The sequence below is a fragment of the Lissotriton vulgaris genome, chromosome 7 (assembly GCF_964263255.1).
Source record: "Lissotriton vulgaris chromosome 7, aLisVul1.2, whole genome shotgun sequence".
NCBI classification, from domain to species: Eukaryota; Metazoa; Chordata; class Amphibia; order Caudata; family Salamandridae; genus Lissotriton; species Lissotriton vulgaris.
In genome coordinates, this window is record NC_141695.1 from 47,713,869 (window position 1) to 47,858,047 (window position 144,179).

General features: G+C 46.2%; 1 pseudogene across 2 annotated transcripts; it reads left to right on the forward strand.

Annotated features, from left to right (window-relative positions):
* The first annotated feature begins 24,837 nt into the window (after nt 1-24,837).
* LOC147700688 (epidermal differentiation-specific protein pseudogene) lies at nt 24,838-103,051 on the forward strand (annotated as a pseudogene). 2 transcript variants are annotated; one of them, XR_015297397.1, is made up of 4 exons: nt 24,838-24,950; nt 27,244-27,344; nt 91,634-91,731; nt 99,817-103,051. The product of XR_015297397.1 is annotated as an epidermal differentiation-specific protein pseudogene, transcript variant X1 (transcript). The 2 variants fall into 2 exon arrangements; XR_015297398.1 differs by lacking the exons at nt 24,838-24,950; nt 27,244-27,344; nt 91,634-91,731 and adding an exon at nt 89,810-89,876.
* The last annotated feature ends 41,128 nt before the right edge of the window (nt 103,052-144,179 follow it).

Sequence of the window (144,179 nt, forward strand, 5' to 3'; positions counted from 1 at the left end):
CATTATATTGGCATCCAATGAGTTTTTAGTCAGTTTGTTATTCCGCCCTGTATGGGCTTACTCCACTTGCTCTATAAAGCCCTGTATGGGCTAGTGTGTGCCTTTGTCCTTAAGTAAAATTTAAAACGTGCAAAATAATAAACTAATAAACTAGCTATCTTCCCAGTTTAGCAATGATATATATACATTTCATCAACTTTCTACATTAGCCTAGAAAATAATTGTACTCAGCAGAAATCTCTCTTCCTTGGTTCTCAGCCTCTTATATCTTTTGTTGTTATCCCATAATTTATCTCGATTATATTTACAGTTACAGCTAACACAACCTAATACACATACAGAATATATCTTAGTAAAGGATGAAGAACCCTTCATCCCAAATGGACTGCCAGTTCCTCATGACTATTCAAACCTTCCGGTGTCTTTGTACAAAGGTCTATTATATATCTAGATTCTAATCTGCGTAACCTCATTAATCTGTCACCTCCTCTTACGCTCATGGGAACCTGATCCAAAGCAAAATATGATAAAACCTCATTGTAGCTATCATGATATTTCTGAAAGTGTCTTGCCACTGGGTAATTCGCATTCCCTTTATTTATGGCCCGTAAATGTTCCAATATGCGGATTTTGGTTTGGGGAATGGTGCTGCCAATGTACCTTAGTCCGCAACGGCAGACTAAACATCATACTGTGTATGGTGTTGTACATGTCAGGAACTTTTTAATCTTCATCATATTTTCCCCCACTCTGTATGTCAGAGTCTTTTTGCTATTCCTGCACGCTTTGCACCTACCACACGGGAAAAAACCCGGGGGATGTTCTCCAAAAGGTTTTGTCACTGGTCGTAATGTGTGACTCTTAGTAAATGTATCCTTTAAAGCCCTTGCCCGTCTAAATGTTAACATCGGGCGTGGGGGTAAATCGGTTCCAATTACTGGATCCGTTCTCAGCAGATTCCAATTTTTTCTTAAAATCATCTGGAGTCTTTCCGCCCCCCTAGAGTATGTTGTTATCATTCTGAATGTATTGCCATTCCCTGTCTTGCCTATATCTTTTTCTTTTAGCAAATCTTTTCTGGATACATTCAGTACTTTGTGCAAAGCCATATCTAGAGTTTTGTTCACATAGCCTCTAGCTTTAAATCTTACTATACTGGCTTGCGCATTACTCTCAAAGTCTTCCTCACTGGTGCAGTTTCGTTTAATCCTAAGTAATTCCCCATAGGGGATGCCTTGGATTAGCCTCGGGGGGTGACTACTTGTTGAATGTAAAATAGAGTTCCCTGCCATAGGACTACGATATAATCTTGTATTCATTTTACCATTTCTCACCACCACTTCCAAATCCAAAAAATTCACATTAGTACAACTCACTTCTGCAGTGAATCTTAGGTTATACTCATTTTCATTTAGTTTCTCTACATATTTGATTGCTGATTCCTTTGATCCCCTCCAAACCAGGAAGAGATCATCAATATACCTGTACCAGGCTACGATATTCTGTGTCCATTCTCCATTATTATTGGCCCATGCCACCCGCTCCTCCCACCATCCTACGAAAAGATTTGCAAAACTTGGGGAGTAACATGTGCCCATGGCCACCCCAGTTAATTGCTGGTAGTACTGGTCCTCATATAGAAAAATGTTATTTTTTAAGCTAAAAGACAATAGCTCTAGCAGCATCTCATTATGTTCTGCAAATTTTGCCGATCTCGTTTCCAAGAAACTTTTTATAGCTGTTAAGCCTTCCATGGCCTATGTTAGTATAAAGGCTAGCTATGTCCATTACTAGCATACAATCCCCTTCTTTCCACACCACATTTTCTATGTGTGCTAAAAAGTCCTTGGTATCTTTTATGTAGCTGCATAATGTTTTTACAAAGTCAGTTAGGAAATAGTCAATGTATACAGACAAATTTTCTAATAGACTTCCCTGTGCACTCACGATTGGACGTCCCGGCGGTTCCTTGTTGTTCCTATGTACTTTTGGCAAGTGATAAAAGCTTGGCGTTGCTGGATTCACACACCTCAGGTACAGATATTCTTCTGTTTCCAGTAGCCCTTTATCATACCACTTGCGAAGCAACTGCTGGCAATCCGTGATACTTATCAAATATGCCTCCTTGTTAATTTTCTTATAGCAGTTTGTATCTGCTAGTTGTCTCATTGCTTCATCATTATATGCTTGGTAAGTTTGTAGAACAACGTTCCCCCCCCTTGTTGGACGGTTTCACAATCATATTTACATCCTGTTGAATATTTTTAATTGCCTCCCAATCTTTCATCGACAAATTGTTCTTCTTGCTGTTAATCCTATACCCATCCTTGTTCCTCCATTTCACCAATTCTTTCGTTACCGTGTCCATGAACATGTCAATGTTATCGTTTGGCATTTGTGGAACGAAGGTTGACGTAGGTCTAATAGGACTGTCTCCTCCTGCTTGTTCTATGTCGGTGTGTCCAGAGATGTTCGTTCTCTCCTGGCTTGCACATTCTATTTCCAGCATGTTTAGATCTTTTAGAGCTGGTAAATCCTTTACTTGTACCATATCCATCACATTTGGAGTTCGTGTGTTCCTGGTTGTTTTCTTGGGACGCAATTTATAAAACTTGTGCAACTTTAACTTTCGTGAAAATTTGTATAAGTCTATTTTAGTCTGTGCGTATTCTAGTTTCTTGTCTGGGCAGAAGGAAAGTCCCAACTTAAGTACATATTCCTCTTCCTTAGTCAATATTCTCGGAGTCAAATTAATTATCGTTAGATTGTCCTCAGAGCATGTCACGTTCTTCAACGCCGTTTGTTGTATCTCTTGCTCCTGCTCCTGGTTAGTAGTGGCGAAAAGTTGCTTTTTGCGCCACTCACCCCCCTCTGCGTTGGTCATTTCTTTGTTGATCCGGGGGTTTGTTTCTTCCCCCTTTTTGTCTCGTTTGCCTAAGAATCTCAAACTCCTCGAACATATCTCGAACATATCTGTATATGTATATATATATACAGATAAATATGTACTTCGCATATAAACATTTCCTGATAAAATTTATAATAAAACCACAGAATAATAGGTTAATATGCATCGTGGGTTGATCTCACATCTTAATATGGAGATCAAATTGTGTAAAACCTAGCACAGCAAGTTAAAATCACAGATAAGGCAGAATCAACTCAACCCTTGACTAGATACTACGGTTACAGATTACAGACATGTGTAAAGATCCTCCGTGACATTAAGGCCACCTGGAAAATTGGTATCGAGTTGTAATATGTACCGAGTCTCCAATTTTCTCAATTTTTGGTCTCTGTCGCCTCCAAGTCTGCTGGGTGGTATGGTGTCAATCACAAAGTAGCTCACATTTTTGTTATCAGATTGATGGAATTCTCTAAAATGCAGAGCTACTGGATATGTGTTGTCTTGGTTCGTGATTGCACAAAGATGTTGATGGACACGTTTGTGAACCTGTAATTTTGTGCTGCCTATGTACTTAAGGCCACGTGGGCACATGAGCACATAGCCAGCATATTCTGTTTTACAAGTTAAACGTTTTTGAATTGTCTATTCCCTATCACAAAACGGCGTGGAGTATGCACTGGTATTTTTCCCATGGATACATGCTTTGCATGTCTTGCATTTATAAAATCCCTTGTGTGTCTGTAACCAAGTTGTGTTGTCAATAATCTTAGGGTTGGTCATGACTAGACTGTCTCTCATAGAAGGTGCTTTACTGTATGTGATGGACACCCTCTGCGGTAGCAGGGGTCCAATCACTGGGTCATTGAGTACAAGAGGCCATCTAGTTTGCAAGATTAATTGGTGATGGGGCTGCTTGCACAATGTTTGGAGATTGTCTGTATTTGTTTGTCTAACAGGAGTTCCTCCCTGGACATGCTCATAGATTTGGAGATGGCCTGCAGGATAATGTTGGGAGCATAGCCTCTCTCAAGAAATCTAGACTTGCTCTCATTCTGGGCTCTTTTTAGATCAATCTCATTACTGCATATCCGTCTAAGGTGAAGCATCTCGCCATACGGTATGCTGTTGATCAGATGTTTTGGATGAGAGCTATGTGCATATAAGGTGGAATTACCTGCTGTCTCCTTTCTGTATAGTCGTGTCTCTATATGATTGTTGTATATATGGACTTGGGTGTCTAGGAAGTTGACAGTTGACTCACTGATAGTAGCAGTAAATTCTAGGTTTTAGGAATTGCAGTTAATGTGTGTAACGAAATTCTGTGCCTGCTCCTTTGTATCTTGCCACACTATCAGGAGGTCGTCAATATAACAGAGCCATTTGACTACATGGCTCTTGGCCGGTTTGTTGGTGTAGGAAGGTGGATATCTGACTATGGTTACCCCCAACTTTTTGCCTAGTGTTTAGCTGGTTTTCGACCTAGTTGGCCTGGGGCCCTGCTATTCAGGACCCCAGACTAATTGCTCTCTCTGTAAAATAGACTCCATGTACCTTAAGTACATACCTAATTGGATGCAGGGTCAACTTATGAGCCCCTGCTGCCGGAGTCCTTCCAGCGAGGGAGGCCTGGACAAAGGGTTTCCTGCCTTGGGAGGGGCTAGCACCACCCCAGACAGGATTTTGTGTATTAGGTAGGACAGGCCTGAAAGGAATGAGACACCGAATTCAATACTCCTGACAAATCACATCTGTCTTGCATAATCAATAGTATCCACTCTGGCTCCCCTAATGATGTGTGCCCTCTAGAAAAAAGTAAGGATATTATGGACCATACTCTCATGGATCAAATAAGTCAGATGATAACCCTTTCTTTTAAAGAATGCTATGTTCCGGAAGCTTGGAAAAATGCTCAAGTTATTCCTCTAAAAAAAAAACCCAATATCCCGGTTACCCAATTTCAAAATCTTAGGCCAATTTCTCTCTTGCCACAATGTGCCAAGATAATCGAAAAAGTAGTAAATAAACAACTAATGGCTTTTTTAGAATCTGAAAACGTACTCCATCCAACTCAATCCGGCTTTAGAACCAACTATTCCACGGAATCTGCTGTTTTGTACTCCACGGAATATATCCGCATGATGGTGGACGAGGGAGAGACAGCAGCGTTGGTCATGCTAGACTTAAGCGCAGCTTTTGATACTGTGCTACATGCCACGCTGCTGTCCCGACTCTCAGACATCGGAGTAAAAGACCATGCTCTGGCATGGATTAAATCTTTCGTTACGAAGAGATCTTTTCAGATACACTGCCCACCCTTTAAATCATCTTCTCGTGACGTGAGCCATGGGGTTCCACAGGGCTCTAGTTTGAGCCCCACCCTGTTCAATATCTATATGGAGCCCCTGGCGCAGGTCGTTGAGAACTTCGGGGTGGGCATTGTCAGCTACGCCGATGACACCCAGCTCATGTTTAAGCTCACTCCTGACACCGAGAAATACGCCTCCAATTTCTCGGACTGCATGGCTGCTGTAGCCAGGTGGATGGATAACAACTGCCTCCGGCTGAATGGAGAGAAAACAGAGGTGTTGGTGATAGGAAATAAAACCTCTCTATGGTCGCAAGCATGGTGGCCCACAACATTGGGCGACTGTCCCTACCCTGTTGAAAAAGTGAAAAACCTCGGAATTATGATCGACTCCGATTTGTCAGGAAAATCCCAAGTCAACAAAATAATAGGCAAATGCATCGGTACGCTAAAAATTTTAAGAAAAATCATTGATCTCATTCCTACAGAAGCGAGAAAGACCATCGTACATGCGCTTATCACACCTCATTTGGATTATGGAAATGTTCTCCTACTAGGACTGAACCAAAAACTCCTTCACCAACTTCAATGCCTACAAAATGCGGCCGCGCGCATGGTACTGGGCCTACCCAAAAGAACATCCGCCAAGGCAGCCTTGTCCAAATTGCACTGGCTCCCTGTTAGGGAAAGAATCAAATTTAAGAGTCTTTGCTATGCCCATAAGATTGCCCACAACAAAGGTCCAACCTATCTAAGAGATCTGTTGACTATCCACCGCCCAACCAGAGACCTTAGGTCCTCAGGAATGTCACAATTCAAAATCCAACGTGTCCACAAAGCGAAAATAGGCGGCCGCTCTTTTCGCTATCTTGGAGCAAAACACTGGAATGCTCTTCCTATTCAACTAAGAATGGAGCCCTCAGAGACTCTTTTTAGAGCTAGACTGAAAACCCATCTCTTTCCTTAATGGCTGTCTTCTCTGCCCGTCCCCGATCTTTTCTCGGTGAGTTTTGTAGGCAATTAGCGTGGGGATACACAGTTGTGCAGCCAGGCGCTTTACAAATCTCTTATTATTAATATTATTATTATGCCTGGGGCACACAAGGTGCCCTGTGCATACACCGGTTCAAACCAGTTGCTGAGGCACTCCAGCCCCAGCTCTGGTGCGAAACCGGACAAAGGATAGGGGGTGTAACCACCCCCCTTCCTGGTCCCACCCATGGGAGGGACCTAGTCACTAGTGCAGCCCCCTTTAGCAGGATAAAGGTAGGAGTTGGTCCCATCCCAAGTTAGATTAATCCTGACATCTTTACAAGAAGAAACTCTGGACTTCGACGTTCTGCTCCACAGAAGACTGAAGAATCTCCCTTGTGGGCAAGGAGTGTCCACCCTGCAACTGCAGGCACCATCACGCGTCCTAGCAGTTCACTTTGTCGTCTTCCCGAGTGGATCCAGACTTCAGAGCCCGACAAGACCCGGACTTCCAGACCTCTCTGACCTCTACCTACATCTGCAGCACAGCTGAGATCCGTGGGTGCGACGAGACACGTGGGACCGGCCATCTTGAAGAAACTGCACTTTGCTTCCAGCACGACTTCAGAGGCATCCTCCAGAAAGTGCTTTGGGGATTGAGAATCCCCATCCCCGAGCAGCCCCTGCACCGAAGACCAGCCCTCCAGCATCCACGAGATCTGCGTGGGGCCCTTTTGCTTGGTTGCTGCTTGACGTGTTGTCTGGTCACTTGCCGGCTGGCTAGTGACCTCCTAGACGACGATCCTTGAAATCTACACTGCTGGTCTGGTTGCTCCAGACTGGCCCTTGCTCCCTCCCAAAAGAGGAGCACCCCGGACCCTCCTGGTCCGCACCAGACGCCTTTTCCACTCACCGCGTGGCTTGCCTTTGCCAAGGCCTGTTGACTTCGAATCCGGAACAGACACCGCCGACAGGGAGAGCCTGTGTGGGACAGCTCATGCCTCCATCCTGGTCATCTAAGATACCTCCTGGTCCACGTGGCTGCAGAGTCAAGCGTCCACTCTTCATCTGATCGCGATGACGACATCTGGTTCCTTTCTGGTTACACACCGGTCACTGGCTAGTGACTTTGAACATTGTTCCCTCTGCTTTCAGGTCTTCATCTTCCTCGATCCACCCGTGGATTGCTCCGGACATCTTCCTCCTGGTCGCCTGCAGCATCTTTCTCAAAGGCTCCATAGACTTCGACGCAGAAACCCGACACACTTTGACACCTATGCACCCGCAGCCCGTGGGTGAGGTAACAGGAGCATTTCGGTGCTCAAGGGTAGATTGACTCTCCTAGTGTCCAGGTATCCTGTCGTTTTAGTCGTAACTGTCTTTTACTTACCTTTTCGTAATTTGTCCTGCCCATTGTGTAGAAAAAGGTAGGGCTAGGACCTTTCTCAAGATTTGCCCGGCGCTAACCGCCCTTGTACCATTCAAATTTACCAAGCAATGAGGCAGGCGCCGGAGACCAGAAGGCAGGAAACAGAAGTTTTATTCCGACAAAGCAGAACACATCAGATCAGACAACAAGGTATCGTCTCGAGGTGCTCTGCCAGCCTCTCGGAGGCCTGGCCTCTTATACACTGGTTTATGGCATGTGATCTTTCTTTATTACAATCAGAACATTGTGAAATAAGGAAAAAGACATCCCCGTAATCCTCGTGTCAATCCCACCCCCATATATCTTTACAATAGAGGTCCTCAACCCGCTGATAAGAGGAGGGGGTCATCACGCAGCTGAGTGTTTCGCCAAGTCTTAGGATGTGTGCGCCTGATCATATCCCAGGGGGTGGGGAGGCCCTGATCAACAGCGTGTCCTTTGAAGAGGGGCGACTCCATACAATGAGGGGCAGTAAATGGTATCTCCTGGTTTAGGCGATGGCCTCGGACCTGTGTGGACAGTCGGACACGGGGTAAGGGGTCATCAATGGAGTGGTATTCATGCCGCGTGGACAATTGAGCGCGGAGGGAAGGTTTATCAACAGAGGGGCATTCATGGGAGGAGAGGAGGTGCTGGTCAGGCGCTGGTGTGACTCCCAAGGACAGGGTCATGCAGAAGGGTTATGCTCATAAGGGGGAGGGAGGGGGAGCCAGGGTGTGCAGAGGATGCTTGCTGGGTCAGAGGGCGCGCTGGCGGTCGATCGTGGACAGAGAGACCATGTTACCTAAAATGGCTGTTATGCATGTTGTACGTGAGTAACAAGCTGGCGCAGACGATGTTTAGCCCGCAAACTAAAATTCCACAGTCCTCCCTTTTAACATGTCTCGCCAACTTGTCAGTTTGGATTTATCCCCATAAGGCCACGTATTTCGACTTCGTAGAGGGGACTCATGTGCTCAGTTCGGAAGTCCAAAGTCTTTGGGCACATACAGTTAGAAATGAAGCTGCACAAGGAGGGTAGACACTGAATACCCAAGCAACACCCACATAATATCACAACAGGTATCAGCACGAAGGAAAACAACCTCCAACCCCAGTTCCTCAAAGTGTCCCAAAGCCAGCTCCCAAGCGACCATCCTTCCTGCTCTTGGTGAACCTCCGAGGAAAGTCTGTGGAGGTGTTCAATGGCTTTGTAGACTGAAGGCGAGTTATCTGGCACGTATGTGCAGCAGCTGGATCCGATGATGCGGCATGCTCCTCCTCGGTCGGCTAGGACCACGTCTAAGACAAGGCGGTTTTGAAGGGTCACAAGGCGGACCGCCTGAAGCTCCGCCGTGTTGTTGGCGAGGATGCCAGCCGTGATGTTGATTGTTGTTTCTACTGCCTGGGTCAGGTGTCGGATAGCGCGACTGTTTGCCATTGGGCCCCACAGAGGAACAAGTCCCTTTGCTGCATCTAGGAACTGTGCTCCGGTGGAGTCGGCTTGTCCAATGTCATCTGCACGCCTCTGCCGGTGATGGTTGGTAGGGGCTACATATGTGGGTGGAAGAACGAAGGCAATGTAACAGGCGCCCTTCCAACCTCTCGGAAGCCAGGTGTAAGCTTTGGTGCCACACACAAAGTACATATTCGGAGAAGCAACAAAGGAAGGGGGGTCAGCTGAGTCCAATGTTCTGGTGATTCGGCAGGTGCTATGACCCACCAGCTGCGTTCCATGGCCTTCGAGGCACACAAGACCTGTAACATTGATAACAGACAGGGCCACAGTCAGAGTAGCGGTAGTTTGTTTTTGCAGATGAGAGAAGGTGGTCCTGGCTGGATTGTGGAGCACCTGTACTTCGACTCGTTCTTTGGCAGGAATGTCTTTAAGGAAGGTGGCGCCCGTGAGCGCAGGACACAGGGCAGCAGAGGTCTTTTCGGTTTTGTTCAGCCAGAACCCAGAGTAGAAGTGCGACACTGTCCGGCTGGAGGTGGCGTTGTCCTTGTGGCTCTCTTGCATGAGGATCAGCCAGGCGAGGCAAGAGCCGTGAACTGAGAAAGGAGAAGGGATGAAGGGGATGGAGTGTCCAGTGGCATGCGGGAGCAACCCGCAGATCCAACAGTTCGTAGCATTTGCAGCGAGGTTGTGTTGGTGCAACAGTTGCACGAAGGAATTGTTCCAAAATTCCCTGCGCCTTTCTCGGAGCTGGGGTGACAGAGAGATTAGGTGATGCTCTTTCAGGGGTGTCGGTCGTGCAGTAGGTAGCAGTGCCTCATGGGCCGGTGTGTTTTCCTCCAGAATCCAGAAGGAGGTCATGAGGAGGAGGCAGAAGAGGAAGACAATGAAGAGTGTGATTGTCTTTGATTTGTGCAAGTTGTCAGTCTTTGGATTTCTATACTGGGTATTTCCTGTTGCTTCCATCATCTTCTTATCTGGCGCTTCCATCATCTTCTTATCTGGCGCTTCCATCACCTTCAAGGGGCTCGGTAGCGGGCAGAACCACAGACTTCGTTTAACTTCTCTCCCGGCAACCCTTGATTGTGCTTAGGTCACCGTTCTGAGATTCAACTTGGTCCGTGGCCTACTTAGCCGAAACTCCCTCCTTTCGACGCAGGAAATACCCTTCTCTGGACGGCACAGTGGGATCAGAGAATTTTGCAAGTTCGAGTGCCTCAGTATCGGGATAACAGTCCAATATTGGTCGATCTTTGCTCAGGAGCTCTTCCTGGGTGCTGACACTTTCTGTCGTGGCCAGGTTCGCAGAGACCTTCCGGCAATGATGCGCGTGCAGCCAGTGCTTCTTCCCCTCCACTCGAAGCGCCGTTCGGGTGGTAATCAGCACCTGCCAGGGGCCCGTCCACCGAGGTTCCAGACTCTTGGTCCGCTGGAAATTTCGTATTAGGACGAAATCTCCCGGTTGGATGTCGTGGCCGGGGCCCCTGGAAGCATCGGGGATGGCCTGCTGCACCTGTTGATGAATGACAGACAATGTTTTAGTTAACTTGCACAAATAATCAGATAGTAGGACGTCTGGGACATCATGAATGGAGGTCGGTTTGGGAGCAGTCCAGAGATTCATCGGTCGCCCAAACACGACCTCGTAGGGGGTCAAATGGTGCTTGGTGGGAGTGGAACGCATGGATAACAAGGCCAGTGGGAGGGCATCCGGCCAGTTAAGTCCAGTGGTGGCCACTATTTTTGACAATTTCAGCTTCAGTGTGGCATTATGGCGTTCCACCAGACCGGCGGATTGGGGGTGGAAGACCGCATGAAACCTTTGCTTCACCCCCAACCCCTTTAGGATTAGTTGGATAACCTCAGCTATGAAGTGGGGGCCATTGTCGCTCCATAAAATTCGACAAAGGCCATAGCGAGGGAAGAATTCCATCAGTAGTACTTTGGCAGTAGTCATGGCAGTGTTGTCACGGGTTGGATAGGCCTCTACCCATTTGCTGAAGGCACATACGATGACTAGTACATACTTCAGGCTTTGGCATCTCTCTAGTTGGATGTAGTCCATCTGAAGGACCTCAAAGGGGTGATTGGGGGTCCCAAACCCTCCCCGGGGTACCACAGTTCCTTTCCCGGGGTTGCGTTGCAGACAGATAAGGCACTGCTGAACTAGGCGTCTGGCTGAGTCAGGGATTTTGTCGTTGTGCCAGACTTTGGAAATGAGTTCGATCATGGGTGCAGATCCTATGTGTGCGGGGGAGTGTGCCATCGTCAGTATGGGGATCAGATATGAGTCGGGCAGCAACCACTTGTTTGCATCCTTCGTTCGCCAGCAGCCCTCTTCATCCTTCAAACCCACCCTTGCCCACTTAGTCAGCTCGTGAGGGGTGCTGGCCGACTGTATGTCTCTGATCATTACCCTTGTGTCACTCCATTTTTCTGCTTGTGACCTGGTCACATACATGCGTGTCACCGTCCTATTCTCAGCTGTGGTTCGTGCAGTGATGTCGGCCAATGCATTCCCTTGTCCGACTAAGTCTGTCACCCTTTTGTGTGCCTGACATTTGATCACCGCTAATCGTTTGGGGAGGAGAACTGCTTCAATCAGAGCGGAGACTAGATCTCCGTGGAGGATCGGGGTGCCGTGGGACGTCAGGAATCCCCTCTCCCTCCACAGGAGTCCAAAATGGTGGACCACTCCGAAGGCATACTGGCTGTCTGTGTATATGTTCGCGGTGGTCCCCGTGGCTATGATGCAGGCTCGAGTGAGGGCTATCAGCTCTGCTGCCTGGGCGGATCGTTGTGTGATGCGGGCTGCCTCAACTACTGTTCGGGCTGTCGTTACTGCATAGGCAGCTGAAGTGGTGCCATCTGGGAGTTTGATGCATGAGCCGTCTACCCATAGCTCTCCATCGGGGTCAGTAAAAGCAGTGTCTCAGAGGTCAACCCTACTCCTAGTCTGTTCGTCCGTGAGGGTCACACAGTCGTGGATGGGAGGAACGTCGGGGTCATTTTCAGGCAGGGGCAACAATGTGGCAGGATTCAAAGTCGTGCATCTCTTTAGTGTGATGTGGGGTGCAAGTAGCGTCAGTTCGTACCCCGTCAGTCGTGCGCTAGTCAGGTGTTGAGTCTTGGTTTGGTTCAGGAGGGTGTCAACAGCATGGGGTACTAGCACGATGAGGGAGTTGGAAAGTACGATTCCCTCGCTCTGATGGATAGAGACAGCAGCGGCAGCTACCGCTCGAAGGCAGGCAGGTAAGGCTCTGGCTACAGGATCAAGAGTGGCGGAGAAGTAGGCACAAGGGCGCTGCTTAGGACCAATTGATTGAGTTAGGACAGACAATGCACACCCCTCCCTTTCGTGGGTGAAGAGGAAGAAGGGTTTGGAGTAATCCGGGGTTCCTAGGACAGGCGCTGAACAGAGGGCATCTCGTAATTCCTTAAAGGATGCTTGACACTCAGGGGTCCAAGGGAGCGGGAAGGAGGCATCTTTGGTTAATAGGGCAAGTAGAGGTTTTACAATGAGACTTAAGTTAGGTAACCACTGTCTACAGAAAGAGGTTAGGCCAACCAAAGAGCGGACTTGCTTTTGTGTTTTTGGGATGGGGGTGTCTAGGATGGTTTGGATTCGGTCGGGTGTAAGTTTCCTCCCTTCTTTGGACAGGAGATGGCCTAGGTAAGTCACTTGTGGCTGGCAGAATTGTAACTTCTTTTTGGAGACTTTATGGCCATTTTCTGCAAGAAAGTGTAGGAGTTGGACGGTGGCTGTCGTTGCAAGCGGGATGGTGTCGGCCGCCAAAAGGATATCATCAACATATTGGATCAACACCACTCCATCTGGTAGCTGAAAGGCATCCAGCTGCCTTTTGAGGGCCTGGCTGTAAATGCTGGGACTTTCAGTGTACCCCTGGGGAGCTCTACAAAATCGGTACGAGCGGGATTTTAAAGTGAAGCCGAAGAGATAACGGCTGTCTGGATGGATGGGGATAGAGAAAAACGCGTTCTTAAGGTCGATAACAGTGAAGGTGGTGGCAGTGGACGGGATGAGGGTCAGAATGGTGGTGATATCGGAGACTACAGGATATTGGGGTACAACCACTTTGTTAATCTCTCGCAAGTCGATGATGAAGCGGTACGCTTTCTCATCTCCTTCACCTTGCTTCTTAACAATAGGTAGGATTGGACTGTTGCAGACGTTGCTAACCACCTCTTCAACCACTCCTGCATCTACCAGAGACTGAATGATCGCTACCAGTGCCTTCTCACCCTCTGGCGATATCCGATATTGCGGGAGTTTCGGGAGCATAGCGTCCTGTCGTACAGTTATGTGAATAGGATCAATCATCATTCGCCCCACATCAGAGTCATTTTTGGCCCATAGGTACGGAGGCAGGGTGTCAAGCAGGGACAGATCAGCGTCAGTTATGGAGCACATGTGTCGTGGGGGACGGGATCTGGGCATGTCTGGGTTGTCGTACAGGATGACTCGTATTCCATCTGGGGAACACTTAATGGTAGCTCGAAAATGTTTCAGTAAGTCAATGCCCATAATGGCGTCAGGGGAGTTGGAGGAGAGCAGAAATGTCGCGTCAGTGGTGTTGTTTTCTAGGTCAAAGGTAATAGGTACGGACAGGGGGTTAGTGGAGGGCGTTCCATCGAAACCTATCGACGTTATGTGTGAGCCAGACAAGGGTGCCCTTGGAATCAGTCGTTTTGATAACACACTACGTGTCGCCCCAGTGTCTACCAAGAATGGAGACTCTGTACCCAGGACCTTAGCGGTGACATAAGGACCTTGCTGGTCAACACAGAGCTCGACTGGATCCCTCCCTTGCCCCTGGCAGTCCTATGCAAAGTCGGGGGCATTTTCACCTTCGGACAGCTGATATTGGTTCTGTCGGGGACGGTCAAATGTGTTCAGTCTCCCTGATCTGTCATTGTTGGTGTCGTTGGTGTGCCCTCGTCCTTGTACTCTATTTCTCGGACCACCTGCCACATCCCCGGAGTCCCTATTTCTATTCACTTCTAGCAAAACCGGACACTGGGATTTCCAATGGCCGAACCCTTTGCAGAAGGCGCATTGGTCATTGCTAATGTCTCTACGTCCAGTGTGGGGTGTTGGGGTGCGATCTTTAGGAGGTAGATCTCTGGGGGTGGTTGATTGGTAGTTCCCCCTTTGGTGTTCTCGTCCTACCGTTATACTTTGTATCTGGGCTATCATTACCCTTTCTTTTAAATCTTTCTTCTTTTTCTCGGACGCCCTATCATTCTCATTCTTTTGGTGCTCGTAATACTGAGCCATCTGAAGGATAGCTGCGGGTTTGGAGGCCCCCCAACTACTCTCGCTCGTCTGCAGCTTTTGAGAGACTTCTTGTGTTAGGCCTTTTACGTAATTTTGTACAAACAGGTGCTGTCCGGTTGCGGTGGTCATGTCTTGGCCACTGTAGTCGGAGAACACTGTCTCGAATCGGGAGAAGTATTCTGACACATCTTCCTGCGGTTTCTGTCGACAGGCCGTGACTATCGACCAATCTACCTTTCTTTCTGGGATCAGTGTCTTTAATTTCTGGACTAGTTTGTCTGGGAGTTCCAGTATGTCTTTTACTGGTTTCCTTCCAGGCTCTCGTTGTCTATCTAGTTTACCGAGTTGGTCCCAGGTATGTCCAAACAGATCCGTGTGGTCAGCCTTCCGGATTTGCTTCCACACGTCAGCTGGCAGGCATAACCCGAAAAACAAGTCAATGTCCGCTAAAGTCATTATTGTCGAACCCAAGGCTGTGCCTAATTCGGTATAAAATGCTGTCGGGTTCTTTCTTAAATCGGGCAGGGTTTGTTTGAAGGTTAGGATATCTTGTCGGTCCCATGGTTGGTAAACCCAATTATACACAACTCTCCCTTTTGCATCTGCATGATTAATATCATCGCTTGTTCCCAGGCCACGTGGCGGGATCCAGTAAGGGGCCGCTTCTCTGATAGGCATCATAGTATTGGCTACTTCTACCGAGGTCGTTTCAGGGACTGTAACCTTGGCTTCTGGTTTTTGTTCCGTGAGATGGCGGAGGACCTCAAGTATCTGCATGAAGAGTTCCGCCGCCTCACATTCAGTCCCATCTCCAACATCAATCTTCCTATACAGCGTGGTTAGTTTAGCGGGACCCTTACTTTGATACCTATCTTCATATGCGTTCAGGGTGTGGTAGCTGAATCGCAAGATGAAATGCCGTCTGTGGCTGTCGGCATGTGAATTATATACGCTCATTGTGTAATCTTCGCTCTCCCTTCGTTCTACTAATGTCTTTGCTATTTTGTCGATCCCATCCCGCTCATTTTTGCTCAACCTATTTGGTCTGGCTGGTGGTTGTTTGCTAGCCTCGGGGTCGTCTGACGATGTTGTTAATGTGGCTGGTGCAGAGGCCGTGAGGGCTGGTGCACTAGCGCTAAGGTCACTTTCGCTCGCACTCGGGGCTTGCAAGCTTTGTTGGCAGGGGGCATATGGAGGGGGCATGTAGATGATTGGGGGACCTAGCAGTAACTCATCGTTCGCCCGTTGTTTGGAGGGCAATTCAGGGTAGAGCGCAGAGGGGGTCCTAACAGGACATTGGCCTGTCGACCCTGATTCTTGGTTTTGTGTAGCTTCCTTTCTTTCTTTTATTTCCTCTTCTAGTTGCTTTGCGGCCAGGTGGGCTGCTTTTCGTAATTCTTTCCCTATTTTTGCTTCTTCTCTTTTCTTTCGTTGTTCCGTTTCTTTGCGCCACATGCCGATACTGTCGAGCATAGTGGGCGTAGTTTTATTTTTCTGGAGCGCTATTTCTAATGCTTTTATTTTATGATCATCAAAGGAACCTATCAGTGGCCACTGACTTTCAGGGTTCTTCTTTGTATATTTATGCCATAACTTAGTATAAGCTATAGCGACTAGTCCATGCTTAGTGAACATGTCCTTATTAGGGGTGCCTTCCAGTGGAGCCGGATGGTTCATCTCTAATAAGCGGTCCGGGCTAAACAGGCTACCAACCAGTGGGGAGAAGATAGGCATGACGGATTACAACGGGGACAAAAGTCTGCACTACCTATCTTATCACGGCGGGCAAAGACTAGACAGAATATTTCTATTCTCCGTTGTTTGCCGGCGGTGAATACCTCAAACGAACCAATACCGAACAATCGGTCAATCAAACAATCAGTGGGGAGAATAAGTGGGCACGAAAAGTTATCGTTACCCACTCTTTCTCTACCTGCAAAGAGAGACCTTGTTCTTCCCTGTTTGCAGACAAAGAATCTCCAGACAATAATCCACGAACGACAGTTCGGGAAACAGTGGGGGAGGAAGATAGGCACGACGGATTACAACGGGGACAAAAGTCTGCGTTACCTATCCTTCACTGTTTGCAAAGAGAGAGCCTGTTGTTTTCTCCGTTTGCAGACAGCGAATCTCCAGAGGTTTCAACAAAGCGTAATACTAGTATTATCCAAAAAAAACAATCTTTTCTCAATTCGTCGTGTTTACACGACCTTACCCGGACCGCATGGACGGTTTCCTGTCCTCTGGATCCAGCGCCCGATCGTCCTCTCTCCTTCGTGATGCCCATGGCACTCCTGATGGTTCCCAGTCAGGACCGTAGATCACTCGAGAGAGGTCTGTTCAGAACTAGTGAAGGTCGGATGATCGGTTGTCAGACGAGGGTCTATCGGACACGAGCTCTTCCCGATCGTTGCAGTCGTTCACTCTGTCGTCGGGACCTCTCCCACTGGATCCACGTGTCGCTGATGGGCCCCACGCTTTGGGACGCCAATTGTAGAAAAAGGTAGGGCTAGGACCTTTCTCAAGATTTGCCCGGCGCTAACCGCCCTTGTACCATTCAAATTTACCAAGCAATGAGGCAGGCGCCGGAGACCAGAAGGCAGGAAACAGAAGTTTTATTCCGACGGAGCAGAACACATCAGATCAGACAACAAGGTATCGTCTCGAGGTGCTCTGCCAGCCTCTCGGAGGCCTGGCCTCTTATACACTGGTTTATGGCATGTGATCTTTCTTTATTACAATCAGAACATTGTGAAATAAGGAAAAAGACATCCCCGTAATCCTCGTGTCAATCCCACCCCCATATATCTTTACAATAGAGGTCCTCAACCCGCTGATAAGAGGAGGGGGTCATCACGCAGCTGAGTGTTTCGCCAAGTCTTAGGATGTGTGCGCCTGATCATATCCCAGGGGGTGGGGAGGCCCTGATCAACAGCGTGTCCTTTGAAGAGGGGCGACTCCATACAATGAGGGGCAGTAAATGGTATCTCCTGGTTTAGGCGATGGCCTCGGACCTGTGTGGACAGTCGGACACGGGGTAAGGGGTCATCAATGGAGTGGTATTCATGCCGCGTGGACAATTGAGCGCGGAGGGAAGGTTTATCAACAGAGGGGCATTCATGGGAGGAGAGGAGGTGCTGGTCAGGCGCTGGTGTGACTCCCAAGGACAGGGTCATGCAGAAGGGTTATGCTCATAAGGGGGAGGGAGGGGGAGCCAGGGTGCGCGGAGGATGCTTGCTGGGTCAGAGGGCGCGCTGGCGGACGATCGTGGACAGAGAGACCATGTTACCTAAAATGGCTGTTATGCATGTTGTACGTGGGTAACAAGCTGGCGCAGACGATGTTTAGCCCGCAAACTAAAATTCCACAATTGACTTTTTTCCGCATCCCGTGTGTGAGTTCACACTCTGCACATGCGTCCCGTGGGCCTCCCTTTACTTACCTAAGGTTAGGAGAGGGTAGTCCCAGCGAACCTACAGCCTCTGGGCATCTTCATTTTCTAAATCGTTCTGTTTAACCCATTTACTTAGTATATGGTTTGCCGTGCCCCTAGGGCACCATTGTAATTTTGTGCAACTTATCGTATTTTTCCTAAAAGATTGTCATGTGCTTAGCCCTCTGATCTCATAAAGAGTTCAGAGGTGTTTGTTATTAATAAATATATTGTTTATTTTCATAACAACCTGTGTGGTGTCCTTTCATCTGGTATTCAAGGGGTTATATGTGGTAAAACAGCTGGCTTCACATGCCAAAAGAGTTTTAGCCTAAGACTGCTCTGTCCATGCTACCATTAGGATAGCTGGTCTATAAGGTTGACTTACAACCAATCACCATAAGGGTTGTTTGGACTGATACAAGGTGATCACTAGAACTAGTGAGCATCATATATCAGGCCAACTTCTCACAGTTGGTATTCAGTATTGAGAACCAGCTCCTCCCACCAGCCCATGTGCAAACATGCATGGCTGGGGAAGAAGCTAGCTCCCATCGGTACACCACTGGTTTGTTAGTATAACAAATTGTTCAACATAAATATATTGTTGTTCAAACACAATTCAATCAAAGGGACAAGCATCTCACTATGTTCCTGAGCATGTATGGGACGTTGTGCAAAGTAATGTTGTACGGCATTGATACCATCTTGGTGTTGGATACTGGTATATAGAGCAGAGACATATAGTGCTATTAACAGATAGTCTTCCTGCCACATCACATTTTTGATTTTTTGATAAAATCACCCGTGTCACGAACATATGTCAATAATACAACATAAGTGATCCTTGAGGACTTATTTAAAGTTTTTTAGAATTTCTAACTTGCCACATCAGTGAACATAATTCCATAAGACTCAAGAAATGTTATCAAAACAAGTATTTTTTTATCATAGAATTGATCTAGGCACATATAGAAATATCTTTATAACATAGCATAGGCAAAAATCCATCCGTCAAATCATGTATGGCAACTCAATGTCTACTGCCTCCTTGTTTCTAACATATGCAGTAGTTTCTGACACTTGTTACACACGAGTATATGGGCACTGTAAACACTTTAGCCATATATACATTAATTATCAGTATACATGCAGTTCAAACACTTTCATTGGTATTTGTATACAATAAAAAAGTGTCATTGCGTCGACGTTTCGGTCTCACAAACTGTTATTCTTCGAGACCATCATCAGGACATGTGTTGTACCATGAATAGGGACGACAGGTAATTAAAACCTCAACCCTTGTGTCCTTCCGCTTCTTTTTATATATGTAGTAGGTACACGGAGACTGCACTTTACTCTGCCAGTATTTTATTTAAGGAACGCTATATGAATCTGTCCTTCACTCGCCAAACCAGTCAAGTACCTTGTCTGGCGAGCGGAGGACAGATTTATACAATTTGTTTTAATTACCTGTTGTCCCTATTCATGGCTAAAATATTGTTGGTCCTGTCTATTGTATCTTCTTTGAGTCGTAAGCACTGATTTGTTGAGTTTTTTAATACACTACGTAACAGTTTCGTGGAACACATCTATGGCGTCACATGGAGCAATTGGGTTGAAGGTGGATATAGGTTTGAAAGGGGTCCTAACCCTCATATTTCCACGGCTAGTTGTTTTGTCTGTGGATGTACTTGTCACGGGATGTTGACTAGCTTCTCCATTCCAGAGTTCCTCAAGTTCATGGAAAAAGGAAAGATCTGACTGTGTTAGATTAGATCGTATTCTCACATCTTCAACCATTCCCTTTTGTTGAATTTGGGTATTGTCGCCCTGCAGTATATAATATTTTTTCAGTTTACGTTTTCTGACCCCTTTATAAACATCCATCCTGGTGGATGCGTTGTTGAAATCATTGTAAGGACAATTCCTCAGGTGGTAATTCCATAAAGGTTAAGTTGATTACTGTTTTATCGGTTGCTGCTGACTGATTTATATCTTCTTCCAATAACCCCAACCTCTTTTTTTTGTTGTTGTTGGCGGTGCTTTCCTGCTTTGCGCCTCTGCCTTCGCCTGTACTTTGTAATTCTGACTCACTCGCCCCTTTGGAACTGAGATGCAAATACGTTGTCTCATTGGATGCAACCACTTTTCTGGATGTTGGATTTGGTATGACATTGGATGCACATGATGGGCCCTCCAGCTTGGAGACACGAAACACGTGATATTTTTTGGCAAATGTAAAGATTTGCCCTAAGTCGTAGTCATTCTCATCTTTTAAAAATGTATTGGCATTCCGTTCTTTGATTTTCTCTTCCTCTTTTTTAAGTGTCATTGTCATTTCCTTACGTAGTTTAAGGATTTCATCCGTCTCCCCTAATTTATTCAGTTCTTCATTCAATTAATCTATTTCTTTAAGTAAGCATGCTCGGTCAATTTCCGCATATTTTATCAAAATCAGTATAAGTTTTCATGAGGATTCAAGATTGCACTCTGCACATTCACGCATAAGATCCGGGTTGGGATCCTCATACGTTGGGGCAGTTAAGATCCTAAGGCCTCAGGGAATTCTTTCAACATCAATGTACCTTTGGAGAGATCTTGACTCCCACCATTTGCTTTGTTGCAAACACATCTTTTTTTCTAATATTATATATTTGTTTTTTACCGAGTTCATTTCAGTTGTACTTGTGCTTTCATTTGCTCTGGCTCTGCGGGTGGCCGAAGTAGTGTCAGAAAACATCTCCATCGTGGCCGCCTCTCTTTCCCGCACCATGTCAGCTGACATTTTAAAGTTAACGAAGTTAAGTATTGTCTCAAAGCGTCACGCCGTATAATCAGGCTCGCCTTGATCGTAGCGCACACTCCTCCACCCCAGAATACCCTAACGTCCTACCCGGATCAATCTGTGTCTTCCGAGTCCTCCAACTAGGTTTTCACCGATCTTCACGGGGTACTTGACGAATGGTGGGTTCTGGGGGGTCAGACGCGCAAGTTCCTTTGTCGAACCGTAGTGCTCCCAGGCAACCCGGAAGCAATGTCCCGCAAAGCGCGTCATCCAGATTGGAGGAGGCATCCGTGTATGACCGCATAGAACCAGACGGTCTTTTCCACGATCGGCAAAATCCACACCGATGAGATATATATATTTGAATATATACACTTATGTGACTTCATAACCACTTAATGCTGTATTGTTCAACTAGGACTCTTATGAATCCCCTTCCAGCACAAAATACTATACATAGACTGACTTAAGTCCTTTTCCCTCTTTGTACGTGTGCTGTACAGTGCAGCACATGTACAAAGTCGGAAAAGGAAGGAGAATTGAAAGCATTTCACCTTCCTCGCGCCTACCTCAAAAGGGCACCGTTTTCTGGTGCTAAACCCTGTCTCCTTTATTTAGTAAATTGGGTTTAGCGTCAGAAACCCTGGTGGTTGCATGGGAATGCCCATGCTCCACTCATGGTACACCCCCTTGGCGCTAAATAATGCAAAGCAGCGCTATGTGCTGCTTTACATTACATTCATGTTATTTCCAGTGCTAAACAAGTTTAGCAGTGGAAAGTAAATCGGAAAAAAAGATTTTGCGCCGATTTGCATCGCTTTTCTGTCGCAAACAATGGGTAAAATCTTAGTAAATCTTCCCCTGAATATGGGCAAAATACACTAAGGTGCAATTTTTTTAAAGAAATTGTTTGGAACAGTTTCTTACAAAATGTCTACAATCACCATACTCTAAATATCCATTATATTACAGAGCTGTGAAAACTCAAAAAAATAAAGTGCATCAATATTATGGTATTTTAAATGCAATTATTCTTGCAGGATTTGAGTCAATCACATTAATGTTCAAGTGATCCTCTGTTCATTGCACTTTCCCCCTTAACAGAAATTAGAATTACATACCCTCAACTGTGAGCCAACATTTCCGCCATGACAGTCAACAACAGACTGTTCATAACATTATTTTTCCTTTATAACATTGCTTCATTCATGAAATACTTTCATATGTTGTATAGGGAAGCTCTGAGCTCGCAGTCAGTGCAGACATATTGGTTAGAACGAATAAAAGACTGATCCTTTTACCCACAAATATCTAGCCCAATACGCTAAAAATAGCACTAAGTAATTTATAAAATAGCCCAAAATTTTGCAACCCGCACAAACCAATATTTTACTGCACAACTAGGAAAAATGTAGCCCGATTGTGCTCCACACAAGCCACAAGAAGTGACAGGAATTAGAAGGCAACAAAGGAGAATGAGTATGCTTTTAACCAATCGGGAGTGTGGGTGGGCTAATGCCCCTTCTGAGGTTTTGGTTAAACACAACAGATCGTAGCCATAGTGAAAGCGCTTGTGCAGTGCCTCCAGGTTCAAAATGAAAATGAACATGATACTTGCTTATCCCTTGGGGGGCTGAGATCACATGCTTGGTGCATTAAAACCAGCGTATATACTCATAGTACTTGAAGCGCAATGCGTTGAGTCGAGAGTATGGAGTACAATATATCTGATGATAAGGTGCTCGGGGGCTGAGACTACAGGGCACATATAGTAAACATGAACATGATACGCAATATGTGTAGAACGTGCCCTAGCGCTACATACATAGTGTGAATGGTTGTTTCTTGCTCATATCATGAGCAAAACTGCTCCGTTGGGCAGGATTGATCACACACTTACAAGTAAATGAAATGTGTCAAATAGTGTAAGCCAATTTTACCATGTTTAAAGGAGAGGGCATAAGCACTTTAGAACTGATTAGCAGTAAGTTCAAGTTCAAGTTCAAGAATTTATATAGCGCACTACTGTCTAACGTGCAGAGAGACCCAAAGGCCAGAAAAAACTGCTTCAGGTAAAATGCTTGGAAATGCTTGGAAATGACCCTGCAGACTGCGCCAAGTTCAACACCTTTCTTTATCTATCTCCCTTCAAGTCACCTCATCAAGTGCTGTAGTGTAGTTCTTATATCCCTGATAGGCTCTGCACATTGGAATAAAATAAACTATAGTTGTGGCATGGGACTGAGGTCAGTATGCCTCTATCGAGTGCATTAAACTTAATTACTTGTTTGTGCCAGCTAACTCAGAGGTCAATAGAAACTTCTCCAATGAACAAGAAGGGATTCATTTCTGACAACTGCATAAACATGACAACTTTGTTTCCCTTTAGAATTGGAACACATCTCAGAATCGTGGAAACAATAGATAATAGTTTCACTTAGTCAATCAAGCATGCTTTGTTTCTGCAGAGTCACACAGAAATAGATAGGTGGGCGTTTCAATAAAAAGGGTTTATTGAACAGTCTTATTTCTCGTGCAAGAGATCTGAACTGCTACAATCCTAAGGCAGAATGCGAAATAGAATATGTACAGCGTTAGCAGTAAGATAAAATAATACTGCAATAGCATAGTTTGTAGCAATTACATATATTCATAAAAATACAGACATAAATAACACAGGCTAAAAAGTGAATACTCGTCTGGTGCTTCTAGCTATTTCTACCCCCAGTGTACCTTACCTAAGTGTAGTATGAGGTATGAAGTAGGTGCCATTTTTCTATAGTTTAGTTTAGCTATAGTTAGTATTGCCAAGATTTGCCAAAAGTCCCTCTTGGTTCTATTCTGCTCCATACCTTAGAATGCGAGAGGTTGGAATCTCTTTTCTGGGGCTCGATCTCTAACACCCCACGAAGGGCAATCACATTCAAGCCCCTATATGGCTTAGAGTGCTGATTAATTCAGAGGTGCCTTTAGACACAACTGCTTCAACATTACAGATTAAATAGTGATCAAAGCCATACAAATCTTTGCTTATGAATTAGTAAAAGTTTTTTTATGTTACACTGACATATGATATCCTTTCATCAACCTGCAAACTCTTGATGAGAAACTTAGATGAAAGCTAACACCTCCAAACACACCTATAATGGCATCAAAGGACCTTGGCTACTAAAAGGCTTAGCCTTGCTGCGCATGCTAAGCCTGGCCTGCTGATATTAGTAGAGGGCTTGTGCTAGCCTGCTCTCCTGTCTCCCAGGCATCTCTGCCCTACATTACTGAGAGGGCAAACTAGACTCAAGGGAATAACACTGTTCACACTGTCACACTGAGGCCCTGCGCTGAATGGCTTTACTTTGCCAATTAACTAGAATTAAATGCCCCTAACCCTCTCCATTACCTCCATCACGTGGCCCCGGGCTGTCCTGTCCTTTTGATTTGGGATAACCCCATTGCTTGGTGGGAAATCTCAGGTGCACACCACCCTAACCTTACTGGCTACGCTTTGCCTCTGTGTTGCATCCACCAAAAACCACTTCAAGTCCCGGCCTCCCCATCAGAATGAAGCCTAAATAGTGTGGCACAAACATCTGGCGCATTTTGGCCAGTGTCCCACATCTGCCCAATTCTGAATCCGCCTCTATGTGTCTTCTCAGCTTAAAAGTTCCACCTAATAATGATTTCAAACTCCCCTATGCATCTCCACGGGCGCTTGTCCCCTCCACAGTGCTCAGTTGCAAGCCAGCTAGGTCCTCGCTTTACAAATACTAAAACCACATGCATTCATGCATACATACATACATACATACAGACATGCATACATACATGCATGCATACATACATACATACAAACATGCATACATACATACAGACATACATACATACATACATGCATGCATACATACATACATACAGACATGCATACATACATACATACATACATACAGACATGCATACATACATACATACATACATACATACATACATACAGACATACATACATACATGCATGCATACATACATACATACAGACATGCATACATACATACATACATACATACATACATACATACATACATACATACATACAGACATGCATACATACATACATACATACATACATTTAACCACCTGAATCCACCAAAAGTTGAAATGTCTGAAAGTGTGCCCTGCGGATGTCACTGTGTGTTTTCCAAGTAAATAAATACGTTTCCAAGAAGTTCTAGAGAACTGCTCATCATGCAACGGGTGGGTGGAGTGACGCAGAGGGAGTGTATTTCGGCAAAAATGGGGTGGGGGGCCACGGAGGGGGCTTGAGCCAGTCGTATATAAGTCGGGTGCCTCACAGAAACATGCGAGGGGTGCAAGACGCAGTCGTCTCCTGGTGAGTACTGTACATGTGTGACTGCAGTTTGATTCACTGTGATATTCTTTCTCAGAGGGAGATGTTTACGGGGGAAGTTGGAGTGAAATGGATTCCAATGGTCATTGCTTTCTTGATTCGCAGCCTCTGTGCGTGCGTCGACACTCTTACAGACACGCACACGCACGCACACACAAACTTTACAGACAGCACATCCATACACATCAGACACATACACTTTAAACAGATAAACACCAACAACTCAGATTTACCCGCAAACATATTCACACCTAACAAAACGATGCAGACACATGCACAAACATGCACTGATCACAGAGGCACATACATTATTAAGAGCACAAACACAGGGACACACACATATCACGGCGCTATATATAAACACAAACAAACGCACACATTTGCCCACACACCTCACCCCTGCAAGCAGAACCACTGGGAATCATGTAAGCTACGGGGACAGGGTGCAGGCCAATTGGAGCTTGGGAAGAAAACAATATGAGTGAGGCAAGATTATAACAAGCACAAAGAACGCGAGGCAGGCTATGAATCGAATCAAGCTACAGCAACTACCACAGTCTTGTCCCAGTGAACGACCTGTTGCAGAACAAAGACTGGGGCCATCGGTAGAAGCGGCCCAGTGCATCCTTAACATGTGGACGTTTGTGAAACAGCCAGATAAATTAAGGGACCCAGCAACCATGGGTGACACAGGGGACTGATGCACAACGCATGTCGTGCAGTAACACACATATGTGTTTCCAAGCACTTACATGCGATGTGTAACAGCTCAACAGGAAGCTAAAGGCATGAGCAGTCCCCGACGGAGCAATCACTGCCTCAAAAGAGGGTCCTTAGCCATTTATCTCAAGTCCCTGGTAACAGGGTCCTATTGACAGTCCAAGACAACTTTACCGGCTTTCCCAGCATCCTCTCATGTCAATCAAGCTATGTTATGAAATGCTAAATTAATCTGGCGCCATTGCACGTGGCCAAGTGTCTTGTGGCTTCTGTGTGTGTTTGTCTACATATGTGTGCAGCTGCCACCCAGATGTTTTTAACCTGTATTTAGCTTGCAGCTGTTTATTGTGAAGGTATTCTACTGGTGGTATATCAGCTGGCTGCTGTTTAGCTGCTTTCTTCAAATACATGTCGGGGTTCAGTCCAAAGCTGCAGTTTTGAGAGTACATGTGTGATAACTCTCACCCCGACCGCCACATGCAAAGCTTTTTCCCTCTTCTATCGCTTCACTATCCTTCTCATTCCAAACAACAGACTAACCTATCCAGCACTCTTATTACTTTCATATTTCACCACTAATCCTTTATGAGTTCCGGAGTACTGTGCTACTCACTAAAAAGCGCTACCAAGCGTTGTTCGGGGTAGTAAGCACTATACAAATGCAATTACAATACAATACAATATTCTACAGTTTAGGAGTCACGGATCCTAATGAGAGGGTTCATGCAAATGTGGAACAGGATGGGCGATAGAAGTGAGCCTGGCGGGACTCCGTGGGTGGTTATTGCAGATCTGGAGAGGAACCGGCTCACTCTGACCTGAGTGTGGCTTAGGGCGATGCAGGAATACTATGATATTGCAGTTCCATTGATGCTAACTGAGAGATGGAAGCCATGGAGCAGTACATGATGATCAGTGGTACCGAATGCCACTGAGAGGCCCAGAAGGAGGAAGGTCAAGGGCATGCCGAGCTGAGAAGCGCTTCCCTAACGCTTAGAAGCCTCGATTCTGTGCACTCCAATTATTTAAAGCTGGATTTAAAGTCGATGAAGAGGCCATAAACTTGAAGCAGGTCTCTTTCTACATTGTATTACAAAATATGCATTTAAGGATGCCCATAGGAGACTATCCCCCAGACCCATTTTGCGATTCCTTATTAGCGAAAAATAAGGATTCGCTAATAAGGAATTGCAAAATGCTATTCATGAAGATCTCGCTTAAAAAATAGCAATTTCTTAAAATTCCTCAATTGCGACTCGCAAATTGCGAGTCGCAATTAAGGAATACCTCCCCATTCATTCCTATGGGCCTAGAGGCCCATAGGAAAGAATGGGAAGACAATCTCAATTTGCGATTCTATTGAGATTGCAATTTCAAGGGTGCCAGGGTGTCAAAAGGACACCTTGTTGAACCCCTGAAATCTGCATATGGGTACATCATGCACACACATGCCCTAAGGGCATGTTTGTGTGTAAAATGGAACTTTGAAAAATGCACTAAGATGCCATGTTGACTGTGTTTCACACAGGTGTGCTCTGTTTGTTTCTCCTTGCAGGTCCAGTGAGAACAGTTCCCTGTCTGCTGCAAGAGTTCTTAAGAGCCAGAAGGCGTCCTTCACAAGCCCCCTAAGTTGTTGGGAAACCACTGTGTGGACAGGTAAGTTTGAAAGTTTTCCAACAAATGTTTCTTATTAGAAATCTCATGCTCCTAGAAGGATGGGGTAAAAGGGCCCTGGTTACCTTCTTGAGTACCTAATTCTTACAAGAGGGTCAATGTTTGGAAGACATGAGAGGTAGTACTGTGGGATCTGACAGACCTTGAGCAAGAGGAAGTCGATTCACTGCAGCAATGTCCACAGATACATTTGTTTGGAGTGCTTTGCCACAGCACGGTTAATTGTTTTGTGTGCCTGTGGCCTGGATTTCTGCTTGGTGTTGCAAGTGTGGGCAGCCTACTACCTGCATAGCTTTGCTTTATATTATTACCAAACTAACCATGAGAACAGGATCTTGTACTGAACTGACACTATAATGCTCTAACCAACAACCCTGTCGGATGCCTCGTGTTGGTGTAACCGGATGGCACTGGATGAGGTGGCTCCTGACTTTACAGCATGTTCTAGGCTCAAGCACATGTTCTGGGCTCCACCTCATGTTCTAGGCTCAAGCACATGTTCTAGGCTCCACCTCATGTTCTAGGCTCAGGCACATGTTCTAGGCTCCACCTCATGTTCTAGGCTCAAGCACATGTTCTAGGCTCCACCTCATGTTCTAGGCTCAAGCACATGTTCTGGGCTCCACTTCATGTTCTAGGCTCAAGCACATGTTCTGGGCTCCACCTCATGTTCTAGGCTCTATCCCTGAGCCTGGACCTTTGAGGTCCAGATGATGGAAGTGCTGTGTTAGGTATAGCTATGAATCTGCGCTGCCAGTTCCCAGGTCTCTCCATTGCCACCATGTCCTTGGCCAGACCAGGTCACCTAAACATCACAGCTTGCACACTTTTGTCTTTTAGTGACTGTTTTCTGCTGCAGGACCTTCTTTTCTACACATAGCATTTCTTCCATTTCAACTTTAAAACTCAGGGACTACTACTATCAGTCCAATAATAAATGCAAGAACGTGAAACATTATTTTTGAACAGTCTCTTGGCCCGTGCGCTCTTGCTGAGAAACAGTGAATATAGAACAGCATTAACATCCTGTGTGTTTCCATTGGACTGGCCGGGTGCATAAGTGGGATGTCGGTAAAGGGGGGGTCTGGTGTTGGCACGCTTTGGGCCCTGGGGCTGTAGTTTACTGTAAGCTGGAGCAAAAGCTTTCTGGCGGACTACATCTCCCGGGAAGAGAGCGCAACCGAGCTCTCTGGCTGGATGGTGCTGTATCACAATGTGAATGACTCCTCGCGTGCTCGAGGATCTGCTCCATGCACCATGGTGACATTGCTTTTGTGAAGGAAGGGGCCCCTTTCCTGCACAAAAGCAATCACTGCCGGCATTTTCCTATTTCAATTCCTGCTGTAGAATGCAGCACGCATTGAAAGAGGAACAAAACAAGGAGATATGAAAACATTTCTCCTCGTTTTGCTTGGCTACGCCACCCCTATGGTGCGCAGCAAACTGACGCATTTCCAGGTTTACGATTTCTCGTAAATCTGGAAATGCATCAGTGGACATGGGTGTTGCGTGGGACCACCCACAGCAACACCCATGTCCCGCCCCTAAAACGCAAAGTGTTGGGTGAACAGGGGCGATATTTACAAGCACAGGTTAAGTCACACAATGACTTTACCTGTGCTTGTAAATATCCTTTAGCAGGCTAAGCCGCCTGTGAGTCACACAACGTGATGCACCGGCGGTGCATGGGACTTGTAAATCTGCCCCTCAGCCTTTCCACACAGCGCACCAGCACAAGAGCACGGAAGCACACGTGCTAACGTGCAGCAGCACCTGACAGGCTAACCACAAAGGTGCACTTGAGGGACAACACATCATCGCAGCATTAAGCAATATATCCTGTTCTTGCTTCCAGCTGTGCCGGCTAATTATGCCGGCACGATTTTTAAGAGCACCGCTTTATCTTAATTGTCATGAAGGACTTTCGTGGTGAAAAGCGGAGCAGCGCCTTTGCTACTTTCACCATTACTGTTGCCATGACATTTCTCTGTCAGAGGGCAGTAGCGCACTCAGAACAGCCTCAGTTCCACCCTGCAGTAGCAACGGTGTGTATCCATTGCAGGGCCAGAATTTGTATAAAAGAACTCCCGTTTACACATCATTTTGACAATGCTTTACTTGGCAGCTCTGGCCATAACACCACATCTTCCACAAGTAATAGTCCACCTTCGTGACAATGCCTTCTTCAGCGATGCTGTGTTCTCCACGTTTTTGTTTCCTTTGCAAATGATGATAACTTTGTGAGTACACCATAGCTTTCATCCCCGGGTCATTAAATCCCCTGTAGACTGCTTATCTCTCTGCATATAAATGCTTATGCTTTTCCAGATAATGAGTGGAGTGTGGTGTTTGTAAGCTCAGAAACACTGTGTTAAACGGATCTCGACTTATTTTTGAGTATCTTGTTTCAGTTAAAAACAAGGTACAGTGTAGGCTAGCAGCAGCGTTCAGTTTCAAAGCTGTGAGTGGATATCCCACTTTAATTATCTTTAGCTTCATGTGATTCGCTGCCTAGCCACATCACAACGTTTATTGCATTCATTCGTGACGATGAATGTGTCAATGTTTTCAGTATCCAGTTATTTTTGCCACTTACATCCAAAATGTAACATGGACAGTAATGAAACTTGAGGGGGCCCCTCTGCAAAGTACATGGAGGGGGGACCCCCATTTTCTGGGCCAGTTAAGTGCTCTCAAGCCAGTGACCCACCATACTGCCCATGAGACACATATAAACGTGCCTCCCTATGTCTTTAGTCGGCCCTCTATGAAAACCAGGACATGTGCTAAAATTGTCTAAATCTAATGGGGCAGCTGGTGAAAAACCTGGACTGTCCTGGCGAATCCAGGCACCTAGTCATCCTAGCCCCTCCAGAGGTTGGAGGCTTGTGCTCTTCTCTAGTAGTCAGTGCTAGCTACGAGCCAGGGGCTCCTAGTGAGGCCCTGCAGCAGAGGCAGGAGCCAATGAAAAGTACCAAGAGGAAGGATGCAGCCAGGGACTATCCTTTAGAAGTCGCCAAGGATCGCATCTGCGACACCTTGCTACCAGTGGCACTCCCCTTGCTACCAATGGCACTCCCCTTGCGACCCATGGCACTCCCCTTGCGACCCATGGCAGGTAGATCAAAATGAAGAGCAGAAGGCAAACAGGATGCCGATAAGAACTGTTTACTTAGAGAAACTTTGTGTGTAAGCCGCTTTCTGTTTTGTGAAATAAATATATTAATTCTGGCAATGTACGCTCTGAAAAACTTTCCTCTGTTGTCTTGATTGCAAAGATTAATACAATATACGATCCTTAAAATATAAAGCCTTATTTTTCTATGCTGTCCAAATAGATAGCTTCCAAATGACAATGCTTTGTAAAAGGAATAGATGGCCCTGAATAGGGTGCCCCTGGGGTATGGCCTCTCTGGTAAACTTACTATACATCAATACCTGCCTAAGGGCCTGATGAAGAGGAGAATGTATATCTATCTGATAGATACTGAGAACAGAGACAAACTTTGCAATTATAAAAACTTTTTAAAAATACATTATGTGACACCCCACCAAGTCAGCTATGCTAGGTTTGACAAACTCCAGATAGTCCTGACCTTCGAGCCAATAGCATGTTGCATTTTTGGAGATGTTATTCATATTCCTAAATAGAGTTGGTACAATTTAGTGCAGTTACAAAATTAATTAGGAATATAATCAAAATGGCACAATACATCAGAGCTAGTGAAGAAATACATCAAACTCCCTTCTTTGTATTGAGAGAGCCTAAATAACTAAATGCAGACGGGAGTCTAAATAACTAAAAGCAGTGGGCTGTGTGCTTGACTAAATCTATACATTTAACAGGTTGGCTTTGAGTTTTGTGTTCTGTAAAAAAAGAGAATGCATATACTTCTTTTAGAGGAACATGATCCGCTTGACTCAACTAGAGCTAGGGTGACCAACCATCCGTAAATTTCACGGACCGTCCGTAATTTGGATCTCATGTGCATTGTCCGTGACGATCCCTTCTAAGGATTTATTTATTTATTTTTTATTTATAAAGTTTCATATAGCGCGAACATGATCCTGAAGGATATCAGAGCGCTTTAAAATTTGAGGCAAAGGTAACAAATCAAAACATGAGTCTAACATGGAGAATCTAATAAGGATTGAATCAAATAGTACACACATAACAGCTCATTTATAAACCTGAGTGAACGAGTAGGAATGGGCAATGCAATGGAGCATAGAGACATAAGGGGGGTACGTACAATGGTCATACACAGGAATAATAACCAGTATCAAAACAATAATCAAAACATGAGTCAAATGGGGAGTCTAATAGGCATCGAATCAAATGTTGAACATCTAACAGATCATTTATACATCTGGGTGAACGAAGAATGGGCTAGACGATGGAGCATAATGACTTAAGGGGAGTAAATTCAATAATCATGTACACGAATAATAACCAAAACAAAAATAATGATCATATACAGGAATAATACCCGATATTATAGTATGTCCGATGTGCTTAGAGCTAAAAATTGCCCCTCATGTTAAGGTAAGAACTTGTTCATGAAGAATCTTTTAGCTTCCAGTTTGAAAGCAGCCTTGGAAGAGATTCTCCGAATTTCCGGTGGAAGAGAGTTCCAAATTTTAGGAGCAGCTCCAGAGAAGGCTCGTTGGCATGTTCTCTTTTTGCGGAAGATCTGTAGTTTCAAGAGGAGGGAATTAGCACTCCTTGACGGTCTACCCCCCAAACCCCCGGATAGTTCTAGTTTTTGTGTAAGGTAGATGGGGGGTTTGAAATGGAGGGCTTTGTGTGATAGGCAGGCAATCTTCAGTTGAATTCTAGCTTCGAAGGGTAGCAAGTTTAGGAATTTTAAAACCGGGGAGATGTGTGCATTTAGGGGGGCCAAAGTATATTTGGGGAGGCCACATAGCGTAGCACTGCCATAGTCAATTCTCAAAATATCAAAGAGAGGGTTTAGCTATTACGCAAAAAGGCCAAGCCAATGTCACAATGAACAACAACAATTGCCAGTACTGCTACTTTGTCCACTAATTCGAACAGAAGAAGAAACAGAATGAAACCACTCCTTCTTATCCAATCTTTCAGGTGTCCTAATTCTAGAGAGCAATTTGTATTTTGAAAAATGAATGGATTCATTCTAACTGAAATATTGGTTAAGAAGGAGTTGTTTCATTCTGTTTCTGTTTCTGTTCGAATTAGTGGAAAAAGTAGCAGTACTGGCAATTGTTGTTGTTCATAGTCAATTCTCGGCAAAACAAGCGCTTGGACCACTTGCTTAAAATCTGCAAGAGGTAGGAAAGGTTTGAGATTCCTGAGTGTTCTCAGAAGGTGGTTAGCTCCCTTGCACACATTGCTAATGTGAGTCTTCATATTCAGATGGTTGTCCAGAATAATTCCTAGAGATTTAGCTGAGTCGATAATGCAGGGGGAACAGATGAAGGTGGTGAGTTGGTTCCTCCATAGGTCAATGTTAGGAGTATGTTTCGGGGGAGAAATGAGGAGGAATTCTGTTTTGGAGGTGTTTAGCAGGAGGTGGTTTGCAGTTAACCAGTTTTGGGTAGTCAGTAGGGTGGAGTTGAGTGAAGTGATGTCATCCGGGGAGGAGATTTCTAGATAGAGTTGGGTGTCTTCTGCATACATATGGAAGCAAATGTCCAAGGATTATAGAACATTAGCTAATGGTTCCAGGAACAAATTGAAGAGAACGGGAGATAAGGAACACCCTTGGGGAACCCCCATGCTGACTGGAGATGGCTGGGAGAGTGAGTGGTTCGCTTTAACTCTTTGGGTTATGTGCTGCAGAAAGGATGAGAACCAATGCAGTACATGACCAGAAAGGCCCATCCTATGCTCCAGAATGAATAGGAGTATGTCATGATTGACATTGTCAGATGCGGAGGAAAGGTCAAGTAGGATAAGGAGGCAGGATTCATTTCAATCATGCAATATTAGGTTGTCATCCATCAGATGGGTGAGAGCCGACTCAGTGCTGTGCCCACTACAAAAGCCATGTTGGTGTTGGTCCAGGAGATGGACATTTTCGATGTGCGCACACAGTTGTGACATGGTGTATTTTTCAAGGAGTTTGGCTAGAGTGGAGATGCTGGAGACAGGTCAGAAGTTGTTAAGGTCTGTACTAACAGCTGTGTTATTTTTAATATAGTTGTTGCCTGAGCTTCTTTTAGGCATTCTGGGATCATGCCTTGTGACATACACACATTGATGATCTTTGTCCAGAAGGGGGAAATGTCATCCTTAATTACTATGAAGATAGTAGGTGGTAACGGGTAACTGAAGTGATTTGATGGGTTGATTCTCCGAAGGACCTTTTTGATATCATTTTCATTGAGGGGGGTAAAGGTGTCCCAGGAAGCGTTGTTCTTGATAGCCCAGCTACATGGTGATGTCTTGTCTAGTATGGCCAGTGGGGGTGCAGGTTCATTGGGTAGCAATAGAGCCCTCCCAGCTTCCAGAACGATGTTAATAAGTCTCGTTTTCTCAGTAAAAAGGCAGCCAGATCCTCACATGAGGGAGGTCTGACTTCCGAGGCTGGTCGGTTAGGGGCTACCACCTATTGTTGTTTAACCAATTCAAACAGTTTCTTGGGTCAATTTGTAACTTGGCTAAGTTGGGATCTGAAATACTCCGCCTTAGCCGACTTGATTTGTTTGTTATACGCACTTCTTGCTGTTCTAAGGTTTTTTAGATGGTTCGCAGATGGAGTGGTTCTCCAGGAACGTTCTACGGCCCTTAGATTGCAACATTCCAAGTTCAGGTTGCCATTGAACCAATGCTTAGAAATTTTTGCAGGCGCATTTTTTTTATTGTAGTGGGGCCAAATAGTCCATGATGTTAGAAATAGAAGAGTTGTAGAAGTCTGTGAGAGCATGGACTTCAAGTATATCCAATTGGGGAAAGAAGGCCCGATTACAGCGGGTTGCTAGGTCAGCTATATCGATAACTCTGAGGTCCCTTTTCCAAATCTTTGGTTTGTTTTTTTGTGCCTGAAGGAAATGATGTGATGCCTTTTGTCCATAATTTTGGGCATTGGGGAACATCACTGATCACCTGCCAGAAGCCTCACCTCCCTGATGGGGCCGCCACTCACTCATCCTCTGAGCGCACTGAGCGCAAGGCAAGCCCCATCCATCCATTGTCATTATGTATTGGGCTGACTGCCACATCCAGAAGACAATGGGACAGTCTGTACTCTTAATGCATGTGGTGAGCCTCCTGCAGCCTCGATGTAGGGCAGGGCATTCAGTCAGGTGGGAGAAATGCACAAAAACGCCAATTCTGTTACACGAGAATCAGATTCACGAAAATAAGGAAGTGAAACAAGTTTTTAAAAAAAGGGTTATGGGTCCTTCACTGTCTCATCGTTTTAAAACGGACGCATGTTCAGTGTTATATCCAACAAAGCCATGGTTGCTGCTTTTTTATTTTATGCAACTGACAACCATTGACAAAGCCAATAGTTCTGGCTTGTAGGTGTAACTCTACTTGTTGTATTATAAATCTGGATGAAATGAAAGAAGCAGTAAATTACCAGTTGGGTGGCACAATATGCTAAGCACCGATTTTTAGCTTAGTTGTTTTAAGCCATGCCCTTAGTTACATCGAACACCCCCTTTGAGGAGACCCCCCAATTTGTTCATCCCACTTAAAGCCCTGAAAACAACACCATGTCGCAGTGGCACTGTGCTTCATGCATGACTTGTGACTTCCACTTTTTTGGATTGCTTATGTGCAGGGGTATAGTGAGCCCTCTCCCGTCCCACCCCTTGCTTTAGGAACTACAGCAGGGGTGAAGCACTTGATGGGCCTCTTCTGTCTGCAACTCTACAGACAAAGGCTCAGCTCATAATTAATGTGAAAAAGTGAGTAAATGAAGGGATGTGTGCATGGCTGGATGAATTAGTGAAAGGATGAATGGATGAATGAAAGGGCGAATGAATGGATAATGAGAGAAAGGATGGACAGATAAGTGTGTGGACGGATGGATGAGAGAAGGTAAATACATGGATGTATGGGTGGAAGGGTAGATGGACGGGTAAATGGATGGATGAGTGGATGGATCGATGGATGAATGAAAGGGTGGATGATAGGATAGTGAATTGGTGGATGGATGAGTGAACTGATATGAGGAATGATGAATTCATACGTGAAAGGATGAAAGGATGGATGGAAGAGTGAAATAGTGGATGTAAGGCTGGATGAGTGAGTGCTAGGGAAGGTACATGGACAAAAGGGTGGATAGATGAGTGAAGGAGTAAAAGGGTGGATGGATGAGGGAAAGGATGGATGGATGAGTGACGGAGTGAAAGGGTGGATGGATGAGAGAAAGGATGGATGGATGGAAGAGTGAAAAAATGTATGAGTGATAGGGTCAATGGATGGATTCATGAGTGGTTGAGTAGATGGATGGGTGGATGGAAGGAAGGATGACTAAGTGAAAGGGGATGGAGAGAGAAAGGGAGGATGGATGGATGACAAAGGGTGAATGAGTGGAAGGATCAGTGACTGGGTGGATGAATGAGTACGTGGAAATATGGCTGGATGGGTGAAAGGTTAAATGGCTAGATGGATGAGTGAATGGATGGATGAGTGGAAGAGTGGATGGATGAGTGTATAAATGGATAGGGTAAAAGAATGAATGGGGAATGGATGAGCGAAAGGGTGGATGGAGGGATAGATGAGTGGAAAGATGGATGAATGGAAGGATAGATTTGCAAATGGATGAATATTGATTTGGATGGGCACAGGGATGGAAGGTCAGAATGAATGGTGAAAGATTGAATGATGGATGAAAGAATGATTACACCTTGTAACCCTCATTATCCTAAGCAACATTTCCTATATATTGACTTTCACATTTATATGAGTCATTGTCTCAATATAATATGTGTGTGATGTAATGCACCCAACACCCTGCTCTACTTAATTTGGATGAATAGTACTATAAAAGAAATTAGGAACACATGAGAGAGGGTGTTTGTGGAGGTTAGGGGCACCATTGGAGGGTGGTTGCAAGGCCGGACTGGCTGGTCCGGGCATCATGCGTTTCCCTGGGAGGCTGGAAAGGTGAGGTCGCGCTTGTACTTAAGTGGTTGTCTATTTACTTACTGATATACTTTTGCGCAACCTCCTCTGATGTGTCTGTAAAACTTACATTTTGTCCTAAATTTCGACCTCCTCTCCTGAATTTTGGCTTCGAATTTTGACCCTTTGTCCTGAATTTTTACACTCACTGTCCTAAATTTGCACCCATGCCAGTTGGTCACCCTAACTAGAGCTGATTAAGTGGGTTGCGAATCGCTGTAAAAGACTTCACGTACAAGAATCGAGACACAGCAACAGAATATGTAGGGACCGGCCTAATACAGAATGATGCAGCCAGTCCCATTCGGAGCCTTGTTGACGCCACTGACAAGGGCTTTAAGTGGGATGCAAAAAATCGGTGGTCTCTGAAACAGGGGTGTTCTATGTAATTAAGGGTGTGAATTAAAGAAGTAAACAAAATTTCTGCGATTCTTATAGTGTGCCACCCAATCAGTATTTTGGTTCCTCTCTGAGCTTCGTGTACTTGTATCTAGATATATAGCAAAACTGACAACCTAAAATCAGCCAGGACTCTTGGCTTTATCAATGATCGTTAGCTCTTCAAGATAAATAAGTATCAGCAATTATTTTGCTGTAAATAATTACTAATTCTAAAACTGTGGGACCTGTGGAAGCTGTAGTGATCTTCAGAGTGTTTTAATCGTTCAAACACACAACACACCCACTCACCTATAAACACTGTATTTTATTTTGCTTATCAGCTGTGCATCTCCAGCGCAAACATTACACAAAATGGCAACTGGAACAGTGACCTATTGCTCTGTGAGCTCTACAGAGAGGCCAGCGATTGGATGGCTGCTTCTGAACAACTTTTTCAACCCAGTAACAGGAATGTCGTAGGATTATTAAACCGCGTGGATGATGAGGAAGTGTGAGCGGCTGGGTGCCCCTGCAGCTGGTGCCTGGGTGGCTTTTGTTGATTGGCCGTCTTCCATTTTTCCTCAAAGGCACGTTCTAGTTACTGATAAGGCCATGGATTGGGTGCCTGGGTAGCACCTCTCTCGCCCGGGAGTGACGGTGGAGCTTCGCATGGGGCACACAGTGTGTCTCCTGCTCCCTGTAGGCAGGGAACACGCCATAACTTTGAACCATATGTGGTAGCCGGATGGTGCAGTCACAGGTAGGGCACCATGGGTGTACATGCAGGTAGGTGCATGGATGCTACACCCTGGTGCATGCAGGTAGGTGCACGGTGGGACACCTGGATGTATGCAAGTAGGTGCATGGCTGGGACACATGGGTACATGCTGGTAGGGTTTCATGGGTTGGACACATGGGTATATGAAGGTAAGGGTTCATTGGTGTGATCACTTGTGTGCATGCAAGTTTGTGTGAGGCTAGGGCACGTGTGTGCATGATTTGAGTTAGTTGTGCCTCTGGTTTTGCAGAGAGTACCGAAAATTCATGGTCGGGAGGGCTTGCTAGGTATTGGAACACTCAAACTTTTCTCTCTTCTGCCATCCACTTATCCTCTCATCTACTACCAACTCCCCTTTGCCCTCCAGTGCTCTGAAACAGCTCAGCTGGTGCGAAGCGCTACACCCATGCTTGCAAAGCAGCAGGGTTTACGTGGGACGCTGCAGGACGGCAGAGGGGGTCCTCAGGCAGAGGAGCAGGCGGGGTCCATGCAGGGCTTCAGGGCAGCAGCCTCTCTGTGGAGAAGTGTGGCTCACTGGTTAGAAGCAGCATACCCTGAAGCAGAGGTCGGCCCGGGACCAGGGTTCAATTCCTGACGCGGCAGGGTCTTTGGTCAATGTCCGCGGACTCGATCATTCTCGCTTAGGTGCCTACGCTAACCATGGGTCACACTCTGCAACTCTGGGCAATAGCTTGCTTAATCTCCACAACGGCCCTTGCAATGCCGGGGATGCCTGGCTTCACCTTGGGGTGCCCTCTCACAGGGAAAGCCAGGACGGGTTCCCCAGCAGTATACAGCGCCAGGACGCAACGTAACGAGGCAACAGTGCGCTTTACAAGTATACATACATTACACATTACATTAAATTACAGCAGCAGCAATGGCCCCGCCATGGCTCGGGCCGGTGAGTCTTGGGGACTGCATGAGTGGAAAGGTAGCGCCTGGGTGATTGCATAAATGCAGCAGTAAAGGCCTAAGTGCTGACAGCAGTGCATATGTAGTACCTGGATCATTGGAAGACTGCATGGATAGTACTTTGGTGTTTTTATAACTGCATTGGTGTTGGGCCTAGCAAAATATAAAGCAGCAGACTATTACATCACTCACATACATGTCTCCCTATATTGTTACAAGCATGCATACATATGTCTCTATATGTTCAAACCAACATCCTATCTAAAAGAAATATGTATGCAATTTTTTACAAGTCAATGAGTTCTGCCTGCATGATTACAGAAGTACTAACGTACTACATGAAGGATTACAAGAGTGCAAAGATAGTGCCTGGGTAATTTTATAAGTGCATGAGTACTTCTTGGGTGATTGCAGGACTGCTGAGTTAGTGCCTGAGTGAATAAAGGAGTGAAAACATACTTCCCAGGTGAATTCTTATCAACATAGGTACAGCCTGCATGATTGCGGGACTGCAGGGATTGTACATAACTTGTGCCTGGGTTATTACATCACTGCAGGGGTAATATCTGGGTGATTTCTGGAATACAATGAAAGTGGATAGGTTATTTTATAAGTCCATGAGTACTGCCTGGGTGATTACAACAGTACTAAGATACTACCTGAGTGATTACAGGAGTGCAAAGGTAGTACCTGCATGAATTTATAAGTGCATGAGTACAGGCTGAGTGATTACATACATACAAGAGTTGTGCCTGCGTGATTGAAACAGTGCAAAGATAATAGCTTGCTGAATGAAGCACTGTATACCTAATGCATTGATGATTGCATGAGTACAGGGGTAATGTCTGGGGGGATTAAAGGAGTACATAGGTAATGCCTGGGTGATTTCATATTAGCATGACTACTGGCTGAGTGAATATCAATAAGTAGACTCTTATAAAGTACCATAACACATAATTCCTCTCCCAACATATCTTAAACATCACTTTTCCAATACTACTGCTTCACTATTGTACCAAAAAACAGGTATAGAGCATAGATAGCAGCAACGCAACACTTTACTTATCTTTCATTAAAGTCTCCCCGTATTTCTAAACCCATGTATGCATATGCCTATACCTTTTCCTACCAGCATCATACATAAAAGTAAAAAACTGATAAATGTATACGTGTGTTTTATACATCTATCATCTTCAAACACATAACACATACCATAATATATGAGCAAGCAGACACATATCTCAGTCACAACACCTAAAAACTTCACAGAGTACAATTCCATTTTGAAACAGACACTGAAAATTATGCGGTATACAAGAAGTATAACTTTACTCACAAAATACAAATTACTCTAGTAAATAACATCTGTACAAACATTTCAACCCTCACTTTTAGGCTGCTGCTTAACTATTTTACAACTGTTTATAATATTCATTCATTCATTAAATCTTTATTTCGACATTTTTTCAGTCATAAAAGATTACAGTAAAAACAGTGTACATAAAAAGCATAAAATTAATTAAATACAAATAAAATTGTCATCCGATATACATACAGAGTCACTATATAAAAACACCTCTGGGTGCCGCTGTAATAAGGGAGGATCTTTTGGACCACGTTGCTAAGAGGAATTTTGAGAGTTCAAAAACTATATGTGGTGATGTATCTGTCTTGAGAACTGTCGTTGCAACAGAGCATTTATCAAAACCCATGTTCTTGCATAGGGGTACAAGCCAGTACTTTCTAGCTTTCCTGTAGGCAGGGCAGAAGAAGAGCATGTGCATTTCATCCTCCTTAGACGCACCACACGCAGGGCAGGATTTACTCATGGAAGACGACCACTTGCCTACAAATACCCCTAGCGGTAATGATCCATGCCTCCATTGGATGTATAACTTCCTTGATCCTAGTGGGTAGATAACATTCAAAAACTCCTCTAAAGCAAAAGAGTGTTTGAGTGTTAAAAAAGTTATTGTCAGGGAGCCAGCTTTGGAATCTTGCAACCATATATTCTGTTTGTAATCCATAAAGGCTTTCGCAAGCAATTTGCCGGAAACCCCCCTGCATGCCCGTTCTGGATCGTACTAGAAGTCCAATAGTCCCATTTTTCCTAGTTCGTTTTCACGAATACAAGCCAGGGGATTTTAACTGCACTACCATGACTCAGCACATCCTTCAATTCATGCCTATAATTGGACAGTTCTGGTGTTAGCCATAGCCTGCACCAATACCTTAAAGGTTTCAGAGCTAGCTCATCCTGGATAAAACTCAGTCCTAAGTCGAATCTCAGTGGGAGGAGAGGAGTGCTTAGAGGGAGTGCAAGTAACTGCCTCATGAACTTGTTCTCCACTTTGACAATATCAGAGTTACAGGAGTGCCCCCAGAGTTCCCCACCATAAAGAGCCGATGCCCTTGCCTTCACTTTGTAGATCTCCACTGCGGGGCTCACTGGTTTAAAAGTTGATGTATTTGCCATTTTAAGGATGCCACCCGCTAACTGGGAGAGTTTAAGTTGGGCTTTCACCTGTTGAGGACCCCAAGAAAGATTTTCATTGATCGTCACCCCCAGGTATTGAAAAGTCTGTACCCTCTCCAGTCTGACCCTACCAAGGAGCGGTGTTGGGCGAGTGTGTGCCGGGGGACTGAAAATCATGAATTTGGTCTTATCAGCATTGATTTACAGTCCCCGGCGTCGACAGAAGTCGATAAAGCCATCCAACACTCGCTGGATCCCCATGGGGGACTTGGAAAGCAGAAGGGTCTCATCGGCAAACATTATCGCTGGCACCCTCCTGCCTGCCAATCTCGGTGCGTCATTGTTGGGGACCGCATCCAGGTGCGATACAACACCGTTCACATAAAGACAGAATAGGGTTGAAGCCAGGACGCACCCCTGCCTGACCCCCCTAGCGACCGGAAACCGGGATGACAGCACTCCTTCCCTACCACATCTAACCTGAGCATAATTTTGTGTGTGCAGCCTCATCAGGACGGTAAAAATTGCATTTGGGACTCCCATATCCTGGAGCACCGCCCACAGTTTGCCCCTAGGGAATAGGTCAAACGCGGCCCGGAGGTCCACGAAGACCATATAGAGGATACCACCCCCCAACATTGCTGTCTTCCAGAATAACATTAGGAGACGGAAAATCAGATCCACGGTAGGTGCTTTTTTTCTAAAACCCACCTGGTAGGGGCTGAGGATGTCGTGATCGTCAATCCAATCTAGTAGACGATCCAGAATTAGTCGGGAAAACATTTTCTGAGGGACATCTATGAGGCTAATGGGCCTGTAATTGGTTGGGAGCAGAGGAGAACCCTTCTTAAAGATTGGAACAATCTCCGCTCCCAGCCAAGTGCCTGGTATCTCCATGCCTCCCAAGATCGCGTTGAAAAGGGCACAAAGGTAAGGGGCCCAAATCAACGGTTGATCTCCAAATAGATCACCGGGAAGTCTATCAAGGCCAGGGTCCTTGCCCTTGGCCAAAGTACTTATGGCAGTATAGACTTCTTCAACCAAACATTCTTGCTCAGTACCTTCCCCTGGTCTAGATGTATTTACCAGCGAACATTCTGCCCCTGTGACTGCTGCGTATAAGGTCTCAAAGTGAAGCTCCCAGACCCGCCTCTATATTGGGTTCGATTAGCGATCTGGGCTCTCCTGACCCTGAGTTAACTATTGCCCAGAATCTGCGTGTGTCTCTGGAATCCAGTGAGGAGGAAAGATTAGACAATTTTTCCATATCCCACTCTTTCCTAGCATGGTGCACTATATCTTTATATTGTGATCTTAGGGTGCGAATATTATTTTTGTCTCTCCCATCTTTAAGGGCCCCTATAAGCTCTGATTTTGCCTTCCTACATGAGGCGTTGTACCATGTAGATACAGGCACCCTCCGCCTCCTATTGGGGCCCGGCGGGTTAAGAAATTCTGCTAGGCGGGCAACTAGATCCTGATGGATGCGCTGCATATTGTCATTAAAATCTGGTACCAAGGGCTGTAAAATTAAGGAGCCCACTTCCTCAAGAATGGGTACAACAGCACTATATAGTTTAGGTAGTGCATTTCTTGATACAACCAGTTTGTCCCACTTGACTCTGCCCCTGTTGTTAGTTATGACCAACCCATCTACTGCTTCCAGGCAGGATTCCTTTTCATTAGCCCTAGCCCATGGGCACTCTATCCTCATACTCAGTGCGTTATGATCACTGTCCACCCTGGGCAGTACCTCAAAGTCGATGACCTTTGGCCATAGACATACCTCCACCATAATGTAGTCCAATCTTGATTCCTGTCTCCTTTTGTTGAATGTGCACTTGGACGGAATGTCAGAGGGCATGCGACCATTACAAGCCCTGATAGAATGATTCAGGGTTAGGGTCAAAATCTGAATGGCCAGAGGAGACCATGACTTTGGGTGTGGGGACTGGCAAGGCGGGACTCCCCAGTGTTCATCCTCGCCTGTTAGTACTCCCTCGTTTAAACCATTGAGTGGCTCGTAATGGCAGTTCAGGTCCCCCGCGACCAAGTAATGGATATCCATGCTAAGGAAGCCAACGAAAGTTGATAGATCTTCAATGGTTTTGGACTCATTTGCCACACTTGTCGGCCGTGAGTAAACATTTTCAATAGCAAGTTTGTAATGGTTTGACCGAGACAGGAGAATACAGTGGACATCATCAGAGTACGTTGGGATGGACTCGCCCGAGCACCCTAAGTTTAGACCCACCCAGGTTGTGAGGCCCCCCAATGGGCGTCCCTTACCTCCCCATCGTGCAGCAATATTATATGCTGCGAACCCAACTCTATGTTGGTCCTCACTGGCCCAGGTTTCTTGAAATACACAAATATCACTACTGTCCACAAAGGTACCCCACTCTGGGCAGGCCAATTTATTTGGTAGACCAGCCACATTCCATGATAGAATTGACATAGAGTTTGTGTTCCCTATGATAGACAGTATGCAATACGACGTGGTATTGGCTCTCCCCGTAAAATTTTCAGCCCTGTTAGAAGGTAGGGGCAATACAAGTGAGTGCTCTTTCACTGCCCTGTCCAAAACATACAATTTACCATTCCTCAAATTCCCTATTTGGGGATTTCTCCAGACAGCTCATATACCTCATCTCTCTCCACCATGGTTTGGTCAACCCCAGCATCCACTGAGAGCGAGTGGGCATCATCCTGTGTATCCTGGTCAACCCTAATGTGTCAGTCGACCTGGTCCAAGCCGCTAAACCTATTATAGCATGGGATCTGATTGTGAACAGATAGTTGGTGGCCATCCCAAGTCTTCCCACCTCTCGCCGCTCGCTGATGTGGTACGAGGGACCAGCCCTCGTCTGAATTTCTCAGTTGATTGCTGGGGTAAAAATGGGAGAGGGGTCTAACTTGTATCTTTGTACCAACGTTGGCTAGGTTCCAGTTGCATATGTAATCTGTAATGTGTGGATTCCTAAAATTGACCAATACACAGTCGCAGGTTGAAGTTTTTAGAGTGCGCCCTACCCATCCAACCCTTCTGACCATAGTTATTTCAGTGCTCATGTGTGGAGGGGTGGGGGGTCTATGTGCATTAAGCCAGCAAAGAACTTTGTTTTTTAGGGTTGAAAATGATTCAACATTCGACGTGCTGATTTCTGGGACCCCTGTAAGAATGATTAAATACGGACTGACTTCAGGTGGTAAGTCCACTCTGGGTTCTGTTTGAGTTCTCCTACTTATTCCTGCATCCACAATAGCCCGCCCATTTTGGGAAGTAGTATCAATCTGAGCTTCTCCTACACTACTGGGCACTGTCTGCTGTTCAGTCCTGCACCTTCCACCCGCTTTATTTGGAAAAGCTTTTACTCCCCCGTGGATTCTATAGAATTAACAGCATTTTGTTGTGTCACGGGGGTTGAAGGATTTCATGCCTCATAGCCCCTCCCACTTCAGTTGACATGTGCTGGTTGCCCTGAACTAATGCATTGTTAACCAGACTATTCAAAGTGGCCACTGTTACTTGTTTAAATTTAAATAGTTGACTTTCAATACTAGTCAAGTCAAGTCAGAAAAAAAAGTCAGAAAATTTATATAGCGCGCTACATACCCAGAGGGTCTCAAGGCGCTTGAAGAGGGGTGGGGAATTATTGGTCAAATATCCACGTTTTAAGTTGCTTTCTGAATGCTAGGTGGTTCTGAGTAAGGCGAAGGTGAGTGGGAAGTGAGTTCCAGGTTTTAGCTGCCAGGTAGGAAAAGGATCTGCCTCCCATGGTGGTTTTGTTGATGCGAGGTACAGTGGCCAGGGCTTGGTTGGATGATCGTAGCTGGCGTGAGGGGGTGTAGAAGGACAGTCGTGTGTTGAGGCATTTCGTAGAGTGCTTTGTGTGCGTGGGTTAGGAGCCGGAAAGTGATCCTCTTATTGACGGGGAGCCAGTGGAGATTTTTCAGGTGACCAGAGATGTGTTCTTTGCGCGGGATGTCTAATATGAGCCTGGCTGAAGCGTTCTGGATTCGTTGGAGTTTTTTCTGGAGTTTGGCGGAAGTACCGGCGTAGAGGGTGTTTCCGTAGTCCAGTCGGCTCGTGACCAGAGCGTGGGTGACCGTTTTCCTAGTTTCGGTGGGGATCCAACGAAATGTTTTTTTGAGCATGCGAAGAATGTTGAAGCAGGATGAAGAGACGGCGTTGACTTGTCTATTCATTGAAAGTGAGGAATCCAGGATGACGCCCAAGTTCCGTGCGTGGTCTGTCGGGATGGGTGCTTCGTCATAATTTCCCAGCTGCATAGATGAAGCGGGTGCAGGAGCTGGACCTTGCGTCTCCGCAACCTCTGGGCTTGGAGGGATTACCTGTTTTTTACGGTTTTGAGCAGATTTTGCTCCGGTCTTTCTTTCGATGAGCTGCTTTTTCTTGGGAATTGCACCCGTGCGGTTAATGTGGAACTGCCGTGTAATTGGTCTCTCTGAAGTATTTCCCAGGGTAGATGTGTCCGATCGCGCAGAAATATCATTTTGCATCATGTGGATGGGAGGGGGAGTTTGAGCCAAATCCTGTCTCGGTGAGTGAATTTGGGCAGTGGTTAGAACGTTGTCCATGTGTACGTTATCCACATTTGGAACCCTGGGAACCTCTGGTGTTCAAGCGTTCGCAAAGGGTCCCAGGGAGGATCTTTTGGCCATAAGTAGGTCCTGCGAGACCCTTCGTTCCAATTGCTTAATACCCTGGTCAATTGTTAGGTTGGTTCTTGTTATGAAATCATCCAGTGTTCCTTTAAGTTTGTTGTTATGCCCTTTGCTGTTGGGCTCCCGTGCAGCCATAATACACAATGTACTTTGGGAATAGCAGTACTGGTTCCCTCCACTCCCTCCACAAAGAACTTGCAAGTAGCAAACTCCAGTAATTCCAGCAAAAGCCGAAGAGCAAAGATTGGTGGCCCAGTCCGGTCTCCAACGGGATCGAACGGGCTACAACGGGCCCGCCCTTGGCCCGGGCTTCGCCCAGGTGCGTCCCGTGAGCGCTGTAGTAGGCGTGCTAAATAGGAGGAGGTGGAGTCGGGAAGAGGACCAGCTGCGGCAGGTGAGGGCACGCTGGTCCTCGCAGTCCCCTCTTTGTAGGCACCACAGTGTCCGGCCCAGGAACAGCACAAATGAAGGCACAGATTCAGCCCTCCGCCGTCTGCAAAGCACCCAGTCAGAGTTCACGAGGGTCCTCCAGTATCCGTGATCTCCAGGCAATGAGCGGCTCCCGCGGAGCGGGGGCCGCGAAACGTATTAATCCTGCGGGGAGGTGGAGTCGGGAAGAGGACCAGCTGCGGCAGGTGAGGGGCCGCTAGGCACGCTGGTCCTCGCAGTCCCGTTTTTGTAGGCACCACAGTGTCCGGCCCAGGAACAGCACAGATGAAGGCACAGATTCAGCCCTCCGCCGTCTGCAAAGCACCCAGTCAGAGTTCACGAGGGTCCTCCAGTATCCACGTTCTCCAGGCAATGAGCGGCTCCCGCGGAACGGGGGCCGCAAAAGGTATTAATCCTGCGGTGAGGTGGTCGGGAAGAGTTCCAGCTATGGCAGGAGAGGGTCCGCTAGGCACGCTGGTCCTCGCAGTCCCGTCTTTGTAGGCACCACAGTGTCCGGCCCAGGAACAGCACAGATGAAGGCACAGATTCAGCCCTCTGCCGTCTGCAAAGCACCCAGTCAGAGTTTACGAGGGTCCTCCAGTATACGCGATCTCCAGGCAATATTACACCTACCCAGTTACAAAGTAGGAACCCTTTACATATCTTTAGTAAAAGTCTCACCATATTACTAAAAGCATACATGAATATGTCTGTACCATAACACTATACAAACCTTAAAAATTCACAGAATAAACCTTCAATTTCAATCAAACATCAAAAATTATGTGGCATATTTCAACTGTACTTCTCTAGAAACTTAAAATAGGAAGCCTTATCAATACCACCTTATGTTAGCATCTTTTAAACAACACTTTTGTGCTGCATCTTCACCATTCTACTAGTACTCAGTCTTGAGCCTACCACATAAGAAGCAACACAATCTATATGTTATACAACATGCACCTTCAAATGTATAAGTCATATGAAAATACATATACAAGTAGAAACATACTTTTTTAAATCCTTTTTTTATTGAGCAGAGCATTAAGTACATAAGATACATAATCTACTTAAAATCGTTAATAAACACTATTTGTGCAAAACAGATGCAATAATTTCTAATTTCATGATAAAATTTGAACAAGAAAAAAGCTGTAGCAGTAAATAGTATCATCATCAAAAATTAGCAATGTGCAAAGTATCTAAACAAAGGTGCAGCAACCGACGCGGTTGCAAGTGCTTCTAAAGTGCAATACCAATTAAAGTGCAAATGCTTTTGTATCCTAAATGGCAGCAACTACTACAACATCAGCATCAATTTTTTAGAAACAAAATGGATGTAGCTGCTGTTAACATCATTGATCAAAAATAACCCTAAGCAGATTATCTAGTAAAGTGCAAAATTATAAAAAGTGCAATTGCTTCTAAAGTGCAATAACGAACAGCTACAACATCGAAATATAAAACGAGTGTTAAAATCCCTCTTTGGACTTTGCTAAATCAATAAAAAACATCCAATTTTTTTCAAATTTCCTAGTGGCCCTGACTCGTCTAGCAAAAGCGTCTTCAAATTTTTGAGTCCTTTTCATTGTGTTAAACCATTTTAGATGAGAGGGGGCTTCACTCGATTTCCAATTCTGAAGAATTAAAGAACGAGCTACGGAACAAGAAATAAATAGTAAAACTTGGTCGGCCTCTGTTAACATCATTCTATCCCTGCAAAGTCCAAATGGAGCAGCCTCTGCCCCGAGCAAAACACTCTTCCCAATTGTTAGCTCTATATCAGCAAAAATTGCATCCCGAAAGGGCCTCAACCATAGACATGCAAAGAAGGTATGGTGCCATCCACCTTTCCCATCTACCTGACAGTAGAAGCACTTATTCTCAGCTCCCGGAAATCTTTTTTTAAGAGCAGCCGGAGTTAAGTAGGAGAGCCACTGTAACAGGAAGGCCATCCTTTAAAAATTCGCAGCACAAAGAGATTTACTTCCTAGATGGCATAGGGCCTCCCAATCATTCGGGGAAAGAGTACATCCTGTCTCACAATCAATTCTAAGCAAGTGGCTCTCCAGCACAGAAGTTTGACCCTGTTTCTGTAACAACCGGTACTAGTTCCCCACACCACTCACTCTAGCCCCATAAAGAGCTACCACAAATTGATTTGGGGCTTCAAAAATGCCACTAGTGTTTTTTTTAAAGTGAGCAAATTGCAAATATTCAAAAAAGGGGGGTTTCCGATGGCTTTGCACCCTAGCCAATACCTCTTGCAAGGAAATCACCCTATTTTGGATTATAAAATGTCTTAGCCCGAAAAAACCACAGCTTTCCCAATTGTTGATGTGTCTTGATCAAAACGAAAAGCCAAAGCTGCAAGCTTCTCTCAATTTTAAATATTGGAGACCAGAGGAGCCCGTCTTTTAAAAAATGACTGAAGTCTAAAAGCAAAATCCTTCAAAGCCTGTTACCTTGTTTTTTAGGGAGTTTGAAGGTTTTTAAAAAGACTCGAATTTGCGAATCAATTTCTTGAATCATGCTATCTAAAAAGAAGCTATCTTTAGTACATTTAGATCCCATGAGTCCAGACACTAAGGGAGTCATTAGCATAGCGGCCGGATTGCCACCGCCCGTATGGTGGTGGCGATCCGCCCGCCAAAAACCACCACCTGTACAGATTTCCCCCGCCACATTACCATGGCGGGCGGGACCCTGTCGGTTTAGGCCTGGTCGAAAAGTCGACCATGCGGAAAAGCTGTTAACATGGTGGCGGAGTCTGGGAGACACTGCCAACCATATTAGCATATCTGTGGGGACATTCTATGGCCCCCCAAGGATTCTGGGGGGTGGGTCGGTGCACATGGGGGGTACATATGGTACCCCCCCTGCAGTTCCATGCACAAAATGGCAGGCACCACGCAGTGCCTGCCACTTTGTGCATGGAACTGTACAACATGCCGTCTTGGCATTGCGGCAGGCGGTGCTGAGAGCACCGCCCACCGCAATGTGAAGAATACAGGATGCGCCCGCCAGTGTGGTGGGCGCATCCTAATATCACCAACGGGACCCCCGTACCAATGGCAGGTGGTCCCACCCACGAAAGGATGTGCGGCGGACAAAGTCCGCCCGTCATCCTAATGACCCCCTTAGTCTACAACAGCTGCCTCGTAATAAGTTCTTAAATGAGGCAAAGCTAAACCCTCTTGTGCAATAGGTAATTGAACCACTGTCAATGTAACCCTTGTTACTTTCTTTCCCCTGACTTATTCTCTAAATAAGGTTTCTAATTCTTTAAAAAAAGACAGGTTTATCTTGATTGTGACATTGGTAAAAAGAAATATAAGCAACAGGAGTATGGACATTTTAATTAAGGAAACTCTACCCACTATCGATAGGAGGAGAAAAAGCCACTGTTCCAGAAGTTTCTTAATTTTCTCCTTCATTCTTAAATAATGTAATTTATATAGCTGTTTGTACTGGCTAGACACATATATCCCAAGATTTCCAATTGGATCTAGCTTAGTTGCTTGCATCTTCAGACAAGATGGAAAAGAATTTGAATCTGTACTGAGGGCAAGAACTTCAATTTTTTTTTGCGTTTATTTTATAACCACCAATTAGGTCGAACTTCTTAAATTCCCTTAAAACCGTTTCGAGATTATCTTTGTCAGGGGTCAAATATAAAATTCTGTCATCTGCAAAAAGTTTCAGCTTTGTCATGCCAGGAATAGGTAGTTGAATAGCAGCATTATTTCAAATTTTAATTACGAGTGGCTCTATAAAAAAGGTAAAAAGCAGCGGTGAAAGCAGACAACCCTGCCTAGTCCCCCGGTTTATTTTTATTGTCCCTGCTTGTTTTGAGTTTATGACTAGCTGAGCCGTGGCCCCCTGGTATATATTACGGAGCATGTTAACTACCTGGGCTGGGAAACCAAACAGCCAGATGGCAAAAAAAAAGGTTTTCCAGTTCACTAAGTCGGGAACTTTCTCAGCATCGTCCATAACAATACTTGTCGGGATAGAGTTAGTATTAAAATAATCCAGGGCATGTATTAAAAACAGAGTGTTTGCCGTCATTGACCTACCCACCATGAAACCAGTGTGATCACAATGAATTGTCTCTTGGGCGGCAAATAAAAAACGCTCTGCCCACACCTTCATTAAAATCTTATAATCTGAATTCAGAAGGCTAATGGGCCTATATGAGTTGACATCCTCCGGGTTTTTATCTTTTTTAACAAAGGATACAATTATTGATTCTTTAAACCATGTTGGAACTAAGCCACCCTCTTTTATATAATTAAATAGTTTCTTCAGGGTAATAATCAATGTACCTAACAAAACTTTATGAAATTCAATAGGGAAGCCATCCTGTCCACATGCTTTAGCCCCAGCTAATGGCTGCCGAGATCTCAACGGATTCCACATCAGATCCCACTAAACTACTCCTATTATCTGAGAGTTTAGGAATATTCATATTCATGAAATATTCCTTAATCAGCTCCTCCTCCACAAGATATTCAGTTGAGTAGAGTTGGTTGAAATGTTCCAAAAAAATCTGGGGGATCTCGCCGCGGTTAACTACATCTCGACCGACTAGGGGTCAAGTACTTTCGATATTATGGCTGCTTCTTGTTTTTTTCTAGTTGAAGTAGCCAGGAATTTACCGATTAGCTGGCTTTCCTTATAGACCCTTTCTTGGAATATTTGTGAACTACAGATCTCCTCTAGACCAAAAAAATCCCTCAGCGCCACTCTTGCCTGCTCAAGATAATTGGGAAGCAACTGGAGTTGGAGGGCATATTCTTTTTCCACCTCTGCTTGTAGTTCAGCTATCTTAAGCCTCCAGGCATTTGATCGGGTGGCCATAAAGGCAATTATTTGACTGCTGGCAGCTGCCTTGAACCCCGTACATTGAAAGGGGCTCCGCTGTGTTCTCATTGATCTTAAAATATTCAGAGATCCGTTCTCTAAAATCTTTCACCCAGTCCTGGTCCTGCAAGAGGAGCCGGTCCAGTTGTCACCTGGGCCTCTCCCTGCCCCCTCCCCCAAGCACCATTTCTAGCCCAACATAAGCATGGTCCGAAAAAGGATTACACCCGATATCAGCCTTTAGAACCTGGAGGGATCTGGATTTTTTAAAAAAAAATCAATTTGTGACGCGGTTCGATAGCGATTCGAATAGCAAGTATAAAATTCTTTATCTGAGTTAATTTCCCACCATGGATCTACCAGTTTATATTCTTGCCTTATGGCTTCCACTAATCTTTTGTTATTTGGTTTCAATTGTTTTTATTCGAAGTATCCTTTCTTAAATCCTGTATAAAATTGAAGTTGCCTCCAAAAATAAACTGACCAGGGGCTCCTACCAAAAGCTCATTAACTTGGACCAACGCAGAGATGTCATTTGACACAGGACCATAATAATTTATAAAGTTCAGGATCTTCCCCTGAAGCCTTGTTACCACCCATATCCATTTACCATGTACATCCCTATGTATTTGTAAAAATTCCCAGGAAAGTTTTTACAAAAATAAATGGCAACTCCTTTCATGGCAATACCTGCAGATGCAAAAAAGACCTTAGAGAAAACCACGGGTACAATTAACTTAGGTGAATTAGAATTTAAATGTATCTCCTATAAAAACAGCACTTGGGGATTAAGTGATGTAAACCATCTAATAAGAGCACCATACTTATTTGTGTTTAAAATTCTATTATCATTAACTGATAGGATCTTGCATTTACTGGTTTCCATTATTACATCTTTCTACCACAACTTTCAGTTGTGTATTATCTGTACCTTTTGCTCTTACTCTTTTTTCTGCAATAAACCTTGTCCCACCCCCACCATTCCCACGCTAAGAAAAAGAACCCACCCCCCGAAATGTGGAAAAACCCCTACCGACCATGCTGACCACATTCCGCCCCTCCCATTTAACCTCATGGGTGTCATGAAATTACACCCTGAGTGACCCGACTAGCCCCCAGACTCCCAACAATACCTTGACCAATCCATTAGCGGGCTGGAAAGCACACCTTGCATTAAAGGAAGGAGAACCCCTTCTATTGCCATTCAACAAGTCTACATTTAAATAATTCCTTTTAGGCCCAAGATCCTTGCAAGATTTCCTTTAATCACGCCTGGGCTTCTTCTAAATCAGAAAACTTAAAGAACTTTCCCTTGACGAAAACTCTCAATTTTGATTGCTGAGCGAATGATGTTTGATGGAGGATCTTAACAAACTCTTTTCTTCTACGCGCAGCAGCAGCAGTCACATCAGAAAATATACTACATTTAATAGTTTCATTTACTAAAAACTGTCTCTGCTGAATTGCTTTTGTCAAGGTTCTTTCCTTTGCTCGAAAGTCTGCAAAGTTTAACAATATTGTTCGCGACATCATAGAATTAGGGAAAGGATGGGCTGGGACACGATGAGCCCTGGTAATAGTGAGGTCTCCTTCAAACTCCGGAAGAACTTTCAGCTTGATAAAAGAGTTGACCCATTGCAGAATTTGAGACTCTTCGATACCTTCAGGGACCCCAACTATCCGGAGGTTGGGCTTCCGAGAATTATTTTCAAGATCCTCCAGTTTGTTTTCTATATAGCCCTTATTTTGTACTGCCTCTTTTACTTCCCCAATTACCGTGTTCATCTGATCCTCTAAAACTGAGATTCTGGCTTCCGCCTCCTGAAGTTTGATAGTAAAGCATGGCATTGCTTCTTTGATTTTCCCTAGCCGTTGGTACAGCGATGCAATTTCAACTTTCTGAGTTCTCTTCAGCTCGCAAACTTCATCCAATATTAAGTTCAGCATCTCTTTGATGTCCAGTTGATATTCACCGGCTGTCTCCGTACTTGTGCTAGGATTAATTTGTAGTTTATTGACCCTAGGAGACTTGTTTTTGACCGTTATATCCTCATGAGGCGGCTGACCATCTGGCAGTGCCTGATCCTGCGGCGGTGAAAGGAGTTGTAACTGAAGCTTAGATTGTGGGGTTGCTGAATTTACAGAGATATTTAAGGCGATCTGTCTGGTTTTGCTTGTATCCGAGATTGAGTCACACTAGGAGCAGTCATTTCCGTTGATACACATAATGAGGTCGTCCCACCATGACTTGGATCTTGACCTATACATGCCTCCAAAACTGCCACATGATCAGGTTCCGAGGTGCATTGTGATTTCTCCTAATCATTAGAAGCCAAGTCTATTGCTGGTACTGGCAACACTGGTATTACTGATGGGTTTTTAGATCATTTCGGGACTGCACTAGAACTTGTAGAGGGGGATTGTAGGGTAGCTTTCTTCAGGAATAGAGAAACTTGCTTTGCCTCTTTTCCTTTTTAGGACCCTGTGCCACCTGATTGTCTTGCTGGGACTTGGTTGACATAGCTGCGGTTTCACTCATTTGTTTTATCACTCCTTAATTCCACCTGTTCTGGAGATGTAGTAGGGAGCAGGTCCTCCTCCGAACTTTCGAGGGTACTATCAAGGCAGTATGTGTTGGAGGTGCTCTCCTTACTAGCCAGCTGGGCGGACTCTTTGGCCTGAGCTAGGCGTGTTTTAGCCTTAAGACGGGCAGCAGAGTCGATTTTGGCAACAACATTTACATGCTTTAGAGGTTTATCCATTTCTTGGCGTAGTCCTCCGTAGCCATCCCCTGCAGAAGCAGCCCATGCGTTATCTCTCGAAGTCAAAACATACTTGAGACAGAAGTTGAAGCATACCTTTAAACTTGACAGACTCCACCTCCAAATTTTAAGCAGCAGGTAAAATTATGCGGTATACTACAAATGTACATATCCACACACTAAAACAAACTACCATAATCACTAATCTATCTTCCAATATACACATATTACTATACAGAATCTATTTCAAACAACATTTAACTATAAAAAAACAAACTACAATACACATCTGTACAATTAATAATATATTTCAAACATCATAGTTTTTTAACATAGTTTTTTAACTATTTTTCAAGTCTAAAATAAATCTAATACATAATACACTTCACAAATGTATAACTCACCTTCCAAATAGATTTGTAGAATTTAAAATATCGCAACCTCATAAATGATTTTCTTATGCACACAATCAATGTAATGCACCACTCTCAGCAACTTAAAACCAGTAATGGCAAAGTTTCCCTCTCTCCATTCCTTCCCACATTATTTCAAATTATAAAACACATTTCTATTGGTTAGACATATTTACCCTTAGCACCTGCTTTTAAAAGTGCCTAAACTGATTCTGGAATTTTTTGGAGTCGTGACTCTACCAAGCACCACCGTGATGGAGCCGACAATCCATACGGGAGTTCAAAAATATATTACAAATAAAAATACCACTATTTTTTAAGAACACATCACTTCTAAAGATACTATTGACTTGGGAAATCTTACTTTAATTAGATTTCAAATATATATAAATTTCAATTTCACATTTTCAATCCTCAGTTATGTTTAAACCCTTCGCCCATTCTGCTTAATGCCAGTTTCGATAGTAACAGTTCATGGAACAAGTTCACCATATTTTCAAGTTCACCACACAATGTTAAAAATGCAAACAACAGGTTTGGGTGACATTTCCAAAATATGAGCTTATCCTATCTACTATATCTTTCAAACATTTTTTACTAACCAATAAGAAATATACTTTTTAAAGAAAGTAACATGCACCCTATTTTTCAATGTACGATGTTCTTAAACAGCCAATCAATTTTCTACTTTTTAAAAAACAGCACCTTGTCCACCATTTTACATACCTCTCATTCTACCAACTGACTACCTCAGCTGCAGACATCTTTTCATTACTTCCAGACATACCTTCAAGATACTTACAGTGTGGATTGTTGGACACAGTTAAATTTTCTGGTGCAAAAAGTATGCTGAACACAATGGTATTGACAAAGGCCTAGCTTTGCAAAATGTGGACAATAAATGGATTGCACAAAGAGGATTAAAGTGGCTCCAATTGATGCCTTTGGTTAAAAGTTTTTTGCATCTCCAACCCCCTGACCTCATGATTGTGCACTGTGGTGGCAATGACGTAGGCACATTGACTGGGGTAGGACTGGGAATGCTCATGAAGGACACCTTTGCACAATTGATGTTGCTTTTACCTCAAACTCTCTTTGTATACTCTATCATATGCCAAAGACAGACATTGAAGTGGTCAAATCAATTCTGTTCACGGATCGCGAAAGCTAGAAAGAATGTCAATAAATCTGTTTCTGCTTACCTCGGAGAGAATAGGATGGGCTCCATATATAACAGCAATCTACGTTTTGATATGTGTCCCATCTACAGAAGTGATGGAGTACACTTCACAGATCAAGGAAACAGAGTCTTTCTCAACAACCTAAAGCTCTGCATCAGCACTTACATGTAGCTACAACAAACTCACAATGAAAACAAGGGCTCTTTTTAGAGAAAGCATGGGCGGATTTCGCGGATTCACTATCCGCGAATTTGCAGATTCGCGGATCCGCAAAATCCGCGAATTTGCGGATTTTGCGGATTTTTTTGATGGGGGGGTGTCTTCTGTGCGAGTTCAAGTGCCTCTTGTGTGTATAAATGGTCAGAGACCGATCAGAGCAGCAGATGAAGAGAAAGAAGCTCCTGGTCACAGGAACAGCACGAGGATTGCGCTCGTGAAAGTCAAGGATACAAAGGCCTCTATCCAGCATCACAGCTGATTTTCGACGGTAGATTTGGGAAGAAGGCACACCTGCCCAGCCTCGACGACGCTCACGATTGTTTTTGGGCTGATGAATACGTCACTAAATTGAGCTTTAACTAGTTCCAGCGACCATGTGTGTGTTACTGTGCACTCGCACCGAAGGGCGCAGGGGTCCCTTGAGTGAGCTGTCCATCATAGTGGGTAAATGGCGGGAAGACGGTGCACACCAAACGGGCATGGCTTCCATGCGAGTTCACATGCCTCTTGTGTGTATAAAAGGTCAGAGAAAGATCAGAGCAGCAGATGAAGATAAAGAAGCTCCTGGTCACAGGAACAGCACGAGGATTGCGCTCGTGAAAGTCAAGGATGCAAAGGCCTCTATCCAGCCTCACAGCTGATTTTCGACGGTCGATTTGGGAAGAAGGCACACCTGCCCAGCCTCGACGACGCTCACGATTGTTTTTGGGCTGATAAATGCGTCACTGAATTGAGCTTCAACTAGTTCCAGCGACCATGTGTGTGTTACTCGAGCACCTGCTTTATTTCATCTATTAGTGCTTCCTGTTGAAGCTAACTTAGTAACTATTTTAGGATGGCGCTGGCAGCTTGCCGGCGCCATCCTAAAATAGGTACAACAACTTCAAGCTTGAAGGCTTGAACTTTCGCCCCCCGGATGCGTTGCTCGCGAATTAACGGATTTTCAGTAAATTCACGGGAGTTCGCGGATTGCGGATTTAACGAAAATCCGCAAAATCCCGAGCGGAACGGATTTTGCGCTCTCACTTATTTTAGAGCCACCTTATAACATAATACTGATTATATTTTTTATTTACACATACATTTAATTTTTTTTTGTGGATTCGCGGACCCGACCCGAATCCACAAAACAAAGGCATAAATTCAATGCACTACAACATAACACACTTTTCAACAACTCTATCAATTGTAATCTTGTCATTAACTTCAATCACAGTACCTCTTTAAAACAACTTCATTAATACAACACCACCTTCTACATTACATACTACATTATTATTTATTTAAGGTGGATTCATGAAGCCAACACAACGTTACATGCGAGGGCCGCACTGAGAGCCTGCCACCATTAAAATAAAGAACTAAGAAGGGAGTCCCCCTCCTAAGGTCAATTATGGCCCTCGGGACCCTATCCCCGAGGCAGGCCTTCCTTTTCAAAAAAATAATTTTTCCGGGGGAAGGGCCACGTAGCCCCCTCCCCTGGGCCGCTACAGACCCCGGGGACCCCATCCCCCAAGGCCGGCCCTAAGCATTTGGGGGGAGCCTCAATGCCCCCACAGTCCCTGCCGAGTCCCTGCTTCCTGCAGGAGCCGGCATTGCTTTTGGACAAGGTGAGCTGCTAACACACAGCTCCCCTTGCCCAGGTTTCCTGCTCTCACTTCAAAGAAGCAAACCAGTGTTTGCAATGACAGGGCAGGAACTGCATGGCTCCCGCCTTGTCATTGCAAACAGCTGCAAACATGATGAAGTCCGTTGCCACCTGGATGAAAGACAGTTGCCTCAAACTCAACTCGGACAAAACAAAATGACTCTTCCTGTGACCCACTCCCTCATCTTGAGAAAACTCCTGGTAGCCTGATGCATTGGGGACCCCCCATTCCCCAGACCACACAAGTAACCTCAGCATCATACTGGACTCTGCTCTCACAATGAACCATCAGATCAACCCTGTATCCTCATCATGCTTCCACATGCTCTGCATGCTTCGAAAGACATTCAGGTGGATCCCCACAGAATACAGAAAGACGATCACCCACACACTCATCACCAGCAGACTTGACTACTGCAACACACTCTACGCCGGTGTCACCCAGAAACTCCTCAGGAAACTATCGAACGTTCAAAACACCGCAGCCAGACTGATATTCCACATCACCAAACACTTTTGATAACTCCCCTGGCTCCAAGCCAACACAAGAATCACCTTCAAACTCCTCACACATGCCTTTAAAGGCCTCCACGATGCAGGACCAGTATATCTGAATCACTGCCTCTCATTCCACGTACCTGCCCCCACATTTGCTCCACCCATCTGACCCTGGCCACCCTCCTACGGATCCAGAAGACTAGAGCCGTAGGAAGATCCTTCTCCTTCCTCACCGACAAGACCAGGAAGCTCAGGCAATCCTCATTGCTAACCTAATTCAGGTAGTATCTCAAGTCCTGGCTCTTCGACTCAACCCCTGTGCCCAGATGGATCAGCAGCCTTCCCCCTCCCCTTTAGCTCCTTGAGATCCCTACAGGTGAGCAACCTACATAAATATAACCTCTTGACTGATTGATTGATTGAGAGATTGAAGGTGACATGAAGAGGGAGGAACTATACTAAGATGCAGCAGTAGGTAGCGAGAGGGGCAAAAACAGATAGTGAGATAAAAGTGAGAGTGTGATGGGTACATTTCGGTAGACCGAGCAAGGACACTCAGAAGAGGCCCTGTAAATTGCATCCCCTATTCAAACACCTATTTACAAAGAGGACACAATTATAAGATTGTCGAAGTAAACCACGCCCAGTGATTATCGGTGCACTTATGTCTAACCCCTGGTGTTACATGTTGGTATGTCAAACATGCCGAAATTTCGCAAGATAAAAAAATCCTGTAAAAGACAGGGTCTCGTGCTCATTTGCCATGCATAAGACACATCCATCCCATCAATAAAGATATCTCCTTGTGAGTGCTTATTTCAATAAGCATCCTCGATGTAATTGTTCTCACATTTGTGAAAGTTTGAGTTCTTGGCATTGAAAAAGACAATGTGTGTTACTTTTTAACATTTTTATTTGCAGTGGAGTGATCATATTTGCATGGCATTATGGCCATTAGTATGGCCTTGTGCTGCTGGAGAGCCAGGAAATGGATGATAGGTAAACATGAGAAATATGCTGCCTGGAAAAAAACGTACCAACATCCTGGAAAAAGCAAAAACTCGTAGGGAATGTCAGAGTGAGTAAAGCATGTGCAATGTAAGCAGGAACAAAATGGTTAAATTAATACTTTTACACCTATTATTCAGAAATCAATGACTGCTTTTGCCTGAAAAGTAAAAGGACATGACTACAAGGCCCAGAAGGTACCCGTTTCAATGTCCATTACTTTTATCCTTACAAAACGTAAGCAGTATGGTTTAAACACACCACATCTCTGAACACAGAGCTGCAGTCCACATGTAGAAAATAAAATAAGGGAAACAGCTGATAAGGAGCAAATACATTTTTTTTCACTCTATGCATCACCAGCATTTGCAGTAACTCCAGGAATGTGCACTTTCACACCCGGGGAAAACAATGTTTTTCAAATAAAGACAATACAACAAAAGTAGTGCTTTACTGGCAAACTCTGTAAAGTGGCGCTAATGTGTGTGGTTGTGAATAAAACTAATCTGGCCACTCTGTGACCACTCTGTCTTGCTTTAATTAGTTTTTTATATTTTTTTTGTATTTTGAACCTGCTTGTTTTCGCTCCATCACGAGGGTGCACTTTGGAATATAACAATGTCAGAAAAAGATGACATAATCAGAAAAAGTGTTTTTTTCCTTTTTCGGATCAATTTCACAGGTGAACAAATAAAGGAACAGAGAAGGAAAGAGCTGTCTGTTGAAGTCATGGGGCCTCATTTATGAGGCTGTGCGTCACTTTTACGCCGCTGGTGCGTCACTTTTTGTGACGCACCGGTGGCGTAAAAAATGCGCCTCGTTGCGCCATATTTACAAAGTGACGCATCTAAGTAGATGCGTCACTTTGTAAACCCCTGCGCCACATTATACCTGCGCCAGGTATAATGTATGCAAGGGGGGCGTATTGACGCAAGGAAGGGTTGTAGAAGTGACGCAGTGAAATCTATGAGATTTCACTGCGTCACTTTTAGGACGCTGTTGCGTCAAAATCTTGCGCCTGCCTCACAGCAGGCGTAAGACTGACGCAGGCCCTATCACATGGGGCTTGCCCCATGTGAAAGGACGCATTGCTGGAGTTGCGTCACTTTTGTGACACACTCCAGCAATGCGTCACTTTTGCGCTTACAGATATGTCAAAAATACTGACGTATCTGTAACTCCTTGCGACATGATGCGTCATACATTAAATATGACGCATCAGGAATGTCGCAAGGAGTGCGCACTGAGAAGTGACGCATCGTTGCTTTCACGCAGCGATGCGTCATTTCTCATAAATGAGGCCCATGGTTTTCAGCAAATGAGAAGGAGTGAGACAGAGGCAGAAAGAGAGAGTGGGGGCAACTGCCATTGGGAGAGCAGGAGAAGTGAACACTGTAGGGAGGTGGGCAATGTGAGATGAGTGTGGTGAGGGGGATATTTAGAAGGGGGCTCCTTCACGGTGGTGATGCAGATAAATCCATGCGATCAGTTGGATTTATTGTGAGTGGACAAAAGACGTGCGTTGTGGCCAAACAGTTACTATTAAATAAAGCTCTCAAGCTTGCGTCCTCTTTATCTGTTAATGAGTCACATGTACGTTTTGGGAAAATAACTGTGGTTTTAGTGCCCGTTTCATTTGTTACTATGACACTGCCTAAAAAAAATCAAATGCTGTAGGCAAGGTGGGGTTGGGGCAGCAGAGGTCATGCATCCGCTTTACTGTGACGCTGTTGAAGCAGAGCCTATAACTCATCTTTGTGTTTCAAAGCGAGGGGAATAAGGCCTGTTTGTAGCATGAGGGCACTCAGGGCTTCAAGCATGTACAGAAGACCAGGGAATTCAAGCAAACAACATGTTGTAATGTGTTTAAACTCACAGCCAAGGAAAACAGCCGATAAGGATCCCAATAAACATTTCCCACTCTACAATGTTGTTCAAAGAAAGATGAGAAAAAGAAAGTAGCACTTCACTGGCAAACTCTGTAAAGTGTGAGGCAGATACATCCATGCGATCTGTTGCATTTACTGCGAGTGGACTAAAGGCATGCATTGTTACCAAGCATATACAAAACAAATAAAACATTCCTGCTTGTCCAAAACATGAAGTGCAGCGTCCGTGAAGCAGGTGCCATGCTGATACCTGGCAAACCGCTTAGCTGAAAAATTGCATTGTCATTTACAATGCCAATAGCTTAATCTCTCAAAAATGCTACAAACAAACACACAGACCAACACAGAGTCCCACACACATACACAGACACACACACACAGAGCCCTATACACACACAGCGCCACACACACACACAGAGCCACACACACACACAGCCCTACACAGAGCCCTACACACAAGCAGAGCCACACACACACAGAGCCACACAGAGCCACACAGAGCCACACACACAGACACACACACACACACACAGCCACACAAACAAAGATATGGTATTGTCATTTACAATGGCAATAGGTAAGCATTGGAGAGTAGTAGAGAGTAATAGCTTAATCTCTCGCAAATGCAAGACCTATTGCATTTGCACCCACACACACACAGTAACACACAAACACACAGAACCCACACACAGAGCCACACACACACACAGAGCCACACACACACAGACAGAGCCACACACACACACGCAGAGTGCCACACACACACACAGAGCGCCACACACACACAGAGCACCACACACACACACACACAGAGCCACACACACACACACACACACAGAGGGCCACACACACACACACACAGAGTGCCACCCACACACACAGAGCGCCACACACACACACAGAGCCACACACACACACACACAGAGCAACACACACACAGAGAGCGACACACACAGCTGTGCGTTTGAGCGTTACTGGTATGCACAGACCTGAAGCATGCTTGTCAACATTTGGGAACACCCAATGGCAAGAATTTTCTGCAGAAAATCAGGGCGGCTGCCACCGTGCAATGAGTGTGCCATGGTTAAACAGGAAGTTTTAAACAAGAAAAACGATCACAAGCAGGGGACAGAGGCACTAAAAAACAATCACAAGCAGGGGACAGAGGCAAGAAAAAATGATCACAAGCAGGGGACAGAGGCACGGGAACAGAGGCACTAAAAACTATCACAAGCAGGGGACAGAGGCACTAAAAGCGAGCACAAACAGGGGGCAGAGGCAACAAAAGCGAGCATAAACGGGGGGCAGAGACAACAAAAGCGAGCACAAACAGGGGGCAGAGGCTAGAAAAGCGAGCACAAACAGGGGGCAGAGGCAAGAAAAGCGAGCCCTAACAGGGGGCAGAGGAAAGAAAAGCAATCACAAACAGGGGGCAGAGGCAAGAAAAGCGAGCACAAACAGGGGGCAGGGGCAAGAAAAGCAAGCACAATCAGGGGGCAGAGGCAAGAAAAGCGAGGACAAACATGGGGCAGAGGCAAGAAAAGCGAGCACAAACAGGGGGCAGAGGCAAGAAAAGTGAGCACAATCAGGGGGCAGAGGCAATAAAAGCGAGCACAAACAGGGGGCAGGGGCAAGAAAAGCAAGCACAATCAGGGAGCAGAGGCAAGAAAAGCGAGCACAAACAGGGGGCAGAGGCAACAAAACGAGCACAAAGAGGGGGCAGAGGCAACAAAAGCGAGCACAAACAGGGGGCAGAGTCAACAAAAGGTAGCACGAACAGGGGGCAGAGGCAAGAAAAGCGAGCACAACAGGGGGCAGAGGCAAGAAAAGCGAGCACAAACAGGCGGCAGAGGCAAGAAAAGCGAGCACAATCAGGGAGCAGAGGCAAGAAAAGCGAGCACAAACAGGGGGCAGAGGCAACAAAAGCAAGCACAAACAGGGGGCAGAGGCAACAAAAGCGAGCACAAACAGGGGGCAGAGGCAACAAAAGCAAGCACAAACAGGGGGCAGAGGCAACAAAAGCGAACACAAACAGGGCAGAGGCAACAAAAGCGACCACAAACAAGGGGCAGAGGCAACAAAAGCAAGCACAAACAGGGGGCAGAGGCAACAAAAGAGAGCACAAACGGGGCAGAGGCATCAAAAGCGAGCACAAACAGGGGGCAGAGGCAACAAAAGCGAGCACAATCAGGGGGCAGAGGCAACAAAAACGAGCACTCACCGTCTGGGGCGGAGGACTCTGCAGCTTCTCTACTTCATCCGGTGGCAGTCAAGCAGAAATGGTCGGAGAAATGCACCACTATTTTCGGATTCAGGGCGTGTTTTTCTCTCCTCTGTAAAACTGTCAAATGTAAAATTCCAGCCAGTGGGAAGAGGTGAGAAAGAAAAGAGAAGGAAACTACAAAACACACCTCCGAATCTCAAAAAGACGAGGCTTAAATGGACAGACGCCCCTCTCCTTCAATGGCTGGCCTCTGTTTAGGAAGCCAGCCAATGGAAAAGAGGGGTGGGTTCAAGCCCCACTCTGAAAAACATAAGATCTCCCCAGCGAGACTGCGCAAGCGCAGCCTACGCAGGCTGAGACCTAAAAACGAGCAGTGAGCAGCGACAGGCACCAAACAAATGCCACCACATAAACGTGGTGCACCAGTGGTGGTAGCTAGCCATCTGGCTGCCCGTAAGGTTGCTGTTTTTGCCGCCCGGTGGCTGCCGCAGTGAGGAGCGGGGGGAGTGCTTGCTATTGCCATCCCGAAACAGCCGGTAAGAGCGAGGGGAGGCTGGCCCCCACCTACGTCACTGTGGTGCACAGTGTAGTTGCAAAGTATAAAACAGCAAGCAGGAGGGAGGAGGAGGCAGCTGCAGCTCATGGAGAGCGAGTGAGCGTTCGCATATGTGAAGAGCACTGCAGCTGTTCAGAACAAGATGCAAAAAGTGCACAAACACTAGGGAAAAATCTTTCAAAGTAAGTATACTCCAGGGGAGGAGCAAGACACGAGAAGGAGGGACACATTTCCATAAGAAACCATAGAGAAGAATGTTTTTCAGAACAACACACACTTTAATCAATTGGCAACGAGGGTGTGGCCAAAGCATGTATAAGTGAATATAGGATAATTCACATAGGAGCGCAGGCTCCACCTAAAAATTACGTTCTACTATTTTCTATTGCTAAACATTTTGTGGAAAATTCATCTGTTTCTACGTAAGGATTTTCACTTTGCCCTCATGTTGGTCACAGTTCCATACATGCAAACAGACCCAATTCAGATAGGAAACTTTTTGATTTGTTAATCCCAAATTTGCTTTATTAAAGCTGTTTGCATGTAAGTCTATGGGGAAAATTTGTCCCCGATTTTTGTAGGAAAGACAGATGCAAAAAGTCTTTGCACTGCAATAAAACACTACAACAGGGCCCACAGATCTGAGGTCTTTCTTCTTTATCAACTAGCAAGTTTGCTTCGTTCTACCAACTCCTTTGCATTAAAAAAAAAAAGGCATGGCAGCTGAGCCGTTTCACATGAAGGCTGCAAGGTTTGAACCTCTTCCCCAGATTACATTTGAACAATTCCCTACAATCTCATAAAGCCCTCAAGACCTGGCTATTCAGTCTGTCGGATCATTTTAACTACTCCTTAAGTTCTTCAGCTCCAGGGCGCTTTCTTGGTAATCGGCTACTTTATAAATTGACATTACTTGGTGTTACTAGGCACAAGGTTGATAGAAATATTGAAGTGGACTGGAGAAGGATGCTCATTTTCTCGGTTGTGGTTCAGTAGATGGTACAAGAGACAGGAATGACCTGTAGATATTTAAAGGCCGAGATTATGAGAGATATATGGTTGATTTACGCAGAGTAATTCTTTCACTAGAGAGGGCCAAAGAGAGTTAGGGGCAGATTTACGAGCCTCTTGCGACACTTTTACGCCGCCGTCGCGTTTGTGACGCAGCGGTGGCGTAAACAATGCGCCATGTTGCGACTTATTTACAACGTGACACATCTAGGCAGATGCGTCACGTTGTAAAGCCCTACGCCACATGAAACGGCGTTCTGTCGCAGGGTGGGAGTTCCCTCGTATGAAGTAGATGTTACCAATATATATTGTTTGCACAGATGAACAGGCAGTAATTGTGTAATGCCTCTGCACTTTCAGAATATATTGCCTCGCCAGTTTGAGACAGTTACCTGATATTTGGATAAATGGTTGTAAGAGAAAAGAGCTGCTTGGACTGAGAATAGTCCTTCAACCCACTTATTAACATCTCTGGATTGTGAGCTAAAGGATGCTTCTTCACTTTACCACCTCAATAACATGACTGAATGCTGAGCATGCACTGCATTCTTACCCCAACCAAAGCATTGACTACTCACCCTGTACCCATCAAATGACTTATGAAACAAATGTGCATGTTATCTACGTCCTATGGCAGTCAATCTGTTTGTAAAAGTATTAGAAATTAAGACATGCTACTCCTATGATGGATTGTGGCAGTTGTTGCTGAATGACACGCTGCAAATTGTGCACTGATCCATTGATGGATATTGAAAATAAAATGATGGGAAGTACAGCCTTATCATTGGGATACCTTAGAAATATAGACTCACAAGCCACCCTCAGACTTAAGTGGTTTCTACCAAATAGGTGAATTTCTGATGAAGGCTGAATATCATAGTTCTCTTGCCTTTTCTCTCTGGTGATACAGAGTACCCATACCATCAAAAGTGAAAATTGTATTGTAAAACTTCATTGTACAATGAACTTTTTTATATTTTGTCCATTCTCCACTGGTATTTGAAAATGATAAAGTAAAAATCTCATTTTTATTTCAAATTTCTTTTCATCCTTATGACAAGCTGATTTTCACCCCACAAATTATTTTTATTTTTAAGTTATTAAGCTTTCTTTACTGAAAAACACTGTGGGGCATATTATCAAGGGTGGGGATAGTGAATTTTCGCCACTTTAGCGGCCGTTTTCGGTGGCTAAGCGGCAATAATTCTATCGCTCTATTAGCAAGCTGTCGCTAACAGCAGTTAGCAGCAGCTTTTAGGTGATAGCGAGCGGTTTGGGGCCCGCTTTGCATTTTAGCGATATTTATCGCTAATGACATGCAAAGTGGGCGTACCCAAACTGTTCGCAACTGAAAACAGTCGCTAACATCGCTATCGCCTATCAGCAAGGCAGGCGTAGCGATGGAAATATTTGCGCTAAGCGCAAATATCTCCAAATACTAACACCTGCCCAGACCAGTTCTTAGCCATGTTATCCAATTAGATGTGGATAACATGGCTAAGAGCATTTCGTCGCTAATGCGTGAATATCGCTGTATTCTCAACGATAATCACGCATTTCGCCGCTATCGCCGGAAAATGTATCGCCGGAAAATGTATCGCTTTGGAGATAAACGTTGCTAATAGCACGTTATCTTAGCGATAAATTCCGGCGATGCTCAGCGATAAAAAAATCGTTGCTAAGCCTATTTAGCGATAAATATCACTACTTGTTGGTAATATGCCCCTGTATTTCTTAATTTTGTTTCCTATCCCTTTTTTCCACTCCTATTCATAGTCTTACATTTTCTGTGTATTTTCATTGATATTTTGATATTTCATCTTACCATGGTCTTAGATTATTGGTCTTGGAGTTCCGTTGATTGAGAAAGTATGCAGCATAGTTTAACATATTACATTTTTCAATATTTGCCTAAAAATTCAAATTTATTGACTAGTGGATTCAAATCTTACATGGTCTCAAGCATGATTTCGATAGTTTTCCAAAAACGCAATCACAAAATTTTCAGAAATTATTAAATTTGAAAGTTTTTTAGGAGGGAATCAGTGGACTTGTATAAGTGAGTGTTGATAAAAACAAAGCAAGCCTTATGCAAATTTTAAAATGGAGAATAGGTAAAATGTTCTTAAAAGGTGGTATTCTGGCAATGCGAATTGCAAGGAACATTCCCCCACATGCATCATTGTTCCATTTTGCACTACCTAATTTGCGATTTTTAGGGAATCGCAAATTAGGAAATGCAAAATGGGATGCATGTACATTTTCGCAAAATATTTGAGAATTGGTAAAAATCGCAATTTTTACCGATTCTCAAATATTATGCGATTAGCAAAGTGCGAATTCGCAATTCCCATTCATTCCTATGGGCTAAAATGCCCATAGGAATGACTGGGAATTGCGAATTCGCACTTTGCTAATCGCAAATCCTGATTGCATTTCAAGGGTGGAGAGGGGGGTTCAAATGACCCCCCCCTGCACCCATGAAATGTTGTTTTCGCATCATGTTGCACACACACATGTCCTAAGGACATGTGTGTCCGTAACATGAATGTGTAAAAAATGCTTTTGCAGCGTTTTTAACAGTTTTTGCAAATTTACCGAGTGGTTCAACCACTCGGTAAATTTGACACCCTAATTGCGAATTCGCAATTATAGAAGTAATCATGCATTGCTTTTAAGAAATCGCAAATTTGCGATTTCTTAAAAGCAATCGCATTTTTAGAAATCGCAAAAATGTTGCGATTTCTAAAAATGCTTGATGCATTCCAAAAAGCATTTTTGGAATCGCAAACGGCCGATTTTAAGGAATCGCACCGTTTGCGACTCCAAAAATGCATGATGCATGTGGGGGTTTAAATCTCTGGAACTTTGTGAACCCAGGATAATGAGAACTAGAAGAATACAGCATCAAATAGAGTAGATTATAAAGTGTGATTTGTCATTTTTAAAATCTCTTTCTGTGCAGAACATGTTGTACTTTGTTGACGAGTAACTAGTAGATAAGGATCTTTGACTTTAACCGGATAGTGACCTTCACCCTTGAACCAAGATATAAACAAGGTGGAATAGCTGTAAAGTCAGGAGAGCTGTCAAGCCTTCAGACATATCATTGTGAGTGGTTATTAAATTGTAGATGTATTAAAAACCATAACATTATATTATCAACACAGAAGACTCTATCTTTATGAATTCATAAACATGGAATGATGCTCGTTGTTAAGAATGCATCTCTGTTAGTTTTTGATAATTATGCTTCTTTCATGAGCTATATTATTGATGTGAAAAAAACAGAAAACTTTGTCCACCCCTATTAATAGTTCTCATATTTTAAATCCAGAAGAATATTCAAGGGCACCAGAAAATGTTGGAATGCCGGGTCTCTACATCAAGACGAGCGAGAGAACCAGGCTAACTGTTTGAGCGTTAGTACTTCTTGGCTTTTCACTGGTGCATACTCTATTTGCTTGGATATCTCAAATAGGATGATTTTTGATTTGCAGACGTGAACATTTGAGTGCATAAATGAAAAGTTGCCCCACCCAGCCTCTCTACCCAGAACAATAAATACATCAGTTGCAAAATCAAACTGGAAAAAACAAAAAAGGTAGATCTCTTAAGAGTGATGTAATGCAAATACGATTGTCGGGGGTACAGCTACACTGTCAGATAGAAAAATATTCCCAGGGATACCGACTGCCCTTGCCCTTTTACTATGGAAGAAGAGCACCTTTGGCATAAAGTAAGTCTCACACCCAGGGGCCTCATTTATGAGAAATGATGCATCGCTGCGTGAAAGCAGCGATGCGTCACTTCTCAGTGCGCACTGCTTGCGACATGCCTGATGCGTCTTATTTAATGTATGACGCATCATGTTGCAAGGAGTTACAGATTTCTGACCTATCTGTAAGTGCAAAAGTGACGCATTGCTGGAGTGTGTCACAAAAGTGATGCAACTCCAGCAATGTGTCCTTTCACATGGGGCAAGCCCCATGTGAAAGGGCCTGCGCCAGTCTTAGCCATCAGGCAGGCGCAGGATTTTTACGCAACGGCGTCCTAGAAGTGACGCAGTGAAATCTCATAGATTTCACTGCGTCACTTCTACTAGGCTTTTTCCGTGGGAACGCCCCCCCTCTTGCATACATTGTACCTGACGCAGATATAATGTAGCACAGGGGTTTACAAAGTGACGCATCTGCTTAGATCTGTCACTTTGTAAATAGTGCGCAACAGGAGTCATGTTTTATGCCGCCGATGCGTCATAAAAAGTGACGCATCATAAGCGCAAAACTGACGCAAGGCTTCATGAATGAGGCCCCTGGATTCTATCTTCGTGTGCTTCTCTCTAATACGGAAATCTGTGACAATAACATTGCTACAGTCTCCATTCTTTTTTTATGTGACTGACCCACATCCAACCCCATTAAAATGAACAAACCTCCTCTTTACCCTAATGAAGATTTACAGACAGCATAAGTACCAACTCTGACTGCCTCCATTGGAGCTGACGTCTAGAAGAGCTGAAAAACATTAATGACACCTATACCAGGCAGAGGTTACACAGTACAACAGATATGGTAGCATCTCACTGAAGCTTAGCTATTCAGGGCTCTTGATTTCCTGCCCATATCAACTAAGGCTAGAAGTCACCTTCTGAGTGCCCTAGCAATCTCCATTCAGGCGCCAATAGGGGCTGATAAATTCCAAGTTTCAAGGCTTGGAAGGGGGAGCACATGGAATTACAACAGTATCGCTCGTTGTGAGGTGCGAAGCTCGGAATGTAAGAGGTGCTACTTGCACACAGTAAGCAATGCGCACTGTGGGATATGTATTTTCCGAGTACTGTATTATATCCAAAACACCAGGCCACCCAGGTAGAGCTATTTAGTGGTTAAAGCACATGCAAAAAGCAGAAAATTAGAGGCAATATGAGAAAGAAAAGTTGTCAATTGATATTCACATGAAAAAGCATCTTGAAGTGAATGGCCCCAGGCTGCTTTCTCCTCTTTCGAATTCCTATGCAGTTAAAGAATGATTTGTCGGCTGTTAAGAATGTAAGAAGTTTAAACATTTGCATGTATAAACCAAGAACAATCTCTATAAACGTGTCACGTCTCACTGGGGATCCAGGAAACATGTTTAAGGTGAGAGTTTGTGTTGTTTCACATGAAAGACAATTCCTTGTTATTTACATTCTTTCTTCCTACACACACTGTCCCTCTCACTCACCACCGCCCCAACTCCTCAAGAATGTCATTAACAGCCCACTAGACCTGCTCTCTTGAGCATCTTGTTAACTTTACAGTTATGACTGTTCTCATCTGACGGATGTACCATGTTACAACGCATACCGTTACAACTACCTACTATTACAACGCGACCATTACAACGCATACCATTACAACGCATAGCGCTTTGAGGTGCTGGATAGTGGTAAGTATAATTTACTATTCTAACTCCAGTCCCCGTGGACACTAGGGAAGGTGTTGGATAGTAAATTATACTTATTCCCTATCCTAGAGCGCCCCCCAGCGCAATGCGTTGTAATGGTATGCGTTGTAAAAGATGCGTTGTAATAGTAGGTAGTTGTAAAAGATGCGTTGTAACGGGTGTATACCTCATCGGACACATTTCTCATTAACTCCGTGCCAGATCACCAGGGAACCTGGTAATTACTGCTGGTGATGTGGGCGGTGGGGCAGAATGTTGCATCAAAAAACTTCTTCCCTGCAAAAGAGAGCTGGGGGGGACACCATCTCATAAAAGGATTTGATACAGAAAATACCTGTGAGAATGTGTTTTTCTATTTTGTGCTGTGAAAATGTGTTGAAAAAAAGTCAGAAACTACTTTTAAAGGACCTGTGGGGCATATTACCAACAAGTAGCAATAATTATCGCTAAACAGGCTTACCGATGATTTTTTTATCGCTGCCTATCGCTGAATATGTTAGCAGAGAAAACATGCTATTAGCAACTTTTTTCTCCATTGTACTAAAATATCCAGCGATAGCGGCGAAATGCGTGAATATCGCTGAGAATACAGCTATATTCACGCATTAGCAGCAAAATGCTCTTAGCCATGTTATCAACTTCCTATTGGATAACATGGCTAAGAACTGGTCTGAGCAGGCGTTGGTTTTTGGCGATAGCGGGAATATTTCCATCGCTACGCCTGCCTTGCTAATAGGCGATAGCGACGTTAGCGACTGCTTTCAGTCGCTAACAGGTTGAGTACGCCCACTTTGCATGTCATTAGTGATAAATATCGCTAACATGCAAAGCGGGCCCCAAACCGCTCGCTATCACCTAAAAGCTGTCGCTAACACCAGTGAGCGGCAGCTTGCTAATAGAGCGATAGAATTATCGCCGCTTAGCGTCCGAAAACGGCCTCTAAACCATCGATAATTGCCTATCGCCACCCTTGATAATATGCCCCTGAGTTTTTTGTTTACGATGAAAGTTCATAGCATTAGTTTATTTCTCACTTTTGTCTCGTGGGTCATTAGCAAGGGGGGAAACGTCCTCGCCGAGGGCCCTGTCAAACAAAATAGAGTTCCTGCCAAACAGCGGGTGCGCGACATTAGTTCTATAAAACTGTTAACTTCTTGGGTAGAGACCTTTTAAGGCAATAGTCTTTGGACATGGCTGCAGAACTGTGGTGGCTTAATTTTTTCGGACAAATCACGAATCTATTAAGTGAGCCTATGACAGATTTCTAGGCAGCCCAGAAGCGATTCTTCCACCACACCTCAGCCCAAGACCACATGCAGGGCGGCGTTCATTAATGCAACACAAAGCAGAGGGGCCAGGGCTCATGAAAAAAGGGTCAAAAAACACCAAAACCTTTGGTCGACGGGTTTATGCACTTGGACATGTTAGTATAGGTTCCCCTGCGGCTTTTGTGTCTTAATTTCAGTATATTGAAGGTGCCAGAAAAAATCCAATTGATGAGGCGATGGAGGTAGCACTTTTAGAAGAGAAAAAAAGGTATTTCCCGACCACACTGCTACACTGGCTTGATTTAATTTTTTACTTCAAGTTCTACAAATATGTTGTTTCAACACTGTTAGAACTGGGGGTCTCTAGTTGGCAGATGTAGGTACCACTGCCCAAATAGGGACCCTTGTTTCTAGTCAGGGTAAGGAGGATACACTATCTAGATAACCTCTGCTCACCCCCTTGGTAGCTTGGCTCAAGCAGTCAGGCTTATCCCAAAAGCAATGTGCAAAGAATTTGTACCAACACTCACAGTAACACAGTGAAAACACCACAAACTGACTTCACAACAGTTTAGAAAAATAGAGGTATTTATTCTAAACTACACAAGACCAAAACGACAAAAATCCAACACACACAGTTCAAGAATATGGTTGCAAAAGAGTTCTTAATGTTAGCGTTAAAATAATCCAAAGTTGCGTGAAAAGTTCACCTGTTGCGTCACGTTTAGCCAACAGTACCCTTAAATGCGACAAAGTTCCAGCTGTTGCAACACTCCTGAGACCTTGGGGAGGCGATGCAACACTTCCGCTGGAAGTAGCGGCGTATTGCGATGACTCCGATTTGTATGGGGAGGGTTGTGATGACTTGTATGGATTCCGGTGCAGACGTTCCGTTGATGAAAAAGGCTCGCAAAGGCACGATACGATGATTCTCGGGGGCTGCGATGATCGCCGGGGCGAAGATGCGCAGTCCAGCGGTGATTTTCCTTACGCAGCTCCTCGATGCCTTGGCTCTGCGACGATTTTCGCAGCGACGTGATGCGGTGATCTCACCCAGCAGCAGCAGGCTCTGCGACAATGTTCACAGTGGCGGAAATCTTCCCGCTAACGAAGGGTGCAACGTCTTTGGGCAGCGCGGCAGGCGATGAGACGATCTCGATCTTCGTAGCAGCGAGAATTTTCACGCTCGGCTGGGTTTGCAGTAGATTTTCTGTAGCAAAGTCTTTAAAAGCGTGATTTCCAGCTCCCCAACACAGGTACAACTTCCAGAGGCACCACACAGGGGACAAGCACTCCTGGAAGGACAGAGCTCACCCAGCAGTGCTCAGGGAAGCTGGGGGTAAAGTCCTTTTTTGCCTGGGACTTCAAAACAGGGAGCCAGCTCTTCTCAGGCCCTTGGAGATTCCTTCAAGCAAGGGAACACATCACCAAGCAAAGTCCTTCCCCCTCTCCTTGGCAGCAGAGCAACAGCAGGACAGTCTTCCTTCTTTAGGTTCAGCTTTCTCCTTGGCAGAGGTTCCTTCTTGATTCCAGGATGATCTAATTTTCTGTTGTCAGGGGTCCTGTACTTATACCCCTAAAATTCTTTGTTCTCTTTGTGCAAGTGTGCCCTGATCTTTGTCTGAACCAGTTATGGGTGTTCCTTGAGCACTTTGTTTTCCTGGCTACTCCTTTCCTTTCAGAGTGAGGGTCAGGGTCGTCAGCCGCCCATCAGGAGGTGGAGCCAGCATTGTGGAAGGCAGGTAGAGCCATATTCAGGCCCAGGTGCGATCTCCTCCCACCACTCAAGTTGCAAATGCAGTCATGGGAATTCCCAGCCCCTGTCACTCTCAAACCAGACAATCAATCCAAAAACAGGCCAAGGCACACAGAAAGGTCAGACAAGAGAACAGCAACTTTCTAAAAGTGCTATTCTCAAACACTGGAGTTAAAAACCACCTTTCCTAAAAGATGTGGTATTACATTCTGAGTTCAGGGATCCCAGATCTTTATGTCTTATCTTGTTCCTATGGGAAGATATGCTGGTAGCCACTGTAGCGAGCATCCCCCATGATAGCTTATAGAGCAAGAAAGCCTTACAGCAGTGAAAAACGAAAATGGCTGTAATTCACTATCAGAGCATTTCGCCTGCACAGGTACATGCTCTACCTTTCACATACACTGCAACCTGCCCAAGGGGGTACCTTGGGCCTTCCATAGGGTTGACCAATGTGCACAGAAAGGGAAGGGTTAGGCCTGGTCAGTGGGGGCACTGACCAGGAGGACATGGCAGTTCACAGACTGCACACAGGCACTGCGTAGGCAGGCCTGAGACACCATTTTAGGGCTACTCATGTGGGTGGCACAATCAGGGCCGCAGGCCCACTAGTAGCATTTGTCACTACCGGTCCTGGCACACCCAGTGCACTTTACTAGGGACTTCATGGTGATACAAATATGCCAATCATGTATATCCAATCATAATAACAATTTACACAGGGAGCACTTACACTCTGACACTGATCAGCAGTGGCAGAGTGTCCAAAGCATCTAAAACAGCAAAAACGAAATCTAGCACAGCATCAAAAATACAGGAGGTAGAGGCAAAAAGATAGGGGGAAACCACGCCAAGGATGCCAGATCTAACAAACACCTACTTGAGATTCCAGCAAAGAAACATCACAGGGGATCACTCATAGATTTATATTTTCAGCAGCTTAACTGTGGTGCGATGCATCTCTCATAGCAACAAGCACAAGCCGCGTGCCGCACATGGCTGCAGGGGGAGGGGCGAGAGGAGGGGGGCCTGCGCGATTCCGTCGCGGGAGTGAGGGGCAAAGCATGATAATTGCTGCCATATGGCACAGCTATTCGCTCCCGTGAGGGAATAGCCAGATGTGTATGCGTTGCCATTGGAAGCAATTCAACGCGTGCACATTTTTGCAGGGAAAGCTTTGCCGATGACTTAAGGTCCCTTTCCTATCCAGCACATGCGCACTGCGTAGGCGAGAGCTAAAATCCCATAAAAACAGCAGCATCATCCGACCTGTGTAATGTAGCTGGAGTTCGTGCAGGCAATGTGCTCGTGTAAAGCGCTCCAAGAATATGTGCTATGAAAAACCTGAAAAAAACACATACATACATGCACACAGAGTAACAAGAAAAATAATTAATAATTAAGGAAGCTCGATTGTTTAAATAAATACTAAAAGCATTCTACTTTAAAACACTAACACATAATTCCACTGTTAAACATCCACATGCAAATTTGATTACTCGGTCAGGAGAATGGAATTTTTTGGCGTCACTCATCTGGTCAACCGATTGCTGGTGCATTTACCCTCACCCTCGCAATATAATCGCATCAGATTTTCACTGTATGGACCAATGCCCTGAAGCTTATTCCCGCCTAGTGCTTTTCACAGAGTCTGATGTAGGCAGTAAACTTGCTGAGTCACGCCAATCTTATTCTCCCTGATGCTGTCTCAGGCCAAGACGGCCTCCAGCTGAAGTGCTGTATGAGTCAGAGCACGGGCAGGAACAATAAATAGCAGACACAAATGCAGGCCTGCAGAAAATATATTTATGATTTTCTCTATTAAATCACTGCCAGCTCTTCTATCCATTTTCCATATGGATTGATTGGTAAAGCACATTTAAAACATTCTTTTAGGCATGCACGTGTGTCCACAAACACTTTACACTTTGGCTCCAAACTTGCATCAGGGGGCATCAGCTGTGTAAAAAGTCACTTAATGTGGCAGAATTCTTCAAAATGATTCTCTGTTCTCGCAGCAGGACTAAAAGGGAATTACTTCCACTACATAAACAAAAGATTCTGCAGGACAGGTAATCTATTCAGATCTATCGGCGGAGTATTCGGTAGGGGTGGGCGTAGTTCGCGAAGTAGCGCTTCACGTAGCTACACAAAGTGTACTTCGCACTATGCGAGCTACACGTAGCACCACGCGGACTGGGTAGTAGCATGTTTGCACTGTGCAAGATGTCGTTTTCAATAATTGCACAGTGCGGACAAGCATACGGCACTGTGCAATCATTGAAAACGGCATCTTGCACAGTGCGAGTTGTACTTTTCTGCTGCTCGAGTAGATTTTAACTCGAGCTGCAGCTTTCTCAATGCCGACTGGTAGTTTCTCATCGCGAGCGGTCGCGAGCCTGCGGTATCACTCGTAATGAGAAAACTGACCTTCCCGCGTTGAGAATCTCGCCGTGAGGTTTGTTTTCCATGCTCGTGATCGGCAACTTGATGTTGCTGATCACGAACAAGGAAAAAGTCTCGTGAGGATGTCATTTTGCTTGCTCCCGGTCGCCAACTTGACATTGAGGACCGCAAGCCAGCAAAAAATGACCGCTGCACTACGTTACGCGACGCTACGCATGTTTGCACTGTGCTACGTTAAGTTCGTGTAGTGCGAAGTTGCGCAAACTTTGCAAACTACACAAGAGTAGCGTAGTTCTTTGCCCAGGGTTAGTATTTGGACTACAAAGGTCAACCCCAATGTTATTTACATGGACAGTGACGTCACAGATCGGTCAATGTGCCAAGTTTTTGGTTCTTGTACAGCAGCAGCTCCATCCAACGCATCATCTCTAGTTACAACTATCTCATGTTACAACTTACAGTGACAGAGTGCGCCAGCAGAGAACTATCTAAAGTAAAAGAATTGAACAGGGGAATTAGGGGAGGAGCGAGGGGCGGGGAGGGGGGCTTCAGATCATTCCTGCCTACTTTCCTTTCAACCAAGGTAAACCTACAATAAATACAAGATCACTTTTATAAAAAATAAAAAAAGATTTAACATAATAACAAAGAAGCAAGTGTAACACAGCTTGGCTTTTTGCTCCGCCCGCTAAAGGTCTTGTTTGAAATGAGATCAGCTACCCCTGACATCTCCTAATTACTTTGGCTCGCCTTCCCTCCTAATTCAAATTCTCTCGCCAGGAGCAGATTGAAAGGCATTGCATATAACGGAGGGGGGAGAGCCTTGGGTTAAACTACGAACCAAGGAGAGAGAGGTTAGACAGCGGCGGTCGGCATGCTCGAGGAGGGTCGCGGGTGAGGAATAATAAACAATTAAAATAAAACTTACCTGAGTGCCGGAATACAGCACACCACCTCTGCTCCAGGCCGGTCAAACTCTACTGGTGGGTCCACATGTTCCTGATGCAGGAAGCAGCCAGCAGGCAGCTTCCCTCCCATTGCGCAAGCCAATCACAGCGCTGGTATGGGCAGCAGGAGAGCGCTCCGGCTAGGACGTTTTCTCCGCGTAGAGAACAAGGTAGAGTGGGCAGTCCCGCTCGAGGGCAGGGGGAGTAGCCACAACAGTGGGCAAGCCACTCCCCCCCTGCCCTCTGGCAGGACCGACCACCGACAGCCCCCAACCAGGCACAGAGGCACTTCTGCTTTCTTGCAATGTGAGAAGGCAGAATTATAAATGGTAGTTTTTACTGTTTATGTTTCTGCCTCCTCCCACTGGGAGAAAGCAGTGGGGCAACGCCCCCAAGCACCAATGGGGGAGCCACCACTGATACTAGCCTTTGGCATGCAGACAGTGTCACAGAGTGCGGTCGCATAGCTGCCTGTACGGCACAACTTGACCTAGTTACCCACATTTCCCCTTGTTGCAACTTACCCTGCTGCTGTTGGAATTTGTCATAGCCGGCTATGTCCTGTCCCACAGCTCCAACAACTGATTCAAAGGAGATTACCTCTACCACCTGCTCCTCCAAGGGGTCCGGCTGCTCCTGGGAGGCTGGACTACCATCTCTAGGGGATATAATTTCTATGAAGTGCGGAGCGCAGCACAGTGCTAGCCTTGTTGGCTAAATGCTGCACTCTGCCACTTCAGAAATACAGGTCTGCAGCGTATTTACAAGAATACTGTGCAGCCCTGCATTTCACCCTCCAGTGGCACTGAGTACAGCTGCATAGCACCAACACACAGACTCTTGCACCATTGTGTGTCCCTTCCTGCATATAAACAATCACTAATGGTGTTTTGTAACTTTTATGTGTGCCACAGATTGTAGCACACATAGAAGTTGCAATGTGTACATTTTTTTAATGATTGTTTAAGTGCAGGAAGGAACACCTTCCTGCACATAAACAATAATGGTGTTTTGCTGTTTCTGTGTGTGTTGCAGAACACAGCACACATAGAAACAGCAAAATCGAGGAGAAATTAAGCATTTTTCCTCATTTCACCAGAGTAAAGCCAGGTTTTTCCTGGTCTTCAGTTTGGTGCCCCCCGTAAATATCAAAATCAATGGGTGTTGTGGTAGAACGCCCACCACAACATCCATTGCTCTCCCCTTTCACACTAAGTATAACTTGAAAGGGTGCATTTTATGAAAGGCAGCGTTAAGCATGTTAAGTGGCTTAACGCGGTCTTGTAAATAAGGCGTAGCCAGTATCACCACCACAGCATCACCAAAGGTGACGTTCTGGTGGCAATAGGGGCTTGTATATTGACCCCCAGTCTGCAAAATGCTGCCTTGAGATTGGTAGCCAGTTTCTCCTTTATCCTGCATTAGCAAGCATGTCAGCACTTTTTGCAGTCACTCACTCTTCACTTGACTTCGGGCACACTGTTCACCTTGTCCACAATGGTCTGCCATATGACTTTTGTCCTTCCAATGACATCTTGAAGCTCACTAAGAGCTGGTGTTGGTGCTCCGTCACCTCCATGATGAAGATCTCATTCTCCTCCTCACTAAACTAGCACTTCATCTTCCCTTTGGACTCTGGCTGGTCATCGCGACTGGTACAATGGGAATATATGACGTTACAACGAATTCCGTTGCTACGCATGCCTTTACCACGCATGCGTTACAACGGAATTTGTTTACCACGCATAACATTTACCACAATTACTAGCGTGGTGACGTCATACGTCGTTAAGAGAAAGCGGAAGTTTATTTTCCGTTTTCTCTTAAACGACTCTGATACCCGACATGACTTCAGGTGAGTTTCTTTTTTGGGGGGGAGCCCCCCCAAGCCCCCCTTTTTTTAATTTCCTTTACCACATATACCTTTACTACAAACCTCGTAGTAAAGGTATGCGTGGTAAAGGCTTTCGTGTTAACCACGCATGCGTTGTACTGCATGCGTGGTTAACGATTTCGTTGTGAAGGCTTCGTTGTAATGGCCGTTTCCCGTACAATGGTTGGTAGGGTTGTTGTCTTTGGCTGTGCTCACTGCGGTGTGCTCCATTGCTGCTTTCAGGATATGTTTGATTTTTTGGTCACATAGCAGCATTTAACATTTTCTTTCTGCGCTAGGCACACAGAAGTGACGCTCGAACAGCTAGCATCTATTTTCTAGATGATAATCGATCGAATGGCACTTTTGCAGCATTAGCGTCAATTTCCTTACAACACATTTTTATGGTGCCCGCTTCTTCCTAACGCCATGGTGCGCCATATTGTATATACGAAGCAAACATTGAGTTGAAATCTGTCATACCGCAGTGGTCATTTTTAGGGGCGCACCACTGCGACAAAAAGATGGGGCATCAGTTTTTACAAGTATACATCATGCTGTGTAAACATACTGTGTTAGCGGCAAAACAATATTTGTGTTCTCTTCATTTGTTTGCATTTTTAATACAATATTTTGCCTGTGTTAGTTTCCTTTATATATTGCAGTACTGTATGTAGTCGACATCAGAGGGTTCATACTTCAGCGTACTTTACGATGCGCCAGGTACAGCACAGTACAGGGCTGTAAACATGTCTCCAGCGTCAGCATAATGTGCAATCCATGTCACTATTCCCATCACGCACCATTCACAGTTCACAGTTCATGCTAAAGCTGCAGACCCCCCCCCTCCCCCCCCCAAGGCAGCTCAGCGCAAGGGACCTTTATAAGTGTGTGTCTCGAATCCCTCATCCTCAATCTGGTCTGAGATACACTGGCTGTAACATTTTCATTGCAAGTAGAGAACAGGAGCACATTAAGCACACTTGGTGATGTCACCAGGAGCATGCAGAATACATGAAAGACCTTCCACCCCATAAAGATCTATACCCATTTACAAAAGTGCTGTTAGTTTAGGGGCGGGCTGCTGCCGTCATAGAGACATTTATGACACTCAGGTTTAGTTCCTAAGAAGTGAGCAGGCGCTTGTAAACAGTTGTGAACATGAGTCAGGCAGGGCCTCACACCTTAGCAATAAAACAACCTTGTCTAACAACCTGGACTAATATATCTGTTTTGTCGTTGAAACTGTACTGTACAGTATCTGTTATTTAAGATGAATTAGACTGTGATTTTATTATTAAGTTTTCTTCCTACATTGAGCTCTGGTGAAAATTCCTTTCATTAGATTGTAGGAAAATGGGTTCTGGCCTACTTAACTTCCCAGATTTGTTGCTTTTGAATACATGATTATTGGACGTGTCACTCACACCTAAATTAAATAGAGAGCGCTAGCCGTCATTGTCCACCTTGTAAAGCAAGGTATGCTGCTGTGCAACTGGGGAAAGATGCTCGAGTTGGGTGCACGTGAACATGTGCACACATGGGTGTTCATTGGTTCAGACTGAGAGCGCGAGACTCCTGTCTAACCAGCCTCATATCTGCACCCCTGTTGCAGAAGGGACTGGTGCTGATCTGGTCTAAGCCTCATAACATGAGTGGGCACTCATAGTGTCAGTCTGTGGTACTTAACTGAGAGTGTGCCCTTACTTCATTATACCCTAAGGGCAAAATCTGCCCCAAATAACCATTATCCATACTTAGTGCTAGAGGCGAGGGTGAAACACTGATTATGTGGTTATAACACACCTTAAGTGCAGACTCATTGCCACTTTGGTCATATCTGCAACACTTCAGGCACTTGAGGATATATATTACAAGTAGGTCCCAGAATGTTGTTCTCCCTGCTGGGTCAAGGTAATTACTGTGTTGACAAGCTGGGGGATCAAAGTCCTTCCACATAACAGGGCTGTTTACAATTGCGTAGGCCTGGTCATGGGAAAATAAAGAGAGGGATAATGATAATGATAATGATAATGATAATGATAATGATAATGACATTTGTAAAGCGCACAAATACCAAAAATGGTGTCTCGGCGCTAGAGCGAAACCAAGAGTAGAACCTCAAACGACTCATCTCACTGAAACAACCACGTTTTCAAAGATTTCCTAAAGCTCATAAGGGAGCTAGCCTTCCTAATATCAGGTGGCAACAAGTTCCACAACTTAGAGGTACCATAGTGGAAACTCCGACCTCCCTAGTGCGAAGTCCGGATCTTCGGAACAGTTAAAAGGTTAGCACCGGTGGACCGGAGTGATCTGCCTGGCTCGTACCACCTAAAGAGTTCTTGCAGAAACAATGGACCCTTATGTGTTAAGGCTTTAAAGGCCAAACACAGCGCCTTAAATTTAATTAGCTGAGCCACTGACAGCCAATGCAGCTTTCGAATTTCTCCCGAGATGGATTTATGCCGTGGTAGCCTCAGCAAAAGGCGCGCCGCCGAGTTTTGAACTGCCTGAAGTTTCCTCAGACACTGCTTCTGGACATTCAGATAGAGTCCATTGCAGTAATCCAATTTCGATTGTATAAGGGAGGTGATTACCACTTTCTTGGTTTCTTCAGGGATGTAAGGAAGAACCTTCTTAATTTTTTTATCAGGAAGTAAGAGGCCGAGACAATAGCATTTGTTTGTTGAAAAAATGTTAATCTTTTGTCAAACAGGATGCCCAGATTTCTGGTCTTATCCGATGGAATAGTAGGCGATCCCATATCTGCGGGCCACCAGAGGTTGCTCCAAGCCGGTTGAAAGTTGCCAAAAATCAAAACTTCCGTTTTATCGGAGTTTAACTTGAGGCAACGTCTACCCATCCAGATGTTAATGGCGGTCATGCAGTCGTGGAATTGCACAGCAGGGGAGCTCTCTTTCCTGTGAGCTGTGACCACAATCTGGGAGTCATCAGCGTAAGATGTTAAAGAGAAGCCATAGCCTCTAATTAATAACGCTAATTCGGTGACATATACATTAAACAACAGTGGGCTCAGCGAGCTGCCCTGTGGCACCCCACATGGCAGCACATAGGCCTCTGAGTTAAACCCTTCATGTGATACTGTTGATCTCCTCTCCTGTAAGAAGGAGGCCAGAAGGGCCAAAGCCATACATTCTACACCTACTGCTTTTAGTCGGTGAATCAGGAGAGCATGATCAACAGTATCGAATGCGGCAGAAAGATCAAGCAAAATCAATGCCGCAGACCCACCACTGTCCAACGCCGCTCTAATTTCTTCGGCCGCTTTAATGAGTGCCGTCTCAGTACTGTGCTGTTTACGGAACCCAAACTGAGAATGGTCCAGCAGCCCATTATCTTCGATAAACTGCATCAGTTGGACATTCATAATCTTGTCCACAATTTTGGCTGGGAGAGGAAGATGTGCAATCGGGCGATAGTTCGATGTCCGAGAGGCGTCTAGAGTGGCTTTCTTGAGAAGCGGGAGAATAGATGCCTCCTTCCAGGAGGTGGGAAATCTACCTGAGGAGAACATCTTATTAAAGATGTCTGTCAGCACAGGACTCACCAGATCCGCAAATTCTATCAAGAAAGCTGGAGAACAAGGGTCCAGTGGGGAGCCTGATTTGGAGGTCAAAATGAACTGGTGCACTGTGTCGACTGACACCGGGAGGAATTCAGTAAACGTGCACATATCGACCGGCGGGGTCTGTGGGTTGGAAGTTGGCTGAACATTTAAACACTCTTTACAGTTGTCAACAATATCCAGCACTTTACTTTTGAAGTTAGACGCCATGTCATCCACAAACTGTTGACTGCCTAATGTATTTAAGACCTTAGGGACCGTAAGTTTATTTATAATTGAAAATAGCTCTTTAGAAGAGTATTTTGCGGAGTCAATTTGAGTTTTGAAATATTTACTTTTCTCGGTAATCACAAGTGCCTTATAAGATCTAAGGGCTGTCCTGTAGATCTGCTTGTCCGTATCACGATAATCCATGCGCCATCGACGTTCCAAACGACGGCATTTCTGTTTTTCAGTTCGAAGAAGATCAGAAAACCAAGGTGCGGACGGTACCGCTCGGTTAACTGAAATGTTCTTGATAGGAACCGCTGCACTTATGGCCTGTCTTAGCCAATTGCTGTAGTTGTCCACTGCTTTATCAACATTGGCACAACCAGGAGGAATGGAACTTAATAGGCTATTTCGAAGAACAGTTTTGTCCACTTTATTCCAGGCTCTACGAGGGGCTGCCTTATGTGTGGTTATATTGATCTGCCGATAAATACTCCTAGGGAAGGTAAAACTAATAAGTGAATGATCTGACCAGGGGAGAGGAATCCCTTCTTTGACTTTGAGCCCATGACAGGAAGAGAAGATCCCATCCAGGGTGTGCCCTGCCTCGTGAGTAGGAGCATCAACCAGCTGGGTTAACCCTGCTGCACCTACAGTATCCAGGAGCACAGCGGTCTCTTTGTTTGTGGGGTCCTCCAAGTAAAAATTAAAATCCCCCAGAATGGTGAATTCCTCATTAGCTAATATAGTTTCAAGCATCTCGTCAAGATTATTTAAAAATTGCAATCTGCATGTGATAATGACTTTTGACACTGTTCCTGGCTTGGGATGGTCATCTTCACAGACACAAAGTAGGACATCCAGACCTCTGGAGCCGATCGCCGGAGAGGATCCACATTGATGTTTTGGAGGGAAGGGCCTGGTAGTGGTGGCACTTAGAAGCAGAGTTTAGGCTCTCAGAGGAAGCCTTTTGCTCTTACTGTTTCTACTCACAATTTTGAATTGTGTCAGAAATGCTGTGCAGGAGGGTTAGGAAAGGGACGGAGTGACGGTGTGTAAAGCTAGAATTGGGAAGAGAGGTCTATCTTTGTAGACTGTTATCAGAATCTCTAAAATATTGCAGATGAAGGCAACTGCTCTCCTCAGCATTTTTAACAAATCATTAAATTGTAAGATTGAGCTTTAGTTGTTAGATTTTAAAAGTTGTCTGCAACAGGGAGAATATTCATTTCTTGAGGCAGTGTCAGTACAAAGCCTGAGACCAAACATTAGATCTTTAGTGTTTGAACATCACTACACCCCATTGGCATGTCCACAATGCCATATGATATCCCAATCACAACAGGTCCTAGCAGAATAAATACCAGGAGCCTTTAGAACAGAGATACTGCCAAATACGCATTGTCACCTACAAATAATAAATCACTCTTTTTGTACATCAATGCATGTATTGCCTCCATGTTTTCTTGCAATATTACTGTCTCCATCACCATATGTTACATCTTTGCACCATGGTGCAAGGGTGTCTACGTGAGTCTACCATAGGATTAGTACTGGGAGTGTACACTTTCAGACTACAAAAAATAAGTATAGATCAACTTTTACCCTTTTCTAAATTTGATTGTGTCCTGTGAAGGGCAGCACAAGTACAAAGTCAGAAGAGGAAGGAAAAATGGTTTCCTTGCTCCTACTTCAAAAGGGCAAAGTTTTGTAACACTAAACTTTGTCTGCTTTTTTAGTAAATCAATCAATCAATCAATCAAATATTTGTAGAGTGCACTACTCCCCTGTGAGGGTATCAAGGCGCTGGGTGTGGGGGGGGGGGGGGAAGCTGCTACTGCTCGAACAACCAGGTTTTGAGAAGTCTCCTGAAGGTCAGCAGGTCCTGGGTCTGTCACAGGTTGATAGGGAGGGTGTTCCATGTCTTGGTGGCGAGGCGGGAGAAGGATTTGCTGCCGGTGGCCGTTCGGTGGATGCGTGGAATGGTAGCGAGGGCGAGGTCAGCGGAGCGAATCTGGCGGTTGGGAGTGTATAAGGTCAATCAATCAATCAATCAGTGGTTTATAGAGCATGCTACTCACCCGTGAGGGTCTCAAGGCACTTGGGGGGGAGCAGATCCAGGTCAGTCAAAGAGCAAGGTATAGAGGTCCTTCCTGAATGTGTGGAGGGTTGGGGAGCATCTGATGTTGACCGGGAGCTTGTTTCGGGTTTTGGCTGCAATGTAGGAGAAAGCTCTCCTGCCGGTTCTGTTTCTGCGGATGTGGGGGACCTCTGCCAGGGCAAGGTCGGCAGAGCGGAGGTTCCTCTTGGGTACGTGGAAAGATATTCGGTCATTGAGGTATTTGGGTACAATGTTGGTGGTGAATTTGTAGGCGTGGGTGAGGAGTTTGAAGGTGATCCTCTTTTTGAGCCAGTGGAGGTTTCGTAGATGTTTGGTCATATGTTTGTTGCGCGGTGTCCCTAGGACGAGCCTGGCTGCGGAGTTCTGGATGGTTTGGAGTTTGTGCAGAAGAGTTTTGTTGATTCCATCGTAAAGCATCGCCGTAGTCTAGTCTGCTGGTTATGAGTGCGTGGGTGACGTTCTTTCTGCAGTCGGGGGATCCATTTGAAGGTCTTACAGAGGATGCGGTGGCAATTGAAACAGGTGGACGTAACGGTGTTGATCTGGCGGATCATGGATAGGGAGGGGCTGAGGATTATGCCAAGGTTCTGAGCGTGGCCTGTCGAGGTGGGTGGGCCCCAAGGGTGGAGGGCCACCGGGTGCTGTCCCGGGCGGAGGTGCAGGGTCCGAGGATGAGGACCTCGGACAGTTGAGTTTTAGGCAGCTATCTTTCATCCAGGCTGCTACATTTATCATTCCTTCCTGGATGCAGATTCTGGTGTCTTCTGGGTTCTTAGTTAGCAAGAGGATGAGCTGGGTGTTGTTGTCATAGGATACGATGCTAAGCCAGTGATGTCTGACGATGGCGGTGATAGGGCCATGTAGATGTTGAAGAGCGTCAGGCTTAGTGAAGATCCTTGGGGTACTCGCAGATGATGTCAGTTTGATCCGAGAGGAGGGGGGGGGAGTCTGATCCTCTGGGTTCTGCCGGAGAGGAAGGATTGGATCCAGTCGAGGGCGGATCCCTGAATTCCTGAGTTGTGGAGTCTGGCGGCTAGCTTGCGATGTGAGACGGTGTCAAAGGCTGCGGAGAGGTCTAGGAGGATGAGGGTGCGGTGTGTCCCTGGTCTAGCAGCATGCGGATGTCATTGGTGGCGGCGAGGAGTGCAGTCTCGGTGCTGTGGTTGCTACGAAAGCCAGACTGGGATGCGCCTAGGATGGAAATTTCTTCAATGAAGGCAGTCAGCTGGGCGTTCATGAGTCTTTCGGTGACTTTGGCTGAGAAGGGGAGGAGAGCGATGGGCCGGTAGTTCAACAGGTCGGCTGGGTCGGCCATTGGTTTCTTGAGGAGTGGTTTCACCTCTGCAAACTTCCAGTTGTCTGGTTAAATGCCAGATTTATAGTCGATCCTAGTTCAGGTGCGATGACAGCGGCAGCCCTGTGGAAGATGTGAGGGGGGCAGGGGTACGTTGGGGCCTCTGAATGCATCTTCTTCATGGTTGAGGAGATGAGATTGACGGACGCAGGGGTACAGGAGGTGATGGTTGGCTTCTCAGCAGTGGTGGGTGGTGTGGTGCTGCCTTCTGCAGGCTCGCTGAAGTTGTCATAGAGAGCCTTGATCTTCAGGTGGAAGTAGGAGCTCAGTTTGTCGTAGAGTTCCTGGGAGGGTGTGATGTCAGTGGCTTCACAGGTGGGTTTTGCGAACTGATGAATGACGCTGAACAGTTCCTTGACGTTGGATGCATTGGTCTTGACTTTGTCTCTGATGAAGGTTCTTTTGGTGTCTCCTATATGCTGGTGGTAGTCCTTCATGGCACTCTTGTGGTTGTTCCGTGCTTCTGTGGTCTTCTGATCTGCCAGGTTTTTCCAAACCACTGCAGGCGCATCTGGCTTCTTGGAGTTCGGTGGTGAACTAGGCAGCCTTCAGCGGGCATTGTTTGGTGGTGTGTCGGAAAGGTCCCAGCGGTGGAATTCCCTGGCAGTGGAGTTGGTGTCGCTCGTGGCCTTAGGGGGGTCTTTTAGGAGGGTGGGGTTCAGGTGTTCCTCAGTGACCTTACTCCAGTTCCGTCGTGGCAGGCTCGGGCGGGCTTAAGTGCAGTGGGGGTGTTGAAAGTGAAATGGATGCAGTGGTGATCCATCCAGAGGGGCTGGGTGGTGTGGCTGAAGCAGATGTTTGATCCTCCCACGAAGATGGGATCGAGGGTGTGACCCGCTCTATGGGTTGGAATGCTGACGAGCTGTTTCAGTACTAGGTTGGAGAGGATCTCGAGGAGTGTGGTGGATTCAGGGTCCTGGCTGTTCTTGTGGTGAAAGTTCAGGTCCCCGAGCAGGATGTAGTCTGTGGAAGTGATGGCGTTTGGTGTGGCGAGCTCAGCGATGGTGGTTGCGGGCTGGGCGCCAGGTCCTGGCGGTCTGTAGATGAGGGTTCCGCATAGCATGGTCCTGGGGCTCGTCTGGAACTGGAAATGGAGGTGTTCTGTGTTGGAGTGGGGGTCGCTCGTGCTGGATGTGGAGAGTCAGAGGGGGGTGTTGTGTGCGATGACGAATCCTTCTCCTGGGTGGTGTGGGCAGTTCTTTCCGTGGATCTTGAAGCCGTCAGGGATTGCTGTGGGGATGTCGGGCCGGAGGTGGTGCTGGGCCAGGTTTCCATGAAGAATGCAACATCAGGGGAAAGGGTGTCGATCAGGTCCCAGGTCTCTACGGCATGTCGGTGTAGGGAGCACACGTTGAGAAGGATGCAAGTCAGGGTTTCAGCGGGTCATTCAGTAGGTGGCCCTTTGGCGACTGCGGGAGTCTTGTCGACGGTGAAGGATCTTCAGCAGTGTCCGCATGGGAACTGTCCATGTGTCATGCTGTGCGAGGATCTTACGCAGTTGGTGTGGCCTCAGGGGTTGAGAGGGTGGAGGGTGGCTGAGTCATAATGGTGGGGACCAGGAGAACCAAGGTTCCTAGCACTGGTCGTGGTTGGGTCATGGACGGGCGCAGACGGGCTTGACTTAGGCACGTCTTCGGTGCGCCAGCGGTGCTACCACGCAGCGGTCGCCATTTAGTACGTGAGGGGGGTGGGAGCAGAGGAGTGGGAGGCGGGAGCGGAGCTGAATGGGTGCGGGGCCGCTGGGGCAGCAGTGGCGGAAAAGTAGGCACACGTACGATGCAGGAGATCCGCAAAATACAGAGAGACAGTAACACTAAGAACAGTAAAATACAACACAATAAGAAGGCAACAGTCAGGCACAATAAGGATGAGCAGGGGGGAAACAGCAATACCGAGAGGAACGCAGCAGCCTCGAACCCTGGGGAGAGAGGCTCAAAACTCAGCGACCTGGCTGAAGTGCGATGCCGCTGGGGTGAGTGCTACCTTGGATCAGAGGTCCAGTTGAGTCGTTTGTTGAGGTGTGCTGGTCCGGCGTCGTGGAGTACTTTGTGAACGTGGATGAGGAGTGCTCTGTGAGCGTTGGTGAGGAGCTTGAAGGTGATCTTCTTGTTGACGGGAAGCCACTGCAGGTCCCTCAGGTGGGCATTGATGTGGGTGTGGCGGGAGATGTCAAGGATGAGGCATGCGGTGGCATTCTGTATGCGTATGAGTGTCTTCTGGAGTTTGGCCATGGTTCCCGAGTAGAGGGCGTTGCCGTAGTCCAGCCTGCTGGTGACGAGGCCTGGGTGATCGTCCTTCTGGTTCCGGTGGGGATCCATCTGTCGATCTTGCAAAGCATACGGAGGATGTTGAAGCAGGAGGAGGATGCAGCGTTGACTTGCTGGGTCATTGACAGTGATAAGTCCATGATGAACCCCAGGGTGCGTGGGCGTTGGTGCAGCTCCCAGCGAGGCCAGCCAGCAGCAGTTGTCCCAGGTGGAGGGGTGGAGCCGAGGATGAGGACCTCCATCTTATCTGAGTTCAGTTTCAGGCAACTGTTCTTCCTCCATACGGCCACGGTCTTCATTCCTTCATGGAAGTTGATTTTGGCGGCGACGGTGTCTTTGGTGAGGGAGAGGATCAGCTGGGTGTAGTTGGCATATGAGATGATGTTGAGGTTGTATGATCGGACGATGTTGTCAAGTGGTGTAACGTAGACGTTGAAGAGGGTCGGGCTAAGGGATGATCCCTGGGGTACACCGCAGGTGATCTTGGTGGCTTCGGATCGGAATGGAGGGAGGTGGACTCTTTGGGTTCTGTCAGTGAGGAAGGAGGTGATCCAGTCGAGGCCTTTGTTGTGGATCTTTGCATTGTGGAGGCGTGTGCGTAGGGAGTGGTGGCAGATGGTGTCAAAGGCGGCCGAGAGGTCTAGGAGGATGTGGGCTGCGGTTTTGCCATTGTCCATCAGGGACCTGATGTCGTCGGTGGTGGCGATGAGGGAGGTTTTGGTGCTGTGGTTGCTGCGGAATCCGGACTGGGATGAGTCCATGGTGTTGTTCTCTTCGAGGAATCGGGTCAGTTGTCTGTTGACGATATTCTAGATGACTTTCACCGGGAACAGTAGCAGGGAGATGGGCTGGAAGTTCTTGAGGTACTTTGGGTCTGCCTTGGGTTTTTTGAGTAGGGCGTTGATCTCTGCGTGTTTCCAGCTTTCCGGGAAGGTGGCAGTCTCGAATGAGCTGTTGAGGATCTTTCGGAACCGGGGTGCGATGATGGAGCTTGCTTTGTTGAAGATGTGGTGGGGCATGGGTCTGATGGTGACCCGGAGTGGATGGTGTTTATGGTTTTGAGGGTGTCTTCATCGTTGACGTGGTTCCAGGAGATCAGTGTGACTGGAGGGTGGTGAGTCTAAGGTGTCGGCAGCTGTCGGGGGGTCTGAGTGTTGAAGCTGTCGTGGATGTCTATGATCCTGTGGTAGAAGAAGATGGCTAGAGAGTCACAGAGATCTTGTGATGGCGGGATGTCATTGGAGCTGGAGCTGGAGCTGGGGTTGGCGAGTTCCTTCACAATGTTGAAGAGCTCTTTGCTGTTGTGCGCATTGTTGTCAATGCGGTCCTTGAAGGAGGTCATTTTGGCGGTTCGAATGAGTTTGTGGTGCCTGGGGCTGGCGTTCGTGAGGGCTGTGTGGTTGTTTGGTGTTTGCTCAAGGCGACATTTCTTCTCGAGTCTTTGGCAGGGGTGCTTGGATGTCTGGAGGTCGGCCGTGAACCAGATGGCCCATCTGTTGGTGCTTCTGTTTGAGGGTTTCTTGATCGGCGTGAGAGTGTTGGCACAATAGGGTTTAGCATTAGAATCCTTGGGTAGCTGCATGGAATGGCCATGCTCCACCCATGGTATGCATTCTTGGTGCTGAGTAATTGCATTCATTTCATGTTAATTCCAGCGCTAAACAAGTTTAGTGATGGAAAGTAAATCAGCATAAAAGATTTTGTGCCAATTTGTATCACTTTTGTGACACTATCACGTTATAGAATCCTAGTAAATTTCCCCCACGGTCTGTAGAAACTGGTTAGTCACTAATGGCAATGGAGTGCTCACCGAAACTGCACAATGGTATTCTCATGCCATAAAAGAAGTCATTGGGAATAATTTGAAAGAGATAAAAGAAAAAAGGAAAAAATGCAAGAACAAATGGGGAATCAATGTTTACTTTTAGCAATGTTAGTGCACTGCTATGCATTGCTATGTGCTTCATTCTTGTTACTTGTAAACCTGGCAATTGGGTAATTCAGGAAGGGAGTTTTCTAAGCAGCACTTTGTCAGCAGGTCTGAAAAGGCTGGTCAAGGTTGGATTTCCAATTAAATTTGCAGCCTCTTCCTGGAGGCGTGACAGGACAAGGAGGATAAAAAGCCACCAGCTGTGTTGGAATTTCATCTAACCAGAGGCTCATCTTTGTCTACACCACAGAGACCTGCACCGGTTTTTAGAGGCCCTTTGGTAAGTTTCAAGAAATGGGGTTTATTTTTGTATTTAACACATTCTATGTGTCTTCTTTGTTAGCCCAATGCTAGCGTTACTATAATATTCAGGAAACAAGCTTCCGAGGACCGGTTTCTGGCATTCCAGCCGTCTTCAGCCCGGCTTGCTTGAATCCAGTGGCAAAGTGAGCAAGAGACTCACGTCTGAGCATACCCTGCCACACTTATGGCGGCAAAAAGCGGTACAAAAGGGGTTGGTGATGGACGGAGCATCTAAATCAATCAAACACTCACACCCAGTAAAAAGATCTGGGTTTAATCCATCACCGTTCTTTAGCCCACTCTGCCACCCCAGTTCAGACATGGCTATATGCAAATCAGTCTGACCCTGTGCCGTCCATCACCACCCCCTTTTGTACTGCTTTTGGCCGCCATAAGTGTGGCAGGGTATGCTCAGACGTGAGTCCCTTGCTCACTTTGCCACTGGATTCAAGCAAGCCGGGCTGAAGACGGCTGGAATGCCAGAAACCGGTCCTCGGAAGCTTGTTTCCGGTCCAGGGAAGACATGGCTTGGCAGTTCGGGCTGGACTGTTCCCATGAGGCACAGGGTCAGACTGATTTGCATATAGCCATGTCTGAACTGGTGTGGCAGAGTGGGCTAAAGAACGGTGATGGATTAAACCCAGATATTTTGACTGGGTGTGAGTGTTTGATTGATTCAGATGCTTCGTCCATCACCAACCCCTTTGGTACTGCTTTTGGCCGCCATAAGTGTGGCAGGGTATGCTCAGACGTGAGTCCCTTGCTCACTTTGCCACTGGATTCAAGCAAGCCGGGCTGAAGAAGGCTGAAATGCCAGAAACCGGTCCTCGGTAGCTGGTTTCCGGTCCAGGGAAGGCATGACTTGGCAGTTTGGGCTGGACTGTTCCCATTAGGCACAGGGTCAGACTGATTTGCACATGACCATGTCTGAACTGGGGTGGCAGAGTGGGCTAAAGAACGGTGATGGATTAAACCCAGATCAGTTGACTGGGGGTGAGTGCTTGTATTGTCAACGCTCCGTCCATCATTTCCTTTGGTTTTTCTTTGTTTAGAATGCTGTCACCCACTCAGCCTGCCTCTATGCCTGTCTCTATGCTGTATCACATAGAATGTGTTGATGAAGTTGAAGAAGGAGTCTCTTGTTTTATCATGCTTGAGGTCAGTTTTTAATGAGTATGTCGATTTTTTCTGTGGTGTAACACAGCAGTAGGGATCTCTACTGCTCCGTCAGTTTCATAGGTGGCTTTAAGGTAATTATCCACACCTTCCTGCAGGAGGCAGCAGTGGTGGGTGAGTCTAGTTCACTGAATGGGGATAAAGGGCATGGTGTGCAGCGTGATTGTCATCATCTTTATGTCAGGTGCGGCCTCTTCATTTCTCATTAATGGCACTTTAGGAGGTTCTTGTGTGTTTGCTTCTCTTTTTGGATATGGATCTCACTCTCATCATTACAAATATTTCTTTAACACTCCCACGTAGCACACTAGGCCAGGTGTTGCCTGCTTGCCACACTGTGCCTATTAGATATGACCAGTTCTCTCAGCATAGTTAGTTCTGCAGCACTAAAGGTACTCTAGTCTCAAGTAGATATTTTAGTTGTTTCCTCAAGAATATTCCACAATGGTAGCAAGACCTGGTGGCTACTGCTGTGGGGCTGTTGCTTTCACCAATTCAGCTTCAATTAACTTACCTTAAAATGTTATGTTGTCAACATTGTCTCTCTTCTCTTTGTAGGTCCATTCATTATTTCTGCCTAGTGTGAGAGTGAGTTAAGAGCCAGAAGGAGTCCACTGGAAGCCACCTAGGTCTTTGGGAAAACAATTTGTGGAGAGGTGAGTGTGATAGCTTTGTTTCTTATGTGTGTTGATGCATACTACATAATGCAGCTTTGTCGTGGAATGCCTTTATATCACCTTGTCATTCCAGACTTTGCAGTTGGTGTCTGGCCTTTTTTGATGGAGACACTATGTTCTTGAACTGGAAATAAATACTTCAAATTATTTCAGTGTTAATTGTATTCACTTCATTATTTCATAGGTTCCTTATGAGGAAGCAAATGCATGGGAGGCATAAGAAATAAAAGGCCTCTGTTGTCCATGTTGCCTACTTATTTTTCACAAGAGGACATACTCTTTAGAGACTTGAGAGAAAGCGTTGTGGAATCTGCTAGACCTCCACTGAGAAGATGCTGATGCACTGCAGCGACTCCACTCTTTCTTTAGTGAATCGCCACTGGATGGTTCATTTATGTTATGTTCCAGTGGCATTGTTCGCTGATTTGTTTTTGCATGTATGGGCAGCTTACCAAGTTCACAGCTTTACTTCACAGTATTGATGAACTAACCATTGGAAATGGATTGTGTTTGTGCTTACACTGCAGTGCTGGTCACATCCATACATGCTAGGACAGGTGCCTAGCCCTACTGTACCCAGAAGGCACTGGGTGAGTTGGGTACGGACTTTCCTCATTATCTAGCTCTGCTCCAGGGTCTGTGTTATTGGGACACAACTGGTGGAAGTGCTGTGTAAGCTGAAGGATATGAAGCTGCGCTGCCAATTGCAGCATCTTTCCTCCCAACCATATCGTTTCCAGTGTGTTAGATCAGGATAACCCTAAAATCTTACATGGAATGTACCTCAAGGTGCGGGTCAGACCACATGATAGCAAGCATGGGCATGTTAACTGTTTCCCAGGTTCCAAAGGTATTAATAAAGACATTTGAAAACTTGATAGATGTGAAGCATGGTGGTAGGGCAGTGGAAACCCGGCTTATGGAACAAGACCGCCTCTGGTGAACGTCACTTCTTGTGCTTTTGTTGCTTTTTACTGCTGTCAGACTTAATTTTTAATGTTTGTGTTGGCAAAAGAACAAACAAAGAGGCAATACGAAAGATAGGTGAAAATGTAACATATAAGGCAGAACATCATATCCATTCAGTCCATGAAAAAGAGACAAAGATCTTGGCCATGATAACCAATGTGCACAAATTAAACGCAGAATAAGCAGAAATATTTAAGAATCAGCAGTATCAGTTTGATTCCGTAGTATTAACTGTTAGACATAAGGGCCAGATGTACAACCATTTTTGCGGCCGCAAAGGGAGAAACTCCTGTTTGTGACCACAAAAAAGGGCAATGACATGTACAAATGATATTTTGCCGGTCACTGACTCGCAGAATAGGATTTGTGACTCCCGCTATTAGGAAGGGGCATCTCTTCCTAATAGCAAGTCACCATGCCATGTACAATTGTTTTACAACCGTATTTGCGGCTGCAAAACACTAGCAGTTTACCACCAACTTCATTCCTAATTGGGTCGTAAATTGTGACAGCCTCCTCATTATTCATGAGGCATGCAATTTGCGACTCCATTAGTAAATTGCTAACAGTGTCTGAGGCACTGTTATACATCCCTATTTGCGAATCGTAAATTGCGAGTCACAAATACGACGCAATGTGCAACTCACAAATTGGTGGGTCATACATCTGGCCCTTAGTTTCTAAACCATTCTGCTGTCAGACTGTCTGCAATTGTTTGCCAATTATTCAAGGCCTTGGTCCTATAATATTTTGATGGACACTGTAATAGATGTACAAATAAAAGATAATTTATCCAAAGAATTAAAAAATGTAGGAAAACACGGTTCAGTTCTTTCTTTTATTCTTGACTTCCAAAATCTCCCTTTGGTGAAGTCTCTAAACCAAAAGCATGACATCATTGCTTTATCCATCACAAGTTTTAAGATCTTTCAATTGCTTCCTCAGGCCTATGTATAAACAATGTTCTCAAAATTCATAGATTGGATCACATTTCATCCATTAATCATAATCAATATTTGTTGCTAGGTGTTTCTCTTATGTCAATCAATCGATCTTTCAACCAATCAGTACTTGTTTGGCGCAGGTACTTATCCATGGTACTTATCCATGGTGGTCTGAAGGCACTGGGGGGGTGGGGGGAATGCAGGTCCTGATGTGATTCAGTTAAAGAGCCAGGCCTTGAGATCCTTTCTGAACAGGGTCAGAAACGCGGATAGCTAGAGGTGGAGAGTGTCTGTTAGAATTGGGGTTCTCTGGTTGGCACAGGTAGGTACTTGTGACAAGCAGGGACCCTCTCCTCCAGTCAGGGCAAGGAAATTACTATTCCAAAATAACCCCTGATCACCCTCTAGGCAGTGTGGCGCGAGCAGTCAAGGCTTATTTCGGAGGCGATGTAAGTTAAGCAGTTGTGACCACATACAGTAACCCAGTGACAACACTACAAATGGACACCACACAGGTTTTATATCAAAAATAAGTATACTTTATATAGAGTTATCACAAGACCAATAAACAACAAAAAGAATCCACAGTACTATTGAGTTTGAAGAGTTCAGGTTAAAAAGGCTTAATTCTAGGTTCTGTGCGACAGGCTACAGCGGTGAAGAGAACACAGAGTCTAACAAATCCAGCGGACCGCGGCAGTCCGGGCCCACTTAAATGTCGACAGACTCAAACACAGTACCTTTTCCTTGAGGTGGCCAGCACGGATGTGCGAGCCAGTTCCGGTGTTCGTCCCAGTGCAGAAAAAGAAAGCGTTGCAGGTCACGGTGTCTCTTCCGTCGTGGTGCAGGCTACAGCTCGTTGACGGCGTTGGTGAGCTCAGAGCTTGCATTGTTCGGGGCGGACGCTGGTGTCGATCAGTCCGGACAGCGGTGCGAGTCGGACGGTGTGTCGCGAAATGTGTGAGGCGGTGCCCAACTCCAGTGCGATCACAGGACTCGAAGTCAGCAGCAGTGACCGCGTCGGTCAGACCAGTTTGAGTCGGTGTAGCGAGGCGTTACACGTCGCGTTGTTCCTCCGGTCACAGTGCAGGCTACGGCTCGTTGACGGCGTCGAGACTGAGTCGGTGAGCGCAGAGCTTGCGTTGTTCGATGCGGACGTTGCTTGATGCAGTGCCTACAGGACACAAGGCCGGTCATGAGGGTTGGTCACAGCTCCCTGCCTGTGTAGCCACTGGAACAGCAGCAATTCACAAAGGCTGGTGAAGTCCACAGGTCCTGGGACTTCGGTCAGGGGGCAAGGTCTCTTCCAAGCCCTTGGAGATCTTTTTAGCACAAGTTGAAAAGCAAAGGTAAAATCCACAAAGTCCTTTCTCCTCTCTAGGGAGTTCAGGCAACCACTGCAGGCCAATCCCCCAAGCAGCACTTCAGCTTGGGAATAGTCTCTCCTCAGTTTCTTCAGGTTCCTTCTCCTCAGCAGAGGCTTCTTTTTGTCAGTTCCAGGAGTGATCTAATTTCATGGGATCAGGGTCCCAATACCTATACCCCCAAATCCTTTGTTCTCTGAGGGGAGAGGGGCCTGTGCCCAGTTTCTGAAGTACTCTGTTTGCCAGACCTCTCCTTTCCTTTCACCATGCAGGGCAGGAACATCAGACGCCCCACAGGAGGTGGAGCCAGCATTGTGGAAGGCAAGTACAGTCCTAGAGCACTTTCTTGACAGTCTTCCTTCTCTTCTTTCAGTGTGCAGGGCAGAGACATCGAACGCACCACCGGTGGTGGAGACAGCACTGTGGGGGGTGGGCACAGTCCTATTCAGGTCCCAGGTGCAACTTCTCCCTACCATCTCGATGCAGATCTCTCTATTCACCACCGGGCTGCCCCAGCCTGTCTCCTGGAATCCCCCAGCCCTGTCATTCACACACCCAGACAAAGGAATACACAACCTAGCAGAGGTAGGCTTGAAAAGTTAGGCAAGCAAATACCTACTTTCTAAAACTGGTATTTGCAAATACAGAATATTAAAATATTAAAATAATAGTCCAGGCATACTAAACTCGAATTTCTACCATGTTCTCAGAGTCAGTTAGGATTATAAAATGTAATAATTCTACAGCCCATTCTGGCCTATGGAGAACAGGTAGCCTTGCAATAGTGAAACACGAAAATGGCTATAATTCACTATTAGGACATGCCACACACTTCAGGGCTTGTCCTACCTTATACTTACAATGCACCCGGCCCTTGGACCTACCATAGGGGTGACTGATATGAAGAAAAGGGATGGTTTAGGGACTGGGAAGTGGGTGCACTTGCCCAGTCAGCATGACAGTACCAGACTGGACTCAGGTTCTGCAAAGGCAAACCTTAGAAATGTTTTACAACGCCGCTTCTGTGGGTGGCACAACCAGTGCTGCAAGCCCACTAGCGGCATTTGGATTTGCACACCCTGGGCACACTCAGTGCACTGTACTAGGTTCTGACAAGTGAACCAAATATCCAATCATGTAATCACCAATTCATACATCAATTTACAATAGGGAGAGCATATGCACTTTAGCACTGATCAGCAGTGGCAAAGTGCCCGAGTCATAAAATAGCCAACAACAGGTCAGACAAAATAGAGGAGGGATGGCCCTGCAAAAAAGGCCAAGTCCAACAGTGTCTAAGACATGTATCCCCTCAATCCACAGCACAATTCTCAAAGGCCTCAAACTGTTACTTTGTTGGAGAGATGTTCAGTAAATCAGCTTCTAAATTTCGGAGAATTCTAGGATGGAAGTTAGCTAGCCATAGGAGGGATGCACTCTTTCTCTGCTCTAGCACAAATAACACTAGAATTTCTGCAGTTCCACGTTCACTCTTCTTTCCTGCCCTAAAGTCTGAGAGTGATGGAAGTAGGGAACTTTTATATCTATATCAAGTGCAAGTCAAAAGCTGCGCACAACTTTCAAAAGAACTGTCTTCCATTTTCAACGTTAAAGAGTGTACTAAGAGTTGAATTAACAGTTTGACTTGCCAGGGATATTTGTTAGACCAGGTTTAAATAGAATCATGTTGATTATTACCCTTACATTTATATCTGTGGTCAGAATGTAGATCCACAACAAAACTATAGAAAAAGTAGTGCCAGTGTGGGCAAAAGCCATTGAAGGCCCTTGTGTCTTCACTGGTAACCCTGGTTTTGTTGCTCAATGCACAAGTGGTAACACAGCAAGAAGCATCTGCCTGTATGCCATTCCCCATAAGTGATGCTGAAGTAAATCCAGGATCTTCACTAAACCTTTGTTATACATGGATGTTCTGTCAGTCTTGATCATTAAATAGGCTTCAAGACTTATTAGTACTTAGGCAAGTATTTTTAAACCTTGTCTTGTTGAAAGGCTTTTCTTTGTTTTAAGAACTGTTAATTTGTTTGCACCTGCACTGCACTGATAGTCTTCCTTATCTATTTTGACGTGCATCGCTAAGTGCTCTCCAATCCACCATGGTCTTTACTGTTTATTGTGGAGAAAGTTGTCTATTTTACTCACTTCTTGCTGGGGTCTACATGGGTCAGCAGTCTAGCTGTGCTTCCCAAGTCCCTTTTAAATCAGCCGCCAGCATCTATATGGATGTATTAGTTCAATTCAAATCAATTCGTTCTCAGGCAAGGATTTTTAAACCTGGTCTTGTTGAAAGGCTTTTTTTGTTTTAAGAACTGTTTATTTGGCTGAGGTTTTTGGAGTTGAGGGTTAGAAGGTCCTGATCGTTTACTCGCCAGAGGAGGAGCAAAAATGTGCTTGTTTAATTCCTGCCCTTGACAGGGGGGAGACCCCTAACCCCCTAATAAGTACAGAGTTCAAGAGGATTGTCTGGGCAAGAATGATTTTATGAGTCGTTGCAGGAAAGAATTCCAATTATGCAATCATTTGTGTGGTTTGAATTATTTATGAAAGAACTATCACTCTATTCTTAAGAGTGAGTGGAGAAACAGCCAACACGTGTTTCGCCCCCTTACATGGCCTTTCGGCCTGGGGCTTCCTCAGGGCGTTTAGTAAAGTAAAGTATAGAAAAAGTCTTTTAAGTCAAAACGGTCCTAGGATTTTCTGAGTCAGGGCATAACGCGGGTCCGAGTCGTGGCCGTTAGTAGTAGTCAAAGAACTGTTTATTTGGCTGCACCTGCACTGCGCTGCACTGGTTGTGTTGTGTTCCTTATCTATATTTACGTGCGTCGCTAATTGCTCTCCGTTTTACAGCGGTATGTACAGTTTGTTGAGGAGAGAGTTGCCTATTTTTCTCACTTCCTGTTGGGGCCAACAGGGGTCAGCAGTCTAGCTGTGCTTCCTAGGTTCCCATTTAAATCAGATGCTGGCGCCAATGTGCAAAGGCAAGCTGGTCTGCACCCGTCTGCGCCCGACCGTCGCCTGCTCCTTCTACTACAGATAACAAGTTCTTGATTAGAATTACCTATTCTGCTGAGAAACTAATCTATATGGGAACCAAGTTAAGGGTTCGACCCTCAAGGGCACCTGTTTCAAAGGTAGATTTCCATCTCACCTAGACCCTCTATCCTGGGTCAATGCATGCGTATGGGGAATCCTGGTATGTGGCATCCAATACACCAAATGTCACACATTGATGCTGAACATATACATCCAGCACTTTGAGATAAGTGAGACATTTGCATAATGACAGACTTCACAGGTTTACAAGCAGAGCCACTGTGCATCTTCCCCACTAGAGTTACAGGGAAAAAGCCAAAACACAATGAAAGCAATCAGGTGTCATCGGCTACATTTTCTTCATGGCCAAGCAGCGAGGATGGTAGTCTCTCTTGTAAGTTAACAACTTAGGTTAAAACACCCAGACGAGAACTCTGCTGGGAATATAATCCTAAAATAAATGAGTTCACATCACAACGACCCCCTGCCACTGATCTCCAGAACAGAAACACATAGGTGTGGTCAGAAGGATGGCAGATAAGTAAATTGCTGTTGTATTAATCTTTGACAACCTGTGGTTGAGTTAATAATAATGCAATATTTGTTTCCTTTCCATCTCACATAGGGGCACATTAGGATGGCGGGCTGCCCGCCATCCTCGTGGAAAACGGGACCGCCCGCGATCTGAGCGGCGGTCGGGCAATGCATATTATTATGCACCCGCCACACTGGGTGGCGCATCATGCAAGTTTAACATTGCGGCAGGCGGTGTTTACACCAGCACCCGCCGCAATTTTAAAAATGCATGTTATGCATTTGCATACACAAAGCGGCAGGCACTGCGCGGTGCCTGCAGCATTGTGTATGCAAATGCAGAGGGGTACAACAGGTACACCCCATGTGCACCCCACACCTCGCCTTCACCATGGGGGCCTGAAAAAGGCCCCCAAAGTAAGGACCGCATGCTGAAAGGCATCTAACGAAGCCCATTCTAATGTGGCTTCAGGTGTATGATGGACACCGCCACCATAAAAACCCTTTTCCACCCTGGTCGCAAGGCGGAAAAGCGGCCGACGGTGTTTCCGTCCGCCGCGGTCGCCCCGCCATAGTAATATGGCGGGTGAAATGGGTGGCGGGTGGTCAAGGATGTCGGGCGGATCGCCACCGCCCACATGGCGGTGGCGATCCGCCCGACATCCTAATGGGCCCCATAGTTTTATCAACTAACACACAATTTAATATGTTGGTGTTCCAGCGTCACTTCACATTTACTTCTGTGCGGGGTTAGGGAGGAGACATTATTGACATTTTATGATTATTTGAGCTAATTGTGTTTTATGTAATTTGCAAGATTACATTTACTGCTCACGAAACTGCTATTGACATATACAGTGATTGTTTTATAAGTAGGTGGCAGCATCTTTGTTGTTACAGTGGAAAAGCAAACAGCACTCTGGTCAATCCAGTGACTTCCTCCCACTGTTCCTTCTGGGCTTTTTCTGATCTTCGCTGTTAATGAACGCTGAGGAAATGTTGCAGCAACTGCTTCGTCTGTGATGCCCCTCGATTATTCGGAAATGAAGCTCTTATTCTTTAAAACCATTGTTCAAAACACACAGCAGCATCTATCATTCATAGTGATAAAAGCGTTCTTTACAGAAGAGATTAGCAGTGTTGCAAATTTGCACAAAACCCTGCTTTACCTCCACTGACTGGCTTCTGTTTTGTTACAGGGTCAAATAAGGGACCACATTGAAGTTCCCACAGCTGATGGCCATGGACTCAATCACTGTCTATCAAGGGTTGGAATTCGATGGACTCCATAAGACTTTTACTGCAGATGTTCCAGATCTGACGATTGAATGCTTCAATGACTGCACCTTGTCTGTGAAGATCGTCGGGCAGCCCTGGATCCTGTACGAGCATTGCAACTATCAGGGAAGGTTTCTAGTCTTAGAGGAGGGAGAACACGGAATAGTTTCCCTGATTGAATTGTGGGGCCAGATATCTTCTCTTAAGCTGATCACTGATGACCTGAGCAATCCCAAGATCACAGTCTATGAGCATAACTATGAGGGGGGGAAGGCGTTAGTGCTGACTCAAGAGTCCAATCTGGTGTTTGGAGGCATGGGTGACAAGATAAGCTCCCACAGAGTCCAGAGTGGGGCATGGCTTCTGTACGAGCATCCAGACAGACAAGGAAGGAGCATTATAGCCAGGGCTGGTGAATATTTGGCAAATTACTGCGATATCGGTTTCAATGACCAAGTCTCCCATGTGTATCCGCTGCGCCCTGGGCAATGCTCTGTGACAGCCACACTTCTGTGGGACAAGAAAAAGGTAGAGAATGAAAGAAACATTCAGATAGACCAGTATTCATACAAGAACAGCTCAGATATCGAGCAGGAGCTCACTGCCACTTCTACCAAAGAGTTTGAAAAATACACCTCCCATAGCTTTGAATTCAGCAATGAGACCACAATAAGGGCTGGAGTCTCCTTTACTTTGAAAGGAATAGTCAATATTGAGGCAGAGGTGTCCAACACCTTCACAGTGAAGAAAGGAGAGTCTCAGTCATTCACCACCAGGAAGAAGTCAGAGTTGAGCTTGCCGGTGAAGGCTCCGCCACGCACAAAAGTGATTGTGAATTTCATGTACAAGGAGGTCACAATCTCAGTGCCGGTGGAGCTGAAAATCACCCGGGCCAATAAAACTTATATCGAAACTGGAACATACCGATGTGAGTCTGGCACAGAAATCAGCATTGATCTACAATCTCTGCCAGTGGCATAACACAAAATGATGGAGCCCCCCTGTAAAATGTGATAAGGGGCCCGTCATCTCCTAGATTTCACAAATATTCATTAATGTTGGGCTCAATGGGATCTCACTGAAGGGTCAGGCCCAACCCCCTATAATGCAGTTGGCCTGCTTGGGAAAGCATAGTGACTGTCTCGAGCGTTTACCTATTTTTTAGTCCACGCCATTGCAAGGCGTGCAATGGCTTTTGAAGGTGAGGGGACCCCTCCGAAACAAGGACCCCTGGGGGCCCCCCACATAGGGGGGTCTGCGGAGAACTTCGTTAAACCCCTGGACCCTTCTTCTAAGTTGATCCTAGTAGCCATATGACAACATTGATTTGCTATTCGTTGGGTGATTGCGATTGCATTTTGCTCAAAATTGAGAAATCTGCGAATTACCCTTTCCTTTAAAGATGCCATTCTCCCAGACGTCAACCTGATACAGAATGTACTATCCGCTAACCCAACTTTTATTAAAATCCATTGAAATATAGAGTACAGACAAGCTATAATTCCCTAACAGAATCTCCAATAATGCCATATTGATTTAGGGACTGGTTGTACACACCGCCCCCTTGAAGCAGGGAACCAGTACTGCCGGATGTAGCTAAGTTCCAATGTCTGAGTGTACACTGTATAACCTCAGCCAAACCTGTACTGTGATTAGCAAGGGTTATGTGTGCTTTTATCCTCAGGTCCTTAGAAAATGCCATCCTGATACACGTCACTTACTGGCAGTGCTTCAAGGGTGTGACCCCGAGGTTTACTGCTGTATCAGTTTCTGTCTGTTTCCTGTTAATGTCATACTCTGGCCACAAGGTGTCACTGCTGCAGCAATATGTGTTTCTTCAGAACATGAGACAATGTAGCATGATGACTATCCAACAAGAGTCTCTGCACCAAACACCTGTGGACACAAAGCTGTTTCACTCCTGGAGAAAAGTAACACTGTTGGAGTACGTGTACGTGAAACACAGACATGGCTTGTGCTTCCAATATCCCAATCATCGAGTTCTAATCAATCGTGCAATAAAAAGTACACAAATGCCTAATTAAATTAAGGTGCCCTGGGTAGTGGAGCGGCAGAGCGGACAAAGTTCATCAAAGTAGTTAGCAAGCTTGGCTCTATTTATGACTTTACTTATAAACACCCAGACGCAATAAACCTTTAAAAATGCCCATGTAGGAGACATTCAGTAGAAATAATTGGTACAGAAGCTGTAGGCCCAATGACGGCTGACTGAGCGACGCCATAAACAGTTTAGTGATGTCACAAAGACGTGTGGGGGCACAAACCTCGGGCTGACCTAGTGCATTGTGCCAGTTCTTCATAACAGATGGAACAGTTCATACGTTTTCAAATTGATTTATAATTCATGAATTGAACTACCCTTTAATAAGACATGGACAAGTTCACAATTCTTAAAAATGATTTATACTTCATGAATTGTACTAGCTTTTAATAAGACATGAAACAGTTCATAATTCTTAAAAATGATTTATACTTCATGAATTGTACAAGCCTTTATTAGTAGATGGAAAGGTTCATAAGTCTTAAAAATTATATATACCATCATGAAATGTACTAGCCTTTTGGAACAGTGTGAGTTTTGAAAATGATTTACACTTCATGAAATGTACTTGCTGAGACACCAAAGCTGTTAATATTTTGTTGAATTGATGTGTGTGGCAAGAGAGTGAACATTAGTAAAACAAATGCAGGTTGGCTGGTTTCAAATGTTTATGGGTGTGAGGGGTAAATACATAAACTAAATGAAGCTGACTGGATAACCCCAAAAAAACACATTTATTTCACAAGGTTGTAATGAGTAGGTGCAGGCTTCATTGATGTAATTAATGTACTGCATCATCCATTCATTCAGAAACATTTATGTGCATCTCTACTGGCTATGCTGAATTTTAGGTTACTTATCTGTTTTTGTTATATTGTATCTTAAGCTGGTACATTTAGGGGTTCTATGTTCTCATTTTAAGACTGGACAAGTAACTGAAATCACTAATTTTTTAATCAGCCTACCATTAAGATAAAGCTAAGAGAGATAACTCATGTAGTAATTAAGGATTCTTTTTGGCAATTCATTGATCAGGGTTTGGCTTCACGTCTAATTATTTTTGTTATGACTAATAAATCTCAGTTGCAAGTGGCTCAAGCCTGGTCTTGTAATGAACTTTTCATTCACTTTGGAGACCTTCATTGTCAACATTACAGCACCGATGTGTGGGCAAGGATGGTTTGAGGAGCTCAGGCTCCTGATGGCTTTCACTGGGTGCTTGCCTTGAAGGCTTTCACTGACCAAAGCTTTCAGAAGACAATTACAGTGTAAGAGAAAGTAAAAGGTGCTTGCATCAAAGGATTCCTATCCCACACTTAGGGGCACATTTACAAGGGCACTGCACCACTGGAGCATCACTTTTTCCGATGCTCCGGTGGCTCATGCCCTGATCTATATTTACAAGGCAGCGCTAAGCCACTTTGCGTGGCTTGATGCCGCCTTGTAAATATGGCCAGTTTTCTGCAGCAAAGGGACGTGCAATGGGTCTTGCTGTGGGCATTCCCCATATTTACAATGATCTGTAAATTAGAGGCAGAGCCAAAATGCCTTTCAAAAGCAGGCATTAATGTGCCACAATGAGGAGAAAGAATTGTATTTCTTCTCGATTTTTGCTTTTTTCTGTGTGTGCTGCATTCGGCCCTTCCCTGTCACGGACACTTGGCCCACCGCACAAGTGAGATAGAATTTTTATCTGGACACCTGGGAAACACGGGTTGAAGGAAACTTGTGCCGGCCCAGTCATCCCACAACCAGTAGCGTTCGGTGGAGGGAGTAGCTGCCGGTCGGTGACATGGGGAGGGGGAGGGGGAGGGTGGGGCATAGTAATCTATGGATTGTGGAGGATTACAGGTAAGTAAACATATAAATAAATAACATTAATTTTGTTGCGTGCACTGCATCAGCAAAATTTGTTTTATTTATATGTTTACTTACCTGTAATCCTCCATAATCCATAGAATACTACCCCCACCCTGCCCCTCCCCACGTCACCGCCCAGCAGCTACTCCCACCACCGACCGCTACTGCCCACAACTGTCCCACACAGAAATGTCAGGAAAAAATATGTTTTTGGCAATCAATCAAATTTACGAGGTCTTCTGGTTAAGTAAACCTTGTGAGATTTACACAAAACATGCCACATACTATTCCTTCACTGACCAGTTTCCAAAAAGAAGGTGTTCACTAAAAGAGAGAGTGTGCACTAATGGGAAAAAGCAAAAAAAAAAACCTTATTGAACACCCATTCACTAGTCAATCACTGGCATACTGGTTGGATGTGGCACAAGGGTGAGTAAATGGTGTATAAAGAAACGTTTATTTACCAGACTTTATTAAATAAAATCCGCAATAGTCATCGTTAATACTTTCAACATCATTAGAGAACCACTGATTTACTGCTCAAGAGCTGTAAAGTTACGTCAAGGCACCAACTACTTTACAGTCCATTTGCATGCCTTTCATGCACTACCCGCAGAAAACCATTAAGACTGCCAGCTTCAGACCCACACAATCCAACACTTACATTGATAAACAGAACCATTCAAGGTCCATCACTCTCAGAAGCCAAAAGGACTAACACACCAATCCCACCAAGATGCACCCAAATATCAAACAACTGACAAACATGCCACAAGCAAGTCAGTAAACATTCTGGCTATTAGCCACCAACACACCGTCAGTCCAGGCACACTGCCAACCAAGCACCAGGCATTGCACACTACCAGCCAAGCAGCAATCTACACATACTGCCAGCTAAGCACTAGTCCACACACACCACCAGCCACACACACCACCAGCCAAATGTCAGTCCACGCACACTGCCAGGCAAGAACCAGTCCACGCACACAACCAGCCAAGTGCCAGTCCACGTACACCACCAGGCAAGAACCAGTCCACATACACCACCTGGCAAGCACCAGTCCACAAACACTGCTTGCCAAGCAGCAGTCCACACACACCACCAGCCAAGCACTTATCTACACACACCCCCAGCCAAGCACCACTCCACACATACCGCCATCATATTGTTTTTAATAAACAAAGAAACACAAACCAAGAAGATGAAAAAACAACTATGGCTACAAATACAGAGGTTCTAACTATGTGTGGGTCAGCAGGTGGTGGCAGCTCCTGTTCCTCACTGGGGGCGTTGGATCTGCGTGTGGCTGCAGTGACTACAACTGTGGTTTTTTATTGGACTATTAGCAGTGCTCCTGCATGATTTCGATGCAGACACCCTACTACCCTTTTAACATTGTTTTTCTTGTTTATGTAAACTTATTTTAAAAACACATCTTACTGCGCACTTACTCCCTCTTGTGTGGCCTCCCCAGCCCCGGTCCATCACGGCTGCTTGTGCCGATTGTGTGGAGGGCGGGCGCCATCTTGGGTGTAGCCTGAAGGCTGCCAGACCGCAGTTAGCGGTCCAGCTGCTCGGGGGTGACTCCCATAAATTGCGATGTGTCCCCGTGCGCGCAGCGGGCGCGTCGAATGCGCGCCGAAGTCGCGCCTAAGTCAAGCCCGCCTGCGCCCGTCTGCGGCCAGACGGGGCTAAGGGCCCGTCCTTATGCCTCTTTCATCTCCTACTCCTCCGAGAGCCTTAAAACCCTACAAGGTAACTGGTCGCTTTCGACTTCCACCATCAGTACCATCTCCACCCTTGGTCTTACTCCTCCATCTGCGCCGCCCCGCTTCTCCCCTCCTCTCCCCTCTCCTTCCCTGTCCATTATTTTGCTCAACACCAGGTCGGCGGTGAAACACTATCAAGATCTGTTTGTCCTACTTGATTCCCACAAGCCGGACATACTGTTTCTTACCGAGACATGGTTCTGTGAGTCTTCCCTACCATCCATCTTAGCTGCCCTTCCCCCTGCGTACGCGGCCCTTCGGGCCGATCGCTCGGCAGACAAGAAAGGGGGTAGCGTGGCGCTCATTGCTAGGTCGGAGTTTAACTTTCAACTCCTCCCCTCCACCACTATCGACTCCACCGAGCACCTCGTGGTCCGCTCTTCCACCTTCTCTCCCCCACTCATTTGCTTGTTAACATACCGACCTCCCCAGCCCACTCCTTTGTTTTTACCTGCCTTTCAGGACCTACTGGCCACGCTGGCGGTTAATCATGCATCAGTTTTAGTATTAGGTGACTTTAACTACTGGCCTAATGATCTCTTTGAATGCCCAGCTTCCAAGCAATTTACAGAACTACTTCAATCACTGAACTTTATTCCCCACATTAAAGTCCCGACACATGTACGTGGACACGTGCTAGACCAAGTTTGGTCCCTTAATTATGCCATCTCTTCCATATCAGTGTCCCCATGCCCATGGTCGGATCATGCCCTCATCTCCTTTTCCCTTCACCTCGACCCTGTTACTAAGGACCCGTTGGTAAAAAACACCTGGGCACGGAACTGGAATCGCGCTGATCTTACCTCACTATCATCCTCGCTTTTAAACTCCTCACCTGACCTGGCCGGTTTACCCTCCTCATCACAAGCTATTGTGATTGATACCTGGCTTACGGGAGGCTGTAACACAATAGCCCCCTTCCGCCGGATATCAACCAAAAGACCTAAGGAGGCGAACCGGTGGTTCAACGAAGACCTAAAGGAAAAAAGGTTGTCCCTCCGGCGAGCTGAGAGATTGTGGAGAAAGGAGTATTGTCCCCTACAGAAAACGCACTACCTCACACTATTGCAGGAGTACAAAAAAGCCATCTTGGAAGCCAAAACTGCCAATTTTTCATCAAAAATTCTAGCGGCAGAGAACAAATCGAGAGAAATCTTCTCCATTGTTCATGATTTAGCCTTCTCAGAGAGGACCATTTCCAAACCCCCTCCTACCCAATCTCTGTGTGACTCCCTGAATCACTACTTTCTGGACAAAATTTCCAATATCAAGATTAACATTCCCCCTCCCTCTTCGACTTATGTTGATCCCCTCCCTCCCACTGTCCAAACCTGTCTACGCTCGATTCCCCCTCTCACGGAAGAAGTCTTTTTGGAAATACTCCCTAAAGTTAAGTCAGGTTCCCTGGCCGATATCTGTCCGGCCCGTATTCTCCAACGGATCTACTCCGTCTGCACTCAGCCCCCGATCACCTTCCTCAACAGCTCCCTTGCACAAGGGGTAGTAATCCCAGCCCTTAAATCGGCTTCCATTGTGCCTATCTTAAAGAAACCTGGCGCCAATTAACTACCGACCCATCTCCTTGCTGCCCTTCCTAGGCAAGGTGCTTGAGCGACACGTCACCTCGGTACTTAGCGCCCATGTGGAAGCTACCGGCGGCCTGGCGTCTTACCAAGCGGGCTTTCGGCCCAGGCACTCTACCGAGTCCGTCGTGGTGTCGGTCCAGGACAAACTCAGGGAGGGCTTGGACCAGGACAAACATCAGGCTCTGGTGCTCCTCGATCTCTCCGCCCCTTTTGATACGGTGGACCACTCCATCTTGCTTTCACGTATCAGAGCGGCGGGAATCAGGGGCTCAGCCCTGGTCTGGCTTTCGTCCTTCCTGCGGGACCGCACCCAGGCGGTCCGGCTAGGGGATTTCACTGCAACCCCCCTCAAGATCACTTGTGGTGTCCCCCAGGGTTCCTCTCTCTCCCCTCTTTTGTTCAACCTTTATATCTACCCTCTTATTTTCGCGCTTCAGCAGCTGGAGGTCACTGTATACAATTATGCAGATGACCTCCAGCTCGTCTTCAATCTCTCTTCTTCTTCTCACTCTATCTCTAACTTTCAAACCATTATGATCTTCATCAGGGACTGGATGAGCCACAACCATCTGAAGTTGAACCCGGACAAAACCGAGCTGGTCCTCACCGGTGGCTCCTCCAGTCCCTGGACCTCTTCTTTCTGGCCCTCTTCCTTAGGTTCCCCGCCCACTCCCTCTCCTACAGTCAAGACCCTAGGCATTAAAATGAATAATCACTTCACCCTTCACTCACAAGTCAGTTCTGTCGTCTCTTCCTGTTTTCTCACTCTTCGCACTATCCGCACTGTCTCCCGCTTTTTTTCCCCCTTGGCACTAAAGTTAATCATGTCTGCCCTTGTGATCTCCCGGTTTGACTATGCCAATGCCCTGTACAACGGCATCCCGGCCTATAGCCTACGAAAACTCCAGCTTGTGCAAAACCAGGCAGCTCGGTTAGTGTACGGCCTTCCCTGTTCCCACCATTCAACGCCACTTCTGAAGGCGCTACACTGGTTGCCTGTCCGGCAACGTTCCCTCTTTAAAACTGGCTGCATGGTTTTTCAAGCACACCAGGGATCAGCCCCTGCCTTCATCTCTTCTTTGATAAAAGAATATGTCCCCACCAGGGAGCTCCGGTCATCGTCCCAATCCCTCCTACAGGTACCGCGCTTTAGGAGGAAGAAGTGGGGAGGGTCCAATTTCTCATTTCTGGCACCCACGTTTTGGAATTCCCTCCCCTACCATCTACGATCGGCCAAACATTACTCCCTCTTCCTAAAGGACTTGAAAACCTTTTTGTTCAGCCAAGCATTCCCACAGTAAATCCTGTTTTATCTCTTTGCCTCAGCTCTCCATGCCTCCAAAGCGCCAAGAAACCGTTGGGTGTACGCTGCGCTATATAAATATTTTAAATTCAAATTCAAAATTCAATTCAACTAAATACATCAAATAACCACCAACTGCGAAACTGAATAAAAGATGTAAAACAATACAGACCAGTCAGGTCACTTTTACTCTCACAGTTGCTCACAAAACTTGACTTGATTGTGGTACAATGTAAAACATGCGAGCACACATAGCCGAGGTTTATAAGGACTCACCAGACAGTACATATGGCTCTCCTTTCTCACACCATTTCGGACACATACTCTATTTTTCCATCAGGGAAAGTTTTTTTGTGTGTGGGAGAATGTAATCAGGAAAGTGCTGATCTTTCAAATTAGCCACACCCTCCACCATTCTAAATCTAGGAACACTTGCCTGCTCCACTACAACTAGACTGCCTATCACTGACTGCTGAAGCTGAACAAAAGTCATCTCTGAATCTGGAGAAAAGTCCTTGAATACAACATGAACATTGAATGTTGCGAAATGAAACAAATGGACAGCCAACTTCTTATATCAAATGTATGACTTACGAACAGCACTGTAAGCTCCAACCTCTGATCTACACCACATGTGTCTTATTGTAGTCTAAAATGCATCCTGACCCTAGACAGTCAGAGGTGAAGTACTGTCATAATGAATGGTTGTCAGCATGCGGCACCTCTCCTGTCTGAAAAGTTCACTGCTAGAAATCCATCGCTATGCAAGGCACTGCACTGTTCTCTTTGAAGTTTTTCACATACAAGCTCTTTAGGGTTACAGCAGATTGGGTCACATGCAACAGTGTACACTTTGAACAATTCCAGGAACGATTGCACACCAGTGTAGAAGTTATCTACGTATAAATGGTGATCTTACTGATAAAGCGGGGGTCAACAGAAGAATTCCTACCAGTGTACACCATGACATTATAAACATATCCAGCCCTCCTCACAGACAGCATATACATCTTAACTCCATAACATGCCCTCTTGCTGGGAATGTACTGCCTACAAACCAAACGGACCTTGAACAGCACCAAAGACGTATCACAACTATTTCCTTCCCTGGAACATAGATCCCAGCAATCTACAAAATGATCAATAGCAGGCTGAATCTAGAAGAGACGGTCACAGTCGGGTGATCCTGTGGCAATGCTGAAATATTATCAACAAAATACACCATCCAAAGCAGAAACAAATACCAATCTCGACTGATGGTTGCTGGAAATATAGCAGTTGCCATCAATGGGCTAGTAGACCAATATGGAGCCAGTGACAGCTTCCTTATCAATCCCATCAACAAAGTTTAACCCCAGAGCTTCTTCACCTCATCCAGATTTGTGGGAGTCCACCATTTAGCTCTAGAGCGGGGCTTAAGTCTAGGACTGTTTTCCCTCAAAAACTGTACAACATACAAATTAGTCGGGACAAAAATCTCCTCCAAGAATACATTGTCCATATACAACCGAAAAAACAATTTTACACAAAGATTTTCAGCATTTACCCTACACCCTGCGACAAAACTAAAGGCAAGCAACACAGGCTGTGCCATCTTTGGGGTAACCCTGAGTTCAGCTCTCCCAATGGGAAGCCTTCCGGCTCCAGGCTGCAGTCCAGATTTCTCTTGCCGCAGTATCAGCTTTTCAGTGTCCTTCTCTAAAAGATACTTTCTCTCAAACAGAAAATTCACTGCCATAATCTGGGATTCCTCCACTGAATCAGATGCAGAGTCTCAGAACCAGTGTTAGAGGAAGACTCAAAAAGCAAACCAACAACTTTCTGAGCAGTCACCTTTATCCTTATTAATAAAAGTAACCCAACAAATAAGCTAACAATAACCAACACTGTGTAAAATAAGCAATAAACAAAGTTTGGCTCTATCAAACAGAAAGTAAAACTACTGGCATATAGTAACCTGGAAGGAAAAGTCAATCAATACAAAGCAGCGTAGGATTCTGAAGCATTCTGGGATTTACAAAATGTTGTAAATCTGGGAGTGTATCAGGTTCCATGGATGTTGTGTGGGAACACCCACAGCAACACCCATGGAACACCCTTTCCATGCAGATTGATGCAAGGAAGGGGGCCATATTTACAAGACCATGAAAGGTCATGCTGGGTGATTTTACGTGGCCTTGAAAATATGGGCAAGCCCATTGAGCTGCTGGTGAGTCAAATAAAGTGACTCACCGGCAGCACAGTGAGTTCGTAAATGAGTCCTAGTGTTCTGGATTGGTAATGCATTTTGGGGGGCTTATTTACAACAAAATGAGGCAGCGCAGCAGCACAAGTCATTTTGCTGAGCTGAGGTGCTTCATTTTAAAAGCACAAGGGTGCGTCATATTTACAACAATATGACGCATCCATGTGGCTTCCCCTGCGATGGCACACAGTTGGCTGCCATGCACCAACGCAGGCACTCTTGCACCTTGGTGCAAGGGTGTCTGCATTGCGGGGATGATTGTTTTTGTGCAGGAAGACAAAAAAAGTTAACAAAGTGTATTTTTGTTTTTTCCATTTCCAGGTAGACTCTATTATCTGACTTTTTGTAAATATCATAACCAGACAACGCAATTCACCAAACTCATGTTTCATAATCAAGTTGTATAAATTATTTTAAAGAAACATTGCACCATACTGGTGATGAAACATAATACAATGGAGGACAAAACGTTTTGCAATCCAGACACTCTTGTACTTCTGACAGCACTGGAAGGCAGCATTCCATATGCCCAAAGCAGCTTCCTTCCTTCCTCACAACATCTTATTTCAACCCGTTCACACATGTAAATGCTCTGAAGGAGACATAGCTAATAAAATTTGTATGATTACAGACATTCATTCCTCTCAGTGTGTCCTGTTCAATATGGTGTGGGAGTCAATTCTCAATGTAATTCCCCATTTTCAGGCACATCACTTATAATAGCGCAGTATTACCGCACCAAGGGTCAGATTTACTTACATTGAAGCAAACTAGCACCAAATGTTTATTGCAGTGCAAAACTTGTCTAGTGCTGTAGAGTTGCTTGAAGTTAACGTGTAGTACTGCGCGTTACATGAGAGAGGTGTGACTCCGCAGCTAGGGCAACTGACGCTGGACGCTGGGGATCACGTTTCGATCTCCGGCAGCAGGGACCTGCCTAGCACCATGCCACTCTGGGCAATAGCTCGCTTAATCTTCCCAACGGCCCCCAGCGCTGGGATACCCCAATGGGGTGAGCTGTGCGCTAAACAAGTACTGGATTTACATTTTACATTTACATGGGTGGTACATGGCCCTTCCACTGCAATCATTCATGGGTTTAAACACAAAGCTCTTTCTAGTAACAAAAGCTGACAGCGTTTTGTGGCAACAAATAATGACTTTATGAGAGCGGCGTTAACTTGAAGAAATGTATTTTATTTCTCTGAACTCTTCTGACTTTGCATGTGAGTTGCAGTCTACGGCACACATCAGAACCGAAACAAGTTTTAAAGTTTGGCTAGACATAGTATTTTGTTGGAAAGGGATTTTTCCAGCACAAAAGCCTATGCTTGACATTACCCGTATGTTTGCACTGTGGTGCAAAGGTGTGCGCATGGCGCTAGACCGCCTAATTGTGCACAAGTGCTAGGGTGCTAGGGAGAGAGAAGGACAGGGCCCTATCTTAGTATAATCAGCCCTTTCTTGCTTTCTCCCTCTCATGCAACACATCACAGCAACTTCGGTTGCAACAGTATGTTGAGTGAGACTTATGAAATATATCCTTAAGAATTTCCTTGCATGCTGGCACTTACAATCATGGGAGTGATATTACTGATTTGTTTGCACACCTTGTAAACAAGGCCTAAGAGTTGTAACTTAGTACTGTTTATACTGCCCCTTAGGTGCTCATTCTGAGTTGAGGAGTATTCTCGAGCATTACCAGTTAAATAAAGAAAACTTACTCCAGATATTTTAGGTGACACAATCACCGGGTCAGTCACGGGGGAGTTTGTCCACAAATAAAGGGCCGAAATTGTGGAGATATCCGTGTAAATTGTTACTTTAATACAGATTTCCCTGGTAATTCCCCATCACTCAACACCAACACTTTCTCCTTAGTATTGGGATTGAGGATGATATGCAACTGCTTCTGGTCAAACTCTCCTAAAACTGGTGGACCTGTCTTTGTCACACACAGCTTCCCTCTTGGCTCTCTGCCTTTAAACCTGAAGGTAAACCAAGGATAACCAACCAAGTCAATCGTTTCACCACAGAAGCCCTCTGGTTGGATGTCCGGTTCTAATAACTGTTCTTCCACCTTCTGTACAAAGGGTGACTTCCATAAGTCCTCATGAATGATCGTGTACGGTGATCCTGAGTCAGCATACATTATATCCACTACCCCCACCTACCTCCATCCAACTCACTGGTTTGTTTCTAAAAACTGCATCATTTATATTAGGAACAAAATGTATCTTAACATTCATCATCAAATTGTTAATGGATGCATTGTCATCTCCCGCGTCCTCATCTGTCTCAAACCTTGTGCCACCCTCCCCGCTGTCATTCACTCAACTTTAGACTTCTTCCTCCTACACACCTTTTTAAAATGGCCCATATTACCACAAATCTGACATTTTTGTTTAACGGGTGGGCAATATCTACTGTATGCCAAATTATCCTTACCATCACATCTATAGCAACTTGCTTGATCCTCCACTCTCACCTTGTCTCGACTCACTTTAGAGGGTACCTTCTTATCTGAAGTCTCACTAACCTTCCCCACTGCTTTTGTCACCTGCAACAGCGCACCTACTCGAAATAGCTAGAATTCCCTACATCAATGCATCTCATCTACCCAAAGCCTCTCCTATATAGCAGGATTCAGGCATGCATTACCACCTGATCCCTGGTCAGCTCATCATGGAATGCTCCAAACCTGCAGTCCAACACCAACTTTTTAAGTTCAGACACATAGTTAGCCACAGTTTCTGACTTACCCTGCTTCCTTTGGAACAAATCCAATCTAGTTATCCCCATATAAACTTTATGCCAAAGTAATTATCTAGATGCAACAATGCAAGATCATAAACATTAACATAACCAAAAACAACAGTTTTGGTCATTTGATTACATATTGTCAACCCAGCTGCCCCTAAGGAATGTGAAAGTCGTCTTTTCTTCTGTGCTGGAGCCATTGTCCCAGCCTCATCCACGCCTCAATATATTGGTGAAGTATGCCATCCACTCCAACCACTTTAAGGAAGGCTCAGATGCCCAAAGGGCCTGGGCAGACTAATATTGTAACTTTGTGCACTCATTATTGAATGGTCTTGTCCAGTATCCTTACTTCTTCTTATGACCAGTTCACTGTCCTGTACAGGAAACTCAAGGCTTTTGCAACACTCGGGAGAGCTCACCCCCCTCCCACCCAGAGTCTCGCCGACACCTCAAGTAAGGAATTCAAAGTATTTCCATCTAAGAAAGCACAAGTGCACAAGGCATGAGTTTACAATATTCATTAACAAGTGAGATAGAAAACGTGAATAGACTGCTGTACCTCTGGGCTGCTGTCTGTCGTGCACAGCCAATCGGGTTATAAAGACTCCGGAGCTGACTTTCAATCTTGTCACAGGCAGTGGGACCATCTCTGAGTGCAAGGGAAAGCTGCAGCTTCTTTGCGTTGAAACTCTCACTTTGTGGACCTTTTGAATTGTCAACCCTAGTCCCCAGAATGTTCATGTTAGAAAATAGATTGCATTATTTTTTAATCAAGCTGTGGGACTGAAAGTGCTATGTTTATGGTCATTGGATAGCAGGATGGCCCTCATTTCGAGTTCTGGGTTAAAATCCAATTGGTGTACAAACCACTGTTGTCATGGGGATCGAAATTACGAGTTGTGGTCAATGGTTGTTTGTCACAGGAATTTCAAAGGCACATGCTGCTTTAGGCTGAAAATGCAGCAGTATGTGTTGTCATCTCTAAGCAAACAACAGAAAATACCACAATAACAGAAACAAAACAATTCGACACCTCCATTTTGTTTGTTGTTGTCGTCGTCTGTAGCCCGCCCCGCCTCCCAGCTGAGCCGCCCTCGCCCCTCCCCCTCCACTATCCATATATGACAGTAGTTCCCGCGTGCAGCGTTTACGCGCAGCGTTCGCGCCCCAGCCGCGCCGAAGGTGCGCCAAAGGTAAGCCCGTCTACGCCCGTCCGCGCCTGGACCGCGCCCAGCGCCATACCCCCTGGCCCTCGCATTGCCCAGCCCTCCCGCATTACCTACGATGCCACCACCCTCCTTGCCCTTAACCCCGGCCGTCCCCCCAACTGCGTCCAAGCCGCTCCTGGACACACCCATGGACCTTTCTCATGCTACTCCTGAAGATTCATCGGCACCGTAAACATCTCCGCTACGATCACACCTCAGATTCCCGACCCCAACCACCTACAATGCATCTTGCTCAACACCCGATCGGTCCACAGGCACGCCATTGACCTATGGAATCTACTAGACACCATCTCTCCGAACGTCGCCTTCCTTACAGAAACATGGATGAACGCCTCCTCCTCCCCAGACATCACCATTGCCATCCCAGAAGATTATAAGATCATACGCAAGGACCGTACCGGCCACACAGGAGGAGGAATCGCTATCGTCCATAAGAAATCCATCCACATCTCAACCAGCTCTGACGTCAATCTCGCCAACTCTGAACACCTTCACTTCCAGATCCACATCGACCCCAAGACCACACTCAGAGGCACCCTCCTTTACAGGCCACCAGGACCCCGCGCACAATTTAGTGAGGACATCATGGACTTCATCACCCCACACGCCCTCCCCTCCAAAGATTACATCCTTCTGGGAGACCTCAACTTTCACCTTGAAAAGAACAACGACCGCAACTCCACCACCCTTCTGGACAACCTCGCCAACCTCGGACTTAAACAACTGGTCACTTCCCCCACCCACATCGCAGGTCACACTCTCGACCCTATCTTCACCTCCAGCAATCATGTCTCCTTCAGCCACACTACGGCTCTCCTTTGGACTGACCACAGCTGCATTCACTTTACCTACAACAAGCCCAAACCCAACAACCACCCCCAACCAACTCTGCAAAGAAACTGGAACAAAATCACCATCGACCAGATCTCCTCATCGCTTCTTCTAAACCCCCCAGCCCACTCCTCAAACCCCGACCAAGCCGCCACCAACCTCGACAAAGCAAACTTGGCAGCAAGAAGGCATCATGGTTCAACGATGATCTTAAGAAATCCAAGAAACTCTGCCGCTCCCTTGAGAAGGACTGGAAAAAAGACCCAACCACTAGCACCAAGGACGCCTTCAAAAACGCCACCCGCATACACCACCAACTGATTCGAAAAGCCAAGAAAACCGCCTTCAAGGAACGACTAGATAACAACGCCCACAACAGCAAGGAACTTTTCAACATCGTCAAGGAATTTACCAATCCCTCTGAGGTTCCGTGACAATTGTAAGTGATGTTTTCGACTCGCACGAATATGGTCGAGTCTGGTATCTATGAACCGCAAATGACGAGTTTAGTAAGTGTGCGCAGTTTCGCTGTGCTAACTTAAACCGTTCGTTTGTTATGTGGGTTTTTTTATCTGTACCCACGGGTTCCATCTTAGATACGGCATCCATTTTGTCTCTTGCCCTCAAGTAGCCAGCGAACGGACGATGTCCGCTTCGCGACCCTGGGACTCCCAAGATATTTGCGGAAGACACATGTTCTTTGTAAGTGTCTTTATGACGAGGGGGATGATACTGTAAGGCAGATGGCCCCACTCGAGGCTCATCTTGCCGTGCCGGTTTATTGTCTCAGCCGTGCATCTCATTAGGCACGTCCCTTTGATGCCTGTATCTCGTGTTTTCCGATACCTCCCCTTTTACACCCTTTCCGATCTCCCCACTGTCTCCATCTTCCTCTGCACCTGTCTTTGTTCCTATTTCGATCTGTTTTACTGCCGATTGGAATGCACTAATGTTGGGAAGATGGGTTTTTACAGTTGGGAACCGCCAAATGTTTCTGCACTTATGTTCCGGACCTTATGTGTATCAAAGTGACCAAAGCGACCCCTCTGGGGGATAATTATGGGAACCGGGTTGTAAACTTTTGTGTACCATGTTGTCCTATGGGTAAAATCTGTATAAAAGGAGCGATCCACAGAACCAATTTGAAGCAGTCTCCCCAAGTTGCACGTGTTGTACTTGTCGTGACTTCTGTGTTCCCTGCAGTAAATAAACCTTGAATCTTTGACGCCGAAGGAAGTGTCCCGTGTCTCTGTCATTCGTACGCCGGAGCAGGTTACCCACGAAGGTTTCAGGTGTTGTGCCCTGGCACCGCTGGGTCTTAAAGAACCCAGTCCTTCAGTTGGCGCCCCATGGTGGGGCTGCATCAGTGGTACCGGTCCAAGCCCGACGATCGTGAGGAACTTCGTGTGAAATCTCCGAGGGAAGGTGCACTCCGCTTCATCGATCCTGTTGTCGAAACAAGTGGCCCGAAGACTTTTCCCGCGAAGATTCCCGCCTCCTGACGGCTGCGACGGACTGCTGCCCTGACTGTAGACCTGTTTTGGCGCCTGGCGTAGACCTCGGTATAGCGAGACGATTGACGGGCCTTCCTGGTGACGCCATCGATCTTTTAGTTAAGTATTTGTGGGTCGCTCCCAGAGTTCTTGGTTGTTGACACTTTAGCGAGTGTTTTTGTTGTTGACGCTGTGTGAGTGTTTTTGTCGGTGACACTTTACTAGCGTACTTTGTTGTGTTATTTGACGACTGCAGCCGCCAAAAACCGAGGGTATTAGTTCTTTGCTGGGACTTGGTAAATCCCGTAACCCTTGAAGTTTGTGAAACTCGGCTAGTGTGCAAGATGCCTGGTCGTAGTACTTTGTTCAGTTGTTTCAGACCTTGTGGTGTGGATTCCCGACTGGAGGACTCGTGTCCGATACCTCCGGTTGGAACTCCGACTTATGAACTGTACAGTAAACATGGGCTAGGCCCGATTACCTTTAATGATTATTGGATTCGCTACACAAAGAAGGACGGTGTCCTTAGTTGGCCACCTCATGGTAGCTTTGAGACCCCGATCTTAGATAACCTAGAGGCTAAATTGTTCAAGAAAAAGTCAAGGCCGGCCATGTTTGATGCCTTTCGGTTGTGGCGTAAAGAAGCCCGACAGAAAGAAATCAGACAGACTAAACGAAATCAGAGAGATAATGTTGCTACCATCGTAAAGAAAGCAGAGCAATTTCAGCATGATAAGGAGGTTAAGGAAAAGGAAGTGTTTGACAGATTGCAGCGTATGACTATAGATAAGTGCTATCCTGCTTTGCCTACGGAGTCGGACAAGAAGGATGAGTCGGTTGAGGATCCTTTAATGTCCTATCTTATGAAATCGCCACCTCCGTACGTACAGGGTATCACAGCCCCTGTGATTCCCCCTGTACCTGTTTCTGCACCTATTCTTCCTCTGCCTGTTCCTCCACCTGCACCCGTTCTTCCGACTGTTCCTGCTCCTTTGGCTGTTGCTATTCCTACTGCTCCTCCGCTTCCACATACTCCTGCTCACGCTACTGCTCCTGCTCTGTTAACCCCTGCTGTTGTTTCTGTCTCTACTCCTTCACTTGTTAGTCCTGTGTCCTATACTTCTCCCTCTACTCGTAGTCGTAATTCTCCTCTTGCGGCTAGTTTCTTTCATTCGCTCGGGCCTGTTCTTGGGTCCGCTGGTTCAGATGGTCCTCAAAGACGTAGTCAGCTTCCTGGTAACAGGGAACGTGCTTCGCTATATAATATGGCGATGGGTTGGATGACGCACCCCCTTAGAAATCCACCGCGTATTGTACTCGACACGTTTTGTCAGTTCAATATTCCAACCCAAAGATTTGTGTTCGAGGAGATGTGTAAAGTCCTTCGTGATCAGATATCGGCCGACGCACCTGACGAGGTGCTGACCGCTTTGTCTGATCTACAACTTCAGTTTTCGGCTGGACTGATAGTAGACACCAATGTTCGACGCGCTGTTGAACGATTGTTGTCTTTCCGTCCCACTCCTATACCTCAAGCCTTGTTTGTTGAGGATGTCGAAAGACAGCCAGATGAGTCTGGTCAATTTCCTATGCGGGAAGTTCCACCAGTATGGATGCCACCTAATCCTAATGCTGCTCCTCCGACACTGGGGCATTTCCAGAGAGTATGGATACATCTCCCATGGAAACGCTCGGAAGTGTTACAGGTGAAGCAATCTTTGCCTGACCCTCGCAAAAATCCTACAGGGTATTACAAAGAATTATCGCAGCTCGTAGACGCTACGATAATGAATCTTGCTGATATCGATATGCTGTTTGGTAATGTTGTACCGCAACCGGTATGGGCTAAGATCCGTCAGGAAAATCATGCAAATGAATTAGGTGGTGATTGGGCGGCCATTATAGCGGCGGATGGGTTGCAAACTGGTGGTGCTAAACCCGACCAGTTGATTACTGCTCTCCCTCAAAGAATAATCACGTTAATGAAAACTCTAATGCCAGCTATGAGGGTAAATTGGGACAAATTGTCAGCTTGTAAACAGAAAAAGGACGAGAATGTCTCCGACTTCTTTACGAGGTTCGAGGAGGCATTCATCGACCATAGTGGACAGGATATGGGTACCGAGGGTGGTCAACGATTGTTTGTGGATAAATTTGTTTCGAACTTATTGCCCGATTTGAGCAACAAATTAAAGAATTCGGAAAGTGCATGGGCCGTTTCTACCTCAGCTCAGATATTGGCCACGGCACAATATTATGAGAATAGAGAGAAAGAAGAGAACGACCGTGCTGATAAAAAGACGAAAGAGCTAAAAACTAAAGTGCTGCTGCAGCAAGCGTATCCTCCACGTTCAAATCAGAATGCATCCCAACAGAATCGATCGCAGCCGCAATCGAATAGATCACAATCTCGTAATGACCCCCCTTCCCAAAGATCCTCGTTGGGATACAATCAATGTGCCTATTGTAGACAGGAGGGTCATATCAAATTCAATTGTCCTGTTCTAAACGAACGTAATAGTGGTAACTCATCTAGAGGAGGTCGTGGTGGCTCACAGCAGGCACCACGTGGTAGAGGTCGTGGAGCTCAGAATGATCGCCCAGATAACTCGTTAAATTCCGATAATTGTTTTGATCAACGTGGATCGTCGCAAGGACGATCTGCGCAGTACAATGTAGACGATTATTACGTCGATCAGGGAACTGACGACACTAATTACTAGGACAGCCATAGACAAGGAGAGGGAGTGGTATCAGTTCCGGTTGATCAGAGAGGGTCTTACGTCGCAGTTGCTACATCGGGCGTCGTTGAGCCTTTTCTGTTGGACACTGGTGCAGCGAAAAGTTCCATAAAGCATTCGAAACTCCCTGGCGCACCTTTGTCTGGCTTAACAAATGTTTCCGTTGGATTCTCTGGCGCCCCCGTTAGCAATCCAGTTTCGCGCCCTTTGCCCCTTACAATTGGGCCTCGTGAGCTAGAAGCTCCGTTGATTTTAACCACGGGTTGTGGTGAAAATCTTTTGGGTCTGGATCTGCTTAAACGGTTGTATGCAACTTTGTATTGTTCTCCTGCGGGTGTAAAGCTTACGTTGGGAGAGAGGGTTGTCTCTCCCATGTACTTGTCTCTCGATAAGCTTCCACCGGAATTGAGTTCTCTTCCTGCGTCTTTGTGGGCAACAGGTCCCAATGATGTGGGCCTACTTGATATCTCACCTTATGTTGTTCAGTTGAAATCCAATGTGCGATTGCCGCGTATTCCCCAATATCGTATCTCCCTTGATGGTGAACGAGCATTGTTAGCAATCATCTATGATTTGATCGAGAAAGATGTTATTGAGGAAACACGGGGAAACGTGTGCAACAGCCCTGTACTACCCATTCTAAAACGTACTGATCCTTCGAAACCACCTGTTTATCGTTTTGTTATCGATTTACGGGAGGTGAATAAAATTGTGATTCCTCAGTTCCCCGTTGTGCCTGACATCACGGCGCTACTGACTCTGATTCCAGCTTCTGCATCGTGGTTTTCGGTGATTGATTTGAAGAATGCGTTCTTCAGCATCCCGATTGCAGAAGAGAGCAGAGACCTTTTCGGTTTCTCTCTTGGTGGACGCAGCTTCCGGTTTAAACGCGCTCCTCAGGGCTACTGTGAAAGTCCATCGATTTACAGCCAAGCCTTGAAGGGTCAACTGGATGCGTTTAGGTTGCCGGCTGGTGCGGCCTTAATCCAATACGTCGATGACCTATTGGTGGCTGCAGATACTCAGGACATTTGCAAAATTGCTACGGTATCGCTGCTGCAACATCTCTGCGAGTTGAATCACAAGGTGTCACCTTCTAAACTCCAATATTGTTGTCAAGAAGTAACTTATCTAGGTCACTTATTGTCAAAGGAGGGAAGGCGTTTGACCCCAGAGAGAATTGCAGCAATTGCACGAATGGCTGTGCCAACCACCCAAAGAGATGTGCGTGCCTTTTTAGGTATTACGTCGTACTGCAGGCAATGGATTCCAAATTTTTCATTGCTAGCGAAACCATTAGTGGCTCTTACGTGCAAGGATGTTTCAACTCCTTTACCATGGACGGAAGAATGTCAGAAAAGTTTTTCTGAATTACGTGATTCATTGTGTTCGGCTCCTGTGTTAGGTACTCCTGACTATAGCAAGCCGTTCACATTATATGTTCACGAGAGAGAAGGTTGTGCGTTGAGTGTCTTAACACAACCTTTTGGTGGTAAGCAACGTCCATGTGCATATTTTTCCTCGACCTTGGACCCGGTAGCTAGAGCATTGCCGAGTTGTTTGAGAGCAATGGCGGCAGCCGCGGTCTCCATCCGACAATCAGCAGGATTGGTCATGGATAATATGCTTACGGTGATGGTTCCGCATGCAGTCGATACTCTTTTGAATCGTACGAAAACTCAGCACTTGACGAGTGCGAGGTTGTCTGGGTACGAGTTGACGCTGTTGGCAAGCCACATTCAAATAAAACGTTGTAATGTTCTGAACCCGGCGACTTTGTTACCAATTAGCTCAGAGTCAGATGAAATAACAGAACACGACTGTTATTTGAGGACAGAGGAGGAAACGAAAGGTCGAGTGGACCTTAAAAACACCCCATTGGAAGACCCAGATGGTACACTGTATGTGGATGGTTCATGTTTCAAGTTGCCGAATGGTGATGTGACTACTGCTTATGCTGTTGTAACGTTGAATACTGTTGTTGAGACTGCACGACTAAATCAGAATTCTGCCCAAGCTGCAGAGCTGATCGCTCTCACTAGAGCGTGTGTGTTAGCGAAAGGGAAACGTGTGAATGTGTTTACCGACAGCCAATATGCATTTGGCGTCGCACATAGTTTTGGACGGTTGTGGAGAGAGAGAGGTTTTCTAACATCGCATGGTACGAAGATTCAGCATGGTCAGCTTGTGAATGATCTTTTGGATGCACTTACGTTGCCTAAGCAAGTGGCGATTGTCAAATGTAGTGCGCATCGTAAGGTGACGGATGATGTTGGTCGAGGTAATGCGTTTGCGGATGAGACTGCTAAGGAGACTGCCCGGAACCTTAGCACTCGAATGTATGTGACGAGTTCGGTTAGGTGGCCTACAGAATCGAGTATGTGTGAGGACACTATCGAGAGTGTAAAGGCAATTCAGAATGAGGCCACCGAGACTGAAAAGGAGAAGTGGAAAGAAAGCACGGGAAAGTTGGATACGAATGGTTGTTGGATTGATTTGTCGGAACAGAAAAGATGGATGTTACCGGATGCGTATGTGCTGGCCGTTGTGACAATGGCGCATGGGTTAGCACATATCAGCGCGAAAGGTATTTGTAAGTTGCTGTCCCCTGTGTGGAAGAATGATGGTATTACGAAATGTGCTGAACGCTTGGTTAAGAACTCTATGGTGTGTATGATGTACAATCCTGGTAAGGGAACCCCAACTCCTCCTGGTAGTTTTGCTCCCCCTTCATGTCCCTTTGAGGTGATTCAATTGGACTTCATCCATATGGAGCGATGCAATAACCTGAAATACGTTTTAGTTGTGGTTTGCGCATTCTCCCGATGGATCGAGGCCTATCCACTCAAAGACAATACTGCTTTGTCTACTGCGAAAATCCTACTGAAGGAATACTTTCCTCGGTATGGAATGCCTAGAGTCGTGTGGTCAGATAACGGAAGTGAGTTTGTGGGGAGTGTGATGAAGAGTGTATGCAAGGGCCTTGGAATTAATCAGAAATTCCATAGTGCCAACCATCCCCAGTCAGCTGGTTTGGTTGAGGGGTATAACGGCACCCTTAAACTAAAGCTAGCAAAGATTCAGGCTACGGCTGGTCTTTCGTGGCCTGACGCCTTACCCTTAGCATTACTGTCAACTAGGGCGACTGTACACTCCCGAGTAGGGCTTAGCCCCTATGAAATAGTGTTCGGTCGTCCTGCGAATGTTTGGGGGGTTCCTAGGCCAGGTATTTTCTGTGATATTGAATATCCAATGTTGATCGATTATCTTCATGACTTGACTGCTAAACTGAGGTTAATTCACCAACAGGTTCACGAAGCATTGCCGACGCAGACGGAGGGTCCAGGCCACCAACTCCAGCCCGGAGATTGGGTGGTGACGTGCAACTTTTCGCGCAAGACCAACTTGGACCCGAGGTTTACTGGACCCTACCAGGTCCTCCTTGCCACGAGAACTGCAGTTCGTCTTGAGGGGCGGAAGAATTGGGTGCACACCACCCATACCAAGAAAGTCCCTATCCCGTTGCCAGCAGACTCGTGGGTGAGGAAAGGCATTGCATCAACTGAAACCGAAGGATTGCCGGCGTTTGTACCTTTCAGCGACGCACAACCTGTCGGAGAATCCTCAGTACAGCATAGAGACACTGTTGAACATTTGTCAGCAAAAGACTCAAGACCAGAACATTCAGCTGATCAACAGGACGTTGCCCCTTCAACGGATCCTTTGTTTGACGAACAGACACGTCCTGGGAAAACCCGATACTTTTTGCGATCCAGCACTAAAGACTAATAAAAGATCCTGTTCTGTCCCTTGATAATTGCATTATCCCGTTTTCCACGATCAGTCTGAACATTCGTATCATTGTAATTGTTTTGTACATATCCATTGAGTTTCGTTCCTTACACTTTTGCTTCCACAGCTGAGAGACATTGTTTTCGCATATATATATTTGTGAAATAAAGGCCGTAGGGCCGCGCGCGTACTTCCTTCTGGTTAGTAGGTCTTGACGCTAGGTTAAAGACCGTCGGTTCCTGGGAACTCCTAGGGATTGACTGTTGCTACACAGAACGAAGTGCGTCAAGAAACGTTGCGGACGGTCATAGGGAATGGCATTTTCGAAGCTGACGGATTTGGAAGGAGCTCAGGCTCATAGATTCAAGCTGCAGCAACTCAGTCGTACCAAATGTTTTATATTCCAAATATTCGTAATATTTTTGACTGTTTCTGCATTACTGGCGGGTGGGGTGTATTACACGATGTTTTACTTCTTACCTTCTGCCATACCTACTCCTACCCCTGACCTTAAACTCACCTCCACTGTTTCTCCTCATTCCTTTCATATCTTACCTGAACACGAGCAGGCTAGACGTGCAGAATTCCGCAACAATTCCTTTATTCAGCTCCTTCATCAGCATCAGTTAGTGGTTAACACTACTAATTGTTGGGTGTGTGGGTTGATGCCACATACTACGGATAAGGGAATTCCATATCTGGTACTACCGTATAGTTCCCAAGGGTCTGCTCGAGCATTTCAGACAATGTTTCGAAGCGCACTGGGTTTCCACCCCATTCGAGAACCACGTTCCCCCTACTCCGGTCCTACCTCGTACCAAAAACCTTTGTCTATAGCAATTGAAGACTTAGATAGCGATATCTATGATCCCTCGCTTATTCCTGAAGAAGAGGTACAAGCCTACAGGGTCCTGAGTAGAGGCGAGTATAGTGTGTTCACTAGTGAAAAACAGCTTAAAAGCTCACCTCCGATATGGGTCGTACCCCACATTGGTAATTTTTGTCTAATAGGTCGTGGCCGTAGATCGAAAGCCCGACTTGGAGAGAGTGCTTGCACTGAAAATTACATTCTGCCGATGGTCTCGTCCCCTGTGTTCCTGGCTGCCAAGGGTACCTACTTTATCTGTCATGATCGTGCATATGCATGGTTGCCCTCTGACTTCATGGGCTCATGCTTCATCGCAAACTTGTTGCCTCCGACGTTCACTGTAGATGCAGATTATCACAAGACTAGAGTTGTGAGAGGCGTAATTAGCGAAGAGGATACTGCCGGTCAAGAGGCAGGAGACTTTTTCAAGGGTTTCCTCCCGTTTTGGGGACCTATGGTTAATAGTAGGAACCTGAGACAGTTGACTCGGGTGGTAGAATCGACAGCTAATAATATTACTGCCAGTGCCCTTGGTAACGTCACCACTGAACTTCAGGCAGATAGGCTTATGACGTTACAAAACCGTATGGTTTTAGACGTGATCTTAGCAGATCGAGGTGGGGTATGTAAGGTGATCCATTCGAGCTGCTGTATTTTCATTCCTGATAACGCTCCGACTGTCTATCAAGCCATCTCGAAGTTGCATAAGATCTCTGAATCCATACACGTGGATGTAGGGGATTGGACGCTACTTGGGTGGTTTTGGGGCCTAATGTCGACTTGGGGTTGGAAGATTCTGATGATCATCGGAGTCGTTGTGGTATTCCTGTTCACGTGTTGCCTTTGTGTGCAGTGCGGTCCTGCCTTATGTGGCCTCTGTGCTACAACGTGTATGAGACAGCCACCTGTTACCAAGGGGACTCGGTTGGACAGAGCTATGCTACAACAACATCTAGATGGTCTGATGAATATCGAATATGATTCCGACTAGTGCTTGCCTACATGAGGGCAAAAGGAGCGTCTGAGGTTCCGTGACAATTGTAAGTGATGTTTTCGACTCGCACGAATATGGTCGAGTCTGGTATCTATGAACCGCAAATGACGAGTTTAGTAAGTGTGCGCAGTTTCGCTGTGCTAACTTAAACCGTTCGTTTGTTATGTGGGTTTTTTCATCTGTACCCACGGGTTCCATCTTAGATACGGCATCCATTTTGTCTCTTGCCCTCAAGTAGCCAGCGAACGGACGATGTCCGCTTCGCGACCCTGGGACTCCCAAGATATTTGCGGAAGACACATGTTCTTTGTAAGTGTCTTTATGACGAGGGGGATGATACTGTAAGGCAGATGGCCCCACTCGAGGCTCATCTTGCCGTGCCGGTTTATTGTCTCAGCCGTGCATCTCATTAGGCACGTCCCTTTGATGCCTGTATCTCGTGTTTTCCGATACCTCCCCTTTTACACCCTTTCCGATCTCCCCACTGTCTCCATCTTCCTCTGCACCTGTCTTTGTTCCTATTTCGATCTGTTTTACTGCCGATTGGAATGCACTAATGTTGGGAAGATGGGTTTTTACAGTTGGGAACCGCCAAATGTTTCTGCACTTATGTTCCGGACCTTATGTGTATCAAAGTGACCAAAGCGACCCTTCTGGGGGATAATTATGGGAACCGGGTTGTAAACTTTTGTGTACCATGTTGTCCTATGGGTAAAATCTGTATAAAAGGAGCGATCCACAGAACCAATTTGAAGCAGTCTCCCCAAGTTGCACGTGTTGTACTTGTCGTGACTTCTGTGTTCCCTGCAGTAAATAAACCTTGAATCTTTGACGCCGAAGGAAGTGTATCGTGTCTCTGTCATTCGTACGCCGGAGCAGGTTACCCACGAAGGTTTCAGGTGTTGTGCCCTGGCACCGCTGGGTCTTAAAGAACCCAGTCCTTCACCTCGGCCAACTCTAACGACATCACCCCCTCTCAAGCACTCTGCGACTCCCTAGCCTCATTCTTCCACAACAAAATTGCAGACATCCACAACAGCTTTGACAACCAACCCGAAGACCAACCCACCCAACCATCTGCTGAACCTCCACCCCCCTCGAACATCCTTAATGACTGGAACCCAATCTCCACTGAGGACACCATCCGCCTGATGAACTCCATCCACTCAGGATCCCCCACAGACCCATGCCCTCACCACATCTTCAACAAAGCAGACTCCATCATAGCACCGCACCTCCGAGACGTCATCAACTGCTCCTTCAAATCCGCCACCTTCCCGGAAAGCTGGAAACACGCCGAACTCAGCGCCCTTCTGAAAAAACCCACAGCGGACCCCACCGAACTCAAAAATTACCGCCCCATCTCGCTCGTTCCATTCCCGGCCAAAGTCATCGAGAAAGCTGTCAACAACCAGCTCGCCGCCTTCCTCGAAGCCAACAAATCCCTTGACTCCTCACAGTCCGGCTTCCGAGCAAAACACAGCACTGAGACCGCCCTCATCGCAGCAACAGACGACATTCGAACTCTACTGGACAATGGAGACACAGTCGCCCTCATCCTCCTCGACCTCTCCGCAGCCTTCGACACAGTCTGCCATAGCACCCTTCTACAGCGCCTCAGAAACATCGGAATCCAAGGAAAAGCACTGGAATGGATCACCTCGTTCCTCACCGGAAGAACCCAGAGAGTCCGCCTTCCACCATTCAAGTCAGTGGCCACTGAAGTCATCTGCCGCGTACCACAAGGATCCTCACTCAGCCCCACCCTTTTCAATGTATACATGAGCCCCCTCGCGGCCATCGCCCGCCAACACAACCTCAACATCATCTCCTACGCGGATGACACTCAACTGATCCTATCACTCACCAATGACCCTAGCACCGCCAAAACGAACCTACACGAAGGAATGAAAGAAGTAGCCGAATGGATGAAACACAGCCGTCTGAAACTGAACTCAGATAAAACAGAAGTCCTCATCTTAGGTACCTCCCCCTCCGCATGGGACGACTCTTGGTGGCCAGAAGCCCTTGGAAAAGCACCCATCCCGACAGACCACGCACGGAACCTGGGCGTCATCCTGGATTCCTCACTTTCAATGAACAGACAAGTCAACGCCGTCTCCTCATCCTGCTTCAACATTCTTCGCATGCTCAAAAAAACATTTTGTTGGATCCCCACCGAAACTAGGAAAACGGTCACCCACGCTCTGGTCACGAGCCGACTGGACTATGGAAACACCCTCTACGCCGGGACTACCGCTAAACTCCAGAAAAAACTCCAACGAATACAAAACGCCTCAGCCAGGCTCATATTAGACATCCCGCGTAAAGAACATATCTCTGGTCACCTGAAAAACCTCCACTGGCTTCCCGTCAATAAGAGGATCACTTTCCGGCTCCTTACCCACGCACACAAAGCACTCTACGAAATCGGACCAGAATGCCTCAACACACGACTGTCCTTCTACGCCGCCTCCCGCCAGCTTTGATCTTCCAACCAAGCCCTTGCCACTGTACCTCGCATCAACAAGACCACCATGGGAGGTAGATCCTTCTCCTACCTGGCAGCTAAAACCTGGAACTCACTTCCCACCTACCTTCGCCTTACCCAGAACCACCTAGCATTCAGAAAGCAACTTAAAACGTGGATATTTGACAAGTGATTCCCCACCCCTCCTTAAGCGCCTTGAGACCCTCTGGGTATGTAGTGCGCTATATAAATTCTCTGACTTGACTTGACTTGACTATAATCAGAAGGCACAAAAAAACTGGTAAAACATGAGCACAACAGTCACAGAAGAACACAACGTGACATCAAGTTGTACTAATGCAGAAAACACAACACCGCCATAATCAAATGCCAAACAACAAACATGCAGAAACCATCTTCTCACACATTACCACCTCCAGCAGCCTATTTTCATAATATAGGGGTAAAGGGTGTTTGCACTCAGCATGGCCTTAACTTTCCACAAATTAAATGTAATAATGTCTGTCAAAAATGTTTAGTGACACAGCCCAAAGTCCCTGCCACAGTTTTTGGCTGACTGGTGTCTTGAGAGGCCACCCCCGCGGCTAGGGGAGGGGGCCTTTAGTGGGAATTCCAGGCCTGGTGAGATGGTTTCGTTTCTTCAGGTCTTGTCACGGGGAGGGTCTCGAAGTAACGTGAGATGCCAGGGAGGGCGTCTGCGAGCCCTCCCCCAAGTTGATAAAAATACAGCTCCTCAGGGAGTAGCCCTCTTTGTCTCTCGCCTCTGGGGATCGCAGGAAAGGCTCAGCTGGAGCAACAGTTAATGGACAGGCCCGGCTGTGCTGGTGGCGATCTGCGAGGTGAGAGGCCACATAGCATAGCAAATGAATGGTTAAATGATAGCGGTAAGGTACCGTAGGTGTTTTGGATCATGCTGCGGTGGAACGGGTAGCTGGTAAAGTGGCAGGACAGTCACGGGTGGGCCAGGACAGGGCCTGCCACGTGGACTCTCGGCTGCCAACAGATGACACAGGAACACCAGGTTAGTACGGTGCCGGAAAGACCCAGAGCGGTCTTCCGCCTTTTTTATTCATACCCCAGAGCGAGCCCGCCCCGGGGGTGTGGGGATGCGTGTGTTGAATGGCAACAAAGTATAGAGGAGCCCGGGTGGCTCTCTACATCCCTCCTTCAATTTAGTCTGCTCCTTCTGGCACTGATAACATCAGGGTGAGGTCCATGCAAAGCCTCTCAGTCTCTGGCTGGGCCCCGGATTGGGTCGCAGGTTGTATCGCCGACTTCGGACAGCCAGGGATGCCGCAACCCAAGCCGGTGTTGCCTCCACACTCTCGACACTCGAAGCAGGGCACGGTCGGCTGGTGCTGATCCCGGTGTTTTGAGTTGCTGCCCGAGTGAGCTTCCTCCGTCTTGTCCAGCCGGTGGTGAGCTTGAGAATGACTCTCCAAAGTCCCGACCATAATCCTCCGCATTCTCCTGATCGTCAACTATTGCTGGGGGGCCGGCCGGCCCTCCCGCTTTCTTGAAACATGACACGTTGCGGGTCACCACCTGACTGCCTCGCCAGACTGTGACCATGGTCCCTTGAACCTTGTCTACTGTCCACACCTCCGGCTCGTAGGGTGTTCGAAACTTCCATCCTGGGTGTCGATCTCGGACCACCACCGTGTCTCCTTCCTGCAGCCTAGGCTGTTGGGCATGCCGTGCTTCGCTCGCTTTCTGATTGGTGTTCCGTCTCCGAGCTTGGATAGCCTCTCCGTCTCTTGCCTCAGGGGTCCATGTGTGGTCGGTCGGGATGCTGTCCCGAGGGGCCCTCTTGAACAACATATGCGCGGGGGCACATTTGGTGGTGCTATGTGGCGTCTGACGATAGGCACCCAGGAACTCGTCCAGGGCTGCTTCAGGGTCTTCCCCGCCGTCCACGGCGATCCTCGGAGCTCTGTTAAGTGTCCTCATTAGTCTTTCTACTTCCCCATTCGCTTGGGGCCAAAGCGGAGTGATTTTCCGGTGTGTGATCCGGAGGTTCTCAAGGTAGCTTTGAAATTCTCTTCCTTGGAAGGGTGGCCCATTGTCTGACTTAATCTCCTCTGGGAGCCCCATGGTGGCGAAGATGCGGTTTAAGGCCTTCTTGACTTGGTGGAAAGCAATTGAGGGTATCACTTCCACCACCGGGAATTTTGGAGAACCAATCAACTAGGACGAGCGTGTGCCGGCCGTCCGGGAAACTCCCAAAGTCGATACTCAGGTGTGTCCACGGTGTCTGAGGGGCCTCCTCCGTTATCACCGGTGCCGGCGCAGGGTCCCCGGCGGTGATGGTGCAGGCGTGACAGGAGCTTACCATCTCATCCACCATGCTGTCCATGGCTGGGAACCAGACCTTGCTTCTCAGACGGGCCTTGGTTTTAGCCATCCCTTGATGACCGGTATGTGCTATCGCCAGCATCTGATGCTGAAGACTCTCCGGCACTACGATCAAGTGTCCTCTGAGGATGACCCCTTCATCACCCACACTCAGCTCGCTCCTGACTTGCCATAGTGGCTGCCGCGAATGGCTGACTTCCGATCGGAGGCTCTGGGCCCCATCCAGAAAGTGAGCCAAGCGATTCCCTTCTAGGGTGTGCCTGACACGGGATAGTGTTTCGTCCTTGGCTGTGGCCTCTCCTATTTCCTTCAGCGTCATCGTGTCGGGGCCCGTCGTCTAGGGGGTGGGCCAGCTTTGTCCCATCCGGGTGCCGGGACAGGTAGTCGGTGGGGTTGTGCGCCCCCGGTCTGAATAGGATCTTGAAGTTGTACCCTTGTAACTAGACGGCCCAGCGTTCTATCCATGGGGGTGCTAGTCTGGATGATCCCGTGAACAGAGGCAGCAGAGGTTTGTGGTCCATCACCACACTGAACTCTTGACCACATAAGTAGAGGTGGAAGTGTTGGCACGCCCACTTTATCGCCAGTGCCTCGCGTTCAATCTGGGTGTATCGGGTTTCGTTGTCGGTCAGGGCTTGCTCGCATAGGCGACTGGCTTCCATTTCTCTATGCCGTATTCCTGTAGGAGTACCTGAGGTTCTGAAAATTACAAATTCGTTCGTACTCAGCCTCCATTTTGTGACTGCCGCCATTTTGTGTTGCCCTCACTCAGGCAGCTCGGTGAACGCGATATTTTTGTCATTTCTGCCCTTTCGTGTCAGGTGGCTTCTCTGCTAATGTTTACCAGTGAGTGTCAGGGTCTGGCCGAGTACACTAATTCCTGTCTGAGCTGAATAATCCCCGTCCGGACTACATGTTGGTTCACACCATTGTTTCCTCTACTTATCTTATCTGCTGTCCTTCGCTACATGTCTCCTGCATTCTCCTGTTTCACGACTGTCCTCCTGCAGCACACACCTGTGTGTTTTCTTTGCTCGTAAACTGAATAATGTGGATTCATTCGTAATTTACTTAAGAGGTCGAGCAACAAAAGAGACCGGGAATTTGAGTTGTCTTGGTCTTAAAACATTGTTTCTAACGTTTGCTTATAGCTCATGCTCTTGTGAAATTGCCTTTTTGCATTGTGTTGTACTGTATATAAACCTGTGCGCCAGGGAGTTAAGTGGCAGTCTCTTTTGAACCTCATTGCATTGAGGACTTCTAAGACCACTGTACTAGCTGCAGCTAATAAACGCCATCTTCTACGCCAGACGAAGAGTCTGTATCTTTGTATTTGATAAGGCAGGTGAACTCCGGGGATTTAGGCGTACCCTGCGCCGCCTGGCCTTAAGGCTGCGGTTCTCCAACTGGCGCCCAACGTTGGGCGACTTCAGCGGTAGCGGTTGAGCCCGAGGTTCGTGAGGAGCCCCGCAAGAAAATTCCAGAGGAGGCACACCACCTGATAGACCCCTGCATGTCGGAAGTGGACCGAAGGTCTTTGACAGCGCGGCTACTCCTCTCCGACGGCTGCCGACGACTGCTGCCCTGACTGTCGCCCTGCCTTGGACCCTTCTGATGACGTTTTGTAGAGCGAGACGATAGACGGACCGTCGCTGGTGTGGAACGATTCTTAGTTAAGTATATGGTGGGTCGCTCCCACAGACCTTTGTTTTGCTTTGTTTTGTTTTTCTTTTGGTACATTCAGATATTGCAATCCCTAAAGCCAAGGGGTGAGTACGATTGTACTGTTCCATTGATCTATACCCCTTGTTGTTTGTGATCAGTCTAGAGAAGTAACGATGCCTGGGCTGAGTACGTTTAAGAGATTTTGTTGTTTTGGTTGCACGAGGGATTCCCAGTTGGAGGAATCATGCCCGATCCCTCCAGTTTGAACTCCCACTTATGAGCTCTATTCGAAACATGGTATTGGTCCCATTACCTTTAACGAGACATGGGTCCGATATACGAAGAATAGTGGAGTCTTAAGATGGCCCCAAAACGGTAGCTTTGACCCCACTATACTAGATAATTTAGAAACAATTTTGTTTAAATGAAAAGCCCTAGTGGCTATGTTTGACTCCTTCCGCCTTTGGCGTAAAGAAGCCAAACAGAAAGAAATTAAACAAGCGAAAAAGGATAAGAAAGCACAAGATATGTCGATTTTACAGGCTGCACAACAGCTTAAAGATAATGAAGAAGAAGGTGCGAGGGAGGTGTCAGAGAGACAACATCGCATGGTGATAGATAGATGCTATCCGGTGTTGCTTACTTCCTCTTTAGATAAAAATAAAGAATTAGAAGATGATGCCTCAATGACTTGTTTGCTGAGTTCCCCTCCGCCCTATGTGCAGAATACTACCGCACCTCCGTTACCCCCTCCTGTTGCTCAGCAAGTGGTTGCTCAGTTGCCAATTATTCAGCAACAGACTCAGCCTGTCAATTCTTCTTTTCCTGCTTCTGCTTCATCCTTGCAGTCTGTGATTCAGCCTCCGTCTTCTCCTGCTCCTACTCCGCCGCTTCTTATGTTTCAATCTCCGCTGCCTTCTACATCTGCCATGTCTCTGTCACGGGTCCGGCGAACAGGAGCCGATTCTACCCAAGTACTGGTGGTCCGCCACCCCCCTTTTACCATGCACCTTTTCCCCACAGCCTCAAACTTGCACCTGGTATGAGGACCCCGAGAATGATTGGCCAGACGAGGATGCCACGTTCGGCTCCTTTAAGATAGCGGATCGGGAAGACGAGACTCCGCCCCTCGCAAGCGTGGTGACGACAAAAGGCGGAAGTCCAAGCACGAAGACGTACGGCGATTCCCCGGAGGAGACGAACATCGAGGAGGAAGAAGGACGGTATCGAGTGGCCAGAGAGAACGAGAACGGCAAGCCAGGAGGCCAACGGTTGGACGCTTCGCCTTGCCACGCGCCCACGGGAGGAGCGTGGCTTCGAGAGGTACGGGGCCGGGTCGCGGGTTGGGTTGGGAGGCGGAGGCAGCCCCCGGTGTGAATCCTGTGTGCGACTCCCCCTACCAGAGCACGAGCACTCCTAAGCACGCCCTTTTGTAATTCTGAGCACTCTACACGGACTGAGTACCCTCACTCCCGGCCCTTACAACAAGTCCCCGAGTTCTGTATGTGACCCGTGTTTATCCTTTCTTTTCACGGTAAACAACGAGTGTTCCTCTGTGGAGAGATGTCCCCTCCTGGAAGAAGACCGCCAGGACCCAAAGCAACCCGAAGACATCACACCCTATATCCCTGTAAAGAGACTGAGTTCCCCCCATCTTCTGATTCATGAAAAGGACATACATTCCAATAAAACCTTCCCTGAAACCCTTACTGAAGGCGCCAGTGTTTCTGTTCACCTTACCAACTCCCCTTCAGGTGGTTGAGAATCCTTCCAACCCGGCACCCCCGGGACAGTCTCCTATTCTTTTGAAGTACTCCCCTACCTCGCAGAGGAGGATAGTGGATGCTGTTTCAAGTTTCCTTTCCCCTCTTATTGGGTCTTTCAATTTGTCTCCAGCTTTTTCTAGACGACAATCTCCTTGTCAGCTTCCTATTACGGACGAGAAAGTGCTTTTGGGTTCTCTCGCTCGTAGATGGATTGAACGGGGATTGGAATACAGTACTGCAGATATTATGAGTAACTTTTATCAGTGGTCAGAACCTACGCAGAGATATGTTTTTAATGTCATGTGTCAAACTCCTATTAAAGGTTGGGATGATATGGAGTCAGATACAGTTACCTTGGAATTACTGAAGCTACAGGCAGACTTCTATAAAGGCGTTATTGTAGGAAACGGGGTTGAAGAGGCAGTGAATGAACTCATTGCATTTCGCACTATGTTTCTGTCCTTGTCTGTTTCTGAGGTTAATCCCGCCAATAAACAAGGTAGTAAGAATTATCCGATGCGTGAAGTTCCTCCCGTATGGAGAGAAGCGGTACAAGGTTCACCTGCAATTGCCGCTCATTTCCAGCGTATATGGGTCCATGAGCCTTGGAATAGGTCTGAAGTTTTAGCGCTTAAGAGCACCCTTCCGGACCCTTGTAAGAATCCAGCTGGATACTATAAAGAATTATCCCAAACAGTCGACGCTTGCATTATGAATTTGGCTGATATTGATATGTTGTTCGGAAATGTGGTTCCACAAGGTATATGGGCGCGGATTCGTAAAGAAGATCACTTGGTTGAATTAGGTGGCGATTGGGCTGCTATTAGAGCCGCCGATGCAAATCAGGTAGGCGGTGCGAAGCCTGAGGATTTGATTACGGGTCTTCCAGGGAGAATAATCGAATTGATGAAGACAATGATGCCTGCAGTGTGAGTAAATTTGGATAAGCTGGCCGCGTGTAAGCAAAAGAAAGATGAAAGTGTCTCGGATTTCTTCATTCATTTCGAAGAGACGTTTATAGACCATAGTGGTCAGGATTTGAGTGTAGAGGGTGGTCAGCGATTATTTGTGGATAAGTTTGTATATAATCTACTTCCTGAGTTGTCGAACAAATTAAAAAGTTCGGAAAGTGCATGGGCTGTCTCTTCCCCTGCTAAAATATTGGCTACTGCACAATATTATGAGAACAGAGATAAGGAGGAAAAGGAGAAACAAGAGAAGAAACATAGAGATCTAAAAACGAAGGTTCTTCTGCAGCAGGCGTATCCGCCTCGCTCGAATCAGAATCAGCAGTCTTCCCAGTTCCAACAGCCCCCACAGTTTCAGAGATTGTTACAAAAGCCTGAGTATTATGTGCCGCGAGCTTCGTTAGGCCCGAACCAATGTGCATATTGTAGGGAAGAAGGGCATTTTAAGAATAATTGTCCGGTTCTATTACAGCGTAATAATGGGATGTCTGCTCCTCGAGGTCGTGGTAATTTTCAGACAGGATATAGAGGTAGAGGACGAGGACGAGTAGCGATCTTTTTCTTCATCCACTTCGAATTATTTTGATCAACAAGCAGTTCCGTCCACACAATATTACAATGATGATTATCGTATTGAAAATGAAGTTGATGACTTTCAGACCAAATAGGACGGCCATGGTCAAAGTGAGGGAGTAGTATCGATTCCAGTAGATCAAGATGGGCCAAATGTTACTGTCGATACTATGGGCGTTTTAGAACCGTTTCTTTTGGATACTGGTGTGGGATTTTCTGGCGCCCCAGTTTGTAGTCCGGTTTCTTGCCCTTTGCCTGTCTCGATTGGCCCTTATGATTTTGAAACTTCCCTTATCTTGACAACCGGTAGTGGGGAGAATTTTCTGGGTTTGGATTTCTTGAAAAGAATGCATGCAACATTGTATTGTTCTCCTTCTGGTGTGCATCATACATTGGGAAAGAAATTGATGACTCCCATGTGTTTGTCTCGAGATCAGTTTCCACCTGAGTTGCTTTCTCTCCCGGAATGTCTTTGGGCTATGGGTCCGAATGACGTGGGTCGTCTTGCGATCCCGCCATATTTTGTTACAGTTAGAGAGAATGTTAGGATGCCACGTATTCCCCAATATCGTATCTCAAGTGATGGAGAAAGAGCACTATTGGCTACTGTTGATGACTTTATTCGGAAAGGCGTGGTTGAAGAAACGAGAGGCAATGTTTGTAACAGTCCTGTTCTTCCGATTCTTAAAAGAACGGATCCCTCACATCCTCCTGTTTATCGATTTGTTATTGACCTGAGAGAGGTAAATAAAATAGTGGTGCCACAGTTCCCTGTTGTTCCGGACATTACAGCCTTGTTAACGATGATTCCTGCTTCAGCGGCTTGGTTTTCAGTGATCGACCTTAAGAATGCTTTCTTTAGCATTCCTATAGCTGAGGAGAGTAGGGACCTCTTTGGTTTCTTTTTAGGTGGCCGAAGTTTCCGCTTTAAGAGAGCTCCTCAGGGCTACTGGGAAAGTCCTTCTATTTACAGTAAAGCTCTTAAATCCCAGCTTGATTCATTTTCTTTGCCTTCAGGCGCTACGCTTATTCAGTATGTGGTTGACCTACTGGTGGCTGCTGACACGGAAGATGTGTGTAAGAGTGCGACTGTTGCTTTGTTGCATCATTTGTCTGCTTTGAATCATAAGGTGTCACCCTCTAAGCTGCAATATACCTGCCAAGAAGTGACCAATTTAGGTCATCTCTTGTCGAAGGAGGGAAGGCTATTGACCCCAGAACGTATTCATGCTATTTCCCAGATGTCTGTACCTACCACACAGAGAGAAGTGCGTGCCTTTTTGGGTGTCACTTCCTATTGTAGACAATGGATTCCAAATTTTTCCCTTATGGCGAAACCATTGCTGGCACTAACGTTGAAAGATACGTCCCATCCGCTCCCTTGGACGGATGAATGTCAGCAAAGTTTTGTTGATTTACGTACTGCTTTGTGTTATGCTACGGTGTTAGGGACTCCAGATTACAACAAGTCCTTCACATTATATGTTCATGAGAGAGAGGGTTGCGCATTGTCAGTCCTGACACAGCAATTTGGAGATAAACAAAGGCCGTGTGCCTATTTCTCTGCTACATTAGACCCCGTAGCTAAAGCCTTGCCCAGCTGTCTCAGAGCTATAGCAGCTGCCACAATCTCTATTAGACAGTCTGCTGGACTAGTATTGGATAACACACTAGTTGTTATGGTTCCACATGCAGTGGATACCTTGCTGAATAGAACCAAAACGCAGCATCTCACGAGCGCTCGTTTGACTGATTACGAGCTGACACTTTTAGCAAGTCATGTACACATTAAGAGATGTAACACGTTAAATCCAGCTATGCTGTTGCCACTTCCAGATGAGAAAGATGATCAGGAGAAACATGATTGTTTTCTCCGAACGGAGGAAGAAACGAAGGGTAGAATTGATTTAAAAGACACTCCGCTCAAGGACCCGGACAGGATCCTTTGGGTGGACGGTTCCTGTTTTAAGCTCCTGAATGGAGAAACCACTTCTGCCTATGCTGTCACTACCTTATGCACTATTGTTGAGACTGCACGTATTGAACATAATTCAGCCCAAGCAGCTGAATTAATAGCCTTGACTAGAGCGTGTGTGTTGGCAAAGGGAAAGAGAGTGAATGTGTACACGGATAGCCAGTACGCCTTTGGCGTTGCTCATAGCTTTGGCAAGTTGTGGAGGGAGAGAGGATTTTTCACTTCCCATGGAACAAAGATTCAACATGGCCAGTTAGTGACGGATCTTCTCGAGTCTCTTACCTTACCTACACAAATAGCGATCATAAAGTGTAGCGCACACAAGAAAGTTACAGATGATGTGGGTCGTGGAAATGCATTTGCAGATGAGGTAGCGAAAGCAACAGCTAGAAACATTAAAAGCCAAATGTATGTGGCAGGCCCTGAAAATTGGGTTAGGGAAGTTGGACTGTGTGAAGATACGATTGAGAGTGTGAAAACGATTCAGGGAGAGGCTACTGAAGAGGAATTGAGTACGTGGAAAGAAAGTACGGGAATGTTAGACCAGATGGGTTGCTGGACAGAATTGTCAGAACATCAGCGATGGTTATTACCGGACGCTTATGTGGAAAGAAAATACGGGAAAGTACGGGAATGTTAGACCAGATGGGTTGCTGGACAGAATTGTCAGAACATCAGCGATGGTTATTACCGGACGCTTATGTGTTACCGGTTGTGACTATGGCACATGGTCCTGCTCATATTAGTGCGAAGGGCATATGTAAGCTTTTGGCTCCTGTATGGCAGAATGAAGGGATTCCGAAATGTGCAGAAAATGTGGTTAAACATTGCATTGTTTGTTTAATGCATAATCCAGGAAAGGGTACCCCAACTCCAGCAGGTCATTTTGCTCCTCCGTCTTATCCTTTTGAGGTGTTGCAGATTGATTACATTCACATGGATCGCTGCAACAACCTCAAGTATGTTCTGGTGGTGGTATGTGCCTTTTCCCGGTGGATAGAGGCCTACCCTTTGAAAGATAACACTGCTTTGTCGACTGCTAAAGTCCTAATGAAGGAATTCTTCCCTAGGTTTGGTTTGCCGCGCATTGTCTGGAGTGACAATGGAAGTGACTTTGTGGGCCAGATTATGCAGAAAGTCTGTTCTGGTCTTGGCATCAGGCAAAATTTCCATGCGGCAAACCATCCACAATCAGCAGACCTGGTTGAGTGTTAAAATGGCACACTCAAACTGAAGTTGGCTAAGATTCAAGCTAGCACTGGTCTTGCTTGGCCTGATGTTTTGCCCCTAGCTCTTTTGTCGACCAGAACTACGGTACACTCTCGTATGGGACTTAGCCCCTATGAGGTGGTATTCGGAAGCCCGGCAAATTTTTGGGGTGTCCCTCGTCCTAACAAATATTCTGACATACCATATCCTTTGTTGATTGACTATCTGCACGATTTGACTACTAAATTGAGTGTTATTCGTCAACAGGTGCAAAGTGTTTTGCCAGTGGCCTCAACAGACCCAGGTCATACGATTCGACCGGGAGACTGGGTCTGTACTAAGAATTTCCAACGGACAAAGAATCTGGAGCCTCGCTGGTCCATACCTACGCAAGTCCTGCTCGTCACCCGCACGGCTGTGAAAGTGGTCGGCAAGCGTAACTGGGTGCATGGCGTGCACTGTAAAAAAGTGCCACTGCCATTGCCCTTTGACCAGTGGATTCGTAGTGGTATGAGAGAATCGGACACAGAAGCAATTCCTCTTTTTTTTCCCTTCAGTGACGCTCAAATTTATGGGACTCAGTCAGAAAAAGCGGATGATGACATTCTTCAAGCTGCTGTGCCTTTGCATCGTCGGTTAGATACTACAAATCCAGGAGCTCTATTTCAGGACCAGACTGTGCCGAGTAAAACACGCTACGATTTAAGACCCAGAAGCAATAAAGCAAATTGAACTTTTTTTATGAACATTCTCCTATTTCAAGACATTTCTTTTTGAACTCTTCTTATTTTTTCCTTCCCTGCTGATATAATTTTTTTTTTTAGTTAGCTTTAGACGTGCCATCTGTCTCCGTCGCAGGGTCACGGTAGGAGTCTCAGACTGTAACCTGGTTTTTGACCTTTTTGTAAGTGGCTAGTGCCTCAGGTTTTACAGAAATAAATAGCTGAGTGATTGAGGAAGAGTGCCGTGAGCGACATTTTTTTTAGACAAAGATGGATGGCGCAACAACCATAGATAGGGAAAACAGGAAGAAGGAAATGCAAATTAAGTATTGTAAATTTTTGCGTAGTCGTTTTGGCGTAACTTTGTGTGTTTTGATGGTTTTATGTATTTTATTAGCTTGCACAGGATGGATTGTTCATACCCTACAAACTAGAGATGTGGCTAATTCCACGTCTTCTTTGCCTTCTCGTCTTTTTGTCCTTTCACATAAAATGCATACTCTACCCCCTCATGAGCAGATTAGGAGAGCCGAGTATATGAACAATATGTTCATTCAGCTGTTGCACCAGCATCAGTTGGCGGTTAACATGACTGACTGTTGGGTGTGCGGTCTTATGCCACATAATGCGCAAAAGGGAATGCCATATCTGGTTCTTCCTTTTTCTTATGAAGGTTCAGCTTTGGCTTATCTGACAATGTTTTCAGCCGCATACCACAACAGACTTAGAAGCCCTGTAAGAACTTCTGGGTTTTGACTAGATCATAGTCATAGTTCCCTAATGAAAGGCATAAGTAATAATGGCTAAAATCGTAGAGAAGAGTAAGATTCCATTAGATGAGAAGAAAGCTTTCGATGGATGGAATGTTACCCACTATGTCTCTATTCTTGGGGACAAGACTAAGAAGGGTGAGTCTTCTCCAGTATGGACTGTGCCCCATCAAGGTAATTGTTGTCTCCAAATGAATAGCAAGAGAACTGACATACAGCAGAAATGTGCATATACATACTTCTTTACATCCCTTGATTTCCGTCCGTTGGTTCCGTCACAAGGAACGTACTTTGTCTGCAATGACCGAGCCTATACTTGGCTTCCTTTCAACTTTTCTGGAACTTGCTACATGGCTTTTCTCCTTCCCCCTACATACACAGCTCCGTCAGACCATCACAAAACTAGACATAGCAGAGGTGTAATTGATGCCAAAGACACGGCAGAACAAGAGGGAGGAGACTTCCTTAAAGGATTCCTTCCCTTTTGGGGTCCGATGATCAACAGTAGGCATATTGAGGGCAATTGGTTCGAGTGGTTGAGACCACTATTAAGGTTACTGCAGGTGCGATAGGTAACATTACAGCAGAGCTTCAGGCTGACCGTCTTATGACGTTGCAGAATCGAATTGCTCTAGATGTCATTCTAGCAGACCGAGGTTGTGTCTGTAGATTGATCGGATCTAGTTGCTGCATTTATATTCCAGACGACGCTCCGGCAGTATACCAAGCCATTTCCAAATTGCACACGATCTCCGAGTCGATACACCAAGACGAAGGAGATTGGTCTTTTATGGGATGGATTTGGGGAATATTGTCAACTTGGGGATGGAAGATCTTAACATTCCTGGGAGCAATCTTGGCCGTCATATTCTCTTGTTGTGTATGTGTGCAATGTGGTCCTACAGTCTGTGGCCTGTTGGCTACTCTATGTGTTCCAAAATCTGCTACTCAGAAGACAGAGAATATTCGAATGATGGTGCAGCAATACCTTGAAGACTTTATGAACATCAGTGTCGACTCTGACTCAGATTAGCGTGAGTTGCCTGAGTAATGGCAAAAGGAGGGTCTGAGGTTCTGAAAATTACGAATTCGTTCGTACTCAGCCTCCATTTTGTGACTGCCGCCATTTTGTGTTGCCCTCACTCAGGCAGCTCGGTGAACGCGATATTTTTGTCATTTCTGCCAGTGAGTGTCAGGGTCTGGCCGAGTACCCTAATTCCTGTCTGAGCTGATTAATCCCCGTCCGGACTACATGTTGGTTCACACCATTGTTTCCTCTACTTATCTTATCTGCTGTGCTTCGCTACATGTCTCCTGCATTCTCCTGTTTCACGACTGTCCTCCTGCAGCACACACCTGTGTGTTTTCTTTGCTCGTAAACTGAATAATGTGGATTCATTCGTAATTTACTTAAGATGTCGAGCAACAAACGAGACCGGGAATTTGAGTTGTCTTGGTCTTAAAACATTGTTTCTAACGTTTGCTTATAGCTCATGCTCTTGTGAAATTGCCTTTTTGTATTGTGTTGTACTGTATATAAACCTGTGCACCATGGAGTTAAGTGGCAGTCTCTTTTGAACCTCGTTGCATTGACGACTTCTAAGACCACTGTACTAGCTGCAGCTAATAAACGCCATATTCTACGCAAGATGAAGAGTCCGTGTCTCTGTATTTGATAAGGCAGGTGAATTCCAGGGATTTAGGCGTACCCTGCACCGCCGGGCCTTAAGGCTGCGGTTCTCCATACTGCCCGAGGCCCACCGGCTGGCATCCACGATTAATTCTGTTTTACGGCGCGGTTGGAAGTAGACAATAACTGTTTTGTCAAGAAGGCTTGCTTTAATGTCATTGAACGCCTTCTTGACTGCTGCAGTCCACTCCCACTTGTGGTCTTGCCGAGTGAGTGCCCTCAGGGGTTCTGCCAGAGCTGCCAGGTTGGGGATGAAACGGCCGCAATAAGTGGCCATGCCTAGGAAACTCTGCACCTCAGTGGGAGTCCGCGGCGTGCATGCAGTCCGGATTGCTTCCGCTTTCTTGGGGTCAACTTTCAGCCCATCTCGGGTGAATGTATACCCGAAAAAGTCAATGGATTCTTGGTAGAATGAACATTTAGACCGATGCAGGGTCAATCCATTTTCCACCAGCCTCTGTAACCTCTCTATCCAATGGGCATGATGCTCCTCGAGGGTGTTAGAGTAGACGAGGATATCGTCACTGAGGTTGATCACCCCGCTCAGTCCTGACAATACCTCACGTATGGTGTTTTGGAACACCTCCGCTGCTGAGGACACGCCAAAACTCAGCCGCTGGTACCTTCGTAGCCCCACGTGGGTCGAGAATGTTGTTATATAGCGGCTCTCTGGCTCCAGTTCGAGTTGATGGTACCCCGAGTTGAGGTCCAGCTTTGAAAACCATTTCGCCCAGTTTAGGTCGGCCACGATGTCGTCCATGGTTGGGGTAATGTGCCTCTCTCTCTTCACGGCTGCATTGGGGAGTCTCATGTCAATGCACAGCCTGATTGCCCCTGGTTGTTTCGGTTTGGGTGCCACGACCAGTGGGGATACCTAGGGGGTCGGACCTGACACCTTTTCTATTACTACGAGATCTTCTAGCTTTTTAAGTTCTTCCTCTACTTCTGGCCAGCGGTTGAACGGCACTCGCCGGTGACTGAGAGCTACGGGGCGCACTGAGGTGTCTATGTGTAGACAAAATTTCTTTCCTTTTAGTTTCCCCAGGCCTTTGAAGAGTGCGGGGAACTCCTGCAGCAGATTGTCCGCATGTGACTGGTGTACCTGATTCGCAAAAAATACGAGCCCCAGGTCCTCCGCCGCGTGGCAGCTTAGAAGAGTGCCCTTCTTCCCTTCTGTGATGTGAAAACGAGCTTCCGTCGAGTATTCTCCATTTACGACTGTGGTGCTGATCACTCCACGCAGTGGTAATGGGTCTGTGCCTCCGTAAGTGTAGATACGTGCGCTGGAAGGTGCAAGAGCGGGCTTAGGTGACATTTGCTCGTATTGCTCTGAGTCCAAAACGTTGACGGACGTCCCTGTGTCTATGAGGGCTCTCACTTCCGAGCCCTCAATGGAGACAGAGCACATGGGCAGCGGTCTCCTCTTTGTGGATACTCTGCTGACGTATGAGATGATGTACACCTCTTCTTCGTCGTCGTCCTCATACCGTGGCTGCCTTTCCTGGGCTTGACTGTCGGGGCGGCAGTTCTTGTTCTAGTGACAATTGTCGGATGCACTGTGACAGTCGTCTGGGTCCGTAAGCTGCGCGGGCCATGGGGGCATTCGGTCTGTATCTTTTGCCCTTGCACATAGCTACAAGGTGGTTCAGCCGGCCACATTTTAGGCACGTTTCCCTTTTGCCCCGCATGTCGCGGTCGCCAGGTGATCTTCTCCGCAATAGGCACACTGTGTGCCACGGGAGGGCACATGTCGTTGACGACCGGACTGGGGCCTCCTTTGGATCGCATCAACCCTTTCTTCCTTGATCGGTGTGGTCTTAGCCGCTACAGGCGAGGCCATTTGTGAGCGCAAGGCAATCTCAATTTCCTCCGCCCGTGCGTCAGACTGTTCGTGCGAGCGGGCCAGAATCAGGATTTCGTCTAGCGATTTTCCAGGTTGTCGGAGAATGAGTTTTCTCAGTAGTTTAGATCCACACCCCACTATGATCTGATCTCTAATCTCCTCTCTTGGGTTGAGGAAAGGGCAGGTGCTGGCCAGCCGGCGCAGTTTTGCACAGTCCATGTCTACAGATACGGACTCTGTCTGCCACGCCCTTTTAAACTTGAACTTCTCGAAGTCATTGTTGAGTTGGGGGTCGAAATGGGTGTTAAGTGCGGTAACCGCTGCATCATAGTCGTCGTCTGGCCCAGTGTTGGAGAGCGTTTCGAAGAGGTCGTAGATTTCTGGACCTCCGTACAGGATGAGGAGGGACCTCTTGACCGTCCCGTCGGTCTCAGGAGTGCCTTTGAAGTAGAGGTTGAGCCTCCCGAGCCAGGCATTCCATCTCAGTGCCGCCATCGCAGGGTCAGCCGATTCGCTGAACGGGGGAAGGGGCGCTACGCCCGGGTGCGCGTGGCAGGCCGGTTAGGGGCCGGTGCTGCAGCTTGATTCTGGGCTCCTCCTGCAGGGCCTGGCGGCTGTGGTGCGATCGCTGCGCCCTGGCTCCGGCCACCTGGATGGTCTGACCCTGTCACAGGTTTTTACATGTCTCAGACCTTTCTGGTGCTTTTCTGAGGTCCACCG